General features: G+C 42.4%; 1 protein-coding gene across 1 annotated transcript; it reads right to left on the bottom strand.

Moving 5' to 3' along the window:
• Positions 1 to 2,393: 2,393 nt before the first annotated feature.
• Positions 2,394 to 88,806, bottom strand: LOC126299001 (uncharacterized). The gene is made up of 3 exons (XM_049990632.1): positions 88,567 to 88,806; positions 5,273 to 5,455; positions 2,394 to 2,803 (listed from the first exon to the last, which is right to left on the bottom strand). The coding sequence occupies exons 1-3, from the start codon at positions 88,744 to 88,746 to the stop codon at positions 2,654 to 2,656; spliced, it is 513 nt and encodes a 170-aa protein (XP_049846589.1). The 5' UTR covers positions 88,747 to 88,806; the 3' UTR covers positions 2,394 to 2,653.
• Positions 88,807 to 121,896: the final 33,090 nt, after the last annotated feature.

The following is a 121,896-nucleotide window of genomic DNA, read 5'->3' as shown; positions in this document are numbered from 1 at the left end:
GCTTGTTGCTTTTGTGTGTCACAGACATTGTGTTAGATTTCTCTAAGGGTTTTCATATTATTGGCCATAATAATCTACTCTAAGGAGCTAGAGTAATTAGAAATAAGAAGTCTAGCTAATGACTTATTCTGTTTTTATCTAGCAAATAGGGTACAAAGAGTGGAGGTAACACAAACATCAAATAATGCTAAACTCTTAGTAAATCACTTATCAGAATCAAAATACATTAATACATGTATCATATTAGTGCCAATACTATTTGTGACCTACATCAATGACTTTCCCAATAATATTAAGCAAGGGAAAAAATTATCATTGCTGCTGACAACAATGTTATAGTCACTGAGAAAAAAAAGACCAAGGAAGGTTACACTTCATCAATATGCAGTAAAGTTAAAGTGAACATAAAGAAAATAAATTCCATCATTTTCTATGTGAAGAGGGAAAATGATACTGTCAAATTAAATATAGATGATACCCTTATAGATTATAAAACAAACAATATTTCTAAAAGTAAATACTAGTTGTCTGGTTTAGTGCTGTGAACATACAAATATACTTATAAACTGAGTGCCATGAGTACATTATGCCCTTAGAGCCCTTTCACGTAGTGCAACAGTCTGTGACTTTTACTATTTGTATGCACAATCAGGTATTAGCTGTGGAAGTTGTTTCTTTGTTACAAATACACAAAACAGGATTGCAGTGTTCAACTACAGGAAAGGGTCATAACAATATTAACCAGAACTAATAATCAGGCTTACTGTAACAATCTGTTCAAAACATTGGGGATTTTAACTACACCATGTGAGTACATTTACCAGTCAATTTTACACAAAACAAAGCCCTCTTAATTACTGCAGGAACACTTCTGTACATCACTCTGGAATAAGATCTAGACTAAACTCACATTTGCTAAGAAAAAATAGACATAAAACTCTAAAGAGTATTTCCTATCAATGAATAAAATTGTACTATCAAATGCCTAAGAAGATTATAAAACAAAATTGTTTAAAAATGGAATTTTTGCACTAGAATGTTTTTGTTATCCTGGTAAACCTTATATCATAGCTCTGCAATGGATAATATGAACATCTCATCCTCTTTCTGACTCAACATCTCACTTATTATGGAGAGATGCAGATTCAGGTTTTAGGCCATCAAATGGGATGTTATAGTACACAAAATAGGAACCGAATATAATTGTAATGGTCCAGATGTCAGGTTATTATTTGGATGTATAGTGCATGTGTGCAAAATGAGCAGTGATTAATGTTGAGAAATGAATGAAGAGTGTAACAGTAGCTTTTGCATTGTGAAACTATTTGTGAAGTGGATGCAGTGATTGATTTTGAGAAATGAATAATTGATGTAGGATATAAGAAAGCCAATATTTAGGGATAGGACAGGAATGATTATTTGGGGGAAAAAATAATTGTAGTGAACATTAGCCATAAAGTACATACCTTAAGAGATATGAACATCTCTTCATCTTCAATACTGTGAAACAAACCTCTTCTACTGCAAGATCTTTGCTTTCCATATTTGTGAAGGAGGCATAACAGACCAAAAAAAGAAAATAATGTCTAGTAAATATGGGCTGTAAAATGTATACCTTAAGAGCTATAAGCACATGTTGGTAGAAGAGTTGTGTTTTACAATAGTGAAGATGAACAAGTGTTCATAGCTCTTAAGGTATGTGTTTTAGAGCCCATGTTTACTGAACATGTTTCTCTTGATTTTGTCTATACTAATACCTCTCAAAATCTGTAAAGCAATAGAAGAGATTTGTTTGACAGTATCAAAGATGAAGAAGTGCTCAAAGTTCTTAAGGTATGCATGTTAGAGCTCATGTTTACTAGACTTTTTACTTTGAATGATCATTTCTGTAATGTCCATGAATACAGACCATTTCTCATGAGACATCATATGTTATTAAATAACTTATTTGGAAGAATTATAAACAATACAGAACTGAACACTATGGATAAAATGAATCAAACTGCACAGTTTTTAACAGGTTGGCCGTACATTCATGAGGTTGGAGTCCGTCTTTAATCTTCATCTGACCATCCTGATTTATGTTTTCTGTTGCTTCCTTAAATAACTTCAGACAAATGATATGACATTTCCTACTATGATGCCATGGCTGACCATATGTTCCATACTTGTCAAAGTAGGCCAGTAAGTACGTGAATCTCTGCACATAAGGCTAATATTTATGTTTTTTAACTTTAGAGTCATGACAATCTCAGTATCTTTGTAAATGTGATCCATGGACGAATGTAACTCCGAGTACTACTAGTACCATAACTTAATATCTACTACTCATCATAAAGAAATGCCCTTTCAATGTACTTTTCTGTTTACCAAAACTTAAAACATTTAATTGATGACATTCTCAAATAAATATTTTTATTTCCAACATAATATAAACACAGTAATAATGAAACATTAGTCCTTCTCAGAACTTGTACTTATAAGTAGCTCACATCATAATGTGAAAATATGTAACATTTTGTTATTATGTTGCTGTTGAACTGACTCATTTATACAATGAATATTTACTGTAGTTCTTTCCTGTCTTCAATCCAAAACAGTTTACAGATAATAAGATCTGTACACATTGATAATACACAGAACATGAGAGCAATCACACAAATATTTCATGATCTGAAGTGTGAATCCCAGAGTCATAAGAATCTTGGCAGCCATGTTGGGGTGTTGTGGCTTTCATGCGATTAGATCGGTTGCGTTTTATAGGTGGGTAGGACACATGCTGTCGTACGAAGCTAGCTGATCTCTGAAATGATGACAACAATTAGTACTGTGCATGTGTACACATGGGTGCTTGTGCACACACACACACACACACACACACACACACACACACACACACACACACAAATAAATTTACACCTTAAAACAAAAGAATTATGCTAAAATTTATAAAGTAAATAAATACAGCTAAACACTATAACACTATTATTCACAAGTCACAGATTTCATTTGATGAATACAAAATAATGTTTTAACTCAGGCACAAGTAAACAGTAGTTTTATAACCACCCTGTATGAAGAACTATGGTGTACAATGCTGTAACTGTGAGGATAATACCATCATCTCCTTTAAAAGCTGCCAATGAACCTCCTATGAAGCATGCATTGTGCCCTGTCTCATGAGGATACAGTTACATAACAGTGAAGATCACATTTTTTGTGTGTACAGAAGCTCCAAGATGCTTCATTGTTGGCCCATATATTGTTAGTGCTATGAGCATCCCATGAGCTAGAATGAATTTAGATTTCTGTGACAGATCAAATTTGTAAAAGTGCAAAAGATACACAAGTTGGCCAAATCCTAACTCACTTTTTCAGCTGCTAGAAAAAGAAGGTGTTTGGACTGAATATGCTTTGGAAAGCACAATCCTTAGTTATTCCATGGCTTAGTGCATGGTACATTAGCAAAATGATTGTACACACATAAACTGATTTCCCCCCCCCCCCCCCCCTTCCCACAAAAAAGAAAACGTTTAGCATCATGTGTAAACATGTTTGAATTTAGATTTAAGGAGAACAAGGAATGAAAGAATAAGCCTTATGAAACTACAACTAAAATATAAGATAAATAATAAGCAATAAGCAAAATAAAGGCAGCCTTTCAGATAGTGTAGCTCTGAAATCAAAACCTGCTTTTGGGTAGTGTTCAGTATGGTGTTGCTCCAACCAGTTCACTGTAAAATATTTCAATCTCCCTTGGCTTCCTGTCCAAAATGTGGTCAGTACGTTGCTGCTCACACATGACCCACTTCTTTACAATGATCCTTCTGAGGTCATTCAATGTGTGAGGTGGGCTCCTGAGACACCACAATGCTCAATTCAATTTCTCCCATTCATGGTGTGACATTTTTTTGATTCCTGTTTCCTGGAGGAAAATGTTCGCAAGGTGGTCGTGGCATTCTCATGTGTCGTTGTCTTCAAAGATGAACCCATCACTGAAATGATGACTGTAGGGCCAGATAATAGGCTTGAGGATCCTTTCATGATACTGCACTGTCATCATAATTTCATTGATAGTGGGGAGAGGCAGCTGACATCTATTAATGATAATGAGCCAAAATGTGACTTACCCACCTCTCTGCTGAACTTGTGGGAGTTCATGTTTAAGCTTTACAGGGGTAACTAGACAGCTCCACACCGTTCTACAACAATCATCACCTAACAGACAAGTCATGAACTTGTCAGTGATGATAACCTGAAGCCTTTAATCCATGTCCCAAACTAAGTGTTCCCTCAACCACCTTTTTTGCACACAACAGTGCTGGGTGCTTGTGTTGTTGCTTGTTACAGATACCTAGACATCAATTTTACAATGTGGAGATGGCTGTGCACTGTATGAGTTTATGAGTTGACACAGCCCTCCCGTTGCCTCCAGAAGACAACACACAGTTCTGTTGCATTTTTCTTGGGAGACATACAAACCATAATCTGTTAGGAGCAGATCAGCTCATGTTGACCACAGGTGATCACTGTGAGGCAGATCTCCAATGTTTCATGTCTCATAATAGTAGGTTAATGTCTTAATGATGTGGTGTACTGTGATTTGGTGACATCCCATGCTGACAATCCTCATTGCAGTAAAGCAACTACCCGAGCACTGTCTGACCTTGACACAACAGTTAAAGGCATATTGACAGACTGAAAAGTAAGCATGAGCTGCATCATTCCATTCATGCTTCAGGAGACAGTATATCCTACTGAAGTGTTGAGAAAAAGCATGTTTACTTTTATCTCTGTTATACAGGTGACAGTATGTAACTGGTTTACTGTGGCGAAAACATTATTGAGGAACAGGTTTCCTATAAACAAACACAAACTATGCAAGATGAGAGTGGTGAAAAATAAATAGCCTTAATAAGATAGTAGTCTGTCCAGAATTATGATTTTCTTGTAAGGATGTTATAGAGCACTGAAGAATGTCCTTGTTTTCCTGTTACTAACATCATTTTTTGGATAATATTATGTTTCAGAGCATCTAACAACAGTTTGTAAAATATACTCAGCTGCATAGCTAATTTTGCAGAGTTACAGTCTATATTTATATTTTGCACACAGAGAAATAGACACTTGAACAGAAGAATATTATATTATAGAGCAAATCCATGAATTGTCACTGTAAGTGCATGTGTATAGTTAATACATCTATTCAGATCCATAAATTATTACAAAACAGTTGAACTGCTAATTGCACTACTAAAATGTTCTACTTCACCTTAGTTCTAACATTTCGGTCAGCTTCACTGCTAGAATTTGATCGAGTTGAAGATGGTGACTGGTATGGTGACGCTGATTCACTTGAACTTGAATAGTCCACTTGGTCTTTCAGATCCAAGACAGCTTCTTGAAGAGCAAAAAGTTGCTCAAATATTTCCGTATCTTTTGCCACTAAACTTGCCTGAAACAAACACAATATTTTATTTATTTCTTTGCTCATTTTTATTCAAACAGATCTCTTTATCTGTATTAAATGAACACAGAATACCTCACTATGTAACCAGATTTTTAAAAAAATCAAGAACTTATGACTGGTGAATTATACAATGTTGAAACCAGAACAACAGCTATGATTACTAAAATTATGAAATTTAATAATGTCGGAGGAGTAGGGTAAGTTTTAGCTATTGTGTATCAATGTGAATCATCCCAGTATTGGCTTAGAATGATATGGGAAAACAATGGAAAACCAAAATCAGCATGACTGAACCATTTGAACAAGCCTGCATAGTTTTTATGTACAAAGCTTCATCTTCAGGTGTCACCAACTTCACACAAGAGCAGGAGCTACTAGCATACAAGAACTGTGGAGCTGACATACCTAAATTAAAGGTAAAACTGTGAAAAGTAGTGTATTCATATAATTATGACAGTTGGGCCAATCATTAATTTGGGGGGGGGGGGGGGGGCGTTCACACCCATGTCAAACAAATGCAGGGGAATGGAACAAAGATGCTAACATAGAGGGAGCGATCTGGACAAAAATGAATTCAGTAATAACTAAATAAGTAGCTGCACTCACATGTAAGACCAACAACCGTGACAACTGTGTCAACAGCACAACATGGCAGTGACTAGTGTAGCTGGCCAGGAAGATTACAACTACTGAGCATTCCTTTTCCTGTTCTCTCAAGTGAATAGACAAAATAATTTTACCAAGATCATGTTTATGTAGTGGAGTTATTTTCAGCTTATTGAGTACTTATTTGCAGTTGTTGGATGAGCTATTATATGCATAAACTGAATAGTCAGAGCTGCCAACTTTGTACAACACTGAAGAGCCTCTCCCAAGTGTAACATGCTGTCAATATGTATTTGACAATGTTAATTTCATTGTCTCCATTATCAATGGCTGGATTACTTCTCACAGCACGAGGCATATGAAATGTTCAACCTCGGCTGTCCCAACATCTGAAGAGGCCCATAAGCTTAAATTGTCTCCCTTTGCAGCAGAAGCAGGTTACCTACTTATTATGGAGCTTCAGATATTTCAACATAAGCCAAGCAATGTGTTATAGCATGTCAGTGCTCTAGACTTGAACATAATCAGTCTAATTCCATCACATATGTTCACACCCACCATATAAGATATACTGTAGATCTGTGGTAAGTGGTTGCAATCAGTGCAGCCTACCCTACAAGTGCCAGCAATTCCTGAACCGAATGAAGTCTATCAGTAATACAATTACTGGTGAAAGAAGTGCAATGACTTTCTGGCCATTCATTAATTCAGTACCAAGTGACTAAACATGGTTACATGTCAATGATATCCATCAGCCAAGTGGCATGTTTACCTATCCAGTCCTATTCCCACTAACACTATATTGGTCACTGACAAAATCACACAAGTTAAACACTTCTCACCCATTGTTTACAAGAATGTACTTTACATAAAAGCTCACTCAACAACTGCAGATACATACTCAATAAACTGAAAAAAGCTCCACTATATAAATACGAGCTCAGTGAAGCTATTTTTCCTACTCACATAAAAGTGCTAGAAAAGAAATATCTGTAAATTGACAAGTGAGGAGTGCTCATGATGGAGGAGGCTCCTTTCCCCAGAATAACACTACAGCTATTGTGCAAATTGAATAGGAAACAATTTCCCCTCTAGCTGTGTAGAACAATCTGAAGAGATTTACATGGAATCTGTCCTTCTGTGTTTCTTGTGTTGGTAATATTACTATATCATATCTGTATCTGATGTAGCACTAATGCATTTTGTGGAAAATAAACAACCCTGGGTGTGCTGTGCATGTTGTCATCATTGATTCATAAGGAGTGTTGCAGAAGGGTCAGTATAACTTTTTGAAACACTGTCCAGTTGCTTCCTGTGACATAGTAGGTTCAAGAGAGTAAGGAATTGCCTGCTTGATTTTCAGTTTGCATATGTACAGAGGAGGGAAGTGCACGACCACAACTCAGTGACCTACCTTCCCTCCCTCCCCCCCTCCCCCTTCCCCTCCCCCTCCCCCCCTCCTCCACCCTTTCACTCCACCAGAATATAATTTATCCCTTATTATGGCTCTACTACAGTTAGATGTGACATGTGGCATGTACATGTCATACTTGTTTTCAACCCACTTCATTTAACAGCAAACATTAATCATATACCAATAAAACACTGTTGTTAATAATTTATGATTTTTACATACCGTTCAACACAGAAACTATCCCTAAAAAATGAAAAAAAAGAATAAGACGTTTCTTGTAGGAAATGTAATGTAGTTTAATTTTGTACATGGAAACATTTTCACTAGAAGCCATGGTTTTTGAGTCATTCAAGAAAAATGTAAAAAGCTATCTTTAAACACCCACCCACCCCCACATGTCTACACAAATGTTTTCAGTCTTCATTGACTGGGATAAAGGTGATTATCGCCAACTACAGATAGTTTCATCAATTCTCCAAACTGTTCACTGTTAATTGTATTCAACAATTTTGTATTAGAAAAACAATGTTCCTAAGCAATCATAAATCTTATGCTGTCTTGGAAAAGACAGCAAGTTCAATGTTTTACATCTCATCTTATGAGTGTTACTTTCTCAAACAGAATATTAATCACCACCTTAAGATAGCACACAGGACACAGGTTGCTTTGGACCCCTGTAGATGGTGTAGAGCTGCTACCATGCAGTCGTGTGACCCTTCATCACTGACTTACATTGTAGCAGTGAAGTGCTATGCACCTGGTGGTTATAATTAAACTGACAGTGTTCCAAGTGCTGCAGTTCAGACTGTATTAATTGCAGGATCCTGAAACAGTAATTGGTGCATTGGTGGAGGGGGGGGGGGGGGTGGAGATGCTGAAAAAATTAATAGTTCCAATTTTGCGTCCAGGTGAAAATATGGCATTCTAAGCAGAGTCAGAATGCGAAATGTTTCCTGTTTCACTGTCAATGTGCTGTATTGCATGGTGACACATGTAGATTCCTTTTGTGAAGTGACTGTTGGTGTGAAGGGTTAAGAAAGTTGAAGTTTTCCATATGAAACACAATGGCTATTGAGAAGAAAGACTGTGTAATGCTGGTAAAGTTATTTTATCAGAATGGCAGCAACAGCAGCACTGCATTGTGGGAATATTACTGACAGAAACAGCTGCAAAGAGGCCCTTTGTCTATAAATGGGCTAAAGAATATGATCAAGAAATTTGAAGAAACATGTGAATTAGATTGTGCAGCAGGAAGAGGGAGGCAGCCCATCCCCATGACAGTTGTTGATGAAGGTACTGTAGCTATAACTGACTGTGCAGCACATGCTTCAAATTCTGCAATCAGTGCTCGAGATATGTCATGGCAATTGTTTCTCCCCAGATCAACAATTCAAAATGGTTCAAATGGCTCTGAGCACTATGGGACTCAACTGCTGTGGTCATTAGTCCCCTAGAACTTAGAACTACTTAAACCTAACTAACCTAAGGACATCACACACATCCATGCCCAAGGCAGGATTCGAACCTGTGACCGTAGCAGTCGCACGGTTCCGGACTGCGCACCTAGAACCGCGAGACCACCGCAGCCGGCCAAACAATTCAAAAGAAAAGCGTTTGCAGTGCTTTTTAGACTGGCATCCCCACAAGATTCAGGATGTGCACCCAATGAAGCCGCAGACAGGCTACAATGCCTTGACCTTGCCATTCGCCTTTTGGCATGCATGCTGGCCGCAGTGGTCTCGGGGTTCTAGGCGCGCAGTCCGAAACCATGAGACTTCTACGGTCACAGGTTCGAATCCTGCCTTGGGCATGGATGTGTGTGATGTCCTTAGGTTAGTTAGGTTTAAGTAGTTCTAAGTTCTAGGGGACTGATGACCACAGCAGTTGAGTCCCATAGTGCTCAGAGCCATTTGAACCATTTGGCTTGCATGGAAATGGATGACATGTGGCCGGGGAATATCTTTGGATGGATGAGGCACATTTTACTCTGTATGGTGACATGAATGCACAGAATGGTCATGTACGGGATTCTACTCCACCACACATTGTGCAGGAACATCCACTGCACTCAGCTTATGTGACTGCGTGGTGTGGTTTCAAAAGCTACTTCATTCTCGGTCCATTTTTCTTTGAGCAGATGGCATCTCGTGGGCTTGTTAGGTGTACAGGGACATCTGTATGTTATAAGGACCTCCTTTTGCAACACATGATCCCAGCTTTGCAAGAATGCAGCTGTGCCCACACCACTATTTTGATGCAACATGGAGTGAGTCACATAGAACTCGCTAGGTGAAAAATTTGCTTTGAGAAACTTTTGGTAATGAATGGAACATCTCTAGGCAATTTCAAGATGTATGGCCTTCCAGATGCATCGACCTAAATCTATGTGACTTCTGATTGTGGGGACATAGGAAAGATCATGTTTATCAGGGATGTATCCAAACCTTTCCTGATCTGAATAATAGCATAAGATGACATATCGCTCTGATTACATTGAATATTCTGCAAGCATCTGTCGAATATGGTGTATTACGGATTCAGCATGTTGCTGAATCCGGAGACCATACTGAACACATGTATCTTGTGAAAATTTCCCAATAAACTCGCCAGAACCACCATTATCATGTGTTTGATCGTTCCTCCTCTTTTCCTGCACCCAAAACACATTCTGACAGTTTACGGCGCCATACTTTCACATGATGGCAGGAAGTGGAACTATTATTTTTTCAGCATACTCTGTGAGCGCATCGATTAATGAATGAATATACCTACAGTGTTTCAGCATCCTGCAATGTATACAGCCCACACTGCAGAATTCGGAACACCATCAGTTTAATTATAACCACCTGGTATGTGCCAGTCGATTGTATGGGATGGGCAGAGTAAGAGGGGTCAGCATGAAGGTGTGACGCAATGGCAGGAAAGTGTTTTGGACGTGTCAGTCACCACACCTTAAATTAATTTGCGCAATTTGTTGATGTGTTACCTGGTAAAGGTGTCAACAAGAAAATATGCATCACCTGCAGTTAAGCAATGCAGTGTAGGAACAGTGGTTGTATAAATACTTTAACTGACAGGGACCAAAGACGACTGTCACACTTTGTCAATGACAAACGATTTCAAAACTGACAGGAAATGCTGCTGTGAGTGAATGTAGGTCAATGATAACCAGTTTCCGAGGGAAAATTGGGTAGGGAATTGCATGCAGTGGACATTTGGAGACGGATAGCTAAAAGAAGTCATTGCTCATCAAGGCACATGAAGCTGCACGTCTTCAATGGGCCAGACAATTCACAAACTGAACAGTGGCTGATTGGAGGCATCTAGTGTGGTCTGATGATTAGTGATTCTTTCTCATTTCACATAATAATACGGCATCTAGTTCACTGACTGAACAAGGTACACAGTGGTTAGTACACTAGACTCACATTCGGGAGGATGAGGTTCAAATCCAAGTCCTACCACTCAGATTTAGTTTCCCCTTGATTTCCCTCCAGGCAAACGCTGGGATGGTTGCTTTGAAATTGCACAGACGATTTCTTCCCCATTCTTGAAACAATCTGGGTTTGAGCTCCGCTTCTAATGACATCCATGTCGATGGGACGTTAAACGCTAATCTTCCTTCCTCCCTGGCAGTGCACCGATTGCCCAATGAGGCGTTTAACCCGTACCATGTGGAGGGTTGGGCTTCTGTCTGGAAGTGATACTCTGATGATTTGGGTGTGTTTTTTCGTGCCGTGATTTGGGCTCACTGACTCAGGTTACCGTAAACGTGAATCAAAATGTTTGTTTCAACATTGTCGATGACCAAGTGTGGTCTTTTCTTCAATATCTTCGTTATGAATACGCTGTGGACACTCCTGTCTTCCAAGATGACAACAGCTGTGTTCACACGCATACGTTCCTAATTTGACACACTCTCAGCCACCCTATGGTCCCCAACTGGCCCGTTAAATCACGCAGTCTAAATGCCATAGAAAATGTCCGACACTATTCGGGACAGAGCTTAAAACGTACCAATCAACAACCGGGCAATTCTGTAGTGCTACGGTATCTAATCATCAGTGAGCGGCTTCCACTGGATATGGAATACCAGTAGAAATTGTCTACAAGAAGGCTTGCAGAAGTGATCCACAAAACTACCGTGCAATATACCTGACATCCATTTGTTGCAGAATCTTAGAAGATAATGAAGTATATCGCACAGAACGACCTCCTCCTGATCATACAAGAAGGATTTCGCAAACACAGATTGTGTGAAATCCAACTCGCACTTTTCTCACATGATATGGTGAAAGACATGAATCAAGATATCTACATCTACATATACATACATACTTCGCAAGCAGCCGTATGGTGGTTGATGAAGGCGACTGTTTGTATGCCTCCGTATGAGCTCTCTGGTATCTTATCCTCGTGGTCCTTACGCGCATGTATGTTGACTGCAGCAGAATCGTGCAGCAGTCAGCTTCAGATTCCATTTCTCTAAATTTTCTCAATAGTGAAACTTCCTGGCAGATTAAAACGGTGTACTCGACCGAGACTCGAGGTTCGCAGGAGAGCTTCTGTAAAGTCTGGAAGGTAGGAGACGAGATACTGGCAGAAGTAAAGCTGTGAGGACGGGGCGTGAGTTGTGCTCGGGTAGCTTAGTTGGTAAAGCACTTGCCCGCGAAAGGCAAAGGTCCCGAGTTCGAGTCTCGGTCCGGCACACCGTTTTAATCTGCTAGGAAGTTTCATATCAGCACACACTCCGCTGCAGAATGAAAATCTCATTCTGGTTTCTCAATAGTGTTTCTCGGAAAAAACGTCATCTTCCCTCCAAGAATTCCCATTTGAGTTCCCGAAGCATCTCCGTAACACTACATGTTGTTCAAACTTATCGGTAGCAAATCTAGCAGCCTGCCTCTGAATTGCTTTGATGTCGTCCTTCCGTCCGATCTGGTGCGGATCCCTAACATTCGAGCAGCACTCAAGAATAGGTCGCGCCAGCGTCCTCTACACGGTCTCCTTTATAGGTGAACCACTATTTCCTAAAATTCTCCCAATAAACCGAAGTCGACCATTCGCGTTCCCTAACACAATTCTCATAGGCTCGTTCCACCTCATATCGCTATGCAACGTTACGCCCAAATATTTTAACAGTTGACTGTGTCAAGCAAGACACTAGTAATACTGTATCCGAACATTACAGGTTTGATCTTCCTACTCATCCTCATTAACTTACATTTTTCCTCATTTAGGACTAACTGTCATTCGTCACACCAACTGGAAAATTTGTCAAAGTCGTGTTGTAGCTTCCTACAGTCACTCAACTTCGACACCTTACCGTACACCACGGCATCATCAACAAACAACCGCAGTTTGCTGCTTACCCTTTCAGCCAAATCATTTATGTATTTAGAGAACAAAAGCAGTCCTATCACACTTCCCGGGGGCACTTCTGACAATACCCTCGTCCTTGATGAACACTCGCCGTCAAAGACAAGGTAATGGGTTCTGTTATTTAAGGAGTCTTAGAGCCACTCACGTATCTGTGAGCTTATTCCATTTGCTCGTACCTTCGTTAACAACCTACAATGGGGCACTGGGTCAAATGCCCCAGATAAATAAAGTATGTCTCAATTTCCGCATGTCATTTGACTCAATACCACAGATATGCTTATGATCAAAAGTACGATCATATGGTTCAAATGGCTCTGAGCACTATGGGATTTAACATCTGTGGTCATCAATCCCCTTGAACTTAGAACTAATTAAACCTAACTAACCTAAGGACATCACACACATCCATGCCCGAGGCAGGATTCGAACCTGCGACCGTAGCAGTTCCGCGGTTCCGGACTCAGCACCTAGAACCGCGAGACCACCGCGGCCGGCACGATCAAATGGGATACCATACGAAATATAGAACTGGACTGAGGATTTCTTGGTGGGTGAGGACGCAGCATGTTATCTTGGATGGAGAGTCATCGACAGATGTAGAAGTAACTTTGGGTGTACCACAGCGAAGTTTGTTTGGTCCTTTGCTGTCCATACTGTGTACTAATTATCTTGCGGACAATATTAATAGTAACCTCAAATCTTTCACAGATGATGCAGTTATCTACAATGAAGTACAGTCTGAACGAAGTGGTACAATTATTTAGTCAGATCTAGAAAAGATTTCAAAGTGGTGCAATGATTGGCAACTTGCTTTAAATGTTCACAAATGTAAAATCGTGCCCTTCAGAAAACTAAAAAACATAGTATCCTTTGAATACAATATTAGTGAATCACAGCTGGAATCGTTAAACTCATACAAATGTCCTGATGTTACACTTACTAGGGACATGAAATGGATCGATCACATAGGGTCAGTCGTTGGTAAATGAGGCAGAGGACTTTGGCTGATTGTTAGAATACTTCGGAAATACAATCAGTCTACAGGAGATTGCTTGCAAACATTCGTACGACCCATTTCGAATATTGCTGAAGTGTGTGGGACTCGTACCAAGTAGTTCGACAGCCGTCGCAATCCGTTACTGAGCGGGCGCTGAAGACCTAGCCGTCGTGCGCCCATACAACCCTCTCCATCCTCCATCCGTCGGACCAAGTAATACTAGTAGAGGATACTGAGCGTATACAGAGAAAGGCAGCGCGAATGGTCATAGGTTTGTTTGAACTGCCGGAGAGTGTCGCTGAGATATTGAGAGAATTGAACTGGCAGACTCTAAAAAGATAGACGGAAACTATCCCCAGAAAGGCTACTGATAAAATTTCAAGAACCGGCTTTAAATGATGATCATAGGAATGTACTGCAACCCCCTACATCCCATAGGGATAATGAGGATATCATATATGACTTACAGCACGCACAAAGGCATTTGAACAATCATTTTCCCGGCGCTCCATACGTGAATGGAGTGGGAAAAAGTCCTAATGACAATCGGACATACCCTCTGCTGGGCACTTCACAGTGGTTCGGAGAGTATAGATGTCTCCTGTGAAAGTCAATTTTTTGTGCGGTGTGCTTACTGCATTATTTATGGAACGGCTGTTGTGGTTGCCCTATCAGTCACCGTTACTGTCACTGGTGTAATTGGACGTAATTAAAATAATTTATACAAATTAAGGAAAGACTACAAAAGAGTAACATATTGTCAAAAATCTCAGTTGGCGTAAAAACTGAATGTATTGTTACTACAATCGTATAACAAGAAGCAGTCACTTAAACACTAGCAGCAGTGCAGTCCGTTTACAGCATATTTACATAATCAGACAAATGAATGTTTGGGAGCACAAAGCGATTTGGATTCGGTACTGTGAGACCGAGGGAAGGAAACTACGCCCCCGCGGAGTGGCCGTGCGGTTTGAGACGCCATGTCACGAATTGCGCGGCCTCTCCCGCCGCAGGTTCGAGTCCTCCCTCGGGCATGTGTGTGTGTGTGTGTGTGTGTGTGTGTGTGTGTGTGTGTGTGTGTGTGCGTGTGTGTGTGTGTGTTTGTCGTCCGGAGTGGCCGTGCGGTTCTAGGCGCTACAGTCTGGAACCGAGAGACCGCTACGGTCGCAGGTTCGAATCCTGCCTCGGGCATGGCTGTGTGTGATGTCCTTAGGTTAGTTAGGTTTAATTAGTTTTAAGATCTAGGCGACTGATGACCTCAGAAGTTAAGTCGCATAGTGCTCAGAGCCATTTGAACCATTTGTGTGTGTGTGTGTGTGTTGTCCTTAGCGTAAGTTAGCTTAAGTTCATTTAAGTAATGTGTAAGTCTAGGGATCAATGACCTCAGCAGTTTGGTTCCTTAGAAATTCACACTCATTTGAACATTTGAAGGAAACTACGGATTATTAACTCGGATGAGTGACATTGTGAAACCATTTACCGGATGAGTTGCTACGGAAGACCACTGGTAGATTAGAGACAGGTAAAATTCTGATAGAGGTGGCCAGTTAAATGTTTGTCGATACGTTTCTTATAGAACGTGGCGGGTGTTTCGGGACGCAGAGGATTCTGCAAGACAGAGCGAAAGGTTACGATACATGACGACGATCAATATTTGCTGTTATACACAGATGTGCCAAACTATCATGACCACTAGCCACTGCTATGCTAAATGCCGCCTGGTGTCGTTGCGCGCACGTGACGCGGCAAAGTTAAGTCTTTTAGCGGAGCAGAAACGAATGGGCATCGTTCTAGTGACGGTGCGGGCCGTAAATGGTGAAATCCGCGGACATAAGCGACTTTGAAGAGGGGCGGATTCTTATAGCCGGGTCTGGGGACGAGCATCTCGGAAACGGCGAAGATGCTTGGATGTTCGCGTACTTCCATCTCGTGACCATATGTGCTAAGTGACGGACGCTGACTCAAGCCTATGGGCGCCAGTGGTGTTGGACGTCCACACTTCATTTTAAAACTTGGGGGTCGGAGACTTGCTCACTCTGTAAAATAGGCGGCAATCTGTGTCATATCTGTTAACAGAGAATAAGACAAAAGTGTTTCGGAGCACTCTGCTCAACACACATCGTTGAACGTGGCGATCAGCAGCAGACGACACCTACACGTTCCCATGTTGACGTTACTTTACGGTTGCAGTAGCCACGGGATCACTGAGATTAGACGATGCATCAGTGGAAACGTATAGACTGGTCGGATGAATAACGTTTTTTGATACAGCAGGTCGATGTTCGTCTCTCGATGCACAATCAGTCAGGCGAATGGCAGCTTGACACACGCACCACGCCACGGACGCAGGGTGGTGGGGGCAGTGTTATGCGATGGGGGACATTCACCTGTGCTTCCATGTGACCTGTGATAGTAGTCGTAGGCACCATTACAGCTGTGGTCTACGTGAACATTATTGCGAACCATCTGCAGTTTTTCACGCTTGATTTATTTCCCTATGGCGACTTCATCTTCCATCACGATATCTGTCCGTCTCAGGAGGCCAGTCTCGTGTTGCAGTGGTTTAAGGGGCATGACAGTGACTCACGTTGATGACTTGACCACAAATTAGAATGACATGGATCCAATGCAAGACGTCTAGGACAATATCAAGCCCCAGCTCTGCCCCCGCAGACGACCAGTCCCTAATTTGCGTAAACTATGCATAGTCATCTGGTGCCACATACCTCCAGAAACCTACCAACGACTTGTTGAATCCATGCCACCGAAAACTGCTGTACTGCTTTCCAAAGGTGGACCAACATGCTATTAAAGTGGTTATAATGTTTTGGATCATTAAAGAAGGTTTCGAGACCCAGACCGTGACCCCATCCTAATTATATTCTTTTCACGGAAGGATGTTGCTATGTATTTTGTTGTTGTTGGGTTGGGATGTTTTGGGGGGAGGAGACCAGGCGACGAGGTCATCGGTCTCATCGGATTAGGGATGGATGGGGAAGGAAGTCGGCCGTGCCCTTTCAAAGGAACCATCCCGGCATTTGCCTGGAGTGATTTAGGGAAATCACGGAAAACCTAAATCAGGATGGCCGGACGCGGGATTGAACCGTCGTCCTCCCGAATGCGAGTCCAGTTATGTATTTTGTATTAAAAGCTTCGTGTATGTGAGACAGTAACACTGTTGCAGAACAGCGCGGAACCACCATATTCACTGACGATTTATCTCGGATGAAGTGTCATCGTCAGATCTAGAGGTAACTTAGGGTGCACCCAAGGGGAGTGTGTTTTGACCTTTTCTGGTCGTGTTATATATTGTATATTAATGACCGTGCTCACATTATTAATAATAACCTTAGACTTCTTGCAGATGACCCAGTTATCTATAATGAAGTACTGTCTGAAAGAAGCTGCATAAATATTTAGTCAGATATTGATTAGAATTCAAAGTGGTGCTTGAAATCATCAGAAATGTAAAATGGAGGACTTTACAAAATGAAAAAAAAACCTAGTATCCTATGACTATAATATCAGTGAGTCACAGATGGAATCGGCCAAATCATATAAATACGTGGGTGCAACATTTTGTAGGGATATGAAATGGGATTATCCCAAGGACTCTTGTCGTGGCTAAAACAAATGGTCGACTTCAGTTTATTGGGGAAATGCAATCAGTGTACAAAGGAGATTTCTTACAAATAATTCGTGCGGTCCATTAAAGAATATTGCTCAAGAGTGTGGAAGTAACCGGAAATATTGAACGTACAGCGCACAGGGAAGGACAGCACGAATGGCCACAGGTTTGTTTGACCCATGGGAGAGTGTCGCAGAGATGCTGACGAAATTGAACTGGCAAACTTTTGAAGATCGACGTGAACTATTCCGAGAAAGCCTACTTACAAAGTTTCAAGAACCGTCTTTAAATGACTGTGGTGTCACCGCCAGACACCACACTTGCTAAGTGGTAGCCTTTAAATCGGCCGCAGTCCGGTAGTGTACGTCGGACCCGCGTGTCGCCACTATCAGTAATTGCAGACCGAGCGCTCCCACACGGCAGGTCTAGAGAGACTTCCTAGCACTCGCCCCAGTTGTACAGCCGACTTTGCTAGCGATGGTTCACTGCCTACTTACGTTCTCATTTGCCGAGAAGATAGCTTAGCATAGCCTCCAGCTACGTCATTTGCTACGACCTAGCAAGGCGCCATTATCAGTTACTACTGATATTGTGAACTATGTATCGTCAAGAGCGACGTTCATCATTAATGGATTAAAGTTAAGTATTCCACCAGCTACGTCCGTTGTTTCTAAATTCTAATTTCCTTGTCCTGTTCCAGACCTCACGCCGGCCTGCGTGAGCTAAATCGCGTGCCTTTCGGCCTCCTCTAGTAACACGGTGTTGGCTCTCCTGCGAACCACAAAAATGACGACTCAAGGAATATACTACAATCTATACGTTTCGCTCCCGTAGTTATCGCGTGGAGAATATTAGATTAATCGCAGTACGCACAGAGGCATTTAAACAGTCTTTCTTTCTGTGCTCCATATGTGAATGAAAGGGGAAGAAATCCTAATAACTGGTACAGTGGGACGCACCCTCGGTCATGCGCTTCACAGTGGTGTGTAGAGTATAGACCTCTTATTTAGCTTAAAATGCTTTATGAGATGCGAAACCAGAATCCGTTATCGCCTATCCGACATCCACGAAAGGTATGTTGTAGGACTAGATAGTAACTGCATGTGGAGTAGCACAACTTTATACAAAGTTTCATGTGCGCGTAAGTCTATAAAGATAACGTCCTCGCTACTTGTATTATCACACTTTGTATTGACATTAACTGTGTTGTATCAGTCTGATATATCGAATTTGTACATTTAAAGCGTATTCCAAGTTCGAATATAAATAGTTTTTTGGAACTATGTATTCACGTTTTATTTATGAGTTGTGAAATGTTAAATGATTCGCCTAAGTTTCATCAGATTTTACGAGTAACTTCGTAAGACATATTTAATTCTATGATTTTTGCTTGATTTATGTCATTAAGTGTGATGTGAATAGACTAAACGAAGTCCGCTGGTGTGCAACGAGTACAAATATGTGCGGTTATCTGGAAATTAAATTGGTATACATATTAACTTAAATCGAATTCTCAAGATCTTGTTATGCAGATCAGAAAATACACGCAACATAGAGAAAGCAAAATAAGCGTTTAAGATTTCACAGCAGGTGAAATCAACGAGTTTGCAAGGAAGGGTGAGAAATCGGACATGATTTATTCAGACGAACTAACTCAACATTCGTCTCGAGGGATTTAGTCTTGCTAATTGGACGGCGATTTGAACTCCATTCTTTCCGACTGGAAGAGGAAGTTATTAGTGACAGCACATGCTGCTTACAGGGACAAGGTGGAGTTTTCTGACCTGACAGTGAAATGCAGAATTTTTAGATAAAAATCAACTTATATTGCGTTGTTGTCCTATTGTAGGTTAATGTACTTTATCTAACGTCTTATCATTGAGTATTTGCGTGATTGTGAATTTCATACAAAGTACTCAGTTCCCGCTGCCATAACCACGGCCAGTGGCGTATTTTTATCCTTTTAAATCAAGCCTCTTGCAGGTGTTTTTTCTTTCAGAGTGTGCAGAAACTTTGGTAGTAAAGCGTAGCAATAAATTTCAGGAAATATCGGCCTTAAAATTTCTGGCAGAAAATTTTTCCTATTCTAGGTCTCCGGGTTCCACCCTCTGTTTTGGTAGCTGTTTGATTTCTGGAAAGTACTGAATCCACTTGTCTACAACGGTAATAAATCGTCGCACAAAATTAGTCGGAGTCTTTGTGCAGCGATCGGAATACTGGTGCGTTTTCTTTTAGTCAGCATTCAACAAACACGGCATTCTCCTCGCAAGAACCTCTCTCGTAGTTACAGCTTCATGTAAAATGTTGAGTACTTTTGCTTCTGATGTGATTAAAATCTCAGCTATTTTATACTGATTTAATCTGCCAGCGTCTGATATCGTACTGATCACTTACTCGATGGTTTCCTCCGTGGTTGCAATGTTGACTGATTCTTCACCTGGTTCGTATTTGAAAATCGTGTGACCACGCTGAAATTTAGCTGCCCACTTCGTGACCCCCGAGTAGTAACGTCAAAGATTATGCAGCTATTTTCTGCTGACTCTTTTCTCCGAAGTGGGGAAACATGGTCCACGGACTGCCTTGTAAGTAGTAGCAGACCAAGAGTTGCTGCCCAAGCGGAACTTTGCGGTTGACTGGCTGTTCACAGATCACTCATCTCAGCACTTTCCAGTAGGGGCGGCGAAACCCTAAGAAGCCTGAATTCCACACCGCATTTGGGCTACATGTCACTGAAATTATATCTGCTCTCTATTTCGGTCGTCATAAGATTGGATGACTGTAAAGTCACTTCCATCCAAATAAACTACACGTGAGTCAATGTGATGAAAGAATCGTTTCCACTCATAGGCAATACGCCAACTGAATTAAACTTAAAGTTCTCTTTTATGAGTGGCATTTTAGTAGCAGTAGCAGAGTGATTTAAAATGGAATGTCATATAAAGTTGATCGTCGGTAAAGCAGATGCCAGACTGAGATTCATTGTAAGAATACCAATGAAATGCAATCCGGAAACAAAGGAAGTAGGTTACAGTACGCTTGTTCGCCCACTGCATGAATACTGCTCAGCAGTGTGGGATCCGTACCAGATAGGGTTGATCGAAGAGATAGAGAAGATCCAACGGAGAGCATCGCGCTTCGTTACAGGATCATTTAGTAATCGCGAAAGCGTTACGGAGATGACAGATGAACTCCAGTGGAAGACTCTTCAGGAGAGACGCTCAGTAGCTCGGTACGGGCTTTTATTGAAGTTTCGAGAACATACCTTCACCGAGGAGTCAAGCATTATATTGCTCCCTCCTACATATATCTCGCGAAGAGACCATGAGGATAAAATAAGAGAGATTAGAGCCCACACAGAAGCATACCGACAATCCTTCTTTCCACGAACAATACGAGACTGGAATAGAAGGGAGAACCGATAGAAGTACTCAGGGTACACTCCGCCACACACCGTCAGGTGGCTTGCGGAGTATGGATGTAGATGTAGATTTGGAGAAGGTGTCAGTGTTTAACGTGCATCGATACTGAGATCTTTAAAGCCGAAGTACTTGCCCAGTTGTATCAGATGTACTGCGCAGCGAAGGACGCCTAATATTTCATAAAGCTCGAGTTACATTAATAATTAATTAATGATAGACGTCAACGTACAATAACCACTCACCGACGGCAGGTGGTAGCACTAGTAATTGGGGGGGGGGGGGAGGGGGGGAGGTATGTCAGTGTGTCGGAGGAACGCGGATAACAATGCAGTCATTGTTGTAATGCGAAAAGGAGCGAATTGTCTGACGTCCAAAACGGAATGATCATTGGCTTTCGGGCCAAAGGTGAAAGCGTTTACGAAACGTTCAAATGGTTCAAATGGCTCTGAGCACTATGGGACTCAACTTCTGAGGTCATCAGTCCCCTAGAACTTAGAACTACTTAAACCTAACTAACCTAAGGACTTCACACACATCCATGCCCGAGGCAGGATTCGAACCTGCGACCGTAGCGGTCTCGCGGTTCCAGACTGTAGCGTCTAGAACCGCTCGGCCACTTCGGCCGGCATTTACGAAACGTCTATGTTTGTAAGTTCGTGAACCAAGGGGCTACCAACACTGTCTGCTCAACGGCCGTTCAGAGAATGTTGCTGCATATGGGCGTCCGTGGCAGGTGCCTGGTTCATGCAGCGATGCTGAGTGCTGTTCATTTGTGACGAACGCTGGAATTTGCACTCCAGTACCGCAACTGGACGCCCACTGAGTGCCGGCAGGTGGCATTTCCATTCGAATAACGTTTTATGCTCCAGCAAACAGATGGCCGTTGACGTGTAAGGTGTGCAACGTCTGAAACAAAACTCCTTGCAACAATCGTCGGAAGGATGCAGGCCGGAGAAGGGAGCGTTATGGTGTGGGGAATGTTTTCGTGGCATTCCCTGGGTGATGTCATCATTCTGGAAGGCACAATATAGTAACACAAGTATGCATCTCGGAGACCATGTCCACCCCTATATGCGATGCAATGTGTGTGCGTTGTTCGCAGAGCACCAGGATAAGTTTACCGTACTCTCTTCGCCACCAAACTCCCCGGATTTAAACCCAATCGAGAATCTGTGGGACCACATCGGTCGGGCTGTATGCGCCATGGATCCTCACCCGAGTAAACTAGCGCAGCTGGCCACGGCACTGGAGTCTCATGGCTCCATAGGCTTGTCGGTACCTTCCAGAACCTCATAGATCCTCTTCGTGCACGCTTCACTGCGGTCCGCGCCACAAGAAGTGGTTATTCTGGCTTTTAACAGGTGGTCAAATTAATATGACTTGACAGTCTAGTAGCAGATTTACAGGATGTTAATGTTTTACGTGCATCGACATAGTTCTATAGAGAAAGAGCATTCGTTGAATTGTATCGCGCGTGTTACGCAACGAAGAGAACCCCAAAATTTCACAAACAGTTCAGTATATCGAAGTAATAAGCTCATTTTGTAAAATATAAGTCATCCCTTTAAAAGAACATAATGGTCGCCTTGGAGCGCTGTAGATGGTGTAGAACTTATGATCATGAGACTCTACAACGCTGACGCATAACTCATAAGCCATAGCAGTGGGCTGGGGTGTACGTGCCAGTCGGTTGCATGGCATTAGGCCGTGAGGCATTTCGGCGTGGAGACGTGACAATACGGCAGAAGGTAGCCACTATGTCTGGACGGGTCCATGACCACACCGTGAATGAATCTGCCTGATTTGTTGGTGAATCAACGCGGATTGCCCAACGTGTTCACAAAGATTGGTATGCCTCTGGCGGCTATGTAAAACGGTATAAGAAAGGAGGTCGTAAAAAGATCCCAGTCGACAAGGACGGGAGACGAATGTCATGCCCTGTCAATGACAAACTGTTTCAAATCTGACAGGAATTTCTGCTGCCAGTGAATGTAACTAACATATGTTACAACCGACAGTCAAATCTTTAGCGAAAATAACGGGGAAATGTGTTCGAAATGAGGCATGTGGTCTTAGGGTTTTGGTCTGATTGACTGGTAGGTCATCTGAGATCCATAGTGACTTGTGTGGGAAAGAGAGGTAATGCGAGTGAATATGAGCCACCAGACTTTACTAAAATAAGGAGCAGCACCGCGGAAGCGTTCAACACGAATACTGTTGAGCTTGTGTAAACTAGAAAAATAGGATCATGAGAAACATTTATTTCAAAGCAGTCTAAGTGTCGACTCACGATTTTTCTCATGGGGCACTAAAGTAGACCGACACATCTTACAGCCAGATTTAGTCAAAGATATGATACTGCTAATGAACTCTTAGGAACTGGAGAACACTCCGAGCATCTGATGTGCTTAACTGTTTCAGAAGACGAAAAGTCACTCAGATTGGACAGTTTCTGGGATACGGGTCACAAAATAAAATACGACACGTTTATTGTAGAAAACGTTCAAAAGACAAAGGTGCGGGGTGGTTATAATTAAAGTGCAACTACTCACAGAGGTCCAGTGTGGGCTGTAATTATCATATGATAGCGAAACTCGGTAGATAGTCTAAAGCATTAATGCGGAACCGATTTATGCTGGAAAAAATTGTTCCAATTTTGGCCACCAGGTTCAAATCTGATGCTATGAATGCAAGAGAGACGTATAGAAATGCTTTCATATGTAATGGATTAGGAACGGGACATGGGCAGAAAAGGCAGAACAAGTAAGAAAGACATAATGCTGATTTTTTTATTAATCGCCACGTAACACACTTTGTTCAGTATGAGCACCGGAGACGTCGTCGAGGTGCTGTACACCGCCAGATTTGCACCTAATGGTCAAAATTGGAATAAATTTTTTCCAGCATAAATCTGTTCCGCATTAACACATTAGAGTATCTACCAAGTTTAGCTGTCATACGATAATTACAGACCACGCTGGGCCTCTGAGAGTAGCTGCACTTTATTTATAACCACCCGGTATTAAAGAATTTTTTTTGAGAACTCAGGTGCGTTTGCAATGTTTAGTAGGATTATGTTTATGTGCCACAGTCATATGCATTTCAGGTATATCAGCATACACAGCATCAAAATCCTAACTAAAAGTATGCTCCGCACAAAACCTAAGAAATTCTTCAATATCCACAAAGACTGAAGAACAATTGATTGATATAAAGTTCGCAAACAAATATCTATTTAAGAAACCCTCGTTTTGCAGGCTTGTGTCTTTCTACAATCGAAACAAATCGTAAACTGAATGAAGAAGGAGAAAGTATGTGCACTAACTCTAAATAATCATATTCTAAATGGTAGCACACACGGCATGCACTGATAAAAGACAGTACAATTCGTATCTTTTGTCAATGTTAGAAGTGAGATTTTGAAGTAGTTTTTTGATTTTATGTCGCTTAATGTTACTGCAAGTGGAGAAGGAAATTTTCGGAGTGTTGGACAAATCCTGTATGTAATAAATTTGCAAAGGATTCGTCTTACACACGGTGGTACTAACGTAGTACCTGAGAACAGTAGTGAAAAATTAACTTCTGCCTTCTTCACATGCAGTGCATCCTCATGCATCTACTATTTGGCTCTTGCTTTTAAGTGGCTGTTTTATTTGCACTACTCTGTTCATTCGATTTTTTAACTGGCAATAATATGCAAATGTATCTTTATATACTTACTGGGAAGAATACTTGGTTAAAGGCCACACTATATGCTCCAGGTACTGACTCTGGAGAGCACACATACGTGTGCAATGTGTTTGTTTACATTCCGAGTTCCATATGACAAGACAATGTGAAATGACAGTGTGAGAATGAAACACGATGATTAATGCCATGGAAGTGGGGCATGTCGTTTCTGGAACTATGTGCACATTCAGTATTCGTTCAGTCACAGAGTCAAATATACAGCGCGAACACTGACACGATGGTATGAACAGCCATAGTAAACAGTGTGGTGTTTGATCACAGCTATTTCTTCAACGTGAGTAATAGCAGACAGTGAAAATTTTTCAAAACATTCGATAAATTCCACTGCATAACGTACTGGCAAACAGCACAAGTAAGTATTAGTTAGCTTTCTTTGAATTTGAAAGCAGAAGACCCATCAGGATGCCCTTGATAGGAGTACAAAGAAACCTAATTTTAAGTTTAATTGTAGAAGTAGTACTGAAAAATAATATGTGTACTAATGTTAAAACTAATCTTGTATACATATTCTGCAAAAAAACTTTTCAAATAATCTATGCAACATATAACTAACTAACACTGAATGGGCTCTTGAAGTCATTGTAAAGAGGATTAGAATACGACGTTTTGTCGACAAAACAGTGGTAAGAGTTGGTTATAAGCTTGGTGGAGAATGGCGCAGTTCATCGCCATGATCTTTTTAACACATTTTTCTTATGTCGTTTCTTGTTTGCCTGTCTGTTTCGTACACATTTTGAAACTGATTTTAAATAACCTATGGACGAATTAGAGACTTGACAGTTTGAATGTAACTGAGAACTGGATAACAATGCAATATTAACTCGCTTTCTTGTCTGTGATCCACTTAGCTCCAATGGCAGGGGAAAGGGGGTGAAAAGGATTTGTAACACCTAAGATTCTGGTTGTCCTGTAGGGATGGCGTGTTCTGTTTGTAGTATTGGAATACATTCCAGGTGGTGCACCTGATGACCACTTGGCGGCGTTCTTACATCATCAAACGTTAGTCCTGCCTTTGCAGCGCTGGTCACGTGGCACTGCATGGCCACACCTACTTTGCTAACCAATTAGTGTTTACAGCTGCACTATAAAACTAGCCACACAGGGGCTCTGCTTTTATTTGTGTATTTACTATTTTCTCGTATCATTCTCATTACACATAATTGTTTTGGTCTCAGATTTCGCTACATCGTAAGTTTTCGATTTTGGATTACTCATTTGAACTTTGTTATGCTGCCATGCCGTCTCTGTTCTTCACTTTCCTCATGTTGTTGTCCTCCTGTTCCCACTCAGCTAACCGCCGTTAACGGTTCCTGGCTGGTCTGGAGGCCTTGCTGGTTCTTTGAGGCATTCCTGGTCTTTGTCACATAGTTTGCAACAAGAAATTAATATTATTAATAGCGAACAGGGGACGTTTATGACAATTTCTTCTATGGGTAAGGAGACAGACGCCCTACGCAAGCAACACCTAGAGAAGGCGAAGTTAAAACTACAGGAGAGGCTTTAATAGGAATTGGAAGCATGTAAGTCTGCAAGATTAGCCGATCAGTGAATGTAAGCTAAAGAAGTTTTCGAGAAGTAGTGCAAGCTGTATATGCAAATGGCAAAGAAGAATGGCTCAAGTGAAATAGATCGAGACAGTGGGCGCACTTTCTCTCGACTTGCCATTGACATGCAATTATGTGCACAAGCAAGAGCAAATAAAACAGCAGAAGAGTATACCGCATTACTGCTAGAAACACACTTCGTCATGCTCAAACAAGAGAGACTGTGACAATTGAGCACATACATTGATGGGAATTCTGCCCCCGGTAGCTGAGTGGTCAGTGCGACAGATTGTCAATCCTAAGAGCCCGGGTTCGATTCCCGGCGGTTTCGGAGATTTTCTCGTCTCAGGGACTGGGTGTCGTGGTGTCCTAATCATCATCATTTCATCCCTATCGACGCGAAAGTCGCCGAAGTGGTGTCAAACCGAAAGACTTGCACCCGACGAACGGTCTACCCCTAGTCACACGGCAATATTATTACTGATGGGAAAAATCGCAGTACCAAAAAACAATTAACATAAAATAATGAAATTTCGGAAATACATTTGTCAAGGTAATGTATTTAAGTGCTTAACATTTTAATGTATGCGCGAGATAAGACATACCAAATGTGAGCTGCTGGTACATTAATAACCGGCGTTACGGCCATTATGCTGAATGTAAGCATGCAAACGTGCAAGCATTGTGTTGTACAGGTGCCAGATGTCAGTTTGTGGGATGGAGTTCCATGCCAACTGCACTTGGTTCTCTACATCTACATCTACATCCATACTCCACAAGAAACCTGACGGTGTGTTGCGGAGGGTACCTTAAGTACCTCTATCGGTTCTCCCTTCTATTCCAGTCTTGCATTGTTCGTGGAAAGAAGGATTGTCGGTATGCTTCTGTGTGGGCTCTAATCTCTCTGATTTTATCCTCATGGTATCTTCGCGAGATATACGTAGGAGGGAGGAATATACTGCTTGACTCTTCGGTGAAGGTATGTTCTCGAAACTGTAACAAAAGCCCGTACCAAGCTACTGAGTGTCTCACCTGCAGAGTCTTCCACTGGAGTTTATCTATCATCTCCGTAACACTCTCGCTATTACTAAATGATCCTGTAACGAAGCGCGCTGCTCTCCGTTGGATCTTCTCTATCTCTTCTATCAACCCTATCTGGTACGCATCCCACGCTGCTGAGCAGTATTCAAGCAGTGGGCGAACAAGCGTACTGTAACCTACTTCCTTTGTTTTCGGATTGCATTTCCTTAGGATTCTTCCAATGAATCTCAGTCTGGCATCTGCTTTACCAACGATCAACTTTATATGATCATTCCATTTTAAATCACTCCTAATGCGTACTCCCAGATAATTTATGGAATTAACTGCTTCCAGTTGCTAACCTGCTATATTGTAGCTAAATGATAAGGGATCTATCTTTCTATGTATTAACAGCACATTACACTTGTCTACATTGAGATTCAATTGCCATTCCCTGCACCATACGTCAATTCGCTGCTGATCCTGCTGCATTTCAGTACAATTTTCCTTTGTTACAACCTCTCGATACACCACAGCATCATCTGCAAAAAGCCTCAGTGAACTTCCGATGTCATCCACAAGGTCATTTATGCATATTGTGTATAGCAACGGTCCTATGACACTCCCCTGTGGCACACCTGATATCACTCTTACTTCGGAAGACTTCTCTCCATTGAGAATGACATGTTGCGTTCTGTTATCTAGGAATTCTTCAATCCAATCACACAATTTATCTGATAGTCCGTATGATCTTACTTTGTTCATTAAACGACTGTATCGAACGCCTTGCGGAAGTCAAGAAACACGGCATCTACCTGGGAACCCGTGTTGGTCAACAGGTGGACGGTTAATGCTGTTTGTGGATGAGACTGGAGTTGTCGTCCCATGATGCCACATATGTGCTCAATTGAAGATAGATCTGCTGATCGAGGAGGCCAAGGCGCCATGTGGACACTCTGTAGAGCATGTTGTGTTACATCAACTGTATGTGGGAGGGCGTTATCCTGTTGGACAATACCTTGCTGGAAGTCTGCTCATGAATGGCAGCACAACAGGTCCACTTGCCTGACTGACGTACAATTTTGCAGCGAGGGTGCTTGGGATAGCTACGAGAGTGCTGCTGATGCCATACAAAACTCGCCCCAGGTCATAATTATATCTGTAGACGCAGTGTGTCTAGTACATAGAAAAATTGGTTGCAGGCCCTCAACTGGCCTCCTAGCCAACACACAGCCATCACTGACACCGAAGCGAAACCAGAAACACGACAGAACCAGCGCTCCAATGAGCTCTCGCTGGACACCGCTGAAGCAGCAAATGGCGGGGATTTTGGGTCAGTGGAATGCACGCTACAGGGCGTTTGGCTCGGAGCTGTCCTTGACGTAACCGATTTATAACAGTTCATTGAGTCACTGTGGTGCCAGCTGCTGCTCAGGTTGCTACTGCAGATGAGGTATGATGCACCAGAGCCATACGCCAAACACGATGGTATTTCCTCAACTAGTCGTTGCCTATACATGATCTCGTTCAAACTCAGTGAGATGTTAGTAATGGCGTCTTTGTCACCTTCAAGGCATCCTTGACTAAGATCAACTCACAACGTCGAATCTCGAAGGTAACTAACGCTCACGACATTAAATAAATTTGAGTTCACATAGTGACGTTACTAGCCCCCCCCCCCCCCCCCGCCCCCCTCTTATGCGACTGGTACGATATCTGAATAGACATCTTTCACATATAGAAGCACGCCTTCCTATTTTCGTCGCACAACTCTTTCTTGATGTTACGAGTTTTTTACCGCGAGAGTATATCTCGACCAGAAACACATATATTCAGACACTCTTAATTAACTGCTAAAGAGACAAGTCAGAAACGTGAAGCAAGACTACAACATCAACGTGAGGCCTATACTCAAAGGGCAGCTGGTGAGTCAGACTTTCATTCAGTCACAAATACGTTTTTTTTTGACAAGTGCTGTCATATCTACCAGAAGTAAGATGAAAATGCATAAAATAATGACTTAAATAAGAATGAATCTTTAATATAAAACATTTTCCAATTCGATTAAAAAGGATACAATAATTTTTTCTAACTCCATTTAGATTCTTAACCTCATAGGGATAGTTCTGATAATCTGTGATCGTGAAATATTAGTAGCTATGAAAGTAATTTCAAGATATGTAACTAAAAACATGGGCATATGTATAAATAGTTCGCCTTCTATTATCTACTTCAGCGTCCACATTTTCCGTTATATACCTTACAAGCGCACGATCCGGTCACATTAACGTGACCACTGCATATGTTCGGCCTCACAGACGGCAGGTGATAAATCACTCCTCTGGCCCTCATGCAAACAGTTGTTCGACTTGGCATTGATTGATAGAATTGTTGGACGTCCTGCTGGGGGATAACGTGCCAAATTCTGTCCAATTAGCGCGTTAGGTCGTCCGAGTTCCGACATGGGTGGATGGCCCTGCCCATAATGCTCCAAACGTTCTCAATTGGGAGGAGATCTGACGAACTCGCTGGCCAAGGTAAGGTTTGGCATGCACGAAGAGAAGTGATAGAACGCCATGTGTAGGCAGACATTGTCTTGTTGAAATGTAAGCCCAAGGTGGTTTGCCTTGAAGGGCAACAAAATGGGGCGTAGGTTATCGTCGACGTATGGCTGTGCCGTAAAATGGTGTAGCGGATGACAACATATGGGACCTTGCTATAAAAAGAAATGGCACCTCAGATAACCACTTCTGGTCGTCAGGCCGTATGATGGACGACTATCAGTTTGGTATTCCACTGCTGTCCAGGACATCTCCAGTCACATCTTTGGCTTGGAATCTCGCTGACTGGAGTAGAATTGTCTTCAGTGATGACTCCCGCTTCGAACCGAAATAACCAGCGAAGAAGTGGCAAAAGTGGCAAAATACCAGCTTGACTGCCGCTCGCCATACGGCCCGATAACGAAGAGTGATGGTCTGGGGTACCATTTAATTTCATAGCTGGACCCCTTTGGTTGTCACCCGCGGAACACTTACAGCACAGCAGTATTGCTATTTTGTCTAAAACTGACTTAGTGAGGCCGTGGCTGTGTACAATTAATGTAGGTTGATTCTTACAAACAAGAAGACAGCAACCAGCCACTATTAATACTGTTATTTATTTACGTAAATAGTGCCGTAACCGGTTTCGAACTGACAAGTTCATCATCAGACGGCTGTTCACATGATTTGCAAGATACACTTTACATAATCATCAGTTTTCGATTTTACCAAGAATATTTAACTACAGCGGAAGCATAAAAATTGAAAACTGCAAATCATGTGGACAGCCGTTTGATGATGAACTTATCAGTTCGAAACCGGTCACGGTGCTATTTATTTAAATAAATAGCAGTAGTAATAGTGACTGGTTGTTGTCTTCTTCTTTGTAAGAATCAACCTACATTAGTTGACAATATTCTTGTTGCCTTCATGGCAAGGCATCCTGGGCTTACATTTCGGTAAGATAGTGCCCGAACACGTACAGATAGAATTTTTACTGTTTGTCTTCAAGCTTGCCAAACTCTATCTTGGCCTGCAAGGTCGCCAGACCTCTCCCCAATTGAGAACGTCTGGGGCATTATAGGCCATCTCGGGATTCTGACAATCTAACGCTCCAGTTGGACAGAATCTGGCACGATATGACTCAGAAGGTCATTCAACAATTCTGTCAGTCAATGCCAAGCCGAATAACTACTTGTATAAGGGTCAGAGGTGGATCAACGCGTTATACACTTGAGCAATTTGTAAAGTTCTTTCTCTCGAATAAATCATCCAACTTTTCTGAAATTGTAATAATTCGTTTGCCTGTACGTGTACATCACATCTACCGACTTCCCTGCCATTCGGACAATTCCTTCGTGGTGAGTCTTTTTCCATTTGAACCTGTTTACTATATTCATGTCTAGGTCTCCCTGTACAAATTTTACCCATTACACTTCCCTCCAGTACCAAATTGACTATTCGCTGATGTCCCATGGTGTGTCCTATCAACCGATCCGTTCTTTTAGTCAAGTTGTGCCATAAATTTCTTTTCTCCCAATTCAGTTCTTTATCTCTGTCACAGTTATTCGATCCACCTGTCTCATCTTCCGTATTCACAGGACCACATCGCGAAAGCCTCTATTCTCTTCTTGTTTGACTACTTATCGTCCACGTTTCATTTCCCTCAAGTATACACTTCAGACAAGTACGTTCAGAGAAGACTTCGTAACAATGAACATTTTATTCGGTGTTAACAGATTCCTCTTTCCCAGAAATGCGTTCCTTGATATTGTCAGACCGTATTTTATATTGCCTCTACTTTGGCCATAATCAGTTATTTTGATGCGCAAATAGCTAAACTCATCTACTACTTTTAGTATCTAATTCCATCAGCACTGCCTGGTTTAATTCGACTACATTCTATTACCCCTATTTTACTTTTGTTGATGTTCATCTTACAACCTCTTTACAACACATTGTCCACTCCATTCAACTGCTCTTGCTGTCTCTGACAAAATTACAGTGTCATCAGCACATCTCAAAGTTTTCGTTTCTTCTCTCTGAACTTTAATTTCTTTTTAAATTTCTCCTTGGTCTTCTTTTCTGTTCGCTGTATGTACAGATTGAACAACAGCGATAAGCTACAATTTTGTATCCTCGCATCTCAGCTACTGCTTCCTTTTCAGATCCTTTGACTATCACAGTTGCAGTTTGGTTCCTATATAAGTTGTAAATAACCTTGCTCTCTCTGTATTTTATCCCTATTACCTTCAAAATTACCAAGAGTCTAGTCCTGTCAATATTGTCAAACTTTTTCTCTAAATCTATATATGTTGTAAATGTAAGTTTTCCTCTCTTTATCCTGTCATCTAAGATAAGTCGTATGGTCGTACGTCTTTATTAGGTCAGTTTCGTTTCTGTCTCTCTATTCGGTACAAATTTTACAGTTTACTAGAAACTAACCTCACAAAGAGGTAGATATATGGAATTTTAAACATAGCGTAGAACTGGATGACAATGAAATATGAACTGGCTTTCTTGTGAGGCTGTTTGGTTGGGGAAGGGGGGGGGGGGGGGTATGTTTGTAACGCCTCACGCCTTGGCTGCCCTGAACGATCTGCATATTGTGTGGATAGTTTTGGAATGCATTCCAGGCCGTACTTGAGTGGACAAATTTAAAATTTTGGAATTGACTTTAAACTTAAATCTCGATGAGCTAGAAACTTGAAATTATAAACATAGCTCAGAACGGGATGGCAATGCAATACTAACTCGATGTCTGTCTAGTATGTGGTGGGGCGTATTTTGTTTACCACTATCATTTCACGATAAGTTAGAGACTTGAAATTTTCCCTTCTTTGTTCAGTACTGGTTTGTCATCTGAGCTCTTGATATTCATACAGTTACTTCTCTTTTTTAGAAGGTCTCTTTCACTTTCCTATAGGCAGTATCTATCATTCCTCTAGTCATGCATGCTTCTACAGTCTTGCATTTGAACTCTAACCATTTCTGCTTAGCCATTGTACTTTTTCTGTCAGTTTCAATTTTTAGACATTTATATTCCCTTTCGCCTGCTTCATTTGCTGCATATTTTTACATTTTGCGTTTTCGTCAAGTAAATTCAGTATCTCCTGTGTTATCCAAGGATTTCTACTTGCCATTGACTTTTTATGTATGTAATCCTTTTCTGTCTTCTTTATTTCATCTCTCAAAGCTTCCCATTCATCTTCTACTGTATTGCTTTTCTCTGCTTCATTCCAACGTTGCGTAAGAGAAAAAGAGGACCAGGCGAAAACTTTACTCCTCTGCAATTCGCTCACAACCCGACAGAGGACTAAAAATATGCAGCCTAATCAGATGGATTATGATACCCGTTGTCTCGAGCTGATACAGCACAGATTAGATAAGCCCTTACATTCTGGTTATCAACAGGGCTCTGTGGTGTCCGATAGTATATTTGTGCGCAGTGATTTCTAGTGAATTGGGCCGAGTTTATCTTGTAAGGTTGCTTGCTCGATATGCAATATCGCTTCTCTGTATTAAGCTCCGACTACACAATGAGCAAGACCTGTTGGAAGAATATCCTAGTAATAAACAAAGACGTGTTTCGTTTTCCTCCACCATGGCTCCCAATAGATGTGTGGCGTTTCTAGCCTTGTCATTAAACACAGCACTGTCTTCACTCTGTCACAGAACACTTCAGATCTGTATGTTGGAAAGTATTATGTGAACACCATACAGTTTCCACGTTCCTTCGCTGCCAACGTCACGAAATTCTAGCTATCCACAAATAAAAATGTCAGGAAAGCATTCAGCAATTCGTACTCGAAAACACTCACTACTTTTTAAGTTTAAATAATTGCTCAAGTATTTCATTAATTCCCGGTGTCATCTGTTAATCTGTTGATTTCTGACACTTGCTTCGACGTTACTAACATTCGCCAATTGTCAGAACCCCGAAGCCTAATACAGGTAGAGTAACAGACAACACTGAATAGTTCAAATGGCTCTGAGCACTATGGGACTTAATAACTGAGGTCATCAGTCCCCTAGAACTTAGAACTACTTAAACCTAACTAACCTAAGGACATCACACACATCCATTCCCGAGGCAGGATTCGAACCTGCGACCGTAATGGTCTCGTGGTTCCAGTCTGAAGCGCCTACAACCGCTCGGTCACTCAGGCCGGCTCAACACTGAATAGTCTGAAGCTTGCAACGCTAAGTTGCAACCGTTGATAATCATGAAACCATATGTTAGTGTTAGAATTAAGATAAGCGTGAAACTGTAAAAAACAAAGAATTGCCTGTCTTGATCTGTTACCAATGAATGACTGAACCGTGTACTTCTATAAATTTCGATGCTGGCATTGTCAAACCTTTGGACTTCTCAGTAGCATACTGGTATCACTGAAATTTTTACATCACTCACTCTGGTATTTGTGATGTTCGAATATACATTGGTGTGCAAAAACATTATGACCACAGGCCAACACGCGGTTGTATGGTGCCTGGTGGTGGTGAGGGCACGTGACGCGGTAAGAGAAGTATATGAGCGGAGCAGAGACGAATGGGGACTCATTCTAACGACGATAAGTGGCACAAATGCGGAAATCCGCCGACTTAAGCGACTTTGACAAAAGTCAGATTGTTGTGGCCCGCTGCCTGGGAGCGAGCATTTCGGAAACGGCGAAGTTGGTAGGCTGTTCGCGTCCTATTTTCGTCAGCATCTATGGGAGGTGGTTGAAGAATGCTGAAACCACAAGTAGGCCACAAGACGTTGGACGTTTATATCTCATCACAGAACATACGGATCAAAGGCTTGCTCGCTCTCCAAAGCCGGATAGGCGGCGATCTGTGGCAGATCTGACGACAGTACAGTGCTGGCTCAGGCACAAGCGTTTTGGAAGACACCGTTCAGCACACAGCGTTGAACATGGTGTTCCGCAGCAGAAGACCCCTACGTATTCCCATGCTGATCCAACAACATCGTCAGTTGTGATTACAGTGGGTACGGAGAATGACTCCCGTTTATTGTTAAACCAGGTCGACGGTCGTGTTTACATCAGCGGTCATCCAGGCTAACGCCTGCTCGAAACATGTAGCACAAGCTGGTGGTAGCAGTATTATGTTATGGGGGACATTCACCTGGGCTTCCATGGGACCTGTGGTAGTAATTGAAGGCACCATGACAGCTGTGGACTACGTGAACATTATTATGAACCACTTGTAACCCCTTATGCTTGATATCTTCCTAAGCAGCAATGATATCTTCCTGCAGGACAATTGTCAGTGTCACAAGCCAGAATCGTGCTGAGAAACATGAGAGTGAACTCACATTGATGTCTTGGCCATCAAATTCGGCTTATCTGAATCCGACGAACCCACTGGGACGCTATCAGGTGCCAGCCCTGCTCCCAACTAAATTACGAGTGTGACCTGTGCATAGGCATCTGGTGTGCAAACCTCTGGAAACCTTGTCAGATCCATGTAACGCAGAATAACTGCTGAATTTCGGTTCGGAAGTGGACCAACACTCTTTTAAGTAGGTGTTCATAATTTTTGGCTCATCACTGTATATGTTGCTTTTACTGCATGAAAGTACATTTTTACAAATTTCTGACAAAAATCTTGAGGAAATTATCATTTCGTCTCCTCTGTAGGAATCAACGTAGGTTCCTACAGCAACGATCGTCGAAGCCGAGCTTGCTCTGTCCGTCCATCAAGACGTAGAAACAGTAGGTACGGGCGCCCAGGTAGATGCCATATTCCTTGGGGCATTCGATAAAGTTCCGCATTGCCTCCTAATGAGCAAAACACGAGCGTACATATTATAAGACCAGCTGTGTGACTGGACTGAAGAGTTTGTGACAAACAGGACAGAACAGGTCATTTTCAAAGGAAAGAAGTCTTTAGGAGGGAAAGTAACTTCTTGCTTTCTCCAAGGGAGTGTCATAGGACCATTATTTTTGACGACATACATAAATGATATAGTATACGACGTCGGAGGTTCCAAGAGGCTTTTATCGTATAATGCTTTTTGTATACAGAAAAGTCGAAACTCTAGAAAATTGTGACGAAATGCAGGAAGGCCTGAAGAGGATTGACGCTTGGTACAGGGAGTGCCAATTGAATCTCAACATAAAGAAATGCAACGTATTGTGAATATAGAGACGGAAAGCCCCTTTATTGTATGATCACACGTTTACAGAACACTCACTGGAATCAGTTACTCCCTTAAAATATCCAGGAGTATGCGTACGGGGTGATCTGACGTGGAACAACCACATACAATTAATTGCTGATAAGGCATACGCCAGACAGATTCCCTAAAAGAATCATTAGGAAATGTAATCTATTAAAAAATGGCACTGAGCACTATGCGACTTAACTTCTGAGGTCATCATTCGCCTAGAACTTAGAGCTAATTAAACCTAACTAACCTAAGGACATTACACACATCCATGCCCGAGGCAAGATTCGAACCTGCGACCGAAGCGGTCGCTCGGTTCCAGACTGGAGCGCCTAGAACCGCACGGCCACTTTGGCCGGCTCCAGATGACGTCGTCATTGGAAACTTGCCTTATATTATAATAATAAACTTTGCATGTGACTTGATTTTGTTTATTGCCGTAAAAGTAAAGGTAGCTCAAGTGCCTCTTCCTTCAAGTTTTTCTGTATTCGTTAATGACGCAAGCGTATTTCGATGACCACACGTGTAAGCGCCTTTGTTGCTATCAGGCGTACCAACTCCTTGTACTAAATTTTGCACCCTGTTCATTTCCAAATTTAATTAAGGATTCTTTTTAGTATTCTATAAACGCACATAAGTAAATTTTCGTTATTTTTTGCTATTGCTGGTGATGCAGTTTTAAGGACCAGCAGTGTATTAAAAGCAGGAAACCGCGTTCCCGATGTAAGAAACTGAGCACATTATACTTCGGAAATGCAGTCCGTTGAATTAAATCAATACACAGAAAAAGTAATTAGTAATGATGAAGGAAATGATAAAGCTGTCTGAGCAGAGTTTAGATCGTTCATGTTAGTACGAAAAATCTGTTTCAGCGGAAAACACGGCTGTTCAGCAGTATTGAGGTGCAAAAGACTTACTTGCCTAAACTTACAAACTATCAGTAAATGAAAAAAAACTATCGGAATCCTTTGCTGTCGTAGCGCCATTGCTTTTTACAGAGGCAGAGGATAATGGAGGAGTTACTGCTTTAATGAAATGCGTCTTAGTAGAATAAAAATATTCTGTTAACTCAGCTGAGAAACAAATAAAAATATCATCAAAATATAGTATAGAATGCTAAGTAGCTAACTTTTGTAAGAGGAAGACACTGATAATTGAACAAAAACAATAGAAGTATGACACTGAACGCACATTTAATGCGACGGTTGTTGCTACAAACAAATGACGGAAGATATTTCCAGAATTAACAAAATATATTAATATTACTTTTATGAAAATTGCTTCTTGTATGTTGTCCCTGCTTCATGTTACAGTCAGCTAACGAATACAGTCACTGCTTTCGGGTTGGCGATAGGTCAGTAGGCCAGCGTCACGGGTTCGAATACAGTCACTGCTAGAAATTTGAATAAAAATACGGTGGGATAAGGGGAAAAAAGTTTACTGCATTTTGTGGTGACAAGCGTACAGATGTTGTTTAATTACGTTTTAATGATTCGCATGTAATCCACGGTAGGCCATTTGTGCCTACTGGGACGTTCAATCTGAGCAGCTGCTACAAATACTCGGTACTGATGGACGCACGCCGGTACTGATTGTTTTACGGGTACCTGCTGTACAGAAGTGAACTTATAGGCTTAAAGGACATGTATCACGATTTAAAGCTAATCAACTGGAGTACAGAGTACTTTTTTGATTTGAGAAGGACGACAGGAGAGAGGACGCCATTACAGTAGGGTAAATGAAATGGTCGGGAGCTTGGATAAATCAGGGGAGCGAGAAGCGTGTTAAAGATTTTCACTTCAATATTCTGGTCCGGAATTCAGGAAAAGCCCGGAAGAGGTTCTGGTTCCGAGTGAAAGTCGTCAATGATGAGAGAAAGTATACATGCCACATGCTGCCTTTAATATGACAAGATTTCACAAGGTGAGCAGCGTGGCCTTAGCGCAGGTGCAGAAATTGATGATTCCCAGTACTCGAACACAAATGTTACCTCCCTGTCGCAGCAGCTACAAAATATCCAAAAAAACACGATGAAATCTCATTTACGTAATTGTTACTGTCGAAAGCTGAGAAGACGACTGGTCTAACGAGATTCCAATGAGTTTCTAAACTCTTAAACTCTTATGTAACAGCAGCTAACCTGTAACGCATCTGTAGTTGATTATTATCGGAGGAAAGAACACTTACCGAAAAAAATAGTTGCCTTGTCATACAAAAGATGTTAATTTTTCAGTGGCCTCCAGATGAAGCTGAAAATATAAACTTTGTTAACTTATCGGGTCGAATGTATTTCTATAATTTTAATGTCGCTCAATAACACTCGTCTGTTTGAGTGTGGAAAGTCACTCAAGAGTCACACATAGGATGACTGACCCGCCACAGCTCTTCACAGTATCTGTAACATCTACTGTCAATATTTTCGTTTCCCGAAATCGTTCATATTACATGAACAGATAAATTACTAGAACTGTAAGAAAGTTCTGACCGCCTGACACGTGACTGAATAATACACAGAAGACCTTTCGTCAATGACTGACAGACATTTTAGGATGACACCGACTGCAGTGGCACAATGATTTGTGATACGGGGCCCATGTTGCGATGAAATAGGAAATTCACTTCTGGGGAGATGTTAAGTCCCATAGTGCTTAGAGCCATTTGAACCCTTATGACGATGTTGATTTAGGTTTCTCCCAGTTTTCCTAGATTCCTTCCGATGAATTATGTGATCTTTCCTTATCTTCTTCTCCTTCAACTAAGCCAGTGCTTCGTCTCTTAATGATGATGTTCACGGGACCTTAAAACAATGATTTATTTCTTTCAGTATTGTGTGACAGCAGCCGGCACAATGGAACGCTTGTAAATAACTGGATATTTGTGGAATGTGGAGAGTATGATTGTCTTATTTTATATGGATTTATTTGAATAGTAACTGTAAAATATTTAACGGTGGCCGTACACAATCACAAATAGATCACTTCCAGGTATGGCCAGTTTTAGAACGACCAGCTCTGAAGAAGTTATTATAATAATTATTATTTGTGCTATTACCATTTTCACCATCAAGGATATCCGATTACGAAATTATACAGTAATAAATGAAATGTACAAATGAAATCAAGATTATAAAAAATAAATATCAAATAAATCCAGTATAAAAGCAAAGGTATCAAATTGACTTCCTCGTACCACATCACTCAAATCCACATTCTGTTTAGCGTCTTCCAAGTCATATCAGACTTGCCGTGACCAGCAGCAAGTTCCACCTTCATATCCTCGGCTTAATTCCCATGTATTTTACTTCTCCAGATCTCTATTCGAGGTTAACCTCACTATTGCCGTGGTTCCAAAACCTATATTGGTGCAAGTATCCGCGCCTTCTCTACTTCAGGTTACAGCCACGAACAGTAACGAATACAGCCACAGCACCCATGTTGGTGACAGGACACAGTATCAGTATTCAAAACGTGCTGCGTCCCGGGTTCGCACATAGTCATTGCTTAATTTTTGAATAAAAATAATCAGAAATGGTGGCCGAAGACTTACGGTATATGGCGTCATCCTCGTTCAGCCAACTACCTTGTCGATGAGGGTGGAGGAGCGGACAGAATTTCAGGGAAATGTCTTGCCCTTAGGGTCGGAAAATGATCCTAAAATGCGGAAGAATCAGCAGTAATCCACGGCATGTAGAAGGCAACGGAAACCACTGCATTAAAAATACATAGTGCGTATCCACAGGGCTGATGGCCTGTAATTGAAAACAAAAGTGTCATGATGATCTCTTTGTTGGCAAAACATTCAAGATTAGTCCCCCTATTCGGATCTCCGAGAAGGGACTGCCAAGGGGGAGGTAACCGTGAGAAAAATATTGAATAACCAGTGAAGGGGTCACATTCTACGAATACGAGCGTGGAACGCCAAAGGTTTGAACGTGGTATGGGAGCTAGAAAATCTAAAAAGGGAAATGCAAAGATTCGCTCTAGATATAGTGGGTGTCAGTGAAGTGAAATAGTAACGAGATAAGGATTTGTGATCAGACGAATATAGGGTAATATCAAGAGCAGCAGAAAATGGTATAACGGGAGTAGGATCCATTATGTATATAAACATACGACAGAGAGTGAGTTACTGTGAACAGTTCAACTATACGGTTGTTCTCAACAAATGGTTCAAATGGCTCTGATCACTATGGGACTTAACATCTGAAGTCACCAGTCCCCTAGAACTACTTAAACCTAACTAACCTAAGGACACCACACATATCCATGTCCTAGGCAGGATTCGAACCTGCGACCGTAGCGGCCGTTCGGTTCCAGACTGAAACGCCTAGAACCGCTTGGCTACACCGGCCGGCGTTCTCAACAGAATCGACAAGAAGCCAACATGCCAATGTCACAAACAGAAGATAAAGAGAAAGAAAAATATGAGGACTGAATGGATAATTCAGTACGTAAAGGGAGATGATAATCCAATAATCATGGGGAACTGGAACGAGGTAATAGGGAAATGAATAGAATACAGAGTGCCTGGAGGATTTGGGCTTGATAACAGGAATGAGAGAGAAGAAAGAAAAAATAACTGAGTTCTTAAATAAATTTCTGTTAGTAATAGCGTACACATTGTTCAAAAATCACAAGCGGAGGAGATATATTTGGAAAAGGGCTGGAGACATGGGAAGACTGGTTTCGTCATGGTCAGGCAGAGATTCCGAAATCAGATACTGGGTTGTAAGGCATACTCAGGAGCAGATATAGACTCAAATCACAACTTAGTAATGAGGAAGAATAGACTCTAAGTTAAGAGAATAGTCTGGAAAAACCAATGTGGAAAGAAGTGCGATAATGAAGTTCTGAGGATGATGGAAAGTGTTTGAATTTCTCTGAGGCGTACATACTGCGCTAGTGAATACCCAAAATGACAGTTCATTAGGATAGGATTGGACAATTCTAAAAAGGGCAATCACAAAAGTTCGACAGACAAACATAGGTACAAGGTAAGTAATTGCGAAGAAACTTCGGGTAAAGGAAGAAATGCTTCAACGACGAAGGAGGAGGGACAAAAACGTTCAGGGAAAGATAGGCATACAGCAATATAAGTCACTTAGGATTGAAATAAATAGAAAAAACAGGGAAGCCAAGGTGGAATAGCTGCAGGAAAAATATAAAAAGATTGAAAATGAAACGATCGATGAAGTTAAAAGTGAGGGCGTCAACATTAAGAGCGTAACGTGGATTCCACTATTAATCACAGAGGAGAGAGTAGCTAGGTGGAAAGAATACACTGAAGACCTCTACCAGGCGAACTACTTGACTAATGACCTGATAAAAGAGGAAATGGGACTCGAGCTGGAAGACATAGGGGATCCAATATTAAGTCAGAGTTTAATGGAGCTGGGATCAAATAAGGCAGAAGAGAGAAAACCTTAATTTGGGATTTCTAAAATAAAAGGGGAAAGTGGCAACCAATGACTTTTCAGGCTGGTGTGTAGAGACTAATGAAGTTGGAGACATATCATCAGTCTTTCGGAAAAATATCATCCTCACAATCACGAAGAAAGCAAGGGCAGGTAAGTGCGAGACCTGTCGTACAATAAGGTTAACGTCTCATGTATCCACATTACTGAGAAAAAGAATATGCAGAAGAATGGAAAGAAAACGGAGGATTTGTTAGATGACGATCAGTTCAGCTTTTGGAAAGGTAAAGGCATTAGAGAGGCCATTCTGACAGTGCACTTGATAATGAAAGCAAGACCTAAGAAAAATCATTAGATTTGCTGACGTACAAAAAGGTTTGACAATGTAAAATGGGGCAAGATTTTCGAAACTTTCAGAAAAATAGGAATAAGCAATAGGGAAAAGCGGGTAATATACAAAATGTGTAAGAACCAAGAGGCAAAAATAAAATGGAAGATCAAGAATGAAGTATTCGGATTAAAAAGTGTGTAAGACATGGATGCACTCTATCGCGTCTAATACTCAAGTTATGAGGGAAATAAAAGAAAGGTTCATGAGTGAATTTAAAATTCAGTGTGAAAGGATATCAATTTTAAGATTCGCCAATGACATTGCTATTTTTAGTGAAAGTGAAGAAGAATTACAGGACCTGTTAAGTGGAATGAACAGTATAATGAGTACCGAATGAGGATTGAAGGTAAACCGAAGAAAAACGAGAGTAAAGAGGAGCGGCAGAAATTAGACTAGCGTGAAGCTTAACATCAAAATTGGTGACCATGAAGAAGATGAAATTAAGGAATTCTACTACCTTGGAAGCAAAATAACACATGACGGACGAAGCAAGGAAGACGTAAGAAACAGGCTAACAAAGGCAAAGGGGGCGTTCCTGGTCACAAGAGGTTTACTAGTATGACACGTAATCCTTAATTTAAGGGAGAAATTTCTGAGATTGTACGTTTGGAACACAGCATTCTATGGATGGTGTTGAATCATGGACCACAGGGAAACCGGAATAGAAAAGAGTCCAAGTGTTTGAAATTTAGTGCTATAGAAGGATGTTGAAATTAAAATAAACTGATAAGATAAGGAATGATGAGGTTCTCCGCAGAATAAGTAAGAAAGAAACGTGGGAAACACTGAGAAGAAGACAGGACCAGATGACAGAACACGTGTTAAGACCTCGGTGAATATTACTTTCATGGTATGCCTACTAGAGGGAGTTTAAAAACTGCAGGGAAGACAGAGATTGAAATAAACCTAAAAATAATTGAGGACGACGAGAGCAAGTGCTACTCTGATACAAAGGATGTATTCGTGGCGGGCCGTATCAAAGTAGTCAGAAGACTGATGAATAAAAAAATAAATAAATAAAAAAACCACCTACATACACAGGAGAGACTACACATTGAAGCGTGATGTGTGTCAGCTACGCTCGATCTATGCCATTACAAGCAAAGGATGTTGCCAATAATTGCTAATCTGAGGAATAGTGGAGGGGAAGGACATACCCTTAGTTCATCTTATTCTCCATGGGAAAGATTAAAAGAAAGACAGCACTTTATTAATTATTTCCTGAAATGTGGAAGCTACCTACGCAGCAAAGAATATTGACTATGTGTCTTAAAGTCCTCGGACACCCGTTGCTGTTCGTTCAAGGACACCAGACATGTAAGGCATAATTAACAGCGTTGTATCATCAAGGAAGGTTTACTACTAATCTGTTATTACCAAATTCTTGTTTACTCCAAATCATCCTGAAATATGATGAACAGGCGGCCGGTGTGATCGAGCTGTTCTAGGTGCTTCAGTCTGGAACCGCGTGACCGCTACGTTCGCAGGTTCGAATCCTGCCTCGGGCATGGATGTGTGCGATGTCCTTAGGTCAGTTAGGTTTAAGTAGTTCTAAGTTCTAGGGGACTGATGACCTCAGATGTTAAGCCCCATAGTGGTAAGAGCCATTTTATGATGAACAATTAATGCCATGTTTCTGGACCAGTAAATCTGGGATGTAACCAAAGCTCTAGTTCATTCCTAAGTTGTCAGATGGGAAACGGGTCGTGGATTTGAGTAGACTACTGAACGAAATACTCCTATGTTTTTTTTGAACACGGTGCTTTGTACAGGTAAAATATCATGCCGACACAGGATAGGCACGACTTCAAGAAGTTTCCACAGAGGAAAACACGCTATCGACTCAAAAGTTTCCATAAATACTTTCGCTTTTATGCTATCACCCAAAAGTAATGATTCCCGCCCAAACCAGCGAAAAGAGCTCTAGGGCGTTTTGCAACCGGTTGTAAGCTGGCGTGCCGCCACAAAGTGAAAGATGTGATACAAACATCTGCATATTATTTAAAAAAATTAAGGGATTCCGATTTTCGAAACACCCCGAAATATTATGTTTTTAAAGAAATTAAATGTAATATCTGCTTCGATTTTAAATAATAAGGTGCTTGTTCATTCTTTAATTATTTAAAATACGGTGATAACTGCTATATTTTCATAGAAATTAATCTCCGTTCCAACAAGCTTCTGCTTGTCCAACGGTACTGACAGCGGTGTCATCATTGGATGCCGATACGGAAGGGCATATCGTCGGTGAGCACACCTCTCTCCCTACCGTTGTCGGTTTTCGTGACCTGTGTCGCTACTTCTCAGTCGAGTAGCTCCTCGGTTGGCCTCACAAGTGCTGAGTGCAGCCTGCTTACCAACAGCGCTCGGCAGACTCGGATGGTCACCCATCCAAGTGCTAGCCAAGAACGGCAGCGCTTAACTTCGGTGATCTGACGGGAACCGGTGTTACCACTGCGGCAATGGTGTTAGCTTCTTAGAAAGTACACGTAATTGTATTACGATTCACATGATTTTGAGGGGTCTGACATTTTGGAGTACCGTCATGAGTCTAGGTAGGTTGAATATGTCGAATGTTCATTGAAAACTTTATCCTAAAGATCCTCAGACGAATACTAGCGCGTCTTGTTCCACCACAGGTAACGATAAGCGTGCGTTCTTGTGATCCGTAACCACTGGGAAATAGCACGAACATAAGAAGAGTGCCATTGTTTCCCAATGGATCGTCGTGTCACCGACCTCTGAAAATGGGTTTCGGTTGAAGTCCTCAATAATAACTAAGTATTGGATCGTGAAATTAGCCTTGGTCTTCGCCGGTTATCATTAATTTCATAGGCCAAGGAGAAGGACAGGATGATAGAACATCTGTTAATACACCAGGAAATGCTACCTATCGTATTAGAGGAAGCTGTAAAGGGCAAAAAACGATAACGTTCCTAACAGCGGACCTGTCCGTGCGTAACTTCAGAGAAAGGTATGAGAGTATGTGAGAAATTCTGCAGCCTCTATTCCGTTCTGTCATTCTGCAAATATAATGTTAACCCTTAGGCCCCACACATATGTACCAACGGATAAATAGGCTGACGTAAAAGAGTGTGGTAAATTTGGAAATTTGTGGTAAGATCTTACGGGACCAAACTGCTGAGGTTTTCGGTCCCTAAGCCTAAACACTACTTAATCTAATTTAAACGAACTGACGCTATGGACAACACACACACACCCATGCTCGAGGGAGGACTCGAACCTCCGACGGGGTGAGCCGCAAGGACCGTGACAAGGTGCCTCAGAGTGTAGATGCACAGAATTTTGACATAGTGCCCCTCTTCTTCCCTGATCTGCCTGCTAACCTGATATGTCGCTGGCTAAAAATATGTCGAATAAGTCCAATTAGTAATTAGCCCATCGCAACCGCCCGGACGTCAGTACGAGTGACGATGATCTGTGGGCTCGAACTCAAATCGCATGGCAATAATAACTCCGAAAAATGCTATTGCCTTTTGGATTTAATGCCTTACTGCAGCTCGAGATGGCGTCTTAAAATATGATTACTTACAGCAGTAATGTAGTTGTGTCAGTATAAAGTTTTAGACGTTGATCAGCCATGTAGGACACACATTTCATAGTTTTCTTATAGCTCATTCCTAGTGACGTAATTTTGGTATTCAGCTGTGTATATTGTCTCTAGAGATGAATGTAGGCTGTTGTGTTTCTTAATTTGTCCCGGTTGAAAAAGTGGTATGTCACAAACAATAAAACATAAAATAACAAGTTTCGTTGCTTTATATAAAGGAAGTAGTATTTTAAGAGCCAGCGAAATAATACAAGACTCAGTGGATACCGGAGAACTTGTTGTTAGAACGTCTCACTGAAATTTCGCATCGTACATTGCTGGCCTTGCCAACTAGCGGGTAGCACTTGTGCAACTGAGTCCTACAGTAGGTGTGATATCACCAGTTCTGGAGAAGGCCGCCAGGACGCAGTCACCTCGTCGCGTTACAAGAAGATGCGACGTAGCCGCAGAAACACAGAGATAGCTCACAAGCGTCATCCCTGACCAGTGCGCAAGGTACACAGCACTTATGATATGATTATTTGTACAGAGATGCTAAGAAAACTGTTCCGTAAATTTGTGAATGACAAATCGTTTCGTTATGTTAAAATGTAGACTGAAGCAAGGAAGAAAGATTAGGGTTTGACGTCCCATCGACATCGAGTTCATTAGAGACGGAGAACAAGCTGGCCGTTGCAAGAACATGGAAGAAAATCGACCGTCCCCTTCTAAAGGAATCATCCTGGCATTCGCTTTAAGTGATTTTGGAAAATCATACACATTCTACATCTGGGTGACTGGTAGATGATTTGAGCCGCTGTCCTCCTAAATACGGGTCCAACGTCTTATCACTGTGCTAGATCGCTTGGTGATGCCACGACAAGATGACAAACGAACTGACAAGGCCACCGAGCCTGCTCGTCCAAATTTATGGTCTATTCAGGGCTTGACCAGAAATGAGAGTGACAGAAGTAGGAGCTCCAGATGGCCAAGCGTTTAGAAAAAATAGCATGTTTTATGAGGGTCGGGTCAGGCATCTACCATTTATGTTAGCGTGGATTCCAGGCAGCGGTTGACGCGATGGATGAAGTATAAAACGAAGCTCGTGGGATCGATTCCTTATGCGGAAACATTTTTTTCATTTTAAACTTTTATCTTGCTCGCAACTAAACTGAAGAATGCTCCGTATATTGTATTTATTAATATTTTCATAAAAGACATGAAAAATAGCCAAAGGAATATTTGGGATTACAAATGAATTTCCAAGAAAGGATTTTATTTACAGCATTCACGAGTACCCTGAAAATAACTTTCCAGGAAGGGACTGTACGTAAGGGTAAAATCCCTTTCTGTAACTTTATTTCCAATCTCAGATTTTCCTTTGGTTTTCCTTTTCGCGATTTTTATGAAAAGATTAGTAAATGCAAAACTCTGAGCATTATTTCAATTTATTTGCCTGTAAATATCGTAAAAACTGAAAATAAAAACGTTCCCGCACGGGGACTCTACTCCGCAATGCTTGCAGTACCGTTGTGTACTATTTCCGCTGCACCAGCCGCTACCTGGAAACTAGGCTAACATAAATGGTTCGCTCGACTCGCGCCAAAATTGCTTTTTTCCCCTAAACGCTTAGCCATCTGGAGCTCCTACTTCTGTTACTTTCATTTCTTGCCAGACCCTGCTTATACCACACATCTGGACGAAATCTTTGATGAAGAGTAGGCGCGGTCTCCTTGTGAGTGGAGCTAAGAAAGAGAATTGTTAAACATAAAATGTTGTCTGAATAAATAAAAGTTAACTGTGATATTCCGTTATGGCGCTGGTTTCGAGTAAACCACAGAGTGAACGGTGACTGTGATGCTAGACGTTCGCAGTACATCTCCTCAACCGATAAAAAAATAACAGCGTGTCTGGTATTAGTGAGTGGAAAATCCGTAACAGTGCTGGATTAGACTTACTTAAAAGGCTTGCACTGTAAGCGCAATCTAGCCGGTGGGTTTTTCTGCGAAGCCATCCTGCCAATTTGGGATAACCTTCACAGCATCGCGAAAAAGTTTTCTGAGGAATTTGAATACAGTATGAAACCCACGCGAACATGACACTCTCTACCAGAGCGGACGTATTACCCAACCATAGGTGTCTGGCCTTGAAACAGATCCCGTTGCTCATGCAAATGTCCTTGCGAGACGTTCCGTCTTAAATCAGGTTCTTGTAAGGTTCTTCTTGCGAGACATGTAATGCTGTTTCTGACGAATACTATTTGACTTCATTTCGAATCTGCAATGTGATATTAGAGTATTACAAAAAAAGTAATTATTATTTGCTATAAGTATTAAAAATCGTTGGAAACCGCAGCCACAAAAATTATACCATATTTAACTGTAGTCTGTTGTAATAACGTAGAACCCATTGTGAAATGGAAGATTTTACAAGTATATTCCCATTATAATAAATAGATAAATAGATATGTAATTGAAAACAAATAAATTTTATTTTAGTGAGTAAAAAATAGAAGTTCCCTGCAACTATACCGCAGTAATATTAGATAGTGATTCTGATAGCGTTGGGATTTTGCTCAAGTATAAAAAACTGCAGTGACAACGTATTAAATAATGATCGAAAAAACCCTTTTGTCCCTCATTTTGCACCTTTGACAGTGTTTAATAGAGAACAAAGAAGGAGGTTTTAGCTGATAAAAATGACGGTTGAATTTTTTCACGAACGCTGAAGTGTATAGGTGTGTAACTTTAAAAATTATTCAACACACAAATATTCCGACAGTTTCTTATACTCTCCTTTGCAGAAATACGGCTTTGAGCAGTGAACAGCTTCATGGCTGGAATTTTACTGAGGAGGATAAAGATTGAATTTTCGACTTACCTGAGTCATTCTTAACGATTCAGAGCCTTCACTACCTCAGTATTATTTCACACATGTGCTCCTTATGCTAAGATGGAATGACTATGTTTGGGTCAGGTTTACCGTAAGTTATTCGCTATGGATATAAATGAACACTTGAAAGCCGAACACCCACACCTATGAGAGGTGGTGCGTGGTAAGACAACGGACTTGCATTCGCGAGAAGGGTGACTGAAATACTCATCGGGCAGTCCATATTTAGATTTTATGTGGTTTTCCTAAATTACTTAGGAAAATGCCGGAATGGTTCGGATACATATAAGTTTTAATAAGACTGTTACACTGAAGTTACTTTCTAGTATCGATGAACGCTTCGATACCGATCAGCAGAATTCGTGGTCGATTTTTCTCCATCGAAGCAGAAATACTGATAATCTAAGCTTGTTACTCATAGCACCAATGTAGCTGGAGAGAACACAGCACTGAAACAAAGAAACAATGTTTGCCTGCATAGGGACTTTATCCGTACAAAAAGGAGTTTAGTAATTTAACTGAAATATCAAAAAGAATCCTCATTACAACTGTACTATTTTCTGGTTGGTCACTGTCGATCACAGATACGAAATTGTGCAACTTCTGCTCTATTAAGAGATACATTTGCTGCTGCTAACCTCTGTCGTCATTCGATGTTATGCTTTAAAAGCATGGAGAAACGATTCTTATTTTAATTTCGGTTTAACTTTACACGTTTTAAGACATATATTAGCAGTTATATAATTTGTTTGTGTTCATTTTCATACTGTAACGAGTGGATATCGTGAACGGAGAAAATGAGTCATAATATAATGTAAGCGAGGAACAGGAGTGGTGAAGGAGAAGAGCCGTACCTGAGGCAGCCATACTCAAGTAACAGTTTAAGGGTGTCTGATTAAGATTACACCTGCCCTACTTAAATTTTCTCAGTGAAATTATTTATTTAATCTGACAGCTACTGGTTCCTTTTCCTATCTTTGCACAGCTAACATCTAAAACTACTCTGCGAACCACTGTGGAGTGCGTGACAACGGATACATTTAACTATATCACATACAAAGATTCTTCCCCTGCCATTCACTCTTGGAGCATGGTAAGAACATGTTAGCTGTTATTCTCATAATTTTGTCTTCGGGATAGATACGAAGGGGCCTAAGGAATATTCGTACTTATTTGCTCTGAAAGGCGGTTTTTGAAGCTCATTACACAAGTTCTCGCGATATGCACGCTGTCTTTCTTCGAGAGTCTCACAGTTAAAGATGGTTCAACATTTCTGTTAGACTCTCTTGCCAGTTCATCAAGCGTGTGAGCAATCGCACCGCCCTTCTGACGTTATGCTCTATCCATAATAATCTGGCTGTCAGCGATTGGTGGTCCTTAAAGAACAAGAAAATTGTGAGCCTGTAGCAATCATAGGTTCTAATTCATAGACTAGTCCCGGCAGAGGTAGGAATGACGATGAAAGATAAGGAGAGTAACAATATACGTTACGGATATAATTGCAGATACAATGGTCATTGATACCTTAATATGTACCCACATCAGTGTGTTAGCTGTTTTTTCTCTGCATCTAACAGTATCCCCGCGAACATGTCACATAATTTACTACCTGATGTTTTCTTCACAGTAGCTACTGCGCCGATAAGTGATCTAAGCCTGTCAGTGTAGACTAAGCGTTTTGCATCTATGTGTCCACACTTCAGCACCTGATCCGCTGCCCAGGGGAAAATAAGAATTAATGGCTTGCTCGGCGTACATGTGAGGTACTGACCAACTTAAAAACATACTACTCCTATTAGCTATAATTAGTAGTTTGCAAATGAAGTAAATATTGATGTAATGTTCTTCAGTACACTGACCTCAGTAACCAATAAGAATATCTTCACCTATACTCCTGACACTCTGTATATTTAAAATAAATCCTGTGGCTGTGGTAGTCTAATGGGTAGAGCACTAGACTCCATTCTTGGAGGATCTGGGTTTAATCTCAGATCGGAGTGGGGTTTCTCCCTCATTCCTGTTCCTCCAGGACGGCCCGTCCACTCAGTCTGCTATCAAACGAGTACGGCAGATCTTCCCTGGGGATAAAAGGCGGCTGTGGAAATGGATCGGCACTCCTCCCCTCCTACTGCCGCGGCGAAGAAGGCTGCACTCTACCTGCAGCCAGGCCTATAGCGCAGCCACAGACTTTACCTTTTATACAATATGGCCATACACAGCTGAAAAGCTTTTAAGGGTGTTGCAGGGTAGGTTGTGCTGAGAAATAGCTGTAAAGAAAAAAATTCAACATGTTGCGCCATTTGCAAGTTAATTAGCTTTGAAGTTAGCCAGTCAGGCCGTTGCGCGTGCTAATTCAAGCGGCGCACCAGAGCCGGTGTCGCCATACCGATAAAGAAAGCGATACACAAATTGGACGTGGGACGGCAGTCAGGATGAAACTCAGACAGAAGGCTGAGCAGTCACGTGCGCTATCACCTACGCTACGAGAACAATTGACACTAACTGTATCTGGTGGACCACTTCAATTTGCAATGCTAATTAATTCGGAAACGGCTAAACATATTGATTTTTTTCTTAATAGTTATTTCTCAGCACAACCCACCCTGTTACACCCTTACAAGCTTTCCAGAATATTTCTGACTGTTGTGTACATAGTTCCGTGTAGTCAGCGCGTAGACAACTTTCCCACTAGAGCGAGCCCCGTTAAGCACAACAGCGCAGGCGCAGCGCTCGTTCGTCTCCGCACTACGAGATAGCGCTGCCTTAGAGACGGGCCAAATTCTGCTTCTGCCTATCCGCGTATTAATATGTAACGCAGCCAATGAGATTGCTGCTAACGTCGAACCATTTCTCCTCGCGGATCACACTCGCGCAGTGATACATGAACACGCGAGGTATTATAACGAGAGTACAGACCTCCGATTAGTCAGTCTGCATTTGTCTGCACCAGTCTGTACCAGTCTGCATTAGTTTGTACCAATCTATAGTCAAGATTCAGTCTGCGCCTAATAAGATTATAATATTCCTGTACATAGCCATGAAGAGAAATGTATAGACACTTTGTCAAGTATCAGAGATATATGAGAATAAGATTAACGTACCAAGACCAAAGGAACTTCAGATTGTCAATTGTAAACAGCATCCAGAATCAAGTTACGTAATGTCTATGCTTTTTATTATTTTAATAAATGTGTGTGAAAATTAATCAAGTTCTGTTTAAAGTTGGTCACCGTCAATCTGCTACTCTAAGCGTGCAAGTGGCATTTCTATCGTCTAACCTAAGGGCAGAAGATAAACACGCCACGATAAGACCACGAGACATACTGCTGACACTCGCCTACTTCGTTAGAGCGACAAGTCAAATAATCTGATGGTGTGTGTACCGAATGTCTTACAGTATGCACACCACACTAACCACCCCATATATAAGAGCAGATTTAGAAATGACTAGTAGATGCCGTGTTTCTTGACTTCCGCAACGCGTTCGATACAGTTCCCCACAGTCGTTTATGAACAAAGTAAGAGCATATGGATTATCAGACCAATTGTGTGATTGGATTGAAGAGTTCCTAGATAACAGAACGCAACATGTCCTTCTCAATGGAGAGAAGTCTTCCGAAGTAAGAGTGATTTCAGGTGTGCCGCGGGGAGTGTCGTAGGACCGTTGCTATTCACAATATACATAAATGACCTTGTGGATAACATCGGAAGTTCACTGAGGCTTTTTGCAGATGATGCTGTGGTATATCGAGAGGTTGTAACGATGGAAAATTGTACTGAAATGCAGGAGGATGTGCAACGAATTGACGCATGTTGCAAGGAATGGCAATTGAATCTCAATGTAGACAAGTTTAATGTGCTGCAAATACATAGAAAGAAAGATCCTTTATCATTTAGCTACAATGTAGCAGGTCAGCAACTGGAAGCAGTTAATTCCGTGAATTATTTGGGAGTAGGCATTAGGAGTGATTTAAAATGGATTGATCATATAAAGTTGATCGTCGGTAAAGCGGATGCCAGACTGAGATTCATTGGAGGAAATCCGAAAACAAAGGAAGTAGGTTACAGTACGCTTGTTCGCCCACTGCTTGAATACTGCTCAGCAGTGTGGGATCCGTACCAGATAGGGTTGATAGAAGAGATAGAGAAGATCCAATGGAGACTAGCGCGCTTCGTTACAGGGCCATTTAGTAATCGCGAAAGCGTTACGGAGATGATAGATAAACTCCAGTGGAAGACTCTGCAGGAGAGACGCTCAGGAGCTCGGTACGGGCTTTTGTTGAAGTTTCGAGAACATACCTTCACCGAGGAGTCAAGCAGTATATTGTTCCCTCCTACGTATATCTCGCGAAGAGACCATGAGGATAAAATCAGAGAGATTAGAGCCCACACAGAGGCATACCGACAATCTTTCTTTCCTCGAACAATAAGAGACTGGAATAGAAGGGAATAGAAGGAATAGAAGGTACCCTCCGCCACACACCGTCAGGTGGCTTGCGGAGTATGGATGTAGATGTAGATGTAGATGCAGAACCAAAAACCTAAGAAAGCGATATAAGAAAGGACAAAGCTCATCGCAAGAGAATGTAAGTAAAATGCTCACAAAGTAAAGCCAGTTTACGGGTCTAAGCCCATATGGGTTCATTCCCAACTAAAAAGTAATGAAAAGAAATAAAACGAAACGTTTCTGAGTTTCTTAATTAATAAAGCAAAAAAGTTAATCTTCTAGTTGGCCGGAATTTTCCTTACGAGAAGTGATGCAGCTCCGAGTAAAAATAGGACCCCACACGGAAGAACATAGATAACTGTTTTAAGCAGTTGCAAATTAAACTGCATTTAAACCGGGGATTGGATAGCGTTGAAGATTACAGAGTTAATGCGAGAGTCGCACAAGCAGTCAGAGGAATTACTAGTCCGAGGAATCCGCTCTAACAGGAACACATACTGTGGCAACAGGGTATGGACAAGTCATTAATGTTAATCTGTCTTTGTCTCTACATCTCCTGACAGTAGTGTGTACATAACAATTACTGTAATTCGTTTTGCTGATACGATTATGGTTTTAACAGCACATGTAACATAATTGCGTATTTTATTCTCCTGCCACAATAATTGGATGAATAGGCAAGTTTCGTTGGTGGCGAAGGAACAGAGGAAAACTCATTAAATTTTGTGATTTAACTGACAAAGAGAACTCAGACATGAAACTGAGTGTAGGTTTTTTTTATTAAAAATATTATAGTTCGTAAAATAGATTAATATGCAGAAAGAAATGGAAGAGGTGGAGTACCTCAGAATCTTCAGCAGTGCTGTTTCTAAATCCTGTAAACTGAGCAAGAGAAAACAAAATAACACCTTTACCGGATTTGCAGTCTGTTCTCAAAATCAGGTTGACATGATATATCTGTGTTACAACTGGCTGCCAAATGCTAAGCTGAACTGCTGAGACGTCAGAGGCGTCCGTCAGAACTATCTGGCGCGACTCGGTATTGGGACATTGGCCTTAGGGAGGCGACGGAGATTAGATTACCAGATAATCTGACTAACCCAGACAAAGGCCTCTATTAAAGACCACATGGAACCTCGTTTTAAAATGTATCGCCTCACAACGCTTCTGACGTAGTCGGCAGCAGGTTTAGTCCTGAGTACGGTGCACACAGTCCAATCATAATAATGTGACCACGTCACGTCAGCATCCAATAATCACTCGCAGACGATAGGTGGAAGCACTAGCAGTGGAGCGTATACAGGGTGTTACAAAAAGGCACGGCCAAACTTTCAGGAAACATTCCTCACACACAAACAAAGAAAAGATGTTATGTGGACATGTGTCCGGAAACGCTTACTTTCCATGTTAGAGCTCATTTTATTACTTCTCTTCAAATCACATTAATCATGGAATGGAAACACACAGCAACAGAACGTACCAGCGTGACTTAACTTTGTTACAGGAAATGTTCAAAATGTCCTCCGTTAGCGAGGATAAATGCATCCACCCTCCGTCGCATGGAATCCCTGATGCGCTGATGCAGCCCTGGAGAATGGCGTATTGTATCACAGCCGTCCACAATACGAGCACGAAGAGTCTCTACATTTGGTACCGGGGTTGCGTAGACAAGAGCTTTCAAATGCCCCATAAATGAAAGTCAAGAGGTTTGAGCTCAGTAGAGCGTGGAGGCCATGGAATTGGTCCGCCTCTACCAATCCATCGGTCACCGAATCTGTTGTTGAGAAGAGTACGAACACTTCGACTGAAATGTGCAGGAGCTCCATCGTGCATGAACCACATGTTGTGTCGTACTTGTAAAGGCACATGTTCCAGCAGCACAGGTAGAGTATCCCGTATGAAATCATGATAACGTGCTCGATTGAGCGTAGGTGGACGAAACTAAAATGAGCTCTAACATGGGAATTAAGCGTTTCCGGACACGTCCACATAACATCTTTTCTTTGTTTGTGTGTGAGGAATGTTTCCTGAAAGTTTGGCCGTACCTTTTTGTAACACCCTGTATAAGTCGTGTCGGGGGTATGCAGGAAACAGTGAAGTCGCTGTCGTAATGCGGAAACAGAGCGATTTAAGTGACTATATGTGTACATGTGTGTGAAATCTTATGGGACTGCCGGCCGCGGTGGTCTAGCGGTTCTAGGCGCTCAGTCCGGAACCGCGCGACTTCTACGGTCGTAGGTTCGAATCCTGCCTCGGGCATGGATGTGTCTGATGTCCTTAGGTTAGTTAGGCTTAAGTAGTTCTAAAGTTCTAGGGGACTGATGATCACAGATGTTAAGTCCCATATTGCTCAGAGCCATTTGAACTCTTATGGGACTTTACTCCTAAGGTAATCAGTCCCTAAGCTTACTACACACACTCATGCCCGAGGGAGGACTCGAACCTCCTCCGGGACCAGCCGCACAGTCCATGACTGCAGTGCCTAAGACCGCTCGGCTAATCCCGTGCGGCGATTTAAGTGACGTCCATAAGGGCATGATCATTGGCTTTCGGGACGAGAGAGGAAGCATTTCAGAAATGGCTAATTTGCAAAATGTCCACGTGCCGCCGTCGTTAAAGTGTACCATGTACGGCAAAATAGCGCTATCCAAAACCGGCGCCGAAGCAACTATGGCGCACCACAGGCCATAGATAGCACGGGTGAACGACGGCTGCGGAGATGTGTACGGGCAAATAGATGAGCAACTTTCGAGCAACTAACCGCACAGATGAACGAAAGGGCTACCAACAGAGTCTCCTCAGCGACCGTTCAGCGAACGTTGCTGCATGTGGGCCTCCATAGCAGGCGCCTGGTTCATTCACCCATGCTTACTGCTCTTCATCAGCGACGAAGGCTCGAATTTACAAGCTGGTACCACAACTGGATGTCCAATGTGCGGCGACGGGTGGCCGTTTCAGACGAATCACATATTATGCTCCATCAGATAGATGGCCTTTGTCGTTTACGTGTCAAACAACTGAAAGCAATCACCCTGTAACGATCGTCGGAGCGTTATGGTCTGGAGAATGTTTTTTTGCATTGGTACTTCAGATAATATGGGTTTATTTATCGATTGTCATTTTTGTTTTGGAGTTCAACATGTGAAGTTGTGCTTGCGGTTACATACAGTCAACGTTTCAACTCTATCTGTGAATTTTTGGCCAGTTGTAATGCGTTATTGCCGGCCGCGGTGGCCGAGCGGTTCTAGGCGCTTCAGTCCGGAACCGCTCGACTATTACGGTCGCAGGTTCGAATCCTGCCTCGGGTATGGATGTGTGTGATGTCCTTAGGTTAGTTAGGTTTAAGTAGTTCTAAGTTCTAGGGGACTGATGATCTCAGATGTTAAGTCCCATAGTGCTCAGAGCCATTTGAAACATTTGTAATGCATTATTTAAGCGTATCGCAAATATTTACAAATGCTGAGGATGCCGATATAGCATTTGCGTACGTGTCTTATCATGAGACAGTGGTTTGCGGAAAATAGCTTACCTCAAATGGACTGGACTGTCCACAGTCCCGATCTGAACCTAGTGTAACACCTCTGGGACGACTTAGATAGTCGGCCTCGCTCTAGACGCCAACGTCCAGTATCACTACCTACTCTGGTTTCGTCTCTTGAGGAAGAATGGGCAGCTTTTCCTTCACAGATATTCAGACACCTCACTGAAAGTGTCCTCAGCTGAGATCAAATCGTCATAAAAGCGAACTGTGGGCACACTCTATATTAACGGCAGCTAATAGGTGTCCGGATACTTTTGGTCAGATGAGGTACGCACAGAGCCTCTCAAACATACACTGAAGCGCCAAACAAACTTGCAGAGGCATGCATATTTAAATACAGAGATATGTAAGCAGGCAGAATACAGCGCTGCGGTCGGCAACGCCTATCTTACACAACTGTCTGGTGCAGTTGTGAGATCGGTTACTGCTGGTATAGTGGTAGGTTATCAAGATTCAAGTGAGTTTGAACGTGGTGTTACAGTCGGCGCACGAGCGATGGGACGCAGCATCTCCGAGGTAGTGATGAAGTGGGGTATTTCCCGTACGACCATTTCACGAGTGTACCGTGAATATGGTAAAACATCAAATCTCCGACATCGCTACGGCCGGAAAAAGATACTGCAAGCACGGGGCCAACGACGACTGAAGAGAATCTTTCACCGTGATAGAAGTGTAACCCTTGCGCAAATTTCTGCAAATTTCAACGCTGGGCGAAGTATCATCGATATGGGCTTCCAGAGCCGAAGGCTCGCTCGTATACCCTCGATGAGTGCACGACAAAAAGCTTTACGCCTCGTCTGGGCCCACATGTCCAGGACTGCTACAGAATGGCTCCAGGAACAATTGTCTGAGTTTAAACACTTCCGCTGGCCAGCAAACTCCCCAGACATGAACATTATTGAGCATATCTGGGATGCGTTGCAACGTGCTGTTCAGACGAGATCTCCACCTCCTCGTACGCTTGCGGATTTTTGGACAGCTCTGCAGGATTCATAATGCCAATTCTGTCTAGCACTACTTCAGACGTTAGTCGAGTCCAGGCCACGTCGTGTTGCGTCACTTCTGCGTGCTCGCGGAGGCCCTACTAGATATGAGGCAGGTGTACAAGTTTCTTCGGCTTTTCAGTGTATTTGGAACGATGCAGCTGAGGAAGATATACAGGGTGCTCCAGGAGAAATGGTAAGTATTAATGGATATGACAGGAAGCATCATTCGAAGCAAAAAAGTCTAGTAAACGTGGATTGTAAAATGTATACGTTAACATCTACTAGTACTTCTTTATCTTCGATACTTTGAAACAAATCTTTTCTGCTGCAAGCTCTTTGCTTTCCATCTTTTGGGAGGAGGTAGTGTAGACCAAAACAAGAAAAAAAGTCTAGTAAATATCGGCTCTAAAATGCATAGCTTAAGAGATAGCACATGTTCAGTAAAAGAGATGCGTTTCCCCAGTATCGAAGACGAAGAAGTGCTCATAGCTCTTAAGGTATGCATTTCAGAAACCACGCTTGTTAGCCTTTTTTCTTCGAATGATAGTTCATGTCATATCCATGGATACTAACTATTGCTCTTGGGACACTCTATATGTGAGCTAACAACTTGTGCAGCTGAGGATTGGTGGATTGAAAGGTCAGATATAAACACAATTAATGATTCCAAAATACTAATACTGGGACGAGAATTACGTGTACGTATTTAAGCTCACAGAAAGAATCTGTGTATCGTAGAATAAGTTCTTTTCAATGATTGTACTTCGCATATCTTAACAGAAGGCAAGATAAAATCAATATTCGACGGTAAAGACAAAGCTTATCAGTTCGTAGGGAGACAAAATGGAGAGCCTGACTACGTAAACCATACAATAAATCTTATATTAAACATAAAAGATCGGCGGCAAGAAACAACTGAAGTCTTGAGTTATTTCTCGACATGCTTACCAAAGAATGTTGTCCATCCGTTAAGCCATTGAAATCGTATTAAGTCTCTAATGACCTCGACGGCGACGCGCTGTAAAACTCTGCCTTTCCTTCCGACTGTTTCGACGTTTTTTAGGTACAGACACTGCCTTGTAATGCGCAGTTCGTGGCTTCGGTTCTTTCCACATGCACGAGTGTGAGCTTTAAATGTGTCGTTGCTTTGTATGTCTTCTGTGAATATCAAAATGAGGTTCATAGAAAGGACTGGTTTCTAAGTTAATGTGCTGTGTGTCTCTGAAACATATTGTGTCCTTACAAAAGATGACGGAAACATCAAAAACAAGTATGGTGGCCTAGTGGAAACAGTATATTTTAACCTGGTTATTATGTGGTCTAGCATACACGCTGAACCGCCAAAGAAGCTGGTATCGACATGCATATTCAAATACAGAGATTTATAAACCGGCAGAATACCGCGCTGCGGTCGCAACGCCTATATAAGACAGCAAGTGTCTGACGCAGTTGTTGGATCGGTTACTACTACTACAATGGCAGGTAATCAAAATTTAAGTGAGTTTGAACGTCTCCGAGGTAGCGGTGAAGTGGGGATGTTCCAATACGACCATTTCACGAGTGTACCGTAGATATCGGGAGTCCGGTAATACATCAAATATCCGACATCGTTACGGCCGGAAAAAGATCCTGCAAGAACGAGACCAACGACGACTGAAGAGAATCGTTCAACGTGACAGAGCGCAACCCTTGCGCAAATTGCTGCAGAATTCAATGCTGCGCGAAACATCATCAATATGGGCTCTCGGAGCCGAAGGCTCACTCATATACACTTGATGACTGCACAGGGATGCCTTGCAACATGCTGTTCAGAAGAGATCCCCACCTCCTAGTACGCTTGCGGATTTATGGACAGCCCTACAGGATTCATGGTGCCAATTCTCTCCAGCACTACTTCAGACATTAGTCGACTCCATGCCACGTCGTGTTGCGGCACTTCTGCGTGCTTGCTGGGGCCCTACACGATATTAGGCAGGTGTACCAGTTTCTTTGGCTCTTCAGTGTATTTGCACCAATATAACTTATAGATAACTGTTCTACACACATTGTCATTACTGAAAAACTAATCATAAATATACATAAGACAAATTGCTTCCATCATTGGCGAGTCATTGCTAAAGGCGTTCGAAGGAGTTTGTCTTTAGGTTCTTAATAATTTCTTGACGAATGATCTGTACCTCTTCCCGAATGCGGCTTATCCCATTAGTATTTTGGAGTTGCCGTGAAAAAAAAATTTGTTCTTTAGATACCCCCATAGGAAAAACATCAAGGGCTGAAACATGAGGTTATCTCTCTGGCCTTGGAATGTCGCCAAGTCGTTAGAGTTATCGATGTGGAGGGTCAGTGTAATCATCCCCCATTTAGGGGGAATGAAGAAGTTCATAATCATGACCGCACATCGCTTGGAATTGACACTTACTGGCCAGCCATTGTTGTCTTCAAGAAAATACGGCCCAGCGAGTCCAATGGACTGTCCAATAGCACATCAGACGACGATCTTTGGGTTACCATCGGATTTTTTTATGAATGAGCTGCGGGTTTCTGACAGAGTAGTATCTGTAGTTTTGTTTATTTCAAACCCATTCAGATGAAAGTTTGCAGAATCAGACACCAAAGGATTTGCCAGAAATACGTCATTCTGGTCAAGTCTGCCCAATAACCTTGTGCAGAAATTGCGCCTAATCACTTTACCTCCCAGCCGTAACTGTAGAGCCATTTGCAGCTTATAATGATGAAAATTTAAATCCTGTTTCACAGATCTCTGAAAAGACGTGCAACGAATATATAATGTTCTGTAATGGCGAATGACAGATCACTGTGGGCTTCGTTGCAGTGCTGTCGTTTTTGTCACGGTTGGCGCGGCTCCCCCAGTCGGAGGTTCGAGCCCTCCCTCGGGCATGGGTGTGTGTGTTGTCCTTAGCGTAGGTTAGTTTAAGTTAGATTAAGTAGTGCGTAAGCCTAGGGACCGATGACCTCATCAGTTTGCTCCCATAGTCCTTTACCACAAATATCCAAAAAAATTGCAGTGCTGCTCGAATTCGCTGGATATTTTCCGTCGTTCGAATTATCGTTCCAGGTCAGCAATGCTTCACACTGGTTACAGAACCACCTGACACCATTGTTTTATCCACCTGAATATTGTCCTTCTCTCTGGAACTCGGAAAAGGCAGTGCATTCCGAGGCGCATTGCGCGTTGGACAGCCGTAACGCTCTGCAAACAACATAATTCCTCGACTGCCTCAGTACGCACCTGCACTGGCCAGCGTTCGGTGCTGAACTGAATGGCATACTATGTGGGTTCGATCAGATGCGGTGTATGCCGCGAGTCCGTCTACATCATAGCAGGGTAGTCAACTGAAAATGTACTATTACCGGTGAGCCACCCTGTGTATATTTCTGATTTCTTGTGAAACGTTTCATACATGGTGTGAAACGGTGAAAGTAAGTGGCAGTAGAAGATTTTCGTTTCACACTACAAAATTGCTTTTGAACTGCTAGCAATGGTTGCCCTCTTCCTTTAATACTATCTAAGAAGGTGAAAAAAGAAGCACCATGAAGAAATTATCTAAATGGGACGGAAATCGGTAGATGTGATGTACATGTACAGACAAATAAATAATTACACAGATATGCTTATGACCAAAAGTACGATCACATGGTTCAAATGGCTCTGAGCACTAGGGGACTTAACATCTGTGGTCATCAGTCCCCTAGAACTTAGAACTACTTAAACCTAACTAACCTAAGGACATCACACACATCCATGCCCGAGGCAGGATTCGAACCTGCGACCGTAGCGGTCACGCGGTTCCAGACTAAGGCGCCTAGGACTGCACGGCAACACAGGCCGGCTTACAATTTTTGACTTATTCAAGAAAAAGAGCTTCACCAATTGTGCAAGTCAGTGACATGTTGGTCCATCTCCGGTCCCTACGCAAGCATTTATTCCCTTGACACTGATTGACAAAGTTGTCAGATGTCCTCCTGAGGATATTGTGCCAAATTCTGTCCAATTGGCGCGTTAGATCGTCAGAATCCCGAGATGGTTTGAAAGCCCTGCCCATAATGTTGGAAACGTCCTCAGTTGTGGAGAGATGTGCCTCCCTTGCTGACCAAGGTAGGGTTTGGCACGCATAAAGACAAGCAGTAGAAACTCTCGCTGTGTGGGTGCGGGCATTATCTTGCTGAAATGTAAGCTCAGGATGGCCTGCCCTGATGGGCAACAAAACGGGGCGTAGAATATCGTCCATGTACCGTCCCGCGGATGACATCAGACGGGCTCTACTATGAACAGAAATGGCACTCTAAATCATCACTCGTATGGCGGGAGCAGTCAATCAGGTTGTTATTCCACTGCTGTCCGGATCGTATCTAGACATGTCTTCTGTAGTCACAGAGGTTCAGTTCGAAGCGCGGCTCGCCACTGCAGACAGTTCTACTCCACTCAGAGAGATTCCATGTCGAAGATGTGTCTGGAGACGCAGCGGACAGTAGTCGGATAGCTACCTGACTGTTGCCCACCATACGGCCCGGCCGCCAGCCAGGAGTGGCGGTATGGGGTGCCATTTCATTTCATAGCAGGACTCCTTTGGTTGTCAATGGCGACATCCTTGCAGCAAATCGGTACGTCTACGATATTCGTAGCCCTGTTTTGAGGCCCTTAATGGCAAGCCATACTGGGCTTACATTTCAGCAAGATAATGCCTGCCCCCACAGTGAGAGAGTTTCTACTGCTTGTCTTCGTGGTTTCCATACCCTACTTTGGTCAGCAAGGTCACCGGATCTATCCTCAATTGATAAGGTTTGGGGAATTATGGGCAGGGCTTTCGAACCATCTAGGAATTTTGACGATCTAACGTGTCAGTTGGACAGAATTTGGCACAATATCCCTTAGGAGGACATCTAACAGCTTTGTGAATCATTGTCAAGCCGAATAACTGAGAGGTGGAGCAGCACGTTATTAACTTGCTCAATTTGTGAAGCTCTTTCTCTTGAATAAATCATAGAATTTTTCTGAAATTGTAATCATTTGTTTGTCTGTACGTGTACATGACAAACACCGATTTCCATCCCACTCGGATAATTCCTTCGTGATGTGTCTTTTTTTGCCTTATCAAATCTGTGTAGTATATCTGAAAAAGAACTGCTGCGTGTGGCTTATGTCTCAGGTATTAATTACTCGCGGCGGTGAAAGATTCGTGAAACCTAGCAGGAATGTGCTCTGTAAGGGCGTTTTTTGGAGTCTGCACTTGGTTGTTAGAGAAAGATTTCTGGTGAGTGAGGCGACACGTGATTCGCGGAATTATCACGACGTGACCGGGTGTGCGAGAGAACGTGCGCTGTGGGCGCCAGGCGACATGCCGGCCAAGGTTGCCTCACGTTCCAGACGCCCGCGCCTCAGCCTCCCCGCACCCATGACGTCACCCCTACGGCAACAAATGTCTGATGGCCATTTAAGTGCACATGGTTTATTGCCAAAGAAGCTGACGCCATCGGCCTCAGGCACTCTGTCATCTAGGATTTTCGGCTAAATAAGGGGATGCGCTGACTATCGATTAATGTAATACTATGAGGTTGCTGTCCATGAAATTTCGAATTTAAGCGAGACGTAACAAGGTGGAAGGGAATTATTTTCTTCTCAAATAGGTATTACTCGCAAAAAGATATTAACTAAAGCTTACTTAGATAATCGATGCCTCCCCTGAAGATCATTTTTTTTATCTAGTTAACAAGTTGCGGGCGGAGCTCGATTTTACTCGTGCTTTGCACGCCATTCGTGACGGGCGGATCTCGAGATACCTCGAGTTTCCTACACGCTGTCTCTAGATTTCATCTGCTGTGGTACATTGTAACTATTTCATCCATTTAGGAATTTTCACCAATAGTTAATGTATCAAACTTGATTGGCTTCATGTAGTTTTTGATATTTCAAATAGTTATTATTTTCGTCTTAAAGTTCCTCATGCTTTCAGAGATGGTCTGTTGAGAAAACGGAAGAAAATGAACGAATCTGACATTGTGTCAGAGGTTTTTGACGAAGGTTATTCAAATGTTGCTAGTGAGAATGAAGATCCCGAAGACTGTGTGAGTGAATGTTGTTATGATTCTGAGGACGATTCCTGTGACAGTGACATCAACAGAACTGTAAAGAAGCGTAAGGTGGCAGCGATGAAGGTGATTCTCTTCTTGTGAATGATTCCTGTTGTCACAACGTTAACCCTTTGAGGTGGCGCCCGAGTCTCACTCGGGCACTGGCTATGCAAGTGCCCGAGAGAGACCCGGCCGCCTCCTCGAATGTGTTTAACCTCATTTCTAGTAATAAATTTAGGACGAAAAACCCGCAACATTTCCTCAGATATTATGCAGAGCTCGACAGTATCCATTGTTTCAAGTAATTTTGCCGAAAAATTCCAGAAACACTCTTTTCCGCTGTAGGTGGCTACGGCAGTGTGGTGGTGACGGATCCGGAGGTACAAGTTTCGAATGTAGGTGGTGATAAAGATTCTCACTGTCAGAGTACCCTCAGAAAGCGGAGGAGAGGTGGTCTGTAGTTTCTGATCACCAGTGAAGCAGGTTAAATCTGAAGTCCGGGGGTACAAGTTTCGAATCTAGGAGGTGAAAAAGATCCCCATTGTCAGAGTATGCTCAGAAAGCGGAGGAGAGGTGGTTTGCAGTTTCTGATCGCTTGATTGTGTACCTGTGAAGTGGATTAATTCTGAAATCGCCTGTCGCACTGGTGTCGTTGGTGCCTTGGTGCTGTTCGTGAGGAGTACGTAGTTTCGGGAATTCAAATGACAGCAACAACAACAATAAAAACGAAAACAACAATGGAGAAGAAAAGAAAAACTGCCATTATGTTGCGTGGTAGCACGGGGCCACGCGCTTCCCTTATTTTCAATTCAGTTATCATCGCCGGTTGGAGTGACCGTGCGGTTCTAGTCGCTACAGTCTGGAACCGGGCGACCTCTACGTTCACAGGTTCGAATCCTGCCTCGGGCATGGATGTGTGTGATGTCCTTAGGTTAGTTAGGTTTAATTAGTTATGAGTTCTAGGCGACTGATGACCTCAGAAGTTAAGTCGCATAATGCTGAGAACCATTTGAACCATCAGTTATCATCGCAACACGAACGCAACACTGCATTACAATACACAAACACACATCAGACGCCAGAGATAAATATCTGTCGCACTGCAGCGAGGAAGGAAGTGTGACTTCATTTTAGTTTTTGAGTATGTACCACGAAAATAGGTGAAAATGGGTCTCAGAGTTTTATTTGGAAGGAATGGCTGGACTCAACTAGCAGAGTAAAGAATATGTTGTGAAACGGGAAAATTTGTTCTACAAAGGGAATCGAACATGAGACTTTGGTTTTCATGAGCAGTCGCATTACCCATTTAGCCACTTGAGCACACCTCCTGGTGTGACTCAAACTTCTATTGTCACTTATGTCATTGCATCTTCACTGATTTGATCTCCATCTTCAGTTAATTTCATTTAAATAAAACTAATCGATTTAACAATGGCTAGGCAATAACAGAGGCATACCACGAATGTTTCTCCATTGTATTCCTCGTATGAAGAAAATATAGTTAGAGCCCAGAGCAATAGTTGTCACAGAGTGATCATACAGTAATCAATTTTCGTAGCACTGTCGCTGCTCTTTATAATAACTGAGCATTTTACATCTGATACATACAGAGAGTCATACTACGAACACCTTATTGTAAGTCCATCTAAGGTCCCTATATCCTTCACAGTTTGGTATATGTTAGACGATATTAATATTTTCAATTTATCGTCGAGGTTAACTGGCAATGCAAGAATGTACTTCGTTAAAGGATCATTTAGTCTGGTCAGAAGTTTTCTGAGCAATCGCCGCCTTATTGACGTATTTAGTGGATAAAGCTCTTACGTTTTATTGAAACGTCTGCTGCCTCTACTACGTTGCAGCGGCATTCTAACAGTTTTTAGAAGGAAGTTAATTAATTCAGCTTGCCTCCACGTGGCCGTACGGTCACGTGGAATACTACACGCAACCGGTTTCTTGTTCACGTCACTTTCACATTGGCTAGTACCATCCGACTTTCTGAAGCTTTAACCAGGTATCTGATATTTCGTGTGCAACAAACCAATAATAATGACACGCCTGATTCCACAGCGTAATGAGTGTAGCGTTAGCTTTGACTAAGAGAAAGTGCACAGCCGGATTAGTGACCGTTGCTTTGGTTCGTTCGCCAGCCTAGGTGTGGTTTTTTGGTCGTGGGTCACACCTGCGTTTATTAACGTCGGACTGATTGCCATGGCCGCCTCAAAACCAAAATATACCAAAAGTTTCACATGAAAATAGACAGAACATGACATACATAATTTTCAGGCTGGTGGCGCAAACGCAAATACTCCATGTCAATTACGGTGACATCGTAACTACAGGACGGGTGTACAGGCTCAAAAATTCCAGAAATACGAAGAACAATGTGGCAGCTTTGGTAAGGAAGAGTCAAGAGCATAGCTAACATCTTTAGTAAATTCGGTTTTCAATCTCACTCTAGTTTTACAGTGGCGGTTATGTCCACGTCAATGTTTTTCCTTTCGTTCTTCCTAGCAGTTAGACGACAGCTATTTTTGTCGTTTTTGTAGTCATTGTGATTAGGTTGTTGACAGCTTATCGTCTGACCTGCTCTTATTCCTACAGAATAGCTTGTAGGCAATTCAGTTTGAACATCGAAAGTTCGTTCAACAACCCAGTACAATAAAGACAATATTGATGGTGTCATACGTGCTAGGTAGTATCTTACAGAGTTCACTCCTTAGAAGAACTGGCTAACTTTCATTTCGAAATTCATTGAACAGAAGACAAAAATTGGTTCTGAAGCATGTGCATTTATTTATTTGCAATGTGTTCAGATTACCAAATGACAAAAAACTTTTTATATTGACAAAATCGTCTGTTTACCATGGGGGAATTTTCACAGCACTCCAGAGCAACGTCAAAACGTGGTCCATTTGCTCGGATGCAGGCTTGAATCTGCCGTGGCATACCATCGATGAAATCATAAAGGTCCAAACAGTCCCACACTTCAACGACGTTTGGTCATTGGCGATATCCAAAAACAGCTAGTTTCAATCGATCCCTCACATGTTCTATTGGGTTCATGTCTGGGGAACAGGCAGGTCACTCCATTCTGGCCATCCTAGCATGCTGAAAGAATTTGTTCACGAGAACAGCTCGATGAGCACTTGAGTTATGATCCATCAAGATGAAATCTTCACCGAAATGTTGGCCATACGGTCCCACTGTTGGTTGCAGAATACCGGCCTTGTAAAGTAGTGCAGTGAGCTTGCCATAAACAACCACGAGAGATGTACGGTGGCCACATGTGATACCACCCCAGAACATCACTCCACTACCACTTTGTTGCACATGTGAGACACAGTGTTGGAGGCGTTCGATATTACCGGGTTATCTCCAAACACATTTTCTGCGAATATCAGGTTACAAACACATCGGAGTTTTGTCCGTAAATAACACACGACGTCAATCCTGGTGTGTCAATTCTGCATGATTTCTTGGCCATCTGCAACGGAGTCCATGGTGCAGTGATGTACGACGTCATACTCTCCATGGTATTCGGGAATAGAGATTCGCATCATGCAATCGTCTCCTAACAGCTTGATACAAGACGTCCTGCAGCATTTTCGAACGCCAAATTAGGCTCTGGAACACGCAGCCCACAGTTTCTTTGACTCAGAAGACGTAAATATCGATCATCCTGTTCACCTGTGAAACGTGGACGTCCTGTGTGGTGTAGGTCCTTAACACTATCTGTCAATTGGAACCAATTCAATGTTCGCACCACATCACTTTGACTCTGGTGCACACGTCGAGCAACTTCCCTGGATGACAAGTCTTCCGCGCGTAACGTGATGATGCGAACACGATCATTAGTCGCAATTGTCCTTCATGATCTGATGGATATTCACTATGCTGTTCCACAGAAGTTTGGTGCTTCAGTTTCAACTGAAATGCTGCAATCCCTTCGAACGCACCGTTTTATCTGTACCTAGCGCTCCGGTAAGTGTGTGTATGTTTACAAACAACGTCAGGGGTGATCTTCCGGTCGGTACAGGAACAGTATACAATAACAACACACCTTCACGACATGTCGGGATGATGCAAAACTTTTATTCATGTGTGTATATGTATCGTTTTACATGAGACTTAATGGCGGTTCTCCACATTCTACTAGTCGAATACCGGGCTGGTTCCCACGTTCCGCGTCAGTTACACGACTCGCAGACTATTTTATGATTTACACCAGACGCAGACAGCTGGAGTACGCTGATACCGTACATGGGGGGGGGGGGGGGGAGGGTAACAGCAGGAAGGGCATCACACGCAAGAGAAACTCTTTATATGAATAAATGAGTTTATTTGCTTTCGGAGAGCGCTAATGCGCTGATTCCTGGACTCTGGTAGGCGCTCTGGCCCCGAATCGAACGACGAGGGCCAGTGTCCCAGCCAGCCTGGATGTGCGTTTTAGGCGGTTCTCCACATTCTACTAGTCGAATACCGGGCTGGTTCCCACGTTCCGCTTCAGTTACACGACTCGCAGACTATTTTATGATTTACACCAGACGCAGACAGCTGGAGTACGCTGATACCGTACCGGGGGGGGGGGGGGGGGGGGGGGGTAACAGCAGGAAGGGCATCTGGCCACCCCTCCATATTAAGCATGTCAACTACGATTGTAACAATGCCGACCCTGCGAAAACTGTGGGACAAGGTGCAAGCTAAAGAAGAAGAAGGAGACTGTTTGCTTTCGAAAAGCAACTAATGACATCCTTACAGTTTTTGAAGATGTCTTCAGCACTAGGAGACGAAACTTTAGGCACAGAGCTATGCCTTAGACCACAGCCTAACGTTCGTATAAGCAAAATTAAGAAGTAGGTAATTACCGGCTGTGGAAGCTTACATTGTATGGTAAGATATCATTAAAAAAAATGGTTCAAATGGCTCTGAGCACTATGCGACTTAACTTCTGAGGTCATCAGTCGCCTAGAACTTAGAACTACTTAAACCTAACTAACCTAAGGACATCACACACATCCATGCCCGAGGCAGGATTCGAACCTGCGACCGTAGCAGTCCCGCGGTTCCGGACTGAGCGCCTGAACCGCTAGACCACCGCGGCCCGCTAAGGTATTATCATTACAAAGGTTTTAAGAACCCATTAATTCTGAACTGTCTTTTTAAGAAAACCAAAATCTAAGTTGCTGGACACTCTGAATACTTAAACTAACATTTAACGACTTTGCTGTCGGTGCATCGTTAGAATTCGAAACAAAAGAACGAAGATTCAGGTGCACCTAACGAGGAAGAGTTTTCAAAACATTTATCGTACAGTTACACTCTCTATAAGAAAGAAAATAATAACGACAATAGCAATATTTGTCGCGACGATAATGAGAAAATAATTCACGTCTGCTTGTCTTAGGAACGACGAATCTACACGTTTGTTTAGCACTTGTACATTGATTTAGTAATTTTAGAAAATGCTTCCCAAAACACTGTAAGAGCTTTACAAGTCAGTTATAGAGACAAACAGTGATTTCCAGATTGTCGATGCTAAGGAATACATATAATTACGTCATGGAATCAAGGATGAATAGACATTTCTCTTTTAGCGTGTGACGTAAAAGTGAAAGTTTAACACGCGTTATTTCAACAAGAGCTGGTCACATTGTGACCCATGTTTCGCTGCGTTCTGGAAAACACAAAATGTAGATCTGCTGGCTTTAAAATGAAACGCGCAGTTGTTATTTCTGAGAGTATTTACAACGATATCCAAGTAAGACCTATATGAAGACGGCGTTAATTTCTTGTAAGTATGAGAGCTATTCATTTATTAAGGTCTGTTCGGTCGTGAACGGAAATCAGAGTGAAAATAAAAATGTTTTATTTACAACAGTTTGCTACATCTTCCAGCTACTTCCCTACATAGTCGCTGCTCCGACTTAGACATTTATCGTAGTGTTGCATCAACTTTCAAATACTCTCGTTATAGAAGGTAGCCGTCTGTGCTATCCGCCAGTTCTCTTCACTGATCCGCAGTTTGTTATTTGTTCCAAAATACTGTCTTCATAGCCAGTGGTTCATGTGAGCGGAGCTGAAAATCAGAGGGAGCTAAGTACGAGCTGTATGGTGGGTGGTCAAACGCTTCTCATTCTAAAACGTTGCAGGAGCGTCTTCATTGTTCCTGCATTGTGCGACCGAGGGTTGCCATGTTGAAGGAAATCCATGACGACATTGAGCTTCAAGAAATCAGGAGAAATCTCTCAGAAGTTACTCATACTTGGAAGGAGAAACTATTTTCTAGACATCTTTACGTGCTTACTGTGCGCTCAGAACTGAAAAGAGCGACGTGACGCGATCGACGGGCACGCTGTAGACACTGCCCAATACATCTGTGCAAAGTTTCATTGCATTTTTACTGTGGTTTCCATTTAGTGACCGATTGGACCTTAATAAACGAACAGCCATCGTACTTTATCTGCAGCCATGTTCTAGTCGTGATGTATGTGTAGAGAAAATGTTAAAATATTGAAAGTTATCACTAGATACACCTAATGAACGCAGAACTTGTTCTAACCTGAAGGTAATCATTTTCAGTGGTTACTCTATAGACAAAACCTTTACGAAGAAAGGAACATTAACTCCGTCCTCGAGTTAATGTTTTATTTATGTTCCTTTGCCTGTTTTTTTTTTTTTTTTTTTTTTTTTTTTTTTAGCATGCCTGCAAAAGGAAACTTGTCAGTACCTTCAGAATTGAAATCACTTCCTTACAAGTTTGTTTCTAACTAACAACTGCCCAAAATAGTCTAGAATGAGGAATTCTCGTCAGAATATTACCCATTTTTGGGATTCATGCGAACACAGGACACATGTGAGATGGTGTAAAGTGACGTGGGACAAAATTTTACGTAGCTGATTTCGTTACTGAGAGTTTCGTTGTAACTATGACAAACCTTACCATCTTTTTCAAGTAAGATGCAATCCACCAAACTGTAATTTAACAGAACCAATCTAAAGTGACCTTAAATACAGGGCTGCGGTGCTGGCTTAGCTTCATTATCAGCAACCTACAGCGCCCTCAGATCTGTTCACTCTTTTGGCTAAGGATGTATGAAGGAACTGCACAAGAACTCCATGATGTTACTGTAAAGTTCATATTATTGGTAGCATGAAAATAAAAAGCATACTTTAAGAGCAGATTTTGTAATGACACACTAATTTGTGACAAATAAAAAGCATACTTCAAGAGTAGATTTTGTAATGACACACTAATTTGTGACAATGGAGATTGAAATAATGGTTCTTAGAAACTTGCAAACATCCGTTCTTTGAAATATCATCATAATTTTACTGTTAAGCTTCCTCTGGAATGTACCTGACTTTTATTGTGCAGTTAATGAGTAGTGGGCCTTTGGCGCCATTTATTTGCATTACATTAAATCTGCTTATGCTGAGGGACAGCTGTTAGTCTTTGCCCCAGTTTCCTACAGATCGGTTCTTCCTACATGCAGTTCTCAGGTATTACGTGCAGCGTATTTTCCTTATTAGGCAGTAAAGGGGAACTCTGTCAAAGGTTTTGTGGAAGTGAATTAACACAGCACCACTTGACTATGACATCTACAGCTTTGTATATCTAGTTAGGGGAAATAAATAGCTTAGATTCACGACCGGTGCTCGCAGAATCCATGCTGATTCTTACAGAAGTGGTGCTCGATCATCAGAAAGTAGTCATACTTGAGTACAAGTACATCCCATGTTCCAGATTTGCAATGTAAACGAAGATTTTGTCAGCAGTGGTGGCATTCACTTTGCGAGTGTTTTTATTGTCCTGTGTCTGTCAGTGCAGTAGTTTACCTGATCAGTCTGCTTCTCACAGATAAAACTGCTCGTTACCTATATGTACACGATTTTTATCACGCGACATTAACGTTCTTAAAGTAGACATACGATAAGAAATACTAAAAAGTATTACTCAATATACATTTAAAAACAGTTTCTGTTCACTTGCATACAATTAAAATGACTGAACTAAAGCTCTATACAAGCTAAATACAGCCGCTGCTCTGCCGTTGACTGGCGATCATTCGTCAGTGACTGAAGCACTACTTACGGGTACATCTTTGACGGTTACAGATTACTAAATAGCACAGTGGTTCAAACTTAATAAAAATGAAAATGATACATTTCCCAGAAATGTCTTTCGCTAATAACGTCTCTCTTGGTAGCTGTCCATACCTCTGTCGTCTCCAATCTTTAATCATGGCGAACAAACAGGAAGAAATCAATACGTAAGACGACAATGCTCGTTCACACAGACCGTGTCTGGTCAATATTTGGAGGAAAACTGGGATGTCCAGCACGGTCCTTATTATTATTTTACTTAAGATGTTTCAGACACACTTGGCCGAGAGTTTGCTACGCTTCCCGCCATTTCTCGCAGCGAATTTAAAATGGGAATGTTTATCCCGGTAACAAAAGTCTATTCTATGCAATTATCTGATATGCTGTAGGAATCATTCTCACTTATTGATTTTTATTTTAATCTGCAGAATCTTTTGACAACGATTAGTCCGTGATTTTGGAAATCTGCAACTCGATCTCGCCACAATTAAATTTGGCAAACCATTTTAAGTCTCGTATTACATAAAAGAACATTCACTACAAATATAAAATGTCGTGTGTCACAGAGATTATTCTGTCCTTTTTGAACCAAGAAATCAAGATATCAGTGCCAAGCACGCCGCAGAACAATGAAATTGATGTCTGTGAAATGTATTCTTAACCGAAGCGCAAGCAATTTCTCACCTTTCAGATAATAACAGAAACATGAAACAAGAGCCTATAGTAACTTGAATAATGGCACGAAGTACTTTCCTACGTCACAGTAATTCACTGGTGGGATTAGTGATTGACATGAACCAGCAGATTTCGTGAGAATTTAGCTTGAAAGGAAATACAGGACAAAAGCAGCTAAAACAAGGAGGAACATGAGCAACAGTCAACTACGTTACACACACTGGGGAGACAAAATTGCCTTATTCTGGTATTCAGCATTAAATCCTGAAGATAGGGTGTCACCTTACCAGTCACGTCGTTTATTTTTTTCAAATGTCTTTTCTTTTAATTCCTTAAGTAAATCATATGTTTCACGAGTTCCTTAGAAGTATAGTGCGTTGGGTTACACATTACACAAGTAACTGTAGTGGCTTCCACAGCTCAGGAACCGCAGTCAGCTTGTTGCTGCCTAAATCACGCTTTTACTTTCAGCCGGGGGCATGGGAAAGCTGTCACCCGCGTGGCTGTTTGCTCACCCATTGGCATGTAGTACAGCGCAGTACCTCAAATTTGGAGCCTAATTAATTTTGTCTTAATAAAGATTTATTATTGTTCGCGAATGGCTCCTAACTGGAAAGTAAGAGAGAATCGCTGACTGCCTTACCTACTGTATGTATTGCTTACATTTTCGTGGTATTTAATTTTAAATTTATCAAACATTGAATAAATTCTGTGCTTCAAAAACGGTCGAGTGTAACAGGAAACGCATGACGTGCTTGTCTGAGAGCTGGAGTAAGTCTGTCAGCGTCTAGAGCTCAACGAAGCCGAGGTAGCGCGTCGTGCATAGCGTATTACCTTGTAAATTATAAGTTTGTTGAAGGACGGGAGAAAATTTTTTTCAGATGTCGCAGCACACGTGTGTGGTTTGGCATTATCTAGCTGAAGGAGTGGGTGCTCCGTATGTGGAGGAACTCTACGAATTCGAAACTCAGTTACAGCAAGCTATTTCTCACTCCTCGACATAGTTACGTTACACACCGCTAAGTTACACACTACAGTTCGGAACCATCTACTAGCAGAGTGCTGTAGATATGTAGTCATGAAGAATAAAGATACAGAATGTTAATAACATATGTTTTATTTAAAAAACTTAAAGAGTTTTCGCTAAAGAAATTTGGAGGCATTACTTTCCAGCACGCACCACATTATTTTAGCTTTGGGATGCGACTGGTGGACGGATTCACAAATTTTCCAGTGTATCACAGATATGTGAGAGTGTGCATTAGAAGCAGCTCCACTTTAGTAAAAAATGTGGTGATAGCTTCCCGAATTTTCGTGAGGAACTTTGCCTGACTGTAAGTTATTGAAGTCATGTTAATGAAAGGTATATTGTCGATGTGGTGTCCTCTTTGTAAGAAACTGAGGGACAAAGATCCAGGAAGGAATTCGAGATGAACGCGTCGCTGATTGGCGAGATTCTGTTTCGCCTGGCAGAATGCTGTCATACGTATCCGCGAGACATGTTCAGCCAGCTTAAGTCCATGTTACTGACTTAGGTACTTAGAGTATCAGACTAAACAGTTTTAGATCGATTTAATTCTAGTACCCACTCAAATAGGCCTCTTTGCATCTATATCTACATCTACACACACAAACCACCTTGCGGTGCGTGGGACAGGTTACTTGTTGTACCGATATCTGTTTACCCCTTTCCTGTTTCATTTGCGATTGGAGTTTGAGAGGAATAATTGTTGATAAACCTCCGTACTAGCTCTAATGTATTGTATTTTCTCGATATGGTCATTTCGTGAGATAAACGTGGGAGGAAGTAATATGCCGTCTGTCTCTTCCCAGAACGTTATCTCTCGGAATTTCAGTAGTGAACCTCTCTGTGATCCACCACCTCTTTTGTGCCATCTGCCACTATAGTTTGTTGAGCATTTCCGTAATGCTCTTGCGCCCACTAAACGATCCCGTGACGAAACGCATCACTCTTTGTTTGACTTTCTTTATCTCTTCCATTAATCCAACCCTGTCAGTTTGCAAGACTGATCGGCAGTGCTCAAAAATCAGTCGAGTAAGTGTTTCATAATCTGCTTTCTTCGTGGATACATTACATTTTCTTAAGGTTATCTTAATGAATCTAGGCCTGGTGTCTACTTTTCTTACAATTTGTTTTATGTAGTCCATTTTAGGTTGTTCCGGATGGTCGCCCCTAGGTGCTCTACGGTAGATACTGCTTACAGTGATTTGTTGCCAAGAACGTACTCTAAAAGTCGTGAATTTCTTCGCCTCTTTGTGCGCAGTGTGTTAGAGATACGGTCATTTACTTTGAGGGTGAATTGCCAGCCCTTGCGCCAATCATTGATCGTCTACAAGTCTTCCTGCTATTCGTTACAGTCTTCTGGCGCTGCTACCTCATTATAGACAATAGCGTGATCTGCGGACAGCCTTATAGAGCTTCCGACGTTACCCACTAGATCCGTTGAGCCGGGCGGTATAGTGGTAAAGCTTGTATCGGGAAACCGACAGGCCACGGGCTCGATTCCCGGCCGGACTACTAAAATTTTCAGTCTGCCTTTAATCTAGTCTTCGTCTCTCGACGACGTGTGCAGTCGCCAGAAACGACATGTGGGTTGAATTCCACATTAAACGGTAGGTCCACTTTCCTCGGTTGGTTAAATGGGCAGTTTAGGTATACACAATTTTCCGAAGTGGTGTTCAATTGAAAGACTTACACCTGGCCATTGATCCACACGACCGTATTATTATTTGTAAATTTTGTAAACACTTACGACCCTGTCGCACTTCCTTGGGATACTCCTCACGTTACCTTGCTATCTATCGATCTTGTTTCGTTAAGAACGATGTGTTGAGTTCTGCCTGGAAGGAAATCTACACCTTATCTGTATCCCATAAGCCATTTTATTGTGTGTGGCAGAGGGTACTTCTGGTACCACTATGGTTTACGTTCTTCCCTCTTCCAATTTCAAATGGTGCACACAAAGAACGATTGTCGGTAAGGCTCTGTAGCAGCTCCGATTGATCTGATTTTCCCGTCGTAGTCATTTCACCCTCCCCCCATGAACCATGGACCTTGCCGTTGGTGGGGAGGCTTGCGTGCCTCAGCGATACAGATGGCCGTACCGTAGATGCAACCACAACGGAGGGGTATCTGTTGAGAGGCCAGACAAACGTGTGGTTCCTGAAGAGGGGCAGCAGCCTTTTCAGTAGTTGCAGGGGCAACAGTCTGGATGATTGACTGATCTGGCCTTGCAACATTAACCAAAACGGCCTTGCTGTGCTGGTACTGCGAACGGCTGAAAGCAAGGGGAAACTACAGCCGTAATTTTTCCCGAGGACATGCAGCTTTACTGTATGATTAAATGATGATGGCATCCTCTTGGGTAAAATATTCCGGAGGTAAAATAGTCCCCCATTCGGATCTCCGGGCGGGGACTACTCAGGAGGATGTCGTTATCAGGAGAAAGAAAACTGGCGTTCTACGGATCGGAGCGTGGAATGTCAGATCCCTTAATCGGGCAGGTAGGTTAGAAAATTTAAAAAGGGAAATGGATAGGTTAAAGTTAGATATAGTGGGAATTAGTGAAGTTCGGTGGCAGGAGGAACACGACTTCTGGTCAGGTGACTACAGGGTTATAAACACAAAATCAAATAGGGGTAATGCAGGAGTAGGTTTAATAATGAATAGGAAAATAGGAATGCGGGTAAGCTACTACAAACAGCATAGTGAACGCATTATTGTGGCCAAGATAGATACGAAGCCCACACCTACTACAGTAGTACAAGTTTATATGCCAACTAGCTCTGCAGATGATGAAGAAATTGAAGAAATGTACGATGAAATAAAAGAAATTATTCAGATAGTGAAGGGAGACGAAAATTTAATAGTAATGGGTGACTGGAATTCGAGTGTAGGAAAAGGGAGAGAAGGAAACATAGTAGGTGAATATGGATTGGGGCTAAGAAATGAAAGAGGAAGCCGCCTAGTAGAATTTTGCACAGAGCACAACTTAATCATAGCTAACACTTGGTTTAAGAATCATGAAAGAAGGTTGTATACGTGGAAGAACCCTGGAGATACTAAAAGGTATCAGATAGATTATATAATGGTAAGACAGAGATTTAGGAACCAGGTTTTAAGTTGTAAGACATTTCCAGGGGCAGATGTGGACTCTGACCACAATCTATTGGTTATGACCTGTAGATTAAAACTGAAGAAACTGCAAAAATGTGGGAAATTAAGGAGATGGGACCTGGATAAACTGAAAGAACCAGAGGTTGTACAGAGTTTCAGAGAGAGCATAAGGGAACAATTGACAGGAATAGGTGAAGGAAATACAGTAGAAGAAGAATGGGTAGCTCTGAGGGATGTAGTAGTGAAGGCAGCAGAGGATAAAGTAGGTACAAAGACGAGGGCTGCTAGAAATCCTTGGGTAACAGAAGAAATATTGAATTTAATTGATGAAAGGAGAAAATATAAAAATGCAGTAAATGAAGCAGGCAAAAAGGAATACAAACGTCTCAAAAATGAGATCGACAGGAAGTGCAAAATGGCTAAACAGGGATGGCTAGAGGACAAATGTAAGGATGTAGAAGCTTATCTCACTAGGGGTAAGATAGATACTGCCTACAGGAAAATTAAAGAGACCTTTGGAGAGAAGAGAACCACGTGTATGAATATCAAGAGCTCAGATGGCAGCCCAGTTCTAAGCAAATAAGGGAAGGCAGAAAGGTGGAAGGAGTATATAGAAGGTTTATACAAGGGCGATGTACTTGAGGACAATATTATGGAAATAGAAGAGGATGTAGATGAAGACGAAATGGGAGATACGATACTGCGTGAAGAGTTTGACAGAGCACTGAAAGACCTGAGTCGAAACAAGGCCCCCGGAGTAGACAACATTCCATTAGAACTACTGACGGCCTTGGGAGAGGCAGTCATGACAAAACTCTACCAGCTGGTGAGCAAGATGTATGAGACAGGCGAAATACCCTCAGACTTCAAGAAGAATATAATAATTCCAATCCCAAAGAAAGCAGGTGCTGACAGATGTGAAAATTACCGAACTATCAGTGTAATAAGCCACGGCTGCAAAATACTAACGCGAATTCTTTACAGACGAATGGAAAAACTGGTAGATGCAGACCTCGGGGAGGATCAGTTTGGATTCCGTCGAAATGTTGGAACACGTGAGGCAATACTGACCTTACGACTTATCTTAGAAGAAAGATTAAGAAAAGGCAAACCTACGTTTCTAGCATTTGTAGACTTAGAGAAAGCTTTTGACAATGTTGACTGGAATACTCTTTTTCAAATTCTAAAGGTGGCAGGGGTAAAATACAGGGAACGAAAGGCTATTTATAATTTGTACAGAAACCAGATGGCAGTAATAAGAGTCGAGGGGCATGAAAGAGAAGCAGTGCTTGGGAAAGGAGTGAGACAGGGTTGTAGCCTCTCCCCGATGTTATTCAATCTGTATATTGAGCAAGCAGTAAAGGAAACAAAAGAAAAATTTGGAGTAGGTATTAAAATTCATGGAGACGAAGTAAAAACTTTGAGGTTCGCCGATGACATTGTAATTCTGTCAGAGACGGCAAAGGACTTGGAAGAGCAGTTGAACGGACTGGACAGTGTCTTGAAAGGAGGATATAAGATGAACATTAACAAAAGCAAAACGAGGATAATGGAATGTAGGAAATGAGACACTTAAAGTAGTAAAGGAGTTTTGCTATTTAGGAAGTAAAATAACTGATGATGGTCGAAGTAGAGAGGATATAAAATGTAGACTGGCAATGGCAAGGAAAGAGTTTCTGAAGAAGAGAAATTTGTTAACTTCGAATATAGATTTATGTATCAGGAAGTCGTTTCTGAAAGTATTTGTTTGGAGTGTAGCCATGTATGGAAGTGAAACATGGACGATAACTAGTTTGGACAAGAAGAGAATAGAAGCTTTCGAAATGTGGTGCTACAGAAGAATACTGAAGATAAGGTGGATAGATCACGTAACTAATGAGGAGGTATTGAATAGGATTGGGGAGAAGAGAAGTTTGTGGCACAACTTGACTACAAGAAGGGATCGGTTGGTAGGACATGTTTTGAGGCATCAAGGGATCACAAATTTAGCATTGGAGGGCAGCGTGGACGGTAAAAATCGTAGAGGGAGACCGAGAGATGAGTACACTAAGCAGATTCAGAAGGATGTAGGTTGCAGTAGGTACTGGGAGATGAAGCAGCTTGCACAGGATAGAGTAGCATGGAGAGCTGCATCAAACCAGTCTCAGGACTGAAGACAACAACAACAGTCATTTCACGACACGAGCGCAGAAGGAAACAGATGACGTCCGACTCTTATTGCAACGATCCCTCACGGAATTTTTGCAGTAAATCTCTCGGTGATGTACAGCGTCTGTCTTGTAACGTCTCGCACAGGAGTTTGATGAGCAACAACGTCATGCTCTCATGCTTATTACACGAATCCGTGACAAAACGTGCCGCTCTTCTTTCCACTTTCTCGATTTCCTCTATTAATTCTGCCTGGTACGTGTTCCAGATTGCAGGGTAACACTAAAAAATCGATCAAATAACAATTATGTGAGCTTGTCAATTGCATTTCCTTAGGATCTTTCTAACGAATCTCAGTCTGGCATGTTCTTTTCCTACAATTAGCTTAATGTGGTCGTTCCATGTTAGTTCGCTCCGGACAGTACCCCCAGATACTATACAGTTGTTACAGGCGGGGTTGGTTGAACCGTCCGTATAGCTGGGCGTGTTAAAGCACTGTTTCCGGCATGGGAAGGTGCGCCTGTCCCTAATCGAATCCGCTGGTTGGATTGATGACAAGGGTCGGTGTAACGGCCTACCTAGATGTGGTTTTTAGACTGTTTCCTGCATCCCACTAAGTGAATACTAGCCTGGTACGTAAGTCCTACTCCAGTTACACGATTGCAAACATTTAGAACAGTTTCACTCAATTTTACACGAAGAACACTACTTGCAGACAGTTGAGGTTCACGAATTCCGTCCTGAACGGTCATGGCGTAGCAATGGGAAGCGCGCCCGACCACACCTTAAAGTAACCATGCCAAATCTGTGAATAGCCATGTCGACCCTGCGCCGATGCGGGACAGAGGCACAAGAATTCCCACAAGCACGACGACTATGTTACATTTATATATGCTGAGGTTCAAATGTCTGTCCCCGAACCAAGGGAGACATCGTCAGAAAGGTATGTGGCGTCCGGCGTACCTGAAGACAGATGGACAAGACCGCTGCTGATCACTTTGTTTATGTCAGTGGCCCGGCGAGTAACGTCTGTAGCACTGACGTTCTTTGCGGAGGACGCAGGTGTGTACGTAGATGTGACAGAGTCAGAACTTTTTACAAAATATAGACTTGCAAATTATTAACATCTGGTGTAAATATTGGCAGCTGACGCTAAACACAAACAAATAAAATATAATGCGTATAAACAGACGAAAAGGTACTATATCGTTTGACCACCTGTAGTAGTAACTGACTTCAGTCAGCCACAACCGTTAAGTACACTATATTATCAAAAGTATTGGGACACATTAACATGGGGCGTGTCCACCCTCTATCTTTATGATGGCTTGAACTTTGCTGGAGACACTTTCAATGAGATGTCTGAATGTTTGTGTAGGAATGGTAGCACATTCTTCCATAAGAGCGGAAACCACAGATAATACTGATGTTGGACGCTGGGATCTGGAAAGAAGTCGACGTTCTAACTCATCCCAAAGGTGTTTCACTGAATATTTTCAACATTTCGCGGCCCTGTCAGCAACTGCATAAATATTAATTTTAATTTTAATAATTAACATCCTCAGTTGCACCGTTTTAAATTTAATAATCAACAGCCTCAGTTCCAGCGTACCTAGAATTTACCTAGGTTTCAGTCGGGATAACACAACCTTTTCAGAATAACAGTAACTACCGTTTATCCATAGTGCACATCCTCAAGCTAAAACTACAAATCCATTAACTATCGTCAGACTGTGAAAACTTATCTGAAACTGTGAAGTGGGGCCGAGGCAGTTTCAGATAAGTTTTTACAGTCTGACGAAAGTTAATGGATATATAGTTTTAGCTTGACTATGTCCACTACGGATAAACGGAGTTACTGTTATTCTGAAGAAGGTTGGGTTATCCCGAATGAAACCTAGGTAAATTCTAGGTACGCTGGAACTGAGGCTGTTGATTATTAAATTTAAAATTAGTGTTACACTGAGTTCAGATCTGGACTCTGGGCAGGGCAGACCAGTTCAGGAATTTTAATGTCCATAGACCATTGCCTCCCATATGCCGCTTTATGACAGGGTGCATTGCACTGGTGATACAATCATCGTCTCCGAACAGTTCCTCTAGTGTACACAGTAGACAATGCTGTAAAAAGTATTCATATCTCTGAGCATTTAGAGTTTTATTAAGAACAAAAATGAGATCACATCCTCATATTTGACTGCTGCCACTACACATGACCACAGGTCTACGTGTGATCCCCAGGCATTCACCAAATCCAGACCCTTCCACATGATTGCTACAGTGTATAGTGTGATTCATCGCTCAAAATCACACGTTGCTAGGTGCCCACTGTCCAGTGAGGTAGCTCTTTACACCACCTCCAGCGTTGCTTAGCACTGACATGAGAAATGTGTGGCTTATGAGGAACTGCTCGAGCATTGTAGCCAATTCTTTTTAACTACGCACAGTCATCTTGCTAGCTGGTAGCGCTGTGGGACTCACGAGTGATTCATTCCGCTGATGTCATCCGATTTTTTACAGTCACTCTCTGCAATGCTCGACAGTTCGTGTCCGACAGTACATGAAGTCTTCCTGGTCTTGGTTCAGCTGTGGTCGTTGCATCGGGTTTCCACTTCATAGTAACATTACCAACAATCGAACTGGGCAGCTTTAGAAGGTTTGAAATGTTCCTGATAGATTTGTTACTCAGGTGAAATCCAATCAGCAATCCACGTTCTAAGTCACTGAGCTCTCCTAGAAGACCCATTCCGCTGTTATTGCTTCTCTACTGACAATGAAATACTCACTGCCTCCTTTTATAATGGCTGGCCCGTCTCTCGTAACATCTAGTGGTCAATTCTAAATTAAATAGGAGTGCCCGGATACTTTTGATCACATAATTTATCTAGAAGCATCAGTCGGAAACAATATGACGTGAAACTACCACTTAAATTTATCCATGAGAAAGACAGTAGTCAGACTCAGATTTATTGGGAGAATTATGAGGAAGTATAATTCATGGATGAGAGAAAAGTGTTGGAAAACCAACATTCAACCAGTTCACGAGTATAGTTTGTCGGTATGAGTCACTTACCAAGTTGGATTAATGGAAGAGATAGAAAAGATTCAAAGAAGGGCTGCATGATTCGTCACAGATTTGTTTAGTCAGTGTGGGATTGTCACATGCGTGCTCAACAAACTTCTAATAGGAGGCGCCGCAAGTACGTCGATGAGCAACGCAGAGAGATTTACAAAATCTAAAACGAGTCAAGAGACAGTCTATTTTCTTCACCATAAATCTTGCTTAATGACGACTACGCTAAAAAAATGTAGTCATCCGAGCTCATAGAGCGGGGTATGGATAGTCTCTCATAGCGCGTGTCATCCGCGAATCGAACTGGAAATGGATGGTGATAATACTACAACACCCGCCACACACTGTACACTGGGTTGCGAAGTGTAAACAAACATACAAACAATTCACGTATCAGTAGCCCGCAAACGTAGTCGTTCTACATCAATTAACTAACTCTACAGGATGATTTTGCTAAATGGGGACAAACTGCAGGAAACCGTCGTTGAGAAGATGTTCAAATGTGTGTGAATTCCTAAGAGACCAAACTGCTGAGGTCATCGGTCCCTAGACTTACACACTACTTAAACTAATTTCAACTAACTTATGCTAAGAACAACACACACACACACACACACACACACACACACACACACACACACATGCCCGAGGGAGACGTCGAACCTCCGCCGTTTGTTCCCATTTAGCAAAATCATTTCGTATAGTTATCTAATGGGGAACGTGACAAAATCATTTATTCATGGTTTTTTAAGTGTGCAGACCAACAATGAGTATGTGGAGTCTTGTGAGCTTACATTGATAACATGTTTTAGTAAAATTTGGCCTGTGAGTGTGTGTGATTTTTGATGCTTGTGAACGAAGAGTTACCTTGTGTCGTCGAGTGTCTATGGTGCTCCTCTGAAGAGCCTCTTGAGTCGAACGTCGAATAAGATGTCACAAGAGGGACGCGTGGAAAAAAAAAAAAAAAAAAAAAAAACACGTGGTGGCCTGCAGTTCTCAGCATTCGATGAGACTTGAAGCATACCCTGCCATATCAGGCTGAGGAAAGTCAGCTGACTCAACCATACAGAAGAGCAAGCTTAGTTTCTTACAGTGTCAGTATCTGGTAGCATTCTTGTCGTACGCTAGAGGAAACTTGTTATTCGCCTAATACGTACTGGATGTTTAAAGACATCTGTTTGATTTTTTAACAAAAAGATGTTTGCGATAGTATAAATCTAGGGAGTTCGTTGTTATCGGAAGACCAATCGTTCCTATATTAGACCAAATGTCATGGAAATTACACATTGTCATACATTCCAGAGTTCTTACATGCCTTCTCCCTTCATTTACATCCATAACAATATGATTACCCTGCAGTTCACACTTAAGTGTTTGGCAGAAGGTGCATGGAACCACTTTCAGATTATTTCTGTACCGTTCCACTCTCGAACGGCACGAGGGAAAATTGAACACTTAAATGTTTCCTTAAGAGCTCTGGTTACTCTTATTTTATCCCTGTCAACAAAATATTTTGACATTCGGGAGAGAAAATAATTGATTGAAATTTATGGAAAAATATTTCGCCGCAATGAAAAACGCTTTCGTTTTAATGGTTGCCACCAAACTCGCTTATCATATCTCTGACACACTGCCCCCTGTTCTGTGATGATATAAAACCAGCTACCCTTCCTTGAACTTTTTCGATGCCCTCCGTCAATTTTATCTGGTACTCGTAAAATCCATACCATTCAGAAATACTCGGAAGAAGACGGACAAGCATTTATTGCACCTTCTAAATATTCTTCCCAACAGCAAAAATCAGAGAAATTAGTAGTAGTGCAGAGCTCTGCAAGCTCTCGAAAATAAAGACATCGACTTCTCATTTTCTCACACTGATAATCGAAATATTAAAATAGCGCAACTCTACGTCAGTTACTGTCTTTGTACAGTTTTACGAGTTGCAGTGTAACGAACAGCTCGTTAGTTCAGGTCTGTGTGATGCGCTTTGTGCTGCATTAGCCATATACTTTTTGTAATGTAAAGAAAAAAGAAATTATGAGTTTTTGCAAATTTTTGCTCTTAGTGAGATTTATCCATTAATCCTTTGGCTTATATTTATGGCGCATTTTTCGAACTAACGCAAAAGAGATAAATATTCTGCGAATAGTAAACGCACATCTAAAAGAAAGTCACCGACTATTCATTCTGGCTGTGACAAGTTCATTATTTAAAGAGGTAATTCCGACTACAAGAGTTTGTACAGGCAAGGATACAGAACTATGCTGACTTTTCCAGCAAAGGAACAGCGGCGTATGCGTCTTGGGTTCCGTTTCAACAGTGTTCCCGGTGTTTGGAAAGGTCACAGCTGACTTGTGCAACGCCTGAGAACAAACGACAGCCGCCTCAGCTGTTACGGTTCAGCTCCGTAGCAAAATAACGGAAAGCATAAGAACTAATTAGTCTGATTTCCATCAAAATTTCAGTTTTTTACGCAGCTTTCACCGATTTAGGTTCCATTGTTAACAGAGCACCATGCTTCAAACAGCTAAGATAAGACTTCCGCGTGTGAGGCAATATCCTTTATATGCTTCCGCGTCTGTGATGATAAGGTGCTTACAGTATCGGGAGACACTTAGCGCCCTTATGAAAATACTACGCTGAGATCGCTACACTCGAGTTATCGAACAATACGGCAGTCCAAATGCAGGTTATCTGTGATTCCTCCTAAATAACTTTTTCTGAAACAGGTGAAAATCACCTCAATCCTCATCCTTATTCATATGCGCAAATGCTCTGTTCTCAAAAAACCTCAACGCCGACGAGATTCTTAACTCCAAGCATCTTTCGAAATACGAGAAACTAATAAATTAAATAGTGACTAAAATCCGAATAATTTCTATTTGCTTTTGTCTGTTTTCATACCGATTAAAGCAATCAGTACCACGTTCCGTAGATTATCTACACTTTAAATATCGTGATCCTCTGAATAATAATAATTTAAATTAACAATTTTTGCTGGTTATTTCCAGATAAGAAGATGCAACAACGAAGAATTCATAGACTTAAGAATAGAGAGAAGGAAATCAATATTTTGGACAGTACGCGCATTCATATTTGAGTTTTAAATTTCTCTGTCAAAGAAGGTGGCTTACCAAGATTAGTTTGCTGTTAAAATGAACCACGCTGACTGTTAAACATTTTATGGTGGTCTTAAAATTACTAAAGGTTGAAAAAAATAGCGCAGTAAACAACTTTCCGACCCGAACGGTTCAAAATGGCTCTGAGCACTATGGGACTTAACATTTGAGGTCATCACTCCCCTAGAATTTAGAACTACTTAAACCTAACTAACCTAAGGACATCACACACATCCACGCCCGAGGCAGGATTTGAACCTGCGACGTTAGCGGTCGTGTGGTTCCAGACTGAAGCGCCTAGAACAGTCGGCCACTCCGGCCGGCAACCGGAACAGTTTGTTACGGTAGCAGTAATGTTTCTCTCTCTTAGTGCTTTATTTTTAGACACAGCTATTCAGAACTATTCGAGTATATTCATTTTCGCCACAACCTTTGGAACAGTGGCGTTTATAGGGGCCGATGATCTAAGCAGTTTGCCCCCATAGGAACTTACCACCAATTTCAAAACAATAGCGTTTATGACCTACTAGCACTTGCTTGTGACCAGCTGATCTACAAAATATGCTTCAAAGGAAGGAAGAGTAGAGTTTAAAGTTAATCGATGTCAATGTTATTAAAGATGGAGCACGAACTCATATAGGACATGTATGAGTAGCAAATTAGCCGCGATAGTTCGGCAGGTATCATCACAGTATTGCCGGCCGGAGTGGCCAAGCGGTTTTAGGCGCTACAGTCTGGAACCGCGCGACCGCTACGGTCGCAGGTTCGAATCCTGCCTCGGGCATGGATGTGTGTGATGTCCTTAGGTTAGTTAGGTTTAAGTAGTTCTAAGATCTAGGGGACTGATGACCTGAGAAGTTAAGTCCCATAGTGCTCAGAGCCATTTGATTTTTTTGTTGTTGCACCACAATCGCTTGTCATTAGTTTTATTTGACTAGTCAGCTATCGAGGCCTTACCGACTGATCATCAGTGCATGTAATGTATTTTCACAGTGTATCGTTCAATGAATCCTGTTTCATGTTGAAATAGAATAAGTGCACTGAAAGTAATCTTTTCTGTCCATGCGTCTTGAAGTGCACGATTTGAGGGGAAAAAATTATTGTTCTCGCATTCGGTCGTATCGCAAATGATGGAGTCATGACTGGACAAATGTTTTGTACACAAGCCGTTAAAATACTTAAAATCGTATTAGAGATTCATTAAAGATGATTACGGATGAACATCAGTCTAGATTTTTCTGACTAATTTCTTTGTTTTTCGTGTAGACGAAGTGTATTTGTCATTTTAGAAACAATTTTATTCGCATATTTTTCAGTCTACTTTCTAATTTGCATCAGAGACGAACTTTCAACGTCCTTAGAATTGTTTCCTGACTCTGGTTATGCCGTTTCCACGAGACAGTAATCTGAACTGGTCTGCCAAGCAGTGTGCAAACACAGCGCGTACGAATCGTACAAGGAATGTAATAAGAGCTACGTACTGCAATTTCGTTGACAACTACTAAAGCAGATGATGCTGTAATTTACCGTCTAGTAAGGTCATCCGAAGACCAGTATCAGTTGCAAAGCGATTTAGAAAAGATTGCTGTATGGTGTGTCAGGTGGCAGTTGACGCTAAATAACGAAAAGTGTGAGATGATCCACATGAGTTCCAAAAGAAATCCGTTGGAATTCGATTACTCGATAAATAGTACAATTCTCAAGGCTGTCAATTCAACTAAGTACCTGGGTGTTAAAATTACGAACAACTTCAGTTGGAAGGACCACATAGATAATATTGTCGGGAAGGCGAGCCAAAGGTTGCGTTTCATTGGCAGGACACTTAGAAGATGCAACAAGTCCACTAAAGAGACAGCTTACACTACACTCGTTCGTCCTCTGTTAGAATATTACTGCGCGGTGTGGGATCTTTACCAGGTGGGATTGACGGAGGACATCGAAAGGGTGCAAAAAAGGGTAGCTCGTTTTGTATTATCACGTTATAGGGGGGAGAGTGTGGCAGATATGATACACGAGTTGGGATGGAAGTCATTACAGCATAGACGTTTTTCGTCGCGGCGAGACCTTTTCACGAAATTTCAGTCACCAACTTTCTCTTCCGAATGCTAAAATATTTTGTTGAGCCCAACCTACATAGGTAGGAATGATCATCAAAATAAAATAAGAGAAATCAGAGCTCGAACAGAAAGGTTTAGGTGTTCGTTTTTCCCGCTCGCTGTTCGGGAGTGGAATAGTAGAGACATAGTATGATTGTGGTTCGATGAACCCTCTGCCAAGCACTTAAATGTGAATTGCAGAGTAGTCATGTAGATGTAGATGTAGATGTGGATTTATCTGTGATAAATCATGTCGGGCACCTTTCAATAATGGAAGAGACAGACAGACAATCGTAATATTTTGTGCCAGGTTACGACAATAGTACCGAAGCGCAGCTTTGTACACGGGAGTAAACTGAGACAGGACTGGGAAGCGCGTCAGCGGCAGTGATCCGCTGAGACGTTGCGTAGCGGCGGCTCCTGTTGCGCAGTGCAGACTGTCCGGAGAATGCGGAAACGCTACGTCACTGTCTGCCGCCAAAGGCGACCCAGAAGTAACATTTTCAGATCTGGCTGGCAAGGCCGAGTAAATGGCGGGCAACAAAGCGACATGGCACAGCGCTAAAGGGCTGTTCCCCTAATTGGGAGATATGTGGTCCGAATCCTGCTCCGACTAACGTGTTTTCCCGTAAGCTCATCACGGTGCCGATGTGGTTTCTCGAACAGGTTACAACCGATTTATTCCTCCATTCGCATAGAAAACAGGCGCATAACCCAGCTACAGCTGCAGCATTATATCGCGATAAAAGGAGAAACCCTTATAGAGAGTTTGATTTCCAGTAGTGTATACAAAGAATAGACGTTCGCATACAGATTTACGTCTCTCTTTGCAGTAATATTGTAAATGTGGTGGGAGGGATACTTCCCAAAAACATATTAACACTGAAAGAGAAGATCAGTTTTCTGGGACATGAGCCACTCCAATTATCGCATTTTCGATCGATGTCGTGTACTTAAGGACAACATTAGTAATACATGTTGTTTTTTCCTACTGCCAGATGGTGGTTACACACACTTCTTTCAATTGGCTGGCCACGCCGAAAAGGTTGCTTACTACTCAAACACAGGCAACGATGTGAAATATTTCCGTGAGGACAATATCCCGTCTTGCAAATAGAGCCTATTTTGCATGAAGTTAGTGTGTGGGAGCCTGCAAGCAACAGCAATCCAGCCGCGTGAAGGCTGTTTCGCGCACTTCCTCGGACCTTGGCATCTTCTCGCAAGCTAGGCTGACCTAGATTAGAATTCACAGTGTGTGTCCCTAGACATCCCACACAGTCCAGTTCAACTGAACAAGAGGGCGTACCGATGACAGGGACAAGTACGCTAGGATGATGAAGATTCAAGCAAAAAGGCATTATGATAAAACGATCGGCGTCATTTAGAATTGTAGACTCGCCGCTCATCTTGAGTCTTAGGAATTAAAACAATACTTTTGCTTTGCATTCTTCGTTATTACTATTTGTCTAGCTTACCTCGGGGAAAACAAAGTTATTAATATTGGAAATGTACTGCTAAGGCAATACATTCGTCCTTGTCAGACACGATTTTCGAAATGAGAGTTGGTGCTGCATTAACGTACAAAAGCCAGTGTCGTGTGCCATAGAGGCATCATTTTCGATAGGTAATTCGTTAACGCATATAAAAAAGAATGTAGAGGTCACAGAAAACGCTCATTATCATTTTGATGACTGACTGAGAAGTGACGTATAGCTAAACAAAGATGCTATATGCACTGTGACTTGCACACTAACGTTTCCGTGTTAAAATCTAGATTCAACAGGGCAGGCGAGGATGCTTACTGCACGAAGCCGCTTCCCTACCGACCTACATTGGTAGTACCGGGCTAGTACCACATACAGCGACAACACAAAAAAGCGAAGCTCGGAACTTTTAAACTGGCTTCGAGCACAGCTCACTTATCGTAGGAGGAGAGCAGATGAGAGGTGTACGCACAATCTCCTGCCGCAGCAGCTGGATCTTGCAGTGCAGACTGTGGAAGATGGCAGGCGGCTGCCCCTCCTGGCAGAGAGGCTCGTTGAGCCAGCGGCGGGCCAGCGCCTCGTTGCGCCTCCTCCACCTGTCGTAGAAGCGGAAGGCGAGCTCCGGGTCCTGGACGGCGGCGGCAGCAGCCATCAGCCCATGGCAGGTGCGAGCGCGCGTGGCCGCATGTCAACTGGCAGTGAAAGCGCCGCTGCCGCAGACCCTGCTCCGGCGCCGCCGCTGCCGCCGCCGCCGCCGCCGCCGCGGAGAAAGGGAAAACGTGAGGTTTCCGCGACCTTGCCGTACAAAAAGCCGGCCCGCCGCCGCACTTGCGGGGTCTCCGCGCAGCACACCCGCATAGCGACCACTGGCGCTCCGCATCTGTGCTAAAATCACCGTCAGTCGACACCAATATTACCATTGTAGCAACCGACACACCGTGTATCTTATCTGTGCCACAACCGCAGGCCATGTACTTTATCTGTGTACAAATAACTACACGATCTTTATCGAACGCCGTAAACCTTATGTTTCCGATTGGAGAAAAACTACGATGACAGTCTACAAGGATCACTAATGTGTAATAAACGGCCGGTCACGTTAATGGGAGCACCGCATATGTTCGACATCAAACTGCAGGTGGCAGGGGGAGCACTAGCAGTGGGGCGTATACAGGGTGTTACAAAAAGGTATGGCCAAACTTTCAGGAAACATTCCTCACACACAAACAAAGAAAAGATGTTATGTGGACGTGTCCGGAAACGCTTAATTCCCATGTTAGAGCTCATTTTAGTTTCGTCCACCTACGCTCAATCGAGCATGTTATCATGATTTCATACGGGATACTCTACCTGTGCTGCTGGAACATGTGCCTTTACAAGTACGACACAACATGTGGTTCATGTACGATGGAGCTCCTGCACATTTCAGTCGAAGTGTTCGTACGCTTCTCAACAACAGATTCGGTGACCGATGGATTGGTAGAGGCGGACCAATTCCGTGACCACCACGCTCTCCTGACCTCAACACTGTAGACTTTCATTTATGGGGGCATTTGAAAGCTCTTGTCTATGCAACCCCGGTACCAAAATATAGAGACTCTTCGTGCTCGTATTGTGGACGGCTGTGATACAATACGCCATTCTCCAGTGCTGCATCAGCTCATCAGGGATTCCGTGAGACGGAGGGTGGATGCATGTATCCTCGCTAACGGAGGACATTTTGAACATTTCCTGTAACAAAGTGTTTGAAGTCACGCTGGTACGTTCTGTTGCTGTGTGATTTGAAGAGAAGTAATAAAATGAGCTCTAACATAGAAAGTAAGAGGTTCCGGACACATGTCCACATAACATCTTTTCTTTGTTTGTGTGTGAGGAATGTTTCCTGAAAGTTTGGCCTCACCTTTTTGTAACAACCTGCATAGGGCGTTCGAAAATCCCCGTTCCAGAATTCTAGGACTTGAAGAGGGAAGTGAGTACATAATATTTTGAATGCCGACCATGTCTGCTGAGGGAAAGAGAAAAGTCTCAGATCTGCTTGTGCTCGTATGCAATAGAGTACACAGAATGACGCGTACTACGTCAGACGGTCACCTGATGTCACTCAACGTCTGCTTTGCAAAGTTTAATTTACGAGACTCTGTAGAGACAGAGGAAGATCTGCAGGCACGAGTTCTGGCTGCCTCCCTAGAAATTGAAGAGACACCACGTGGGATAGGGAGTGTGTACCAGAGGTACAATGTCTGTATCAACCTTGGCGGTCACCACATCGAGTCGATGTTGTAGACGTAATGCGTCAGTATTGTTGTGTACGTGCGGTATGCTGGGGTATTTTTGTTTTGGAAAAACGTCAACATGTAATTTTTCAATGTTAATACAAACAAATGTGATTAACTGATAAAAATGTTTCTTTGTGTCTCTTTTCAAATTGTTACATACTAACTGTACTCCGTTACCTCTAATTTAATTCCTCACGCAAAAATGGATGAGTTAAACATCTGAATTGAAATTGTCATAGAATGGAAACTGTACGGTTCCTAACATGGGCTGCTATTCAGAATATTGTGCACTCAAATTTTAGAAGTTGGTTACAGGAATTTCCGACACCCTGTATAAAGTGTATAAAGTGTGCTGGAGGGACCCGGATGATAGTGCGATAGTTGTCATAATGCGGAAACGGAGCAATTTATCCGTCGTCCAAAACGGTATAATCATGGGCTTTCGCGCGAAAGGTGGAAGCATTTCCAAAAACGGCTAAGTTTGTGAACTGTTCGCGTGCCGTCGTGGTTAAACTATACCGCGAGTGGCGAAATGGCGCTATCCAAAACCTACGCCGGCCGCTGTGGCCGAGCGGTTCTAGGCCCTTCAGTCTGGAACCGCGCTGCTGCAACGGTCGCAGTTTCGAATCCTGCCTCTGCCATGGGTGTGTGTGATGTCCTTAGGTTAGTTATGTTTGAGTAGTTGTAAGTCTAGGGGACTGATGACCTCAGATGTTAAGTCCCATAGTGCTTTGAACCAATTGAACCATTTGAACCAAAACCGACGCCGAGGCAGCTGTCGTGTACTACGGACCATAGATGACAGAGATGAATGACGGCTGCGGAGATGTGTAGTGGCGAATAGACGTGCAACTGTTGAGCAACTGACCACCCAGATGAACTAAGGGGCTACCAGCATTGTCACGCCAACGACCGTCAGCGAACATTGCTACGTATGGGGCTCACAAGGGAACCTCCCCATCGCACCCCCCTCAGATTTAGTTGTAAGTTGGCACAGTGGATAAGCCTTTTAAAACTGAACACAGAACAATCGAGAAAACAAGAAGAAGTTGTGTGGAACTATGAAAAAAAAAAAAGCAAAATATAGAAACTCAATAGTCCATGCGCAAGTAGGGATACAGTAGGGAGATCAGGAAATACGTAGAAATATTGTACTTGTCTCATTCATGCTGCTAGAAGGTACCACAACTCTCCCTCTCTCTGTATGTATATACTGTATTTAAAACCAGTTGGCCTTCTTTGGAGATGGTGTGTGTGTGTGTGTATCAACGCTCTGAATCAGTTAAAATGCAGTGTCGATCGGTAACTGAAGAAAGACGTCTATTACTGAATCGTAAACTGGGCTGAATATCAGGGACATAAAAGTTTCATTCACGGCATATCCTGGATAAATAAGTAAAAAAAGTGTCACAAACATGTTGGAAACAAAGTTATTCATAACGCAAATTCACCTGCAGTTAAATGGATATAAGAGGATAATTGCGTTTGTGAACCATACAGGTTCGTTCGAAGCGTTCTGCCTTGAAACTGATACGAACAAAGTTTAATTATCTGCCATGATCGAAGAAAAATAACAATACTTAACTTTATGACCCCCTACTAGCACCAGCACAGTCTAAGTGCCTTTGATAATTTTGACAAATGAATCTCTACTTTGGTAATTATAACAGTTTTTTTATGGAACTTTGTTTCCACTTTTGGTACGACATCCTACAAATTTTTGCATGGTATATTTATCATGGAATAAGATCGCTTGAATAATTCCTTAGTGGAAACAGCCAACCGATCGCAACATTCAGCAGCCCTCTCAGCTGTGAGCTTAGGCTTCCCCAATGCGATAGTCAGGCCTTGAGTAAGACTAGGAAGAAAAAGTCACAAGAAAATTTAATACTTGGTCGAAATATGTGAATTACATTAACTTTAATCAGCCACAGCTGCAGTTTACAGTTCTGCAGTCTGATCATCCTAATGTGCTACTTGTATTACATCGGATAATAAAATAACATAGCAAATGCGGTATTCTCATCGTTGCATAGCTGACCACTATCGTCAAGAGAAGAGTCAGTGACCTATTGGCAAGTGTACGTCATTAAATTACATAGCAATGGCTGTGACATCAGAGCTTTACTACATTGTCACACACCCACACAAAAAGAATGAAGCAGTCAGACTACGTGGTCACCGGCCGCTGTGGCTCAGCGGTTATAGACGCTTCAATCCGGAACCGCGTTGCTGCTACGGTCGCAGGTTCGAATTCTGCCCCGGGCATGGGTGTCCTTAGGTTAATTAGGTTTAAGTAGCTCTAACTTCTAGGGGACTGATGACCTCAGATGTTAAGTCCCATAGCGCTCAGAGCCATTTGAACCATTTGAACGACATGGTCGGATGCAACGTAACTTCGTAAAGTACAGACCACTGACAAACATCTGAATGATTTCTAATTGCAATTCTCTATGGCAGGTAGAACGGCTATCAGAGTGCATGACACCATGAATTCTGCAGGGCTGTCCATTAATCCGCAAGAGTACGAGGGGCGGGAGATCCTTGCTGAACAGCACTTTGCGAGACATCAATAATGTTCATGTCTCGGGAGTTTGATGTCCAGTGGAAGTGTTTAAACTCAGAAGAGTGTTCCTGGAGACACTCTGTAGCAATTCTTGGAGCCACTCTGTAGTAATTCTGGACGTGTGGGGTGTCGCATTGTCCTGCTGGAATATACAATGGTCATGAATGGATGCATGTGGCTGGCTCTGAGCACTATGGGACTTAACATCTATGGTCATCAGTCCCCTAGTACTTAGAACCACTTAAACCTAACTAACCTAAGGACATCACACAACACCCAGCCATCGCGAGGCAGAGAAAATCCCTGACCCCGCCGGGAATCGAACCCGGGAACCCGGGCGTGGGAAGCGAGACCGCTACCGCACGACCACGAGATGCGGGCTGGATGCAGGTGATCAGACAGGATGGTTACGTACGTGTCACCTGTCAGAGTCGTATCTAGACGTATCAGGGGTCCTATATCACTCCAACAGCACACGCCCCACACCATTATAGAGCTACAACCAGCTAGAACAGTCCCCTGCTGACATGGAGGTTTCATGGATTCATGAGGTTGTCTTCATACCCGTACACGTCCATCCTCTCGTTACAATTTGAAACGAGACCCTCGTTCGACCAGGAAACATGTTTCCCAGTCCGAAACAGTCCAATGCCGGTGTTGACGGTCCCAGGCGAGGCGTTTGTGTCGTGCAGTCATCAATGACACACGAATGGGCCTTCAGCTCTGAAAGCCCTTATCGATGATGTTTCGTTGAATGGTTCGCATGGTGACACTTGTTGATGGCCCAGCATCTAAATCTGCAGCAATCTGCGGAAGGGTTGCACTTCTGTCACGTTGAACGATTCTCTTCAGTAGTCGTTTGTCCCGTTCTTCCAGGATCTTTTCCGGCCGCAGCGATGTCGTAGATTTGATGAGTTAGCGGATTCCTGATATGCACGGTGCACTCCTGAAATGGTCGCACTGGAAAATCCCCACTTCGTCGCTAGCTCGCAGATGCTGCGTCCCATCTCTCGTGCGCCGATTGTAACATCACGTTCAAACACGCGTAAATGTTGATACCCTGCCATTGTAGCACCAGTAACCGATATAACAACTGCGCCACACACGTGTTATCTTATATAGCCGTTGCCGACCGCAGCGCTGTATTCTGACTATTTACATATCTCTGTATTTGAATACAAATGCGTATTCCAGTTTCTTTGGCGCTTCAGTGTAAGAGCCATGTACAGCGTCAGATCTTTAGTGATCGATGCCCACGAGAAAGACAGGTCGTGGCTCGTACGTCACAGCACGTGACACTGCAGGTCTTACGAATGCCAGCAACTGTCTCTGGCTAGGAGCGAATAACTGTTTCAAACGAGTATAGTAATTCTTGACTGCGCGTTGAAATGCATGCAACCTGTCGATAGCACACTACAGTGTTAAGATCTTTCGCGTGTACCTTTCGGATGAGACACTGATTTCCCATGTGTCCTGCCCGGAGCCGAACGTTCTCGATGTGTGGCGAGCAAGCCGACTCGTGAGCAACGAGACATACGGGTCTTGCCGGCCGCGGTGGACGAGCGGTTTTGGGCACTTCAGTCTGGAACCGCGCGACTGCTACGGTCGCAGGTTCGAATCCTGCCTCGGGCATGGATGTGTGTGATGTCCTTAGGTTAGTTAGGTTTAAGTAGTTCTAAGTTTTAGGAGACTGATGACCTCAGATGTTTAGTCCCATAGTGCTCAGAACCATTTGAACAATATGGGTCTTGCAAAGAATTTGTGATGTCACACTAGGCGACTTGTCCGCGACATTTCGCGAACTTTGGGACCGTTCAGGGGCCCATTGGAAATCAGTATTTATTCGAAAAGGTACCCGGTGAAAGCCTTAATTTTGTCGTGTACTATCGTAAACTTACATACATTTGAACACGCAGTCAAGAATTGTTTGAGTCCTCTGAGGTAGTTACTCAGTCCCCGCCAGAGACGTCTGCTGGCACTCGTAAGACATGCAGTGTCCCGTGCTGTAACGTACACGCCACGGCCTGTCTTTCTCGTGAGCCTCGAGCCAGCTAGTGTGACGTCACAAGTTCGTTGTGAGGCCCGTATTTCTCGTGGGCCTTGTTGAGTGTTCGCTGTGCAAGACACAGGGATGCCGCGTACAACGTCATCGATATCTGAGAGAATTTGAAACGGGCCTCATTGTGGGTCTCCATTTGGCCAGCTGGTCGAGTCGAGCAATATCAAGATTTGTGGGGCAGTCGAATGTGACAGTGGCCCGACGTTGGATTGCGTGAGGTCGTGGGGCTAGTATACTCGTCGTCAATGTTCTCATCGACCAGGTCTGACCACCACAAGTGGAGATAGTCGTATTGTGCATCAGGCACATTTTAACCCCTTCATCCATGCCAGAGGGGTGCAACGTCATACTGATCAATGAGCTCATACTAGCAAGGTCTTTGTAAATTTGAAACGATTATGTAACCACTGAAGGGTCGTTCCATGTTTACGAACGTAACATTCGCTATCACCATCGTTATCACACCGCACACCAGCAACCACAAAGCAGCTATCGTTATATTCATAAGCTATTCGTGGCGTTTAACTGCGAGTGCGTCAAGGAGTCGAGACATTGATGACTGACTATGGGGTTGGCTTCCGAGGACCATTCGGCATCGCCAGTCCTCTGTTACCATAAATTCTGCCCCTGATTCAGCGACAACCTTTAGATGCGACATTGGAACTTCTTGTGTTTCGAGGGACCGATGATCTCGGCATAGTTTTGCCTGTAGCGTGATTGTGGTGAAATATTTTATGTGGGGCAATGCAGTTAATACAGGCCACCTCAATAATATCCAGAAGGAAGAAATATAGGGAGGTACGAGTATTGCTCAGTTGTAGTGAACAATGTGGCGAATTGCCTGGCTCATGCAACTAATTTTTAACACTTGGTTGCTGCCGAAATATGACAGCGACTTTGTTTCTTAACGGACCTTTAAATTTTTTCTGTGGCATTGGATATAGCCTTCGAAGAAGACTTTAATGAGATAACACGTGTGGAACTTGATCATAGAGTGGCAATACAACACCGCTAACTATTGACCCATCGTGCCGGCCGGTGTGGCCGAGCGGTTCTAGGCGTTTCAGTCTGGAACCGCAGGTTCGAATCCTGCCTCAGGAGGCTATACAGGAGACAAATACCTTCAGAAAAGCCTCCCTAACATTTAAATTTATATTAGATAATAAAAAATTTTTATTTTTCAGAAATTATTTTCTTGACATTCCTAGTCTACATTTTACATCCTCTCTACTTTTCCATCAACAGTTATTTTAATGCCCAAATAGCAAAATTCATCTACTAGTTTTAGTGTCTCACTTCCTAATCTAATTCCCTCAGGATCACCTGATTTAATTCGACTAATTTCCATTACCCTTGTTTTATTTTCTTTGTGTTAATCTTATAACCTCTTTCGAAGAGGCCCTTCCAAGTCCTTTGCCGTCTCTGATAGAATTACAGTGTTATCAGTAAGCTTCAAAGTTCTTATTTCTTTTCGCTGAACTTTCACTCTCTCTCCAAATTTCTCCTTGGTTTCCTTCAGAGCTTACTCAATTGAGGGATTGAATAACATTGTGGAGAGGCGACAACCATTTCCCACTCCATTCTGCACAAGTTTTACATAAATTTGCGCTTTCTGTATTTTACCTTGCCTACCTTCGGAATTTCAAAGGGTGTATTCCAGTCTGCATTATCAAAAAGTTTCCTTAAATCTACAAATGATATAAACGTATTTTATTTTCTTTAATCTGTCTACTAAGATAAGTCGTAGGGTCTGTATGCCCTTGTGCGTTCGCAAATTGATTTCCTCGAGGTTGACCTCTCCCAGCTTTTCCATAATGCTGCAAACAATTTGAATTAGTATTTTGAAACTGATAATTCAGTAATATTCACACCTATCAGCACCTGATTTCTTTTGGAATTGCTATTATTAGATTCTTCTCGAAGTCTGAGGATGTATGGCGTGTTTCATATTCGTATCTTACATAACAGGTGGAAAATTTTGTCCTGGGTGGCTGCCCTAGGGATCTGAATAATTCTGAAGGAATCTCGTCTATTCCAGGCACCTTGTTTTGATTTATGTCTTCCAATATTCTGTCAAATTCTTCTCTCAATTCCATATCTCCCATCTTAGTTTTATTTACTTCTTATTTTTCTTCTGTAATGTCTTCAAGTTAGCTTCCCTTGTATAGTCTTTCTATATATTCCACCCACCTTTCAGCTTTTTCTTCCTTGCATAGTACTGGTTAGCGATCTGTGCTCATGAAACTGTATTTGTACAGGTGGTGTCACCTAATCATACATGATTCTACAGTCCTCCGTTTGCCTTAACCATTTTGCATTTTATCGTACTGTCTACTGCACCAAACGAAAGAAAACACGTAGCTCAAGCACAGTTCGTGTGTTTAACTGCACGTTTTAAGCCCATCTGTGCCATGGTGCAACTTCGCATATTTCATTTTAAAAAATCATTTCCGGAGATGAAAGCGATATGTGATTGAGGAAACTAATCTGAGGCTGACTATGGCTATGAAGTCTGGCCTTTCTGAGAAAGCAAGCCACACCATTTGGTACTGCCTAAACAGAATATGTTTCATAATTACAAATACAATAGCATTTTGAAAGAAAAATGCTGCTGTATACAGAATGTAAAGCATACCACAACACACAGTATTAAAGTCCGTTAGATCGTTTCCGTCAAATGAGCGCTTCCTCCATTTTCTTAATACCTACCACGACAACACAGTAAATACCAGTTCTGAGCACGCTAGTCGGTAAGTTCGTATCCTCTGGCCGCCTGAGTCCTCCACTTTCTCGTCGCTTCCTACGATAGCACCGGAGATAACTGGAGGGAGCGCAGTGGCCGGAAACTCCGACGTACTCGCTGTTTAACTGGATTAGCTAACCAGCTCAGCTCGCAACCAACGCCAATAATGGAGGCAATTGTGATGTAAAGTGGTGGGTGCCACATATTTGAATGTAGATTCATGAGCAATCCCATTAGAGATAGCTGTTGTGTTGGAAACGGCGCTCTTGTACAACAGTGAATAGAATTGTTCCAACTGTTATTTGAATGGGATGTCGTCAGTCTTGTATCGCCAATTACTGCGACACTCGCGCGCTGGATGAACAAGTCTCACAAAATCAGTGTTTTTCACCGCAGTCAGACTGAAGTGCCTTATGCATGGAACTTTGTGTTTAAGGCCTTGCAGGCACAGGGTTTCACTCGTGACGTCGAGTCAAGGGTGTACCATCAGCACTTCGGATTGAAAAATGCCACTACTGCCAGAGTCAAGTACATGAGCAAAAATGTAATTAGTACAAGACCTTATCACTGTAGCGTATACAAGTCGTGGTGCTTCAGATGTACACGATGTGATCAGAAGCATCCGGACAGCCCCAAAAACATACGTTTTTCACGTTAGGTGCATTGTGCTGCCACCTACTGCCAGGTACCCATATCAGCGACCTCAGTCTCATTAGGCGCCGTGAAAGAGCAGAATGGGGCGCTCCGCGGAACTCACGGACTTCGAACGTGGTCAGGTGATTGGGTGTCACTTGTGTCATACGTCTGTACGCGAGATTTCCACACACCTAAACATCCCTAGGTCTGCTGTTTCCGATGTGAAGGGAAGTGAAAACGTGAAGGGACACGTACAGCACAAAAGCGTACAGGCCGACCTCGACTGTTGACTGACACAGACTGCCAACAGTTGAAGAGGGTAGTAATGTTTAATAGGCAGACATCTATCCAGACCAACACACAGGAATTCCAAACTGCGTCAGGATCACTGCAAGTACTATGGGAGTTAGGCGGGAGATGAAAACACTTGGAGTTTATGGTCGAGCGGCTGCCCATAAGCCACACATCACGCCGGTAAATGTCAAACGACGCCTCGCTTGGTGTAAGGAGCTTAAACATTGGGCGGTTGAACAGTGGAAAAACGCTGTGTGGAGTGATGAATCACGGTACACAATGTAGCGATCCGATGGCAGGATGTGGGTATGGCGAATGCCGGGTGAACATCATCTGCCAGCGTGTGTCGTGCCAACAGTAAAATTCGGAGGCGGTGGTGTTATGGTATGGTCGTGTTTTTCATTGAGGTGGCTTAGACCCTTATTCTTTTGCGTGGCACCATGACCGCACAGGCCTACATTGATGTTTTAAGCACCTTCTTGCTTCCCATTGTTGAAGAGCGATTCGGGGATGGCGATTGCATCTTTTAACACCATCCAACACCTGTTGATAATGCACGGCCTGTGACGGAGTGGTTACATGGCAATAACATTCCTGTAATGGACTGGCCTGCACAGAGTCCTGACCTGAATCCGGTAGAACACCTTTGGGATTTTTTAGAATGCTAACTTTGTGCTAGGCCTCACCGACCGATATCGATACCTCTCCTCAGTGCAGCACTCCGTGAAGAATGGGCTGCCATTCCCCAAGATACCTTCCAGCACCTAACTGAACGTATGCCTGCGAGAGTGGAAGCTGTTATCAAGGCTAAAGGTGGGCCAACACCATATTGAATTCCAGAATTACCGATGGAGGGCGCCAGGAACTTGTGAGTCATTTTCAGCCAGGTGTCCGGATACTTATGATCACATGATCTTCTCACCGTACATCACAAGGCAAATGGACGCAAAAACGTCACCATTGCTTGCAGCATGAGTAAGCATTGCTTGCACTGATGAGACGTGATACACGTTGGTACATGCTGGCGGCTGGATACGAATACTTCGGAAACAACAAACGTCGATGCAACACGTTCGCCAGTAGGGTACCCTTTAGGTCGGTTGTGGAGACTGGTGGTATTCTAATGTAGGGACGTTTACTCGTACACAGTTCTAAATCGGACGCTTGATACGACTGAAATCACCTACTTTGGCGGACGACTGAGATACCATGTGCATCCATTTGTTCATCTTCTGCAGCCCTCAAGCGGTCTGTACCTTGAGCATGACGGTACTCCCCGCTCCTCACCCCCTCCATCCTGCCCCTCCCCATTGCTGCCGAATTGAGCTCAAATGGTTTGAGAACCACACCAAGGACATGCGAATGCTTGCAAACCGTCCTCTCCACGTTCACCTTACCTGATTCCTGTTGAGTACTTTTGAGAAACCACTGAGCGAGACGCAGTCGCCTTCGGGAAAGCTCCGACCAATCTCTGTGAGTTACGGGCGGAGGTTGAGCGGTCATGGATCATGATGGCTCCCCACTGCTTTCAGTGTCTCGTGGAGTCCGTGACAAGACGCATCGTCATCACCGTCATCAGGGCGAAAGTAGGTGATACACGTTACTAGTTTGGTGATTTGGGTCAGTTGTTCATGAATGTACAACAGAGTTCTTTTTTTTATTGATATTTCTGTGATTGTTGCTCTTTTGTTAGCCCTTTATCACAAATTCGTATGCAGAATTTCAGTAATGTAATTAAGCCACAGATAACAGTATCGTTCTCGGTACTTGAAATTGCAACTGAACGGAATGGACATTGTCTTGAAAAGAGGACGGTAGATGAACGTTAATGAAAGCAAAAAAAAAAAAAAGAAGGTGGCATAACTTGACTAACAGAAGGTCTCGGTTGATACTACACATTCTGGACATCAAGGAATCGTCAGTTTACTATTGCAAGGAAGTGTGTGTGTGTGTGTGTGTGTGTGTGGTGGGGGGGGGGGGGGGGTAAAAACTGCAGAGGAAGACCAAGAGGCGAGGATAGTAAGCAGGTTCAAATGGATGTGGGTTGCAGTAGTTATTCGGAGATGAAGATGCTTGCACAGGATAGACTAGCATCGAGAGCTCCATCAAACTCGTCTTCGGACTGAAGACCGTAACAACAACAACATAGACTATCGTCACTTATAAACATAATTGTAGTCAGTCCAAAAAAACTACTGAATAACATCACGAAACAACATATAAAAGTCGAAAGCCTATAATGTTACATTACCTCGCAAGGATATTTTTATTCCAGTTCTTTTCCATTCCTTGCAACGCCAGAACACGTGTCAAGGCCTAAAGCAAAGCCAGGGTAAAAAAGAATATACACGAGATGTGAGACGGACGCAGTATGAAATTACATGCACGGTGCTTGGGAAGAGGCTATCCTCTTACGAGCGAAACCACACTGCGTATCGGCTGTTACTGTCTGGCGAGAACAGCTTATGTTGCAAAAGCGACTGATATACCGTAAAAACGCCATTGTTTGCAGTACATGATTCTGAGACTGACCTTGATGACATTTTTGCTGGAGTGGCAACTTTTAGAAAGAAAGGAAATAGCGCGATTTTGCTGTGTGTTTTAGGCTGGTGATGCGGCTTTGCTGAAATTTAGTTCTGTCATCTATGGCAAAGTACAACCTCATTTTAACAGTTTTGCTTGTTGCGAGACTATCTACCAGGGGCTTAATGCAGTGGCAGGCCAAGTAACTATTATTAAATGTTGCACTACACTGCAATGTAACACGGATACATGACACTATTTTTCAATACAGTCATCAAATCGAAATTCTCTATCAGTCGCTCAATTCCTCGACGATAAAAATCCGCTTAATGGCCACGTAGCCATTCGATAACCGCTATGTGAATTTTTTCATCGTTGGAAAATCTCTTTCCCCTAGACTTCTTTCAGCTTGCCGAAAAGATGGAAATCGCATGGTGCGAAATCTGGATTTCCTGATCAACATCACACACATTTTTACGGACTTGGTCAAATTATTGACACCATCAGCAGAACTGTCTCTGCAGGTGATAGGAACATGTACTCTCTTTTGGCAACGTGCCATTCTTGTTGCACATCGGTTTTAGCGTGGGAGGGTATATACAACTTACTTCCTGAATTACCTACGTAACTGAGATGATTTTGACAATCGAAGAGAAATATTTTATGGAGAAATTTGAAGAGATTTCGTATATTGATTTAAGAAACAATGGGAAGTTCGATCATGGTGGTAAGACAGTAACACAAATTGCAGTATTTCTTATGACACTTTCGACATTTTAGAAGATGCATTGGTGTACATTCTTACATTTGTTTTAAATTATTGATGAAACCTCTTAATATGTTTGATGAAATTGTATCTAATGGAGGCTTCTGCGTGTCACTGACTTTCTTCAGAGAAAAAAGTAACATCTTGTTGTAGTACTGGAAGAAGGTTACGTAAGAGAAACAGAGTACAATCTAACACGGAATACTTGTTTGTTTCCTCATCTTCGTCCGACATTTTCTTCTGTGAAAGTTATCCAAGAAGTGTAAAAAAGGCTCGTTTAACTTGTCACGCAAGAATGTCTCTACGTAAGAGGTCTAAATACAGTAGTAGGGCATGAACTGAGGCAAATATGTTTTGAAGACATCTAAATTTCCGTACACAGCTTATCCTTCACTTGTCCACAACAAATGTGACATTATTGCTGTTGAGCTGCGATCAGTTCAGTGACATTACCACAGGTAAAGATGTACAAATTTACTACGGTGATATCAGCGAGCGCGAAATGTGACGTAAAAGACAGTAAAGTACTTGGTTATTGAAGGTGATACGTTCTCGCACATAAGATTAAAGTTTTCCAACATTAAATGGGTTTGGCGCACTCTGAGTGGACCCAGTATAGAACAACACAGGTTTAGAATCGATCGCGTGATGTACTGAGTACATCATCCTCCTGATTGACATTTTAGGTCCTAAAATTACGTAGCTGCGGCCATTTATGGTTATTGTAGGCATAAAGTGAGTTTAGCTTGTAAGAAAAGAAGGTTCAGCAAAAAACGTTCAGTAATTAAACATAATAAAAACCAATAAATATAAATCTAAACTTAACCATACCGGGAAAGTTTGCCAGCTTCAGTGATAGGATAGGTGAGTGGCCAAGGTTGAGTAACACAATTTCTTCAAGGAATAAGCAAACATGGAGATGTGGTGAATGTAGTACAACAGCCCGGGTATTTAAAGGTTAATACGTCGTAAGCTTCGACCAGTACCATGCAGAAATTCTGTAAAATATAACTCCATAGTTATTCATTGACCACGATGTCTACGAGTGCGGTGATCAAACTGACATCCTTGGCTTTGAATTCAAATTTCTGCGTGAATAATTATATTTGAACAGTTACAACACCGATTAGTCTCACTAATAGGTAAATACTTGCCAAAAGTGAGATCAGCAGAAGCTTATTATCGCTATAAAATTTAAAGAAATGTGGTTTTTATGTGTTCTATGAAGTTATTATGTTCTGTTAAGCGTGTTTCAGTTTCAGGCTTTCTCGTGATACTTATTTGTTGATAAAAAAGCCTTTCACTATTTTGTTTGCGGACCTATAGGTACTAAATGTAAATTTAGCCATAGCTGTAAATTTTTAGCTGTTTTCAAGCTCTCGATTTTTAATGACCTTAACGCTATAGAAAATTTTGTTGCACTTTCGGCAGGATGATCGCCTACTAAAAAGTATAGTGCATGCAAGCAGACCACCACAAAATTTTCTACATCTACGAAGAGGATAGTATTTAAAATAAAGAAAAAGTATGTTCGTTGTTTAGATCACTATTTGCGATTTTTGTGGACTTTATAAACGCTTTCGTGCACATCCACGTATAATAAAATCTGTGACGTACTTCTAAAAAGGCGAAAAATTCTAAATTTAGGTAGTGGCATGTCGTGAATCATAAAGGAAATGGAGAAATTAAGATTGACTTTTTCGTTATTTTTTCTCTTATTTCTAGTTCTAGTGTTAAAACTACTACAAGTGTCTACTCCAAGGACAGAGCTAGTACTGCTAATGCTCCGGTGAACTGCAGTTGTAATAAATGTACAAGCCACTCAAAACGAAGAATAAATTTCCGTGTAATTAAAACACCGACAGACCATAGCAACGTCCAGTCCTCCAAGAATGTTCCTGACTCCTGTGATGAACCCTATTCTGTGTATCATTGATGTACATGACTAACCATCTATTTTATAGCTATGTTTCCTGTCCTTATGGACTGAAGCTTCTCTTCGTCCACCATAACATAAGGAATTTTAGGACGAAGCGAGCAATGGTCTACTGTGTGCAGTTCTGCTGTATTGTCCATCTTATGTGATTATCTCTAGACATCTGTTTCATAAATCGGTCAGGACAGAGAAGCGCTGATGTCTTGCAGAAATTCCTGCCTCGCAGCAGGAGTATTGGGTAACTAAGAGCCACGATAGACGGCGGTGGCCCCAGTGGACTAAGATCGCCTCTCGATCGCAATTCTGACGTGAGTTCCTTACAAGCAGTAAACCTGTAGGACGGTGTCAGACCGTGAAATGCACCACTTCCTCCACGGAATGACCTTTGATACTCCCGAAGGCAATCAACGCTTTTTGCCACTCCGGCACATCGACCTTGCGCCTCATGCTACACACGGCGAAAGTGACAGGCAACTGTATTAACTCCGTAAACACTCCTAACCTTAATGTAATCCTCTCGATGAAGTTTTCCAGGCTCTGGCTTGTTCCACGTCACATACAGATACATAAAACGACTTCAATGTAACTAGTTTTTTTGCTCAGCAAGTCAATATCAGTACACTTCCACAGAAAAGTTGATAACTTAAAAATACAGATTGAACCCGAATTTCAACGTCAAAACTTCGGAGGTTGTTCAAGAATATTTTCAAGTATTTTGATACAATAATATAATTTTGATTTATTCGGATTGTTACCCCAATTAAATTGTTTCTGTGAATATATAAGGGACGATCAAAAAGTTTCCGTTTGAGGGCGTTGCTGCAGCGTGTATGCAATGTAGCGCTACTCAAGCACATGTATGGAAGCACCGAAATAGAGCGAGGGATTAGTTTGGCATTTGTGTCTTGCCGACGTGCGTGTGGGGAACGTGAACTATGGCGACGTTGTTACTACATGCGTCCAAACAAGACCAAAGTGCTGTTATTCTTTTCTTGACTGCGGAAGGACAAACAAATATCCACTGGAGGATGAAGAATGTTTGTGGGGCATAATATCTGTTGAAAACTACCGTTGTCGAAAACTGCGACAAGTGCTGCTGTTCATTCGTGATAACATGGGCCCCCATATCGCAAGTGTCGTAACGCAGAAGCTACTGCACATCAAAGGAAAGACGCTCGAGCATCCGCCCTGTAGGCCTGATCTCTCACTATGGAATTATCACGCCTTCGTTCCCTTAAATAATGCCTTGAAGGGTCGACGATTCCTATCAGACGAGGATGTTCGACAGACAGTTACGGACTTTTTCACACAGCCGGACACGGTGTTTTACCAAACGGGTATCTTCAACATAGTGCATCGGTGGGGTAATTGCCTCAATGCTCAGGGCGATTTTGCCTGATTGGCTTACCGGTTACGGACTGAGCGGACTTCGAACGGAAACTTTTTGATCGCCCCCTATACTTTCAAAATAATGAAAAAGTCTGTAATAGTGCCGTCACTAAGACGAGCAACACAAGCATATGAACATACATAAAGATGCAAAAGGACAGTGATGTGTTCAAATAACTTAGCCGGGTAAGGTCCTCACAACCGCCGCGTTTTAGTACAGTGATTTGTTTGCCGTCGCTGCGGGATCAGCTCAGTATTGTGTCGCACCGTTAAGACCAAATTCAATCATACATGATGAAGTGGTATTCCAGAGACACATTTGTCAGAAATAAGCTAGAATTTTCTCTGTATCACAGTATGCGCACCTGATGTGAGTCCACTTTAAGACCTATTATCATGTTGGGTTGTTTAATAATTCTTTCCCATATAAATATGTTTTAGATATATGTTCTAGACATATCGTTCTATATATTTTTTCTTTTAATCCTAAGAAATACGAAATGTCTTGTGTCGTATTTGAGTTTTCTTTTTTCATTTAGTATACTTTTTCTTGTTTTCAAGTTGTATCCTCTTCAGTTTTGTTATGTCAGATTTGAAATTATTTGTAGATTATTGTTGTAACATTATGGTACACCTGAACAATAATGAGCAAGCACAGAATTGTTCAAGTAAAAAAATGCTGAATTCATTTTGATTTTGCAGACCATAAAATTAAAATAATGTATGTAGAATATATATTTAGAATATGTTTAATTAGGAAAGACTTGTTAAACAACCCCATTCACAGCCGCATGGGCACTTTCAAAAAATATGGTTCTTTTATTTTGGTCTACACTACAACAGATTCAAAGCAGATAAAATAGAAGTGTATCACTTGAGAAGGTTATTTGTCAGTGAGCACACACACGAGATGAACACCACCGTCAACTCCTTATCAGTTAACCTATCCATATTATCTGTACTCCTGTGTATCAGTGTTAGCGCACAACTAACAGTGTGGCGAAAAAAAAAGAAGAAGATGAAGAAGCCCAATAGTGCTGAATACAAGCCTGAGGACGAGGGGTAAAGTGCACATAATTATTAACAATAACAGGTGCTGTGAGTGAACGGAACACGTTTGTTTCCAAACAAGACACACAGAGCATACCGTCGAGACGTGCAGATTTGCACTGTTGTATTGTCATTTTCAGGACAATACAAATAAAGGTATAGGGGGAAGAAAGTGAAGAAATGTTATTACTCTGTAAGAAGCTGCCGACGATCACTGATGCCTCATACCAAAATTCACAAAAAATATCCCTACAAAACCTCCGAAATTATGTCGGTGCAGGTCGCGCTCATACTAGGTTAAGAAATCGTGGTGTAACAGTTATGTGGTCCGCTTTTAAACTAGCGGGGGCCGTAAATGAAACCATACACATTATTAGACGATAATGATACAGCCGGCCAGTGTGGCCGAGCGGTTCTAGGCGCTACAGTCTGGAACCCCGCGACCTCTACTGTCGCAGGTTCGAATCCTGCCTCGGGCATGGATGTGTGTGATGTCCTTAGGTTAGTTAGGTTCAAGTAGTTCTAAGTTATAGGGGACTGATGACCTCAGAAGTTAAGTCCCATAGTGCTCAGAGCCATTTGAACCATTTTGATAATGATGCAGCACGGTTTACAGTTAAATGGAGTAAGCCATAAATAGTCAAGGGTGGTGTTGAAATAGGTAAGGGATTGGGCTAACATCCGGAATGGGTGCGGTTTAAATTCCTGTCTAGCCATCCAAATTTAGGTTTTCCTTGGTTTCCATAAATTAATTAGGCCAACGTCGTGATAGTCAATATGAAAAGAACATTGCTTATGGGGCAACTGACGGACTACGTGCACGTTACGATTTTCGGTTACAGCTCCTATGTTGGACGATGTACGACACATTTCCCTTATTGCGCTATAAATGAGATTTGGGGAGAATGCAGTGAGTAGGAAAACGGGATTGGAAACAGGTATATGTTTCCCGATCATTATCCCTTCCGAGATTGAGCTTCACTGAAAAGGGCCTCGTCGTCTGTTGTCTATGCGCTAGATCACCGTTACCAAACCGTTCTTAGACCATTACAACTGAGTGCAATTAGACATTAGGTGGTAGCTCCGCCACCCCCCCCCTCCCAAATTGTGTCTGTTTCCCCCCTCCTCCTCCTCCACATTCTCACCAACTTTAGCACCTAACTAAACTGTACGATGAAAGACATTTCTTGGAACACTTTTATTTTTAAAATGATGAAAGATGAATGATATTTAGTTTGTGTGTGTGTGTGTGTGTGTGTGTGTGTGTGTATGTGTGTGTTAGAATGAATGAGGAAGGAATTCGTGGCGCATCGCAAGTGTTACTGCAACTCCTTCTCAGATAAGTAAGCTAACTATCCACATTGATGGTAGACACTTGTTACAAAATGTACCTCCCTTGCATTACTTCTCTCCATTGTTGTACTTTCTTGGCCTGCACACTGCAGCCCCATTTAAAATCAACCAAATTACAATGTGCGCACTACTCAACTTTCGTAAATAACTTGATTGCTGCACTCCTTACTTCTGAACTGGCACAAATTGAGAGTATTCTTGCTGTAAAAATTTGTGTCTGACCACAGCCACTAAAAATAATAGTAGTAAAATGATAATAACAATAATACCGTGTACAGCACTCTAGTAGTCCTTCTGTAGTTACTGCTGTGTCGTGCTATCAATTAATTCATTTATCTGTTTTTTTCTGGGCTAATGCAGGTACTATCTAAAACTTATAGAAGACATTTTCTTGATATATTTAGTATTTCTAACATGGTGTAGGGCCCCCGCGACCACGCAGAAATGCCGCAGCACGACGTGGCATGGACTCGACTACTGTTTGAAGTAGTGATGGAGGGAACTGACATCTTGAATCCTGCAGCGCTGTCCATAAATCTGTAAGAGTGCGCGGGGTGGAGATCTCTTTTGAACACTACGTTGCAAGGCATCCCAGATATGCTGAATAATGTTCGTGACTGGGGAGTTGGTGGCTGGTGTTTAAACTCAGAAGAGTGTTCTTGGAGCCACTCTGTAAAAGTTCTTCACGTGTGGGGTGTTCATGGTCCTGCTGGAATTGCGTAAGTCCGTCGGATTGCACAGTGGACATGAATGGATGCTGGTGACCAGACAGGATGTTTACGTTCGTGTCATCTGTCAGAGTCGCATCTAGACCTATCCGGGGTCCCATTTCACTCCAACTACAAGCGCCCCACACCATTACAGAGCCTCCACCGGCTAGAACAGTCCTCTGCTGACATGCAGGGTCCATGGATTCATGAGGTTGTCTCCATACCGATACATGTCCATCCGCTCGATACAATTTGAGACGAGACTCGTCCGACCAGGCAACATATTTACAGTCATCATCAGTCCAATATACGTGTTGACGGGCCCAGGCGAGGCGATCAGTGTAATTTAGCTTCATGACTGTAACAGAATCGAATCGTTGAGTTTTTGCCCATCAAAAATATTCATTTTAGGCGTCAGGAGTCAATTACCCCCAGGTTTGGAACCACCGCTCTAGATGTATCTGTGTTCAAATGGTTCACATGGCTCTGAGCACTGTGGGACTTAACATCTGAGGTCATCAGTCCCCTAGAACTTAGAACTACTTAAACCTAACTAACCTAAGGACATCACACAACACCCAGTCATCACGAGGCAGAGAAAATCTCTGACCTCGCCAGTAATTGCACCCGGGAATCCGTATGATGTTGCTGCTGATGACGATGATGAGAGAAGGAAGGGGGTGAACCCGGTGCCGACACATAGCCTACTCCTCACGAATAGCACCAAGGGGCCGCCAAGCTTAAGAACGTCCCTATCCGACGGACGCATCATCATCAACAGTGTCACATGCAGTCACTTCATGAGACAAAGCGGCGAGTTTTGGCATTTAAACCAGGATTTTGGCGCAAAGTCTGGTGATTAGGAACTTCACGTCACCAACTCTGCCCCCCTTACCGGCGAAATACTGGCAGTGAAAATTTTTCCCGTCAACGGGAATCTAATCGGCTTACCCCCACGTCGACCGCCACCGCAGTCGGATAAACAGTTTAAGACCCTTAAATCCGCCCTCCTGCCTTGTTCCATTTTATAATTTCACTATTTGGTGCCTCCCGTCGGAGGTTCGAATCCTCCCTTGGGCATGCATGTGTGCCTTAGTGTAAGTTAAAGTTAGATTAAGTAATGCGTAAGCTTAGGGACCGAGGACCTCAGAAGTTTTGTCCCATAAGACCTTACAACAACTTTCCAATTTTTACTATTTGATGCCGTTTACATGTTATATACGCGTTGTTCTGTACTGTTAGTGCTTCAACGAGAATTTTTATATAATTATAAGTTCTACAATTATGCACGACCTCTCTTGTTAAACTCATGACATCCCACCACTTCCTCCCCGCTTCCTTTCCCCTCCTCAATCAGCTTAACTCCATTTATTCTTCCCCTTCTTCTCCCTACATCCAACATATACCTATTTAAACAATGACTGCTGTTGCAAAATACAGTACTCTGATATATTGTTTTGAGCGGACAAGACGGGTTGCCGGTGCAATTACTCAGGTAAATTCTACATTTGTGTACGTTTTGAAACAATGGAAAATCCAGGATGGTTTAATGAGAATATTACGAAAAGGATAGACTGCTACTCACCATATAGCGGATATGATGAGTCGTAGATAACCGAGGCCAGACCAGCAGTGGTTATGAGTGCGTGAGTCGCGTATGCGTGAGTGTGTGTATGTTTGTTAAGTCTAATTCATAATAAGACCTTTTGGCCGAAAGCTTACTTGTTTGACAGTGTTTTTGTTGTGCCTATCTACGACTCAACACCTCTGCTATATGGTAAGTAGAAATCTATCCTTTTCATAATACTGTCATTCTGTTCGTTTCTACTTTTGTGAAATATTAGATGGTACATATTTAGTTTTACTTTGTTTTCAATCTGGAGATGATCCCGAGTGATCGAAACATATAATCTAATGAAAAATGTGCAGCTGAGACGGAAGAATAAACGAGAGTTATCTCAAATATCTACTGGATAAATAGTCACCAGTCTGCCGAGAGTCACGGTTGTGTCAGTTTTCTATTCTTGTTATTTCTCAATTAGTTGCAGGTCACTGTGAATTCGATTTAGGATGAGGTGTATGTATGAACTCAATACTGTATTTAGTATCAGTTTCACGTTAATGTAGTACTGCTCCGAATCTGGTGCTGAGTGATTATTTCTTGGGTTGATTTATGACAGATGTGTTGCCATCTAGCATAGACTTGTCACGGTTTAATTCATTTTACCACTGCAGTTTGGTGAACTCCAATTTGGTTAATGAAATTAATTGTGTGTAATTCTAAACTCATCATCCTTCCATTTCGGACAGTAAAGGGTCCTAACTGCGCTTTTAACACAAAGTGACCGCCCTTATATCCGTATTATATGTGGAATTTTTTGGCAAAGAGATCCAGTCTCATGGACTAGCAACCGGCTACGTAGTCTGATCTTTCTCTTTGTCTCGCTGACGCTGTATACACGATGACTGTCCGGGGCGTGGCCTCCATGTTCATGCAGCATTTAGAGTAGATGCAACAGGAACGTGTACACCGATCACTCTTGTCGGGATGTCGCTCTTTGTGGAGTTCTTTTTGGCCTGAGAAACATTAGGTCAACCTTCATAGACAATAAAGGAACAGCAATCCCTTTACTGTACACTGAAACTTAACTCCTCCCGAACAGGCCATGAAGGCTCGTGTCATCCTCAACACACAGGCGTCACTGGATGCGGATATGGAGGGGCATGTGGTCAGCACACCGCTCTCCCGGCCGTATGTCAGTTTCCGAGACCGGAGCCGCTGCTTCTCAATCAAATAGCTCCTCAGTTTGCCTCACAAGGGCTGAGTGCACCCCGGTTGCTAACAGTGCTCGGCAGACCGGATGATCACCCATCCAATTGCTAGCCCAGCCGACAGCGCTTAACTTTGCTGATCTAACGGTAACCGGTGTTGCCACTGCGTCAAGGCCATTGGCCTTTACACAGCATATCATATAAAAGTAATACGTACTGTACCATATGTGCCCTTCTTGTAAGTATGAAACCATTATTGCAGTTACTGTTCTGCTGACTTACATACTCCATAGATGGATAGCAGCTCTACCTTCTTTTGGCTGGTTTACGTTGTACACGCCAAACCTGTAACTAAAAACGCATGCAACACTACACAACGACCAGTTTTCTGCAGTGTTTAATGCTTTGTGGACAACAACTCCAAACGGGAACGAAGCCGTTATTCACAAGGCATGACGTTCAAATGGTTCAAATGGCTCTGAGCAGTATGGGACTTAACATCTGATGTCAACAGTCCCCTAGAACTTAGAACTGCTTAAACCTAACTAACCTAAGGACATCACACACATCCATGCCTGAGGCAGGATTCGAACCTGCGACCGTAGCGGTCGCACAGTTCCAGACTGGAGCGCCTAGAAGCGCTCGGCCACAGCGGCTGGCAGGCATGATGTGTCCCTGGACAAATATATATAGAACTCTTTAGTGGCTGAGCATATCCTGATATATATACTATGTTCCCAAGCAATGTACCTGAAATGTGTGATTCATATGGGTGATGCGCGTAAGATTGGATATGTCATTTATTTTGTGGAAGCTCACGTGTCGAGGGCTGGTTCAGTGGATAAAGTCTGAAAACAAAAACTGAACCTCAATAAGCGAACGAGTTGCGTTACCCTGGATAACTGCATTGTGTGCTAGTACTGGAAAGTAAAAGTCAGTTTTGTGGAACGTTTTTAATAACTTCATTAACGTGAATGATGCAATTTGAGCTGCTTGCCGTATCTTTGTAACTAATAAAGTTACGAGAAAGGCAAATGTGCTGGTTAACGTCCCCCTGGTAGCTAAACATTTGCTTGATAAGAGACCTGAGTTAAACAACTTACGGGAAGGTAGCCGGATGATGTCGTTGACAACCACCGATATTTCGACAGGTGTGTACGCTGTCATTTTGCTTTTTGGGACTTGCTTCTGAACAAAAAGTTGTGTTATGTAAAGATAGTCGGAATACGCTTAGTATTAATTCCATCTCTGCAGCTTAGCAGTCATATTATTATAATTTTTAAATTCTACTTGAGTGTATACCATTTAGTTAGAGATACTGTGTCTGACGAAGAATTAGATTGTTATTCCGTTTGTTGCGCTAATTCCAGCACCCAAATAGTCTTCGCGATAGCATCATATTTGACGTAAGAATCTGACACATGAAACTGTAACCGAAAGAAGTAGTACACTAGTTAGACGTTGGATAATTACATCGTCGCTGAGTACGTGGTGGTACCAGCAGAGGCTGTAGCCTGAGGCAGTGAGGAAAAAAAAAATGAAATCATGCAGTCAGTAAAAGTAGTACAGGCCTAGGTACAATACACAACTGTATCGTTATTCAGTTCCACTACGTTTCTTGCATTTTACCTCGTTGGAGAACTATTGTTTGTTAGCCGTTACATACCATAGAAAACTCTAACAGGTAGCCTATATGTCTTATGCCCATAGCTAACTACACTCCTGGAAATAGAAATAAGAACACCGTGAATTCATTGTCCCAGGAAGGGGAAACTTTATTGACACATTCCTGGGGTCAGATACATCACATGATCACACTGGCAGAACCACAGGCACATAGACACAGGCAACAGAGCATGCACAACGTCGGCACTAGTACAGTGTATATCCACCTTTCGCAGCAATGCAGGCTGCTATTCTCCCATGGAGACGATCATAGAGATGCTGGATGTAGTCCTGTGGAACGGCTTGCCATGCCATTTCCACCTGGCGCCTCAGTTGGACCAGCGTTCGTGCTGGACGTGCAGACCGCGTGAGACGACGCTTCATCCAGTCCCAAACAAGCTCAATGGGGGACAGATCCGGAGATCTTGCTGGCCAGGGTAGTTGACTTACACCTTCTAGAGCACGTTGGGTGGCACGGGATACATGCGGACGTGCATTGTCCTGTTGGAACAGCAAGTTCCCTTGCCGGTCTAGGAAAGGTAGAACGATGGGTTCGATGACGGTTTGGATGTACCGTGCACTATTCAGTGTCCCCTCGACGATCACCAGAGGTGTACGGCCAGTGTAGGAGATCGCTCCCCACACCATGATGCCGGGTGTTGGCCCTGTGTGCCTCGGTCGTATGCAGTCCTGATTGTGGCGCTCACCTGCACGGCGCCAAACACGCATACGACCATCATTGGCACCAAGGCAGAAGCGACTCTCATCGCTGAAGACGACACGTCTCCATTCGTCCCTCCATTCACGCCTGTCGCGACACCACTGGAGGCGGGCTGCACGATGTTGGGGCGTGAGCGGAAGACGGCCTAACGGTGTGCGGGACCGTAGCCCAGCTTCATGGAGACGGTTGCGAATGGTCCTCGCCGATACCCCAGGAGCAACAGTGTCCCTAATTTGCTGGGAAGTGGCGGTGCGGTCCCCTACGGCACTGCGTAGGATCCTACGGTCTTGGCGTGCATCCGTGCGTCGCTGCAGTCCGGTCCCAAGTCGACGGGCACGTGCACCTTCCGCCGACCATTGGTGACAACATCGATGTACTGTGGAGACCTCACGCCCCACGTGTTGAGCAATTCGGCAGTACGTCCACCCGGCCTCCCGCATGCCCACTATACGCCCTCGCTCAAAGTCCGTCAACTGCACATACGGTTCACGTCCACGCTGTCGCGGCATGCTACCAGTGTTAAAGATTGCGATGGAGCTCCGTATGCCATGGCAAACTGGCTGACACTGACGGCGGCGGTGCACAAATGCTGCGCAGCTAGCGCCATTCGACGGCCAACACCGCGGTTCCTGGTGTGTCCGCTGTGCCGTCCGTGTGATCATTGCTTGTACAGCCCTCTCGCAGTGTCCGGAGCAAGTATGGTGGGTCTGACACACCGGTGTCAATGTGTTCTTTTTTCCATTTCCAGGAGTGTATAACGCCAGAGATAATAGTGCTACAGTCTGTAACGAGGTGGCGTAAGAATCAAGGCACTGGACTAGCATTCGACAGAAGCGAAGTTTAATTAAATTCCTGTTTTGCTTTCCTACTGTCGGTTTTTCGTGGTTTCTTCAGAATCACTTGAGGGAAGATAGGTTAGAGTTTCATGCTCAATCAATAACGAGGTCATTAGTGACGGAACTCAAGCGCTGACTGGGGAATGTTATCACTCCCGTCATTTTCTAAAGAACCATCCGGAATTGGGCTTTTGTGATTTAGGGAAATAAAAAACCTAAGCCTTTAAGACCGGACAGGTATTTGAATCCCCGTCCTTTCGAAAGCCTATACTCACTTGAGACGAATGTTCGGATGGTTCCTTAGCATTCTCGAGTACCAGTGGTTTCTCCCCAAAACCATAATTTTATTAACTTTATTTTTGAAGTACCAGCGCTTCTAGCATGAAACCTCCGATACTGTTGTAAGATAGAGATATCTAGGCGTACACTGAGGTACTTCTACAAATGTATTGCATTTTAGCAATCACTTAAAGCGTTCAAAGCAATAGTTGACGCGGAGATTGTGTTACGCGACTGCAGGAGATTGTGATATGCGGTTTTTTTTATAGTGGCCATATTGAGGACATAATTGAAAGTGAAAGTAACTACTGGCCATTAAAACTGCTACACCAAAAAGAAATGCAGATGATAAACGGACATTCATTGGACAATATATTATGCTAGAACCGATATGTGATTACATTTTCATGCAATTTGGGTGCATACATCCTGAGAAATCAGTACCCAGAACAACCACTTCTGGCCGTAGTAACGGCCTTGATACGCCTGGGCATTGAGTCAAACAGAGCTTGGATGGCGTGTACAGGTACAGCTGCCCATGCAGCTTCAACACGATACCACAGTTCATCAACAGTAGTGACTGGCGTATTGTGACGAGCCAGTTGCTAGGCCAACATTGACCAAACGTTTTCAGTCGATGAGAGATCTGGAGAATGTGCTGGCCAGGGCAGCAATCGACAATTTCTGGTTGCTTATTATCATAATAAAGGTTAATTTTCTGAAAAATTTTAAAATTATTATTTTTTCATATTGTGGGAAGGCAGATCTCCTTCCCTCTCGCTGACCGTCTTGTGATTACTGTCCATCGTCAGTGCCTTCGACCTCGATGTCGGCAAAACTACAGACTCTAACTTTCCTTTCTTAAGGAAGGAAGAATTTCAAGAAAACTGTGCAAAATAATGCCTCGGTATTTCTGAAAGATGCTACATTATACTCATGTCAACCTGTTGCGAGTGGAATAAGTTTTGCGATTTGCAAAATCTGTCCTAAGAGCACCTACCTTAATGTAATGTTTCTGCTCGGATAAATAATAGTGTTGCTCTTTACACGAGATTTAAATAATAACGTGAATAATACCGGCCATACATCGGGGAAATTCCGTGGAGCAGTTGTTAACCACAGTTTACTGCAGTTAATTGCTTGCTTTAATCGCAGAGAAATATGAAGCCAGAAAATGAAAACAGAACTGAGACTGACTTACAGAAATTATCCATCAATAATGAAACTAGTTGGTAGGTTTAGCTGTATCAGTTCTTTTAAATTACACCTATTTTTAAATGTAAAAGTTCTTAAAATTGTCATAATCAATTAAAAGAAAATATTGTTAGTGCCACGTAGCCTTTAAAAGGTCGTCTCTGATTTGAAACGCTAAACTAACATAAAACTGCATTTCTGTCACGTCAGTTGTCGCTTACTACAGCTTATTACAATTATTAATCCCCCTGACAGACATGCAGCTTAAATTTGTCTTGAAAGGACTCACAGTCGATGCTGCAAGAAACCTCAAGGTAGAGGAAGCAGAAGCGATGATTATCGTGAAGAGTACGCAATAGTACTCAGAAGGTAGCATCGTGTTCTCCGCCCCTCGTAATCAATGCAGCTACTTCCTGCATTTGCAACATCTCCTCTGTACTGTCCTTCTGAGGCAACCGGGAAGCCGAGTACCGTAACAGAGATAGTAAACACTAGAGCGTCGCTGGAGATGTTCTCATGAACTTTTACAGGGTCAGTATTTCACACACAATCATTCCGTGTCGTATTATTGCTCAATTTATAGAATAGTACGACATCAGTTGTGCATTTACTAGTTGTTGGCTACTGAATGACAAAACAATGAAATTCTCCGTCATCAAATTGTAAACCGGGTTTTTCTTTGTAGTACAGCAATTGCCAACACGCTACAATTTTTGGCATGTCTCATTACCCGATGACATAATATGACTGGCGTTATGTCGATTTTGCTGAGAGGTAAAAAAAGTACTCTTAGAATAGCATACTGGAAATAGTACTCAAACAAATAGAAAACCTGTTGAGGTACTGTAAAACGGTTGTAATGTAAAACAAAAGAGATAAGTCGACGAATTTAAGCATTCTCTTCGTATGCAGCAATCCAAAAAGTAGGACGAAATTTTCGTTGCTTGATGCTAGCGTTCAGCCATTAATTTACTTTTGTGATTTTGTTCAAGCGTTTTGCAACAATTAAATAAAAATTAGAAGCTCACTGCATGTGTTTAATTACGGTTACATATCTTCATCTGTACTTTTTTTTACGCGTAACCTTTTTGACAGTGAGGATAAACAAAACCTTTTGCATGATTAAATATAAATCACTTTAAAATTATCAGGTATAAGAAGGCGATCACATGGCCTAAGAAGCTTGTAAAATACTGAATTATTGCTGTGAAGTAAAACTTCCTCTGTTTTCTTTGCTTTGAATTCAGGTTACTAGTTGTATAATACAAGGTGAATTTTTCACGTTGTAAATATAATTACGACACTTCGTATAAATTTTATATTTGCTTGGAAAGGATAATTTAAAGAGAGTACCATAATACAAAAAGAGCGGCTTAAAAGACATTCTATGAAAGTATTTTACTTAGCTGTTTCATATCTAGTTCTTTCTTTTGTTCAATGCTTATGGCACGTTACGCAGGATGTTCTAATAGAATTCTTAAGATAAAACTGAAAATAAACCGATGTTATTGTTTTTAGGTGATAAATCAAACCATGAATAGTAGCCGGCAATCGCTCATTGTAAGCCACCTTGAAGCGCCAAAGAAAATGGTATACGCATGCGTATTAAAATACGGAGATATGTAACAAAGAAGAATACGACACTGCGGTCGGCAACGCCTGTATAGGTCACCAAGTGTCTGGCGCAGTTGTTAGATCGGTTACTGTTGCTACAATGGCAGGTTATCAAGATTTAAGTAAGTTTGAACGTGGTGTTACAGTCGGCGCACGAGCGATGGAACAGAGCATCTCCGAGGTAGCGAAGAAGAGTGGATTTTCCCGTACGACCATTTCATGAGTGTGCCGTGAATATCAGGTATCCAGTAAAACATCAAATTTCCGACATAGCTGCATCCGAAAAAGATCCTGCAAGAACGGGACCAACGACGACTGAAGAGAGTCGTTCGACGTGGCAAAAGTGCACCCCTTCCCCAAACTGCTGCAGATTTCAGTGCTGGGCCATCAACAAGTGTCAGCGTGCGAATCATCGATATGGGCTTTCGGAGCCAAAGGCCCATTCGTGTACCCTTGATGCCTAGCCTGGGTCCGTCAGTACCGACACTGGACTGTTGATGACTGCGCACCTGTTGCCTGGTCGGACGAGTCTCGTTTCAAATGTATCGAGCAGATAGCCATGTACGGCTATGGAGATGGCTCTGAGCACTATGTGACTTAACTTCTGAGCTCATCAGTCGCCTAGAACTTAGAACTAATTAAACCTAACTAACCTGAGGACGTCACACACATCCATGCCCGTGGCAGGATTCGAACCTGCGACCGTAGCAGTAGCGGGGTTCCAGACTGTAGCGCCTAGAGCCTCACGGCCACTCCGGCCGGCGGGTACGGAGACAACCTCATGAATCCATGGACCCTGCATGTCAGCAGGTGACTGTTCAAGCTGGGTGTGCGCAGTTGGAGTTATATGGGATCCCTGACGCGTCTAGATACGATCCTGACAAGTGACACGTACGCCTGATCGCCTGCACCCATTTATGTCCATTGTGTATTCCGACGGACTTGGGCAATTCCAGCAGGACAATGCAATACCCCACACGTTAAGAACTGTTACAGAGTGGCTGCAGGAACTCTCTTCTGAGTTTTAAACACTTCCAATGGCCACCAAACTCCCTAGACATGAACAAAAAAATGGCTCTGAGCACTATGGGACTTAACATCTATGGTCATCAGTCCCCTAGAACTTAGAACTACTTAAACCTAACTAACCTGAGGACATCACACAACACCCAGTCATCACGCCTAGACATGAACACTATTGAGCATATCTGGAATGCCCTGCAGGGTGTTATTCAGAAAAGAACTCCACCCTGGTCGCAATTTTACTGATTTATGGAAAGCCCTGCAGGATTCATGGTGTCAGTTCCATCCAGCACTGTTTTTGACAGTAGACGAGTCCATGCCACGTTGTGTTGCGGCACTTATGTGTACTCGAGGGGGCCCTAAACGATATTAGGCTGGTGTACCAATTTCCTTAGATTTTCAGTATAAAATAATGACTCAGCTGTCATAGATATTATAGAATGAAGGTAATGGTTTCTTTTTTCTGGCATAGGATGTATACCATATCTTACTGTAGATGTACAATGTATGCGATCGCATTAGTTTGGATTTGTTTAAATAGCCATATGAGGACATAGTTATCATAAAACTGGTTCTGTTCATTGACGACTGAAAAATGAAGTTGTGACTGAAAATGAAATTTTTGTTACTATAGATTTCTTCGTATAAAATAAGGATTGTGTATGTGACTGTCCCACGCCATGTTGCAATTTTCAGTTGCTAATGTGATGCAGGTTAGCAAACTGAAAACGGTAATTTAATTCTATACACCAAACAGAGAAACTTCTAACTACAAGTGAGACGGCAACGATTAGTTTGTTAGTTTCGTTGACTAAAAACAGAAATTAATCCCTTGGGCTACTGCTGCAGTTTTTAACCTTTGTTTTCACAGATCTGTGGACGACGAAGGCCACTGTTTTTGATGGATTAGTCGGCATCAGCGAACGGAAGTTTTTAAAGGACGTAATTCGACGGAGGCACAAAACTGTTGTTGAGAATCGTCTTGAAGTCATTAGAACGCCGTAGGAAAAACACAGAAACGGAAACGGGCTCTAATAGTCTTCATGGGTATGTAAAAGGATGAAACATGCTCGTATAGGTCATAATAAGCATCTGTGAGCTACGCTAAACTGAAGAAAACAGTAATTATGAAAGAGAAGAAAAACATTATACTTGCACAGTAATGAAGATTTATAATAACATCTGAGCTAAATTTGGTAGTGAATTGTGAAAAGTATTCGTAATTTTCTTTTTAACAGCAATAAATAATGCATGAAAAAATTTCCAAAATAATTTTCCCTTGGTCATCCGCTTTTTTGGGAGCAAACATCAAATCGGGACAGAAGCACCAAAGTGAACGCTTGCAATTAAGCACAATAAAGTTGAGACTGCTAAAAGATGAGATAACATTTTTACTGTGGCTAAGAAAACTTCCTTGGCGGTTTTTGGTGGTTTTTATTGCTGTTAGGAATAAACTTCATACGAAGTTTAAAGTATGTGAAAAAGTCTTACACTCCTGTAAAAAGTTAGTACACACATGAAACCAAGTACGATCGCAGTGGTGTCATACATTTCCTATGTGTCTAGTGGTTACAGAAAAGCCCTGCAGCTTATGCCGCAAATTTCTATTACACTCTCTGTATAAATGCAGTATATCCTTTATTCCTATTTTATATCCTGAGTTTTTCCATTTTCCCCATAGTTTCCTTATTTTGAACTGATTATAGAAAAAAGTAACATGATGTCATTAATTTATAGTAATTCAGCTGCATCCCAGTCACATTCTGTGTTGTCAAGTTTCTTATGCCATAAATTATATTAATATCTACCGCCATTTTGCCGAATATGCTCTGACATCATTAGTAATTTAACTTCACACTTTAACGTCAAAGCCTCTTACGCTGTAGATTATGGTACTATTTACCGCCATTTTTAAATAGGATTCAACTGGAGCGCCCGTGGTCAAGGGGTAGCGTCTTTGATTCATAATCAAAGCGTCTTTGGCCGCGGGTAGGAATCCCGCCGTTGCCGAGATTTTGATTATTAATCAGCATTGGCGGCCGAAGACATCCGGCGTAAGAAGTTAACCTCATACTGCCAACGGCCTTGTCAAAGAGGACAGAGGAGCGGACAGAGGTCCAGGGCACTCTCTTGTCCTAGGGGTGGCAAACTGCCCCTAAAAGCGGAAGAATCAACAATGATCAACGGCATGGAGATGCAGAAGGCAATGGAAACCACTGCATTAAATGCACGTAACCTGTATCCACAGGATATGTAGCCTGTAATTGAAATCCATTGGCAAAAGATTCCGGAAGAGTCCCCCATTCGGATCTCCGGGAGGGGAGTGACAAGTGGAGGTTACCACGAGAAAAAGTTTGAATAATCAACGAAATGATAACGTTCTACTAGTCGGGACGTGGAATGTCAGGAGCTTGAACGTGGTAGAGAAACAAAAAATCTGAAAAGGGAAATGCAAAGGTTCAATCTAGAATAGTAGGGGTCAATGAAATCAAGTGGAAAGAAGACAAGGATTTATGGTCAAATGAGTATAGGATAATATCAACAGCAGCAGAAAATGGTAAAACGGGAGTAGGATTCTTTATGAATGGGAAGGTAGGGTAGAGAGTATGTTACTGTGAACAGTTCAGTGACAGGGTTGTTCTTATCAGAATCGACAGTGACATCGACAATGACACTTCAGGTATACATGCAGACGTCGCAAGCTGAAGACGAAGATATAGAGAGAGTGTATGAGAACATTGAAAGGGTAATACAGTATGTATAGGGGGATGAAAATCTAATAGGCATGGGGGACTGGAATGCAGCTGTAGGGGAAGGAGAAGAAGAAAAGGTTACAGGAGAATATGGGCTTGGGTCAAGGAATGATAGAGGTGTAAGACTAATTGAGTTCTGTATCAACTTTCAGCTAGTAATAGCGAATACTTTGTTCAAGAATCACAAGTGGAGGAGGTATACTTGGAAAAGGCCGGGTGATACGGGAAGATTTAAGTTAGATTACATCATTGTCAGACAGATATTAAAAAATCAGGTACTGGATTGTAATGTGTTCCAAGGATCAGATATAGACTCAGATCACAATATAGTAGTGATGAAGAGCAGAAGTTTAAGACATTAGTCAGGAAGGATCAATACGCAAAGAAGTGGGATACGGAAGTACTAAGGAATGACGAGATACGGTTGAAGTTCACTAAGGCTATCGATACAGCAATAAGGAATAGCTCAGTAGGCGCTGCAGTTGAAGAGGAATGGACTTATCTAAAAAGGGCCATCACAGAAGTTGGGAAAGAAAACATAGGTACAAAGAGCGTAATTGCGAAGAAACCATGGGTAAGAGTAGAAATACTTCAATTGATCGATGAAAACAGGAAGTACAAAAATGTTCCGGGAAACTCAGGAA

Source organism: Schistocerca gregaria, chromosome X (genome assembly GCF_023897955.1).
Source record: "Schistocerca gregaria isolate iqSchGreg1 chromosome X, iqSchGreg1.2, whole genome shotgun sequence".
Lineage (NCBI taxonomy): Eukaryota > Metazoa > Arthropoda > Insecta > Orthoptera > Acrididae > Schistocerca > Schistocerca gregaria.
Note: the sequence above shows the minus strand (reverse complement) of the source record. Positions and strands in the feature narration are given on the sequence as shown.

Coding starts and splice junctions, on each gene's coding strand:
- LOC126299001 (XM_049990632.1), bottom strand. CDS start 88,746: ATGGCTGCTGCCGCCGCCGTCCAGGACCCGGAGCTCGCCTTCCGCTTC. Junction 5,456..88,566: donor AGCTGCTGCGGCAGGAGATT/GTGCGTACACCT, acceptor TGTTTGTTTCAG/GCAAGTTTAGTGGCAAAAGA. Junction 2,804..5,272: donor ACCGAAATGTTAGAACTAAG/GTGAAGTAGAAC, acceptor TCATCATTTCAG/AGATCAGCTAGCTTCGTACG.